The 144,045-nt window shown below is 41.4% G+C and overlaps 1 protein-coding gene across 1 annotated transcript; it reads left to right on the top strand.

The window, feature by feature from the left end:
* The first annotated feature begins 29,352 nt into the window (after positions 1-29,352).
* On the top strand, positions 29,353-120,397 carry adgrl3.1 (adhesion G protein-coupled receptor L3.1). The gene is made up of 24 exons (XM_073465839.1): positions 29,353-29,407; positions 36,701-36,914; positions 50,971-51,080; positions 59,849-59,863; positions 61,001-61,789; positions 76,128-76,568; positions 77,842-77,945; positions 78,772-78,957; positions 80,496-80,534; positions 86,526-86,709; positions 92,195-92,317; positions 92,486-92,691; positions 94,953-95,129; positions 96,108-96,317; positions 103,170-103,390; positions 106,510-106,576; positions 108,398-108,489; positions 111,943-112,111; positions 113,492-113,620; positions 114,466-114,559; positions 117,186-117,314; positions 118,095-118,112; positions 118,777-119,079; positions 119,823-120,397. Exons 1-24 carry the CDS (start codon positions 29,353-29,355, stop codon positions 120,395-120,397), a joined length of 4,650 nt encoding a protein of 1,549 aa, XP_073321940.1.
* The last annotated feature ends 23,648 nt before the right edge of the window (positions 120,398-144,045 follow it).

Below are 144,045 nucleotides of genomic sequence, written 5' to 3'. Positions count from 1 at the left end.
CAAAATGAGTTTGAAGCTGTTATTTTAAGGTAATAAAAGTTGCATAATGTTGCTTTAAACAATTCTTTAAGTAGAAATGCTCCACATAATCTCTTCTCAGCAAATACTGAACGTTTTCTGCTCTTCTTTGGCTTGTTTGACAGTGAACTGAATATATTTGGATTTTGGAGTGTTGGTTGAACAAAACAAGGTACTGAAGACGTCGTGCTGGGCTTTAAGAAATCGTGACGGGCAACTTTTGTATTTTTACTATTTTCTGATAATACAAATTCTAATACAACTAATACCACAACAACTACTACTGCTACTACTACAACTACTTATAATAATAGTAATGTATATATATTTTCTCTTGAAGCACTCCTGAAAAAGCAGCTACAAATAGGAAAATCAAAGCTGTTGAATAAGTTGAAAAGTCCTCAGACCTCCTCAAAGATTCAACTGCATCCTGTTTATAATCAAAGTGTTTTAACAGCCGAATTAAACAAGCAAAGGAACGTAGGTTGTGATCCATCTAACACGGGATAAAAATGAATGAGAAATCAATCAATGTAAATTAATTCTGAAATCACCCTACAGCCATTTATGAGGTTATTAAAACTGTACATGATACCGTCTTTTATTCTTCCCTACTTTATATTTCGTGCTACCTTCCCGCTATAAAAATCCCAAAGAGAACAAATATTGAACGTTATGAATGAAGAAGAAACGCGCTGATGGCTTGCACTTCACCGTCTCTTTGCTGTTCCTTTTGGAGTGATCAATTTAAGAGGCTTTGGTGGGTGAAATCAATGTCACATCTGACGATAATGCTTTTCTAAGACAGGCTTTCATTTGTTTTCCTTTGACCAGTTGACCAGTCTTTAATTTGTGTCTTCGGTGGCCCAGAATTTATTTCACATCCAGCTTTATGTCATCAATGGCCTTTATTTATTGGTTGCAAAACACCTTGTAATGCTGTTTTGAACAGGGCTGTTTAAAGGGAAGATGAAGGTTATTATTGTGCCTTTCTGAAGTGGAGCGTGGAGGCTGTGAAAAGGTACATTTATACAATTATTCTAGATAACAGTTTAAGTAAGATGCCACTGATGTTTGAAAAGGTTCATCTTAACCCCTCTATCTAATTTTGACTGAAACCATGCTGTGCACAGCTTACCATAACCATTTAAATAATGCATTTCAGAGTCTGAGCTGTGAAGTAGAATTGAGCAGCCTTAATGTTTGTGTTAATGTCTACGCGGTTATGCTCTTTTATTCTGCAAATGGCCTTATGGAGCGCTATCACCACTCCATTTGCTACATGTTTAAGCAGCTGCTTTCCATGTTAGCCACTGTATCCACAGTCCACTGTTCTCCTCAAACCTCTCACTCACCCGGTGGTTGTTATCCCTCTTTCACAAAGAAAAAAACACTTGTTCTTCCAGTCAACACATCTCCTGTCCACACCTCTTCTCGGTGCCCTTCACCTCCCAGCGCCCCACTCAAAGCTGTCACCACTCAAAAGAAACACACACACACACACACACACACACACACACACACACACACACACACACACACACACACACACACACACACACACACACACACACATGCATCCATGCATGCATGCATATCTTCCCACAGATACTGGTAACACACATCAATGTGGTACACATCAATTATCGACACTCTCACACACACGCTTTCCCACTTGGAGGCTATCGCACACGTATATGCTCACACACACACCCACGGAAAGCCACACATAGACATCGCCTGCAGCTGTATATTTAGTGACACACACAGTGCCATTAGGGAGCTGAATGGAGAATCAGTGTACAAGGCCAGAGTGATTGTAAGAAGCTCGCTCAAAGGTCTGCCGATTATTTTGGTCTCTGCAGGAAATCATTTACAATAGCACTCACCCCCTCCTCTCCTCCTCCCAGTTCAGTCCATTTAAACAGCGTGTTGGTGTGCGTGCGTGTGTGTGCGCATATGCAAGCCTTAAGCCAGTCGCCACCACAGTATTGATGGGGAAATTCTTGGCTGTGTTGTTTGTGCGGTTGACTATAGCGTGTTGAGGAGGTCTCACTTGTTTAGAGAATGGGGTGCTTGGAAATGAGTCATACACAATGTGATGCAACACAGCGGAGCAGATTTGAATTATGGGGCAATGAACAATGAGGTCATCACAGGGCTGGGGGCATAAATCTCCCAGTGCCGTGGTATAACACAGCATTTCTTATCAATGGAGGAAAGTACAGAAGGGTTTGTAAATGCAGTATTGTTTAAGAGGCCGATTCAATGTGGCAGATAAAGGACTGCATTGGTTGACTTCAGTGGCAGAGACAATGGTAGGGGAATTCTGGTTTGATGGCAGTGACATTGTTTTTTTGAGTGCTGTTTACTTCCAACTAACAAGAGTTACATTTTGTCACTGATAAAAATAATCATCTTGATCTACTTGAATAAAATAAGGCAAGTTTTTTTTGCATCAGATTATTATGTAGATCAAGCAAGACTAGTCTGTGTAAAAACTACAATTTTTTTAGAAGTAAAAAAAACTTAATTTTAGCATTTCTCTTTTTTAATGGTTGTGTGATCTATCTAAATTCAAGAGTTCAGATGTCTAGTTTTTAATTGAAAACTACCTAATGTGCAGCTACTTTGTTTTTCCAAATGTGTTAGTGTCATTTACTCTCATTTTCTATTTAGCAATGGAGTGTTTCCTGTATTATACTGAAAATACCAATTGAAATAGTTAATTATTTACTTTGGTAAGATTTTGTGTGGGCTGTCCACCACTGCCTCTTGACACTGGAGTGCAAGTGGTGAGGGAATGAGGTTTGTACATTTTAGCCTGAGGGTGGCTCTAAGGAAAGGTCCTGTAGTGACCAAAGGGTCAGGATTCAGGTTTACAACACATGGCTGGGCATGAAACTGTTGAATCATCATCACCATCATTAGTACAACTAATGTTGCAACTGTGTTGAAATAATTGATGCTCATTAGAAAAAAGCCAAAAGTAAGAAAATAAGTAAACTGCAAACAGCCAATAACCAAGCTTCAGTTTCAGTGGTTAACTATGATCGGTTTACTACATAGTTTCAAACCAACTCCAGACTGACATCTCTGCAACTATAGTGTGGTGCCGAATTTTAAAATTCCAAGCGGGATTCAAACACCACTCACCAGGTATCAAAATAAGCTGAGGTGCTGGAGCTATAAAATATCAAACTAAGACAGAAAAAAAGCATCGGCACACTCAGTGTGTGCAAAAATCTGTTTAATATGTCAAGCTTTCAGTGTGAGACCTTCTTCAAGGCTTGAACAGGCAGCACGAGGTTGCTGTAGTACAACAGGTTAAAATAACATCACTTGATTAGCCTTAATGCAGAACACTTATGTCAATCAGTTGAACTTGTGTGGCTAAACATCAAGGGAATTGTAGTCCTATTTATAGTGGACTACAAAATAAAGACACTGTCTATAGGGACAGTAGCGAAACACTAACATATGTTAAAAAAAAAGTGGGGAAAAGCAATGAGGCTTCCCCCTTACTTAACATCATATTGAAACAGAGTAAAAAAAACAAAATCATTGTTTACTATGGATGTGCAACTAAGAAGACTGGTAGGGATTATGTAAATACATCGTTTTTAAGACAAAATGAACAATGTCTTGTGTTTTGTTTCAAAACATATATATATATATATATATATATATATATATATATATATATATATATATATATATACATATATATATATATATATATATATATATATATATATATATATATATATATATTATTGTTAATATCAGAGATTTAATTATGCTGCAGTAACAACCGCTCAGATAATTTTTTCAGTGCACTCATTTTGAGTGATCGCTACAAAATATGCCAGATTCTTTGCAGATTGTTCCAATCTCCCCCTTCCTCCAGCTTTTTAAAGTGTTTGCACGCCTCTTTTATCCACCATGCTGCATCCAATGATATTTTCCATATCTTTCCCTTCTTCAGCAGATTGTCCACAATCAGCGTCTGCTGTAATACCATCATCCCCAGGCCCCTCTTAAATTTCCTGCTTACTGGGCTTTTACTTTAACTGCATTACATACATCTTCCACTCCCTGTTCATCTGGTTCCTTTCAGCATAAACCAGGCTGAAAGATCTAATGTGGAGTGTCTCGATGTGACTGGTCATTTGATGGCAAATTACAAAAAAATAATATTGTCATTTATTGTGCCTGTTCAGTGGCACAGCTGTGATCTTGATTGATATCGAATGGCGTTTTCATTCCAAGTCTTTGAGAGTGAGAATATGTGCCAGGGAGTATTGATCTGGAGTTTAGTTGATGGTGCAGTGTGATAGGCTGAAGGAGGGCACGGATGACTAGATGGTCATGCTTGATGGAACAAAGATATTAGCAGATGTAGTAGTGATCAATGGCTTGATAATGTATGTTTACATCATTGGCGCTTTTTTGTGTTTTCTCCTCGTGTTATTGAGCTGACTATTCTTGTCTCAAGTGTAAATATAGCACCTAACTCTGCCTCAGGTTAAATCCCCTGTGACTGGCTGATGAATAACACAGGGTCAAATTGGCTAGCTTACTTTTAGCATGTTCTCAACGCGCAGCTCTGGTTCAGTTTGTGGGGAGGACAATACAACTCATTTGAGATAAAGACACCATGCCCCTTTGGCATGTATCAGCACCCGTCAATTTGCCCCCAACGTATCTCTCACATTTTGCAATAAAACCATTTTACCACCTCTGTGTTCTGCAAAGGAGCCTGATAGTGTCACACCAAGACAGATGAGCACCACTCTGGCCCGTGGGCCTGCAGCAATAACTTACATGGACCACGTGTCTGTTTTCTAACCATGTAAGAAATTGTGTGCCTGTGTCTCCTGCAGTGTGCTTACGTGCGTTTTGAACCCCCTTATTGGCTCTCGCTCAGATGGTATATGTTTGATAGATGAGACAGTATCCATCACATGTATCAAGATGAGAGTGAGAGGGAATTGGATGAGGGGCACTATTGTAGAGTGAGTGTGTGAAAGTCTTTGATGAATGATATTTGTTTTTTTAAAACCATTCCTTGTGCAAAACCCATACATGTCAGGCATACTATAGGCTATTGTTATGGTTAGAATGATATATGTCGGTGTGTATCTTCTTCTTCGTGTGGTTGTATGTGCGCCCATGTGTTGAAGCATCTTACTGTCCAGGGTTGAGTGCAGTTCATTACAGTTCACTGATTCACAATCGCCGGACAATCCAACTAGTTTTTTTGTTTCAGCATGTACACTCATCTGTTTTGTCTCTCTTTATCTTTCCTCCCTCCCTCTCTTTCGAAGATTTATGTGGGGCACACAGACAAGAGTCTTTAATTTTACGCCTGGGCAGACCATATACACTATTGCTCCATATTCTTCATGCTTATATCGAATCTGTCGAAGCCCAGGGGGAGATTTGTGGTTTTAACATGAACATATAGGGGACTCCACCCTTTAAAGGAAGGCTATCACATCGCTTCATTTGGAAGCGCCGTAAATCTCCACCAACACGCATCAACACCATTCCTCGTATCTTATGGCGCAATCTGTTGTTTGAAGCATAATTACAAAGGGTAATACACGAAAAACCACCATGAAAGCATACTGTAGAGTCATCCTAATTACATACAGCAGGCTCATGAGTAATGGGGGTGACATGGGACATCAATACAACCACTGCCTCTCATAATAGAAAACACCATTGTTTTACCGTGAGAAAATGGTCAGCATCTATCATTTGGAATCTATTCCGCTTTTTGTGGGGTTTTTTTCAGGAAGATACTGAGCCCAGAGACTTGAAAAAAAACCTTTTCCTTCTCGTCATCATGTCCATCCATTGTTCAGTTAGGCTAAGTCACCCGTCGTCAAATACCCACTTGACCAGTGCCCCTTCCTAACTCTTACAAAGCAATAAGCGCTTACCATTTTCTCATATTAATCTCTCAACTGTTGTTCTCTGTCTATTGCTCTCAGAGGAGCACTCTCACCTTCATTTGATCAAAATCTTGCTTCTGTCGCCTCTTATGAACTCAATTGCGGTTCAGTCTTAACCTTGCTCACAAAATGGTAGTCAGATACTAAAGTTACAGAAAAATGTAGTATAGTAGGGAAAATTGTGCAATTGACCCATGTAGACGCAGCTGATTCTTTGGAAATTGAGCTACCTGTATTATTCAAATGTTGACATAGTTATCAAAATGGCCAACAACAGCACCAACAAAAAATACACTTAAAAAAAAGAGCTGTCCCTGTTTCAGCACCTTAGATCAGCCTCTTATAATTCCATCGAGAGGACGAGAAGATTGATACGATTCTGTATAACCCTGGACCACATTCAGTTCCAGTGTTTTCTTGCAACAATATCTGTGCATGGCAGCTACAGTCAGGGCAGTATCAGATTACAGGTAATCAGAATTATGTAATCAGATTACAAACATAAGTAACGATAATCAGCCCAGATAACATTTGAAAAAATGTATTTTTAATTTAATGATAATCATTTTTGATTACATGAAATGGTTCAAATTCCTAACAGATTGTTGCCTACATATATTACATTTGCGTATGGGAATGGTCTATTAAGCGTGTCTGACATTCAGGTTTTCTAAGACAGGTACTCCACTTGGAGTATGGCAGCAGAAAAAATAACAGTATTGAGTCAAGATGGTAGGTTCAAGCAGCTGCAGACAATAATAATGGAGGTTTTGTTTGTTTATATTCAGATTTAGTGTTCTGTTGAGTTTACAAGAGAAAAGTCTTCCGTGTGACCTTTGATGAAGCAGCAGCAACCAAAACTTTGCTTTGAAAACATGTTTTGAAATATTTGAAGAGAATATTTCTGGAGATCAAAATTTCATGGCTGTGAACATTATTTTTATTACAAGGAGCAATATTTCTAATGTTCGATTTGTTTGATCCAAAAGTACTATAATTAGATTATGTTCTTTTTTTCTTTGTGCAGCAAATTACATTACTAATGTAATTGTACTAGTTACATTGCTAATTACTAATTAAATACGGACTACATTTCAAAGCAGTCTGACCCAACCCTCACTATAGTATTGTTAGGCTTAGTCAACTAAAGTACTTGGTTAAGTCGAGGGAAAGATTGTGTTTGGGTTAAGGAAAATAGCTAAAAATAATTGCAGGAATGTGGCAAGACACAAGCTTTGGCTCCCGCATTAAAGATTGATGCGCTACATTCCCATCACCGCCCCAACCTTAATATCCTCGCTAAAGGGCACACTACTTCCTGCATTATGAAGTATGGAACTATCCAATGTGTCTTCGTGATACTGGGCTTGTGGATCTATGGGCAAAATATAATATGATATATCCATATAAAAAAAAAATCATTCATTTGCAGCTTTCCATGCTGTTCTCTGGAAAACTGTTGACAGCAGACAAGATAGCAAAATTAGAATTTAATGAAGAATTCCTCTTCAGAGATCGAGAAATGCGATGGTGCACTGCAGATGTATGCATGGACTTTTGCAATGGCTGCATCTTTAATCTCCTCTTTCCCCTTTTCCACTTGTTCACACAAATGAGTCCTAATGAAAAATCTCATTCCCTGCTTAGTTCTGCTCCCACTACAAACGTGTTCCTTCACCAGATCGCCTGTGCAGCTATACCTGTTTCTTTTCCACCTCTCCTCCTCCATTCCTCATTCATTGATCCCTCCATTGTTGGCCAGCTCAGTGTGAATAATGTATACCGCGTTCTGAGAGAAGCGAGCAAGACGTGAACGAAGGTGCTGTATTGGTGGGGGAGCGCAGTGCCTAACTTCTTTCTCCCACCAATGCTCTGTTGCTTCTTTCAATTCTCCTGCAATGTAGTGTGTATATATAAAAATAGGGATATACACAGATTCACATGCATACACACGAATACATGCAGCACATGCATGTACAAAAACACACAGAACAGTGAATCCATCTTCTGTTGAAATATCCCCCTGCCTCTCCCCTCCCTAGAGATATTGCTCCTGGCCTCCCATACTAGCAAATATACCATATTACTGCACAGCTCTGCCTGAGATCTCCACAGAGGTCGAGGCTCTGGCACTCTGTGTCGGTGTATGTGTGTGTGCATGTGTATAACAGTATGTTGATGCACCTGTTTTTGTGCACCTGTGAAAATCTTGCACACAGTCAAATACTCTCGAACAGGAAATTCAAGGCCAAACAGATATAAGCTATTTCCTTGGCCCCATCAGCCCTCCCAGTAACAGCAAAAACACACACAGAACTACAGTTTGCATGCCAAGAGGTGCACACACAAAACCTACATGCAATGTCAGTCACAATACACACACTCACATTTAGACTGACCCTGGTGAGATGAGGCTGCAGAGTTTACCCTCAAGAGAAAAAGGATGGGGAGGAGCAGGGGGATGAAAAAAGCACACAGTGATGGAAAACAGTGGAAGGTGCAGAGGGAGGTAGGAAGAGGAGACAAGGCCCAGATGGAGAACAATATAAGAGCGATTCTAACTGTGAATAACTGCCACTCTGCATTCTAGTAACAAAGCTAACAATTCCCCCTCACTGAAAAGTGTCTCTGGCATTTGGCAGTAAAATGCCACCCATATAAACTAGTTATCATGGCGTGAGAGAGCTTTTTAGCTGTAAAGTGCCAGCGAGCACTGAGATGGACCATTATGGACTTTGATACCCTGACACTTAAAGGCAGGATGGGTTGGATTTTCAAAAAAACAATCTATGGACTCACATAATGATAATCCCTCTCAATCATCAGCTATGACCCACTAGAAGTGTGTACTTTCTAGTGGGTATCTTCTTGTTTGGGAGGTTTTTGGGTGTCAACCTTTGGGCAGTGGATGTGTAGGCCCCTGGCTAATACCATTGTGATAGCAGAACTCATACATACTCATACATTTCTGCACCACTGCAAAACTGGACCTTTCTTCATGTTGCAACTTTCGGTTTGTTTAGGTTGAATTTCCTATTTTTCTTTCGTCACAGCACTGTACATATACTCTGTTTAGGTTTGGTCAAAAAAATACTTAGGGTTAGGAAAGCATCATGGTTTGGCTTGAAATACCTGTTTTGGTCACCACGCTCATTCGATGGCCCAACTTCCCTTCAAAAGTAGTCAATTTTGTTGCCACTAAAGATGGCTGGAAATGTCTCCGGTTGCCTGTTTGGCAGCCTTATTGGCTTGTAACAGGGGGCTAATAATCATTTAGTGTGAATGTTATGCCACATTTGGTACACATGTCAACCTTGGATGTTACTGTCATTTCCAGAAACGTTAGCTGCTCATATAATATCCTGGTGACTGGGCTGAAAATGAAGCTAAACCGGAAGTGCCAACAACTGCAGTTCCTCAAATGGCCACTTAAGACTGGCAAAAGCGAGTCAGTCCCCAAAAACCTGTGTATTAAAATGGCCAACTTATAAGAGGAAATGAACACGTTTACAGCCTGGCAGAAAAAAATGTTTTGGTCTGTACAGCAAATTTTTTATACATCTCGCTCATTATTATATAAAGGCTTAAAGTTATGCATAATTAAGGGTGTGGCCAGTTGACTAGGTAGTTGTCAGCAACCAGGCTTCATTCGGCCCGCCTCAGGTCCATGCATGTTCCATGCAGATGGCGAAAGCCATAGCCATCACTCTGAGCTTCACAATGGCACAATGTGTAATATCCTAGAGACTACACCCATGTTTTATAGAGTCTATCATAAAAACATGGTGACCATATACCAGATGTGTATGCCTCTGGTGGGGAAGAGGGGCTGACTTTGAAATTTGTGTTCACAACCCCGCAACCGACAAATCCTCCTCATTCTGCCTTTTAGAGGTCATTACGAGGCAGAGCACAGACACACTGTCACACACACACACATGTGCACGTGTACGAGTGCACACAGACACACCAACACTAAACAAGCAATCACGAGTGATAGTGGCTTGTGAACTGTCTGGTTCTTGTGTTTGAGTGGGTTATGGGCTATTCACACAATCTGGAGGGGGCCATTATTCACATTGCACCCCACATTCACTACATATTATGGCTATCTGTCTCTATTGTGAAAAATGACAGGGACTTCAGTTCAGTAAGCTTGAATAACCCCCACTCGTCTCTCTCTCCTCTCTCTCCCTCTCTCTCTCTCTCTCTCTCTCTCTCTCTCTTTAGGACTAGGACGTCCAGCTGCCTTTGAGATGTGATTCTCTGGGGTTTCATTTCACTCTGACAAAGCAAAATACACTATAACAGGTAAGAATATATGTGCCCATACATGTGCGTGCAAGTTTAAATGCCCGGTATATGACCCTTTGGTAATTTTAAACATATTTAATCAGGGATGTTGACTCAGAATGATTTCTTATTTACAGCTGGCTTTTTTTTTAGGCCTGGGGGATGGTCAAGCAAATACACACACACACACACCTGGTGTGTTGTTTTTGCCGACTCTACAGTACACATTATGCTTTTTTAGAACCCAAATATGACCCAGTGTTCTCCCTGGAGATCTCAGGGTTCCATCTGTGCCTGGAAGTGCTCTAATTGGCCCGACAAATGCGTCCTCTGAAACTGCTAATCCAATCAGATGTGACCCACCGAGCTTCAAAAAGAATACAGAGCAGCATGCAAGCAGCAAACAGAATAGAACAGAATCGAACAGAATGGAGTAGAATAGAATAGGTAGCGCTGTCAGCCTCCGAGAGAATAAAACAGAGCACAAAAATGAAACAAACGTCAAATTAATTATGATCAGCCTGCGGTTCCATGAAGGCATCAACGGGAGTTAAACCACAAACACAGACCTTCATCTGCCCATGAAGCCACTCACTACAACTTATTTACAGTGTATTTACAAGCTGTGCCGGGCCTGTAAAACATCGAATTTACGAGCTCCTTTTTAATTAGAAATACTGTCTCCTAGAGTCGGGCTGATGAATTGCACATTCAATTTATTGACGATAGTGGAGGGTGCAGTTCTTGGGTATTGACAGCTAGTCAGACTATCCCCGGTTGACATCCGTTTTTTTTTCACTAAGAGGAGAAATATGTTGCATCTTTGCTGTATTAAAAACCCCTGAGGCCATGTTTTCATGTGGGATCCTGTTTTTAATTGATTGAATTGGCTTAGATTAATGTGAATGAGGGGGCTTTCTCTCTCCCTCGTTCTCCTTCTCCTTCTGTGTGGTTTGGCAGTTCGCTATGTCGTTAGTTAAGTTTTATCTAGTCAGTGGCCAAGGTCATTTCACTCAAGTGTCCTACCACTCGATTAAAATATTGGAGACATGAAAGAGAAGTCCTTTCAGAATAAATAACATTTTCGAGTATCAAAAGATTTGACATGTATTCGGACCTGAGTTTTATTTTTTTCAAACAAGTTTTACAACAGAGATTTTGTCAGAGTGGTTAATGGGTTCTTTTAGCCTGAAGCTAAAACATTTGTTTACCCTTATTATATCTACATTTTCTTAGTTTTTAAAGTTATTGAATAATATAACCTTCACCATGGCTCTGCCTGTGGTGTGTGTGCATGCAATTGTCTCCATTTTTAATACACTTCCTGTACACTTCCTTCACCCTGCATGCTTTCCTTCCTCGACTCTCATATGACTGTGAATGCTTGCTTTGAAATCTAATTCTGTGATATCAAGGTTTGCATTTGGTCTTTATTTCACTGAAACAATGAGGGACAAGAATGAACAACAGGAAAAGGGATATATCATTCTTCATGTGGGGGATGTGCCTTTTCTCTGTGCGGAACAGGTGTTTCCCGCTCCGCTTGCACAAACACACAACCTTCATTTACCACACTGCTAATGAGAGCGCAGATTGAAATACAATCCAGCTCAGTTTCATTGGTTAAACAACAATTACATGTAAAGTGAGTCACACGGCAGTACAGTACACATATGCATGGGCAGATAAGAAGATAAATGCTCATCTGGCTGTGCTGCATTCATACCAAATATAACTGGAAACTAGGTGTGAAACTGAGTAAAAAGAATGAATCTACTTGTAAAAACTAACATCATATACAAGTGGTGAATAAATGTTTACTTTTCGGTTTCTTTGATTAAAGTGTAACTCCAGCAATTTTACAACTTTAAGTATGTTTCACATTCTTCTTTTTCATAACCTGGTGCCTACATTACCCACAATGCAACTTAGCGACTAAGTGATATCACTGGAGGCAATTCATCAGATTACATGCAGCTTCCTCCGGAGCCACAAAAGACTTTATACAGTGGCGGACTGCTTTGAGGGGCAGAGGCGAGAAACATAAAAAGAGCACCAGCTGTTTGCAGTGCACCATTGTGCAGAAAGTCGTGACACATATATGGTGACCATGTTTTCTCAACTGGAAGGGCACCCTAGAGGGCACTTTTTATTTTTTAGTGTGGAACATTCGCAAGTTGTTTTTTTTTCTCTCGAATGTGGGGCACCACCTCCCCTCCGAGTTCACCAGTGGCTTTATACTATACTTAAATATGCACTATATGCAGTAGTACTCCACAAGACTTGTAAACATGCTTTGATTTGTAAAATCTGTGGAGTTACCCTTTAAGTCCTGGATAAATCAGGCTCGGAATAAGAATCACTTTTATTCGTCAAGTTAACAAAATTTAACAAAAAAATTAATAGGACTAAAACGAAAAAATAAAATGTAGAAACTACAGACAGTTGTGATAGCTTTGAAATTACATATACACGTTTGAAATGAGATATGCACTGTGCTGTGGAGAAAGAAGTTAGATGTATGACATATGCACGTGATGAGAGCAAACATTGGATGACATGTGCAACCAAAAAAAAAAATTGAATTCCAGCTGTAGCAATTCGAATTACACAAATTGTACCTGATGTCACACACACAGACACACACACCCACACAAACACTCTCCTTCGCCCCCTGTTGCCACCCCCCATGAACACAGGCGTATTGTCTTATAGTGTGACCTTTGCCTTGAGTGGAGAGGCCTTTGTCCTAAAACAATAGAGTCCATATTGTAAACCATGCCAGTCAATGCCGTCCACACAGCTGCCAGAGAAAGGGTGCAGATTGTCCAAGGTCCAAGTTGAAGGCTTTGAGGCAGGCACTTGTGGCGTGTGTCTGTGTGTGTGTTGGTCTGTTGGTGTGTGTTTGTCGGTGCTTGTGTATTTTTGTCTGCACTGTTTGTGTCTGTAAGATGCAAGCCTGTTTTCCAGAATCAGCAGATGGGCCTGTGCAATTAGACTCAGCCGTCTCTTCCCTTGTGTGCACACATGCACGGATGCACACAAACAGACACGCACAAACCCACACAACCACATGCGTTCACACACACACACACACGCACACGCACACACACACACACACACACACACACACACACACACACGCGCGAACACACCCAGGGCCGGGCATGAAGCAGATGTCTCCGAAACACTAGACCCGACAGATACTGTAATGGAGGAGGAAAGTGAGGAATGAGAATAGAGTTGATCAACTACTGTCTACAATATCAATCTATCTATCCATCTATCCATCCATCCAATAATTAATATGAATAAGCTGTAATTATAAGCAAAACTAAATATCAATGCTGTAAATGAGGTAGACAAAATATTACAAACACCAGTCAGTAAAATGACCAAATTCTAAAACAGTTTCAACAAAACCTGAACATTAAAACCTTTGTAAAGGGAAGATTTTTTGTAGGACTGCTGTGGAATAGTTATAGCTAGGTGTACCTCATAAACTAGCAACAGTGTTAGTGTGATTATATTTGTGTTGTTGTTCAACAAATTGCTTTTTTCAAGGTTAATGATTCCAAACAAGCTCTAATTAAGAAAAACATAAACATCAACAACAATGGTTTGATTATTTATGCATTTTTGCATACATTTGCCTAATTTTTATATATTTGCGTAATATCGGAAGACATGTTTATTCAGTATTGCAACATGAATTTCTACTAGAGGTGGAAGAGGTTAGTTGATTCAATTTAATTCAATTCAATCAGATTAATGACGAACTATTATTAATTTGAGTTGATAATCACTGAGGAAAAATGGCAAACAGCTAAAGAGGTTTATTTTTGTCATATACAATAGTAAACTGATATATTTTGGACTCAGACTGAGATTTTTCACCATTTTCTGCCACTTCATAGACTAAGGAAGAAACTGTATCTATCTATCTATCTATCTATCTACAAATCTGTTGCTCATAAACAGAAGAAGAAGACCTCTTGACTATCTCAGTATACCATCTCGACATTTTGCCAGACCAGTCATGTATTGACCCGCAGTAACAGATAGGCTCAGAGGAAATGAGCTTGTGACTTAAAGGTCACAGTTTAAAATCTGAGTAGTACAGTAGCTGTGAAAATCCTGGCAGTTTAAATCCCTCAACAACTACCATCAGGGCTGTGACCTCTGGGCACTTAACCTTTAACTGTTCCAGTGGAGCAGCTCAGTGGCCAATAGTGCGAGACTGCGTGGCGGTGCTGTGCAGCTCCCAGGTGTGACTGTGTTAATGTGTGAATGTGGCGCGGCCTTCCCTCCTCTCTGCTACTCCCCCTCAGCCATTCATGCAAACATGAATGTGTTCTTTCTCAGTCAATGAGCCACACTAAATGAGGCTTATGGCTTGATGGCTTACAAATGTGTGGCATTTTCGGTTATTATTCCAGCTTTGAGTGCTAACGATTTCATTCCTAATTTGGTGTTCTGCACCAGTGACAGTCAGGATGAATTTACTTGATCTTAGATTTGCTGTTTATTATTGATACAAGAATATTTCACCACGTCTGCTGCTGCCCGGTGGCTGAGTATCCTGTTGACTGTGCTAAAGATACCAGTCTGTCCCTTATGCATTCATTTTTTCCTTGCACAGGATCAAGACAGGGCGGCAGGGGAGCAAAGACACACACACACACCTTCACTCACACCGAAACAAACACACATATACGGTGACGTAAATGCGTGAACAAAGACTCACACGTACACCACCTACAAACACAAATACATCGCCACCTGAGTGCCGTGGCACAATCCCCCACGCACCCTCCACAACACACACACACACACACACACTCGACAACAGGGAGTAGCCCACAGAGATGCTCTTTGTCAACAACTTGGAAGAAAGCAGCTATTTAGGGCCACTGTATTCCTGGAAGGATAGGCCATCTTATTTGTGTGAAGAGCCTGTGCGAAACAAAACAAGTTATGGCAGTTACTATCACTCTCTCCTCCCCACTGCGAGTCGGCGCTAATTGTGTAAAGCAGAGCGCAGTATATTGTGAATGTAGATTTCCAACGGGCTTGGCGTGATGATGAGCAGATGCACTCACAGATGTTTTCCCTCCATGTGTCTGTTTACCAGTTCAATTATCCCTATCGCACACTGTAGAGATTTGTTGTTCTATTTAGGCGCTTCAGCATAGATTCCAGCAAAAATACTAGTTAGTGAAGTATTTCAAGCCTGTGGTAACTCCACACTTTCTGGCACTGGGAATTCAAATTATTGTTTAATACATTTGGAGGTATGAAAAAGTAAAAAAAACAAAAAACGCTGATGTCGAAACCTAAATACAACATATTTCATTCTGTTGCATAATGCAACATGTAGTTGAAGGAAATATTTCAAAGGTTACAATCTAATTGGGCTGGAAAATACTGTGAAATCATACATATGTGTCGCAGAACCAACTCTGGGTATATGCTCTCCATATGCATTCTCAGTTATTAAAAGGAAAGAATCAGAAACATGTTAATTGCCAAGCACATTTTCACATACTAGGAATTTGCTTTGGTGTGCTGGTGCATTACAATTCAGGGTGTCAGGATATCTATGATATATATGGTATGTATATAAAGAATTTAAAAATTGATATTGCGTTAATAATACACATATGATAATATCATGGTGAAAATCCAGCAAAGATGTGAGGCCTTGTGCATCTTTTGTTCACGAGTTCATGTGGTTGCCTTTTTTTTACTATGGAGTGTAATTGTTCTTTCTGTACACATTTTTTGAAAGCTATTGTCACAGCCTCTCTCCACCTCCCTACACTTGTATTTTAAGGGTAACTTATTTGCCAAAAAATGAGACAAAATACAGTAAACAGAGTTAGAATAGATTTGTTTGCCTGCATTTTTTGTTTCAAATTTCCATAGCTGTTGTGAATTTGTTTGGCCACGATAAATGTGTAGTTAAAATCTGATATCATGACAGCCCTAAGAACAATAAATATAGAACTAGAAAAAGAAATATACAAAGATAAAAGCAGTTTTTTAGGCATCGGAGCAATAATGAAAACAAAAGTAGAAACAATAATAACAATAAAAACAATACTGACACTGTCATTAAATAAAGGATTTGTGCAGTATGTGTAGGAGTCTAATTGAAACAATAAAAAACTGTGCGTACAGTACAATGAGACTATTTAATTAAGAGAGTTTTGCAGTTTGTACAGGAATATGCAGAACCCACCGACATCGAAATGGGACCCTGACATTCAACTTGTGCTTTTTGGAACTTGAATCTATCCAGAATTACAAATTTGACAGGGAATCAATGTTCAAGACTTCCAGCTACAACCTGAATGTGAGATCTGAGCAGCTTAAGATGAATATTTGATCAAATATTTCACACTGACTCAATTAAGCATTGATGAGACTAGTTTTCTTTTGTTTGGACTTTGTAACTTTAGAGAAATACACTTTTCTCTCACCATTGCTTACTGTGATATAAAACAATCTGGATGTCATTTGTGCAAAAAAAACAAAAAAAAACAAGGCGGTACAGTATTGAAAGCCTGTTTAGGTATTATTGCAATAGCATTATATAAGGCAGCATTTTCTGTCTATGAAATATGGCATATTACATGCATGTCAGCATCAGATACGGGAAACGATAAACCTTCAAAAATCTATTACAGAATGGAGATACGCAGTAACAGTTGTGGTCCACCAACCGCTCCTTTGAATTACTGTATTTTCAATGCATCCGCCTGCTCTGCTGTGGTGATTGGAATACATCAGCACACCAGGGATATGAAACTGCAATAAGATCCAGACCTCTACACTGCGTGATTTGAATATGAAATGATTAGATTATTGATTTTGGTTATTTGGGTCTCCCGCCCCGAGATGATATTGTGGCAGCGCAATCACCATAGCTGACATTTAGCACTGTGTTTACCTTTGCTGTCTCCATTGATTGCTTCAAAATCACCGCCCATACATCCTGCTGGAGCTCATTGTATGACCGGTTTTATGCTATTCCAGAAAAATGATGGATACAGCTTATCAAAAATGCAACAGTTGTGGTCTGTGCCCGGTGGAGAAAATAACCGCATTGCCTTGCAATCACGGAACAGTGGCTCTTTACCGGCTTGCATTTCAAACATCATTGAATATCATTACAAAGATAGTGGATGGGGGTGGTGAATGACTCCAGAACAGGTCTGTACATATGTTTGATAACACAGGTAATAATATTTATGGCTTTCTCTGTGAGACTGATGAGGGTTTGGACTTAAATCTGATGATATGCCAAACCTTTTTTTTTTACCCTACAAGCTGAAAACCAAATCTCAGCCCTCAGCCCAGCAGGGACCAGTAATAAGTCTTCATTTTTATGTATTAATGTTCCAGGTATATTTCTTGCACTGAGACACCACCGCTGCACCTCTTCAATCCCAGTAAACTTTGAAGAAAATGTCTTCTTCGGTTTAGATTTCTCGATTTTGTTTTCCACAGAGAAGCGAAAATGTAATATCTAACAAAAGTGCTTGCTGACAAATACTCTCATATCACCGTGGACATCTGTCATGAGACATTTTACACACATCATCGCTCTGAGCAGAACGGACCGGCAAAGTGACTGAAAGAGATTGTAGTGTTAATGGTACTCCACTATATATGTGAAAGAATTTTTTTCTTTTCTCTCCACATGTAGCGCATTTTCTTCCACAGGAGTCAAGGTGACAGTCTGCAAATGAATGTGCTCTCCACTTAGCTACATCTCTGTATTTCCATTGCCATTTTCTCAGCAGTTAGACAATCCAGCGTTAAGTGCCTCCTTTTATATTTATATACCAGTGTTGGTGCTTATGCATTATTAAATTATGAACAGGGCCCAGTAAGCGCCCCAGAAAGGCCTTTTCGAATAAATATTTCAAGGCTCTGATATACACAGTTCATATCTGCTCTGTAATGTAAGAGGCTAAGGTTTGCTCCTTAATGTCTTATGCAGAAATCACTTTCTTTTTTCTTTAACAGAATCGGTGACTTTTAATTTGCTGATTCCGGACGAATCTTTGAAAGTTTGCATGTCTGGGAATGTAATGGGATCTTGCTTGCATTTGGGAAGAAGGCGGTAAAAACAAGACAAAAAAAACATGCCGCCTAAGTGGGAATCTCATTATTTAGGTCCTGAGAATCTTCAGACGCCTTTTATGCAAGGTTATTTTGAAATGGAGAACAATGGGTGTAGAGGACCTGAAGACGGCAAACATTTTTAATCCTCTCTACAGAGCAGCGGAGGGAGCTGGATTGACAGGGTGGATGATAGAGGGGACAGAGCAGGAGGCAGCGTGAGATAAAAGACGAAATGAAAAAAAGAGAAAAAAAAAGGCAGCAAGAGGGAAGAACAGTTAAAAGCAGTTAGGTAAACAAGGCTGGAGGGAGGATATAACAATAGGGGATGAAAATAAATGGAGGAAGAGAAGCGGAACTGGAAAAAAATAAAGATAAATGGGAGAAAAAGCTCAAGAACAAGAGCAGGCTACATGTGAACACTGGAGTCTGTTCTCCTGCTAACCAAACCCGGCCCTTTCATGAGGGTTTAAATCTAGGCCACGAGTGTCGGATCCTGCCTGTTTGTCTGCCTCCTCTTTGATGCAGCATCATTCACTGCTGAGGTGGCTGTTCTCTGTACTGTACAGGACAACTTTCTGTTTCTCTCTCTCTCTCTGTCTCTCTCTCTCTCTCTCTCTCTCTCTCTCTTCGCATCTCTCACAAACACAATCACGCACACACAAACTTTGCCTCTCCCTGCCTCTGGCTTTAAGGCACGGCTTTGACGGATCCATTGTGACAGTACTGGGTTCAGAGCGCAGTGACAGAGAGGAAGAGAGGGAGATGGCGATGGGGGAGAGAGAGGGTGGTATGAAGGAGAAGACAGATGAATCAAAGGGAGGAAAACAACAGCAGTGGCAGTGGAATCAACATCACTGCATCTAGGGCTGACATAATTGATTGTATCAGAGGCAGTTTTGTAAACCATTAACGTCCCCCTTATGGGTTACTCGGCTGCACTGCCACGCAAGGTTTGAAAGACTTCACGTGTGTGCGTGTGTGTGTGCATATGAATGACTGTGTGCTCGTGGGTGTATTTTCATGTGGCATGTTTGTTGTGTGCGTTCATTGATTTATTCTTGCTTTGTCATCAGGCGAGATTTGTTGTAGGAATCAACTTGGTTCAAGATGACTAATGCTGACCACACACGAATAGGAGTGATGAGTAATTTGCTACAATGAAATCTGCTGTATGCTGCTATATGATAGTGCCTTACAAAGGCAGGCAGCGGTAACTACAGAAGCTGTAAAGTTGAAGTGGTGTGAAGTGCTACTCAGCCAAAGTGCACAAGAGCTGAAAGAAAAAAAGTGGAAGATAAGATCAGATAAAATCAGATATAGGCTTCTCTATCTTCAGATAATCCAAAGGCCAGTGAGGCTAGTTAGTGTTAAGCAGAAAGCCTGTGAATTAGCTTTATGTAAGCCTAGCTACAATTGTGCAATCACTGCAGTTTGGTTTTAAACTATAAATTTACACATTGTTTTATTTTAAGTTTAACATTTCTGTTGTGTGATGATGTGAATATAGTGAAACAGATGTCAAAAAGTCAGATTCAGGTCTAAGCTTAGACTAGCTAGCTAGGAACTATAGCTGCTGAAAATAGGCTAGCTATTTCTTACACTTTGGCTTCCTATGGAAGTTTAGTTTCTTATGTATTTGAGTTCCATTTTAATTTTAAGGTTCATTAAGCTATTCTTAAGAAATATAGTTGGCTTTTTTTTTTTAAAGATTTAGCTAGACTACTGCCTTATTTATGTGTAATAACAAACCCAGTTCTTAAAATAATGGCGCATCAAAACTGATTTAATGAAAGTTAAAGTCTGTTAGATTTAGCTTTGGCTAGCTATGACTGGGCTCAATTAGCCACAGCACAGTTTTGGTTTGAACTGTAATTTTACATAGGCTATTGTTTTATTTTCAAATTGAACATTTCTAAGTTATGTGAATATAGTGAAACAGATGTCAAAAAGTCAGATTAAGGTCTTAGCTCATACTTGACCAGCCAAAGCGCAGGAACTAGCTACTAAATACGGGCTAGCTATTTCTTACGCTTTGGCTAGTTTCTAATGTTTTTGATTTCCATTTTAATTTAAAGGTCCAATGAAACAATTCTTGAAAGACATGCTTAGCCTACTTTATCTGGTCATTTGATTTTTTTAGGATTTAGCCTACTGCATTATTTATGTGGCATAGCAAACCCAGTCATTAAAAAAATGGAGCACCAAAATTGACAGAAATCAGGTTGGAAACTGTAAATGTAAAATTAGCTTCAGCTAAGGCTTGCTGTGACTGCGCTTCCGCTAGTCTTAACTAGCTGGAGCGCAGTTACTGCAGTTTGTTATCAGCTGTAATTTTACATGACATTTCTATGGTATGATGATGTGAACATGGCGAAAAACAAATGCCAAAAGGTCAGATTCATTTAGCTCAGATTTGAATGCCAAAACACAGGAGTAAGCTAAGAGAACTAGTTAATTTAAAGCTGCAATAAGAGATTCTGGAGAAAGAGATGTGACTGTTGAGTCTCATTCCCAGGTCGTCAACTACAGACGCTTCACCAACCTAAAGCTTCTGTATTTTACAACCTTGAAATAAGAGTCAACAATCAACATCATCTCACATATTGCATCTTTAATATAGATCTGCATATTTCTCCTGTTACATTAGACAGTTGATCTTTTCATATCACTATCTCATGTCTTCAGGTTTTGTTTTATGAACCTTTGTCCTAAAGGGTACCGATTGACAGGGAGGAACAAGATAAATGCCTCAGGTTATTAACTTGCCTTAAGACTCGACTCTCTCTGATCGCTTTTGGCACTCCCTCTCTCTCCCGCTGCCTCCCTCCATCCTTCCTGTCTCCGTCCCTCTCTAACTGCTCCTTTATCCCATCTTCCATCTCTATCATCTTTAGCCTTTTTCCGTCCTGACCTCATCCATGTATCTCCTTCTTCATCTTTCCTCTCCCGCCTTATATCCTTCATCTGCTCTCCTCTCCTCTCCCCACTTCTCCTCTCCCCTCCACCTCTCCTCCCTCCTTCATTCTCCCTCGCACGTCCCCGCCTTAGCCCGTCTTGTCTCATGAGGGAGGGAGGGTGCGTAGAGTTGATTAGACTGGAGCATTAGAAAGTTCAGAGCAGAGTGGAGCAGAACAGAGCGTGGTGTCTAGCCGCCAGGCGGGGAGGAATCAAAACGGCAGTGCCTTACAGACGAGGTCATTGGCGGTGGATTTTCAGGGTGGTTTTGGTGCATCGGATTTCTGGGAGCGTCCTCAGAGCAGCCAGAGGCAGCCATGCGGAAACAGCAGTGGTCCGGTCAAAGCCGGAGCCTCCCCAGACGCAATTTTCTGACGGGCATAGAATGTCTAACATGGAGGGAGAGGATGAGGTGCGGAGCCCAGAGCTTTGAACTATTTTAATGTGGAAATGATTTTAAAGGGGTAGCTCTCTTTAAAAGAAAAATTAGTTTCTCTCACGCTACATGCAAAGGGAGACCAGATTCAACCTTGCTCTGCTCCATCACAGTCCATTATCCCCGATCATAACATGTTCAAATGGAATAAATGCTTTGATTAAATTTTAAAAAAGCAATTTTAAAAAAGCACAATGAGAAATTTTAATCCAACAGACGATTACAAAGATCAACCATTATCCTCCATATGACAAGACAGTGCTAAACTGCTACCATTTATTTTTCAGTGACGACTTTGAATTGGGACCACAATGGCCAAAACATGTCATGCTGATGTGGGGGTGACCTATACCTTTAAGGCTACACTCCAGCACTCTGCGGCTCTCTGCTGAGAAGCCACACAAAGGATTTACAACCAGTGCTGTATGAAATAAATTGCCAGCCAGGCCACTTGTCTTCAGGGCACAATGACAATTGTACGCATTCCTACAGTGATCCTGCCCCTCACCCACCTACTCACACACACATGTGTGCACTCGTGTGTATGTACTGTACATGTTAGGAAATTGCCAGTGGGAGCAGCCATACTGCATCTGGCTGTACCAGCCGAATATATATATATTCAAAATGAAAGACACAAGCTGACGCGACTGTATGTCTTGTTGAGTTAAGATTTTGCTAGCACAAACATGTGACATTGACTCATTATTAATTGTGATTTTAATCTGGTCTGAGGGGGCTTGTATGCGAACTCCCCTCTTCCCAAAACACCCAGCGCATGCAACAGTACGGATACATGTTGTGGCCGACATGATAAGACATCCATATTGTTGGGAGATGACAGTATGTTTTCCTTGAGCCTCTGGTCCCACCGAGGGGCCACTCGCTGCTAATCAGTATCTAAATATTCATCAGCACAGGCAAATTATGAGGGTGGGTCTTCTATTCCAAATCATTCATGGTCGTCTCCCTATGCATGTTGCATGTGTGTGTATTTGTGTGTGTACATGTATTTGTTTCCTCGTGCATGTGTGTGCTTGTGTCTTATGTCTCTCATTATGGGCCACAGGCCAGACTCCCACCAGGTCCTATCCTGATTAGTCATCTCTTCAGCTCCATGCTGCCAAATTAGCTACCTGAGTTTGTGTCTGTGTTTGTGCATGCGTCTGTGCACGGTCACTCTAATCAAAATTCTCCCAGCCTGTCTACCTGCGCTGATGATAATTTGCTACACTACCCATACCCACTCACACTCTGTCACCCACACAACCTCATTCCAGCCCTCTCCATCACACACACACACGCTCACACATACAGAGAAATAGTCCGCGGTGGTTAAACCTACCCTAGCAAGCCAACTGGAGGTAATTTACCGTAGCTTGGCGGACACATGCCATTTTACTGAACACGGTCCATGGCCCCATGAGCTTTGTTCCGCTCAGGCTTCTCTCCAACAGACCAAAGAATGAACAACTAAAAAGACTAAAGAGCGGGAAGAAAAGAACAGGTGAAGAAAAACTAAATGAGGAAAAATGGCAAGGGAGGAAAGAATGCATTAGGTGCTGACCTTCTTACTGTGTAATTATAGAACACTGTGCAAGAATTTGATACAACTGTATACTGTATATATATATATATATTCAGTATATATATATATCTATATACGGTATATAGAACATTTGAAGATGTATGCTTCAGTGTATTATTATTTTTTGGACAAACATAATACATTACCTTACATTACGTTGTTATATGTTATGTCATGTTATGTTTTAGGATAGGAGATAATTTATTGACCCCTTAGGGAAATTTATGTTGGACTCTGAGCAAATATAGCTGCAAGCAGCACATACTGTGACAAGACACAACCCCAAATTACACATGGCACACATTGCACATGTAACACAAACCATGATAAGAAATGCCTTTTCTTATTGTGCTACATCATCAAATGTTTCAACAAATATCCCACCTTGTTTATTTCCTTTAATAAGGGAGAACATGAAAATACTTTTTTATGCTCTTTATTTATTAGTATTTTTTTGTGACTTTCATACACACACACACACACACTCACACACACACACACACACATCCACACAAACACATCCACAAGGTTTTCTTTTAGCCATACGCACAGGGTAGACTACAAACGCAGCATGGACACATTTCAGACTCTCTGCCTGGAGGCTGAGGGACTAGGGCATCTGGTCTCCCAGTGATAAGCATGTGTGTGTGTGTGTGTTTGTGTCTAAATGTGTGTGTGTGTGGGTGCACGTGCACGTTTACATGCACATGTCGTGGGTTGACAAGGTAGCCCAATCCGGTCAGCACTCATTAGTGAAAGAGAGAATCCCTGAATGAGGAGTGCTGTGACAGGCAGGACTCTCGTTAGGGGACTGAACACACACACACATACACACACAAATACGCAGGGTCAGGCTGCCTCTGTGCACAGAATCAGCCCAACATCAATTAGTTCATGGATGCATGCAATATACTCCGTGAGTGTAGTGGCCCCGGCAACAGATCTTTTAATGCCCACCCTGTAGGAGATGAAGATTCAGGGCAGGAAAATATAGGACATAGAAACCAAGTCACATATGCATGCTTGTCCTAGTGGTACACTAAAATAATACCTTGTTGTTTTGAAATAATTAGGTTCATTTAATGATGTCACACTCATCCAAACTAAATTATACATCTTTTTCATCACATATATTGTAACTTTTTTATTAGCAAGAGCAAAACAGTCACATATGTTTATGTCTCTGGAATAATTACCAGACAGCTACTGAGCAGATATAACTAGGGCAGAGATGGAGAATAACAGCAGGTATAGCAGAGGACTTGGATCCAGGGACGGCTATTTGTTTTGGTCTGATCCTGCTTATTAGTTGATGTTTTGCTCAGATTTATGCAGATGCTGCCGGTCTGCCAGGCAGGGTCTCCAGTGAGATATAACTAGCTCAGGATAGGAAATATTGAGCTCCCTTTAAAAATATATGGCTCGATCATTTCATCATTTTAACAGTGAGTGAGTTCAGACAGGGCATGTGATGTTTGCCAAACCTTGTGTGCACGATCAACTGATGAATACGGTGTGCACACATCACATATGTTCCGATAATTAGCACCATTACTGCCTCTTTATTCATAATGTATTAACCAATCAACACATTAAGATAATGAAAGGAAACAGGTCAGGGAAACAGGGCCATGCTTTGGGCGATCACCATTGTCTATGTGAACATATTTTTACGTCGTTAAATGAGCATATGGGAGTACGCAGCCCTACTGAATTATGAACAAAACTTGAGTTTAGATTAGCCTTGAACCGCTTGAGGCTTTCAGCTATTTGCAACTATTGTCTGCAAAGGCACCAGGAGCATGTTGGAAATGAGAGGGTTAATTAACTGATGGGTGTGATGGTGGCAGAGCATACGGGGTGATGGAATAGCTTTTGAATTATGGAACAGTGGAATGCTGTGGCTGGTGGCGTCCGGCCATATGTCAGTGTATGCCTCCTGTGTCTAGCTGGGGACAGCTGGTCAGATTGCTCATGTTCAACCGAGTTAGGGACCAATCAATCAAAATGGGGCAGTTTGTTGAGTTGTTTAAGCGGGGGGAAGAATGGGGCACGGCGAGTCTATTGTGATTCTATCACTTTGATGCCATTATGGATTTGTCAGGAACTGTTAGCAGATATGAGATCACTCTCCATCGAATCACTTGCACCATCTGATATTTGGAAAGGTGAATGTGTGTTTAGGTGCAGCATTGGAGATCATTTTGAAGAGGTTTGAAAGGTACAGTTCACCTTCAAATTTTAAAAACTCAACAAAATTGTATCATTTCTTAAATCATGACCTGGTTTTAAAAGATCATCCCAAAACATTTTAGTGAGAAGATAACTAACTAAGCTAGCTAACGTTACAGGCGACAGGAAGGCAACATCTCTTCAGCTGATATCTCCCACACTTGGAAACTTTCACCAAAACAATGGATGAATAGCACTACAGCCTGAGGTGATACAAACTGACAGGGATTAAAAACCCTGCTCTTCTTCCCTGTGTTGGTTCTGTTTTGGTTCATGTAACAAATAATGCTGGTATTTTGACCTGCACTATTGAAAAAATAGATTTCGATACAAGAGACCTGCCCGCTTAAAAAGAGGTCACATAAAAAAACTGATTTTGAAGATTCACGGCTTCTCCACTATAATTCTCACAATCAGTTGTTGGTAGTTAAAACCTGTGTTTTTGCCTCTGAGCCTTTACAGGCTTGCAAATTAGAAAGGTGTCATTGAATCAGAGGTTGTATTTTGAACAAAAAAAAAAAATTACCTTCCAGTTGATGCAAAATTATTCAACTATTCAGAACTAAAAATTAAAAGTCAGGAATATGTGAAAGCTGCAAAACATGAACTGACTGGATACAAACAAAAAAACTATTATATGCTGGAATGCAAATAGAAATTTTCTCCTGCAATCTCTCTTTAGTAAAATTTATTTCAGCCCTTTAAGTCACAATCATTTTAAATTAATTTTCAATTTCAAGGATTCAGTTTGACATTAAAAGAACAAAGACAATAAAACCCCAGATGACTACATAGCTCTTATCATACTGTGTGGCTCTGGTCTGTGCTCAGAGATTCAGTTTCTGTAGTGTACATATTTCCCTCTGGGTATTTCCGTCTATCTGTCCTGTCTGCAACATGAGGCATTTTGTCATTGTGGATGTTCAGAAGATGTATTATGCATATGTAGTATGTCTCTGGTGGTTATAGAAAGGTCTGTATCAGTCTGACAGTATCTATAAATAAAAAGACAATCTGGTATTCTTATATGAGTAGTTGTAGCTATCCAAAAATATCTAAGGTGGAGGCCGTGCCAAGGCAGCTATTTGCCTTCACAGCATGGCATGACGGAGATAGCTGGCTATTGTCTTAGTCTCTGCTGGGCCAAAATGATATGGCCACACTGATCAATAGTCTCTGTTACACATGATGTATTTCCCATGGCTGTGGCTGTCTGCTTTACTCCATCTGTCCCCGGCTGTCGCAAATTTCTGCAGTCTTTCTCAGTCAGACACACACACACACACACACACACACACACACACACACACAAGCTCCACATGCCTGTTTATCTGGAGCTCAGTTCCCTTGAGAACGGTGATAATTTAAGCGCAAAACAGAGCTGATGTTGAGCTACTCCCATGAAAAGTTGTGTTTATTTGACATCAACTAGCCCTTTCATGCATGAATTACTACATCACAGAGTAATATTTTTTTTCTAAATGTTTGTTTTCACTCTGACACAAGTGAAAAGTCATGCCAATAACTTTTTTGAAATAAATATTGTTTTGAAGGAGTGACGTAAAGGTCCACTGCAGTCAACGCCACGCATCAACAGTATAGAAAGTGATTTAAGAATAACTGTTAAATCCTTTTATTTTCATAGAACCAGAATGGTAAAAACAAGATTTTAATAGAATATACTTTTCAGATTTTCAGATATTTCTGTTACTGAAAATACATTTGTCATACATCTGGATGATATGCACCAAGGGTTATGTTCTGCCTATTGGACCTATATTTGTTAAAATGTTAAAAATTAGTATTTATTATTGCTGTTTAATGGCACTATTCAAGTATAAAATATATCATAGTTTTAAATAAAACAGACAAAACAAGGTGAAACTAAGTAGTCAGAATATACCCTTTGGTGTAACTTGTCTTCCCTTTGCCATTTTGAATGTATCATGCCATATCTCAAAACAACAAAGAGATAATAATCAGATGTAATTATGGACAAGGCTTGGGAGATCTGCCACTTGGTGACTGGGACATGGTACTTTAACCTAAATGGTTAAAAATGGCGTCCTCTTTAGCAGACTCCATGCATGAGAGGGCTCACTAATGACTGAGTGATGCAATGATCCTTCTGCAGACTTAAAAAGTGTAATAAAACCACACAACTCAAGAGTCTTTCACTAGGGGAATGGGTTAATATCCTTCACAATCAAAAAGTAAATTTGGGAGCACAGAAAGAAAGTGATTGAGTTAGTTGTTGTTAGAGCGAGTGATTAAACACTGCTGGTCAGCTTAATCAGCTTAGAAAAAAAAGATGGAGAGACGATGCTCACCAGTCTGTCACTGCTATAACTAATCTCAGAGACCATCCTCTTATTAATTGTTTATCGCTGATAGACCATGAAATGAACAATTAGATTGGAACATCAATACATTTCACACTTTGATGCTGATGCGGAATACCAAGTGAAGTGGATCCTAACACAGACGGCAGCATCATTATGCAAACATTAAGCACCATTTTATTGTGGTTTCCTACTTTTTCTCCAAGGCCAACATTTAGCATTGAGTCCTGCTTTTCCTTCACAGATTTGCTGTTTGCGGTTTATTCGGCATATGGTCTGTTGTTTTGTGAAACATTCATTTGTGCAAATTTTCCTGTTCTTGTTAGAGTTTCATATTTATCGTCTGCAGAGCTGTAAATGCTTCAAAATCAGAACGGCTCTTGAGTCCTAAAGAAACTGTGACAGCATAATGTGAGATAATTTGAGACTCTAAAGACAATAGAAAGACGACATGGGAACAACTCAATGATGGATGAGCTGCTTGGTTGTATATCAAACAAATGCTTGTAGAATAAAAAAATATTTCATCAGCTATCGTGAGTTACATAATGCACAATGTTTGCCATCTACATGTAGCAGCGTGTATACAATGGGTTATTAAGTTGACAGTTTTAGACCTTATCTCATTGTACTTTTCACTGTCTGACATATTGTATTATATATATATAGGACATATTATTTTTAATCTAGAATGTAGATATGTCAAGGTTGTTGACAACAACAATATGAGTGACTGCTGCTTCTTAATCAATCCATGCTCTCTGTATATCTCTCAGCATCATTTAAGATAATTATTGATTGACATTCACTGGAGGCTGCATTGACCCATGTTAAGTGCTGTTTGTTAAAGCATAAATTTGCCATATGTAAAGAGAGTTAAAGGATGTCAGGGAAATACTTTCCTTTGCTGCATAAACTTCTTAACACTTTGTTGTTCAAGTAGCTGATCAGTAATGACCATGAGGCTGAATTGTTGTTTGAATATGCAATTTTACAGAGGCAGGTGGTTCTCTTTTGTAAGCGCTTGGTAAACTGTTAGAAATCTGTGCTTGTGATTTTTTTAAAAATGTGAAAATTCACAGTTTTTGAGCAAATGAAACAACTAGAGGTTTAATTGTTGTTGATGATACTTGCATCAGCAGATGAGGTTTAAATCCATGCTGTGTGTGAGAGTGTGAAGTAATATACCGAGATGCCCATTACACAGGGAGAAGGCATTTTAGCTTGTTTTGATATGGCATCCAAGTGAACAAATCCTGTCTGTGTGTCATTTTGCAGGCCTGTATGGTGTCAGGAACACTGAGCTGTGACAAAAACAGCTCACCACAAGCCCGTCTGGGCTCAGCAGGAAGTACCTCCAGATCTACTTCCAGGTCAACCTCAGACGTCATGTGGACCAGATGCCTGCTCTTCGTCTCAACCTTGTTTGCTCCCATCGCCATTGGTAAGATACAAGGCCATACACACAGAGCACACAATTATACACATATTTACATCCATGACAGTGTAATGCAACCCAGGCTGCATTATTTATATAATAACAACATAAACACACACACAATAACACGCTCTGAGGAAGTATTGAGACCTGACCACTCAGACTACATTTGGAGGGGGTCATATGGCCACATAATTTTAGCAGTGTGTAGATGAATGTGTCCCGGGCCACAATAAAGGACCGCCTACACACTGATTTCCATTTATTTCACTATAATGCAAATTGCGTGTTTGGGCTGTCTTAACCTTATCCAAGATAAGCAGCAGATGTTTGTGAACACCTTTAAACTAGTTACTGCAATATCAGAAAATCAAGCAATTTTGAGAGTTGTTGAGTGGTAAGAAACTTAAAAAAAAAATCTTTGCAAGACAGCCACGGCAAATTCCTGAATATTTGTGCTTTCTTGTAAATTCGATGTTAAATGCAATACATTCAAATACTTCTTTGTCTTTGTAAAAAACATTGTATCTGGCTGCAACTGTTAAAAACAGGCTCTCAGTCAATTATCTTCCACATCTGTAGTGGTTTAACATGTAGCCAGTTAAAGCTTTAGAAGTATTTACTGACTATCAACAACTAACTTAACCTTAGCCCTGGAAACTGCTTGCAACACTGGCATTACAATTTAGCTGCAAAGGGTTTACCACTCCACTTTTCATGGTAGGTTTTGTTACGTGTCGCAATAGGCAAAGCAAACGTGTAAATAATAAAATTATTGATGGCTGAATTCCACTTAGCTAGAAAAAGCTAGAAGCTAGAAAGGTGGCAGGGTCCGCCAAATATAAACAAAGTAAAACAGTATGAAATTGTGTTGTCCTTTAAAGGCCAGTTTGTTTATTTAGTTTATTCAGTCATGAAAACAAAGAGAGTTTGTTTATTTAGTTTGTTTAGGCATAAAAAAAAAAACAGTCAGTGAAGATCTTTCTCTTGGGATTAATATTACTTCCCCAAAACTACATAGTGCACCTTTAATGTTATTAGTAAACACCTTCGCTTCTCCTACTCTGGAAAGTCAACTTGTCTGCGAAGAAAAAGGTTTATTGCAGTGGGGTTTTTTTAAAAAAAAAGATGTTGTTTGCTGCCATGTTATTGTAACCAGTTGCATTTTTGGTCAGGCATATGTCAACTTAATATACAGTATGTCAAGGCAATTTACATGCAATTAACAGTAAAGTTTAGTTCCACATTTACAGCTTTACTTTATATGCCTGGAACTACAAATTGAAGAAATGACTGTATAGCTTTGACTCCCTATCCGCCCCCACACACCCAAGAACTGCAGCTGCAAAACCAAGGAAACACTTAACTCACTTACTCTTGTTCATTTACACAGATCCTCTGTCTTATTGCAGAGCACATTTATATCTTTCCCTCGCACACACACACACACACACACACACACACACACACACACACACAGACACACACACACAGATTTACACCACACACACATGCATACACATACACACATGCACAGTGCAGATGCAGCCCCAGTAGGCTGTCTGTATGTTTCCACCACTCCCTTGCGACGGTGGGCTTTGAAGACTCCTAAAGGGAGCTCTGGCCCACTTGGACTTAATCCTATTAATGGCTGCTGTCAATCACACTGTTGAGAGGAAAAACTGTGGCGCACGTGCAGACACATACAACACAAACGCACTCACTAAGGCATGTACTTGTGCCCGCTGACATACATGTGCACGGATGATATACTGGAAACGCTGGAATACTGTACACCCACATGGACGCTGATCCTCATTACAAAACACACACTCAAGCTCACACAGGAAATGCTCACAGGCAGCCACCTAGACACACAAACACCGACGGCTTTGCTTTACAACCGAGAGATGAGTTTCAGTCAAAGGTATTTGCATCAATGTCTAAAGAATAAGTCGACATATGCAAATGATGCTGTTTATACTTAGCAAGGATTAGCTGAAACAAAGACAGTTTAGCTTGAGGACACACCGCAGCGAGCCTCCATCTCTTCCAGCTAGCCGTGTCTTGTCATTATTTCAGGGTTATGTGCAGACAAATAAAAGAGAATAGGAAAGCATGGCTTTCTGAACATAAATCACAGATAAATAAAACAAAATCAGGGGTTTAAAGTATATTCCTGGCATGGACAGTATTTAACCTGACAGGGTAGACTTGTTAATCATGTTGGCTTTAGAAAAATGCTGCAATAGTCCAGTACATATGAAATAAATGTCAATAAGAGGACATCAAACAAACTGTGGCAAATACATTTCACAGTGTTAAAGGTAAGGAATTTTTCTTTTATATTTTTAACAAACATCATGAAAAGATTACCAATAATATATGAGTCCATTCCTCAATACTCTTTGTCTCTGTTTGTAGTGCTTTATATCCCTACTTAAAACAAACATATTTTAATAAAAGGCTAAGCCATTTCTTAAAGGGTCACCGTGTAGTTTTGGAGAAAAACTACATACTGCACCTTTAAAGCACCTTTTTCAAAAATATACTCAAGCAGGGTGAATAGTGCCTTTGTTGGGGACAATTTTTAGTTGTGGAGTAATACATTTCAAAATAAAGTACAATGCCCATCATCATCCTAATAAAAAAAAACATGTCTGCCAGAGCAACGGAGTGGTTTAGTTATGTGTTTTTAGTCGTTTTTTTTGATAATGATAGGAAAAACAGCTGGATCTGTGCAAAAGACATTCATTGAGGTGACTTTTTATTCATGATCCTTTTTCAGTAGTCCCACAGGAACTGGGTCTCTGACCAAAAGTTAGCCCTCAATAAAACTGAACCGACTGCACTGTGCGAATGGTTTTCCCATCATGCATTTATCCTCAGCTCCAGCACCTCCAACAAGCCTTTATTTGGTGAGCAGTTATCTGTATATACTGGAAATAAATAGATTTTGGACAACAATGGAGCACTGAAGAACAGAGGAGAAAAAAAAATTATATTGGGCTTTGGCTACACAGCCAAGTAAGTAGGATCAATTCATTGTTGGTTTTGTTTCTTTTTATTTTCACAGGATTTATTGACAGTAAGAAAAAACAAAAAACTGCATGCCTGCTTTAAAATATCTTTTGCACTTTAAAAATGTGTTGTTATTTTTGCTCTAACTCAGACGACCCACATTTCTGACACCAGTCTTGGCCAAATGCTTTGGCAGTTGGAGTGAGAGATCACCTTTTAAATCTCTCTCCTCTTCCCTCTCACCGTCTCCTTCTCCTTCTTTCCATCTATCCACCTCTTTCGCCACTCTCTTGTTCTTGGCCCAAATGTAAAAATCGATATCCTTTTGTTTCAGCCCCCTGAGGCAATAAGAGTGTCTGAATAAGATTGTCTGTACTGTCCGCTGCTGCCAAGTTTCTGTCACCACTTACACAACTAATGACAGACACATTAACATGCACTTGCCAGCTCACACATTATTGCATGTTTGCAAAGACAGAGAGCTAAATATTGGCTCCTACTCTACGTGTGTATCATGTGTGCTTGTTTGGAAAAATGTGACAGAAATATATGCAGAGCGAGGCAGGTTAAACAGAGTGCAGTTTTATAGGTGTGGCAGCTGATATAAATAGATGAATTAAAAGGTGACAGGACGGTGTGTGAGAGTCAGCGCATTTACTGCTGCTTATAAATGCAGAGTGGCTTTTAATTGGAATACAGATAGACCCCTTATTTGAATTGTGTGTGCGAGTGCGTGTGTTTGTGTCATAATGCTCTCTTTATGCCCAGCGGGGACCCTGTAAGGCAACACTGTAAGACATCTGATCCAAAGCCAGTCTAGACAGCTGCCTTACAATACTGCGTATTGATCCCCTCACGCTTCAATTAACCCTCTCTTCAAAATTTACATTCATGCTCACGAAGGCGGACATGATGCAGCCATTGACAAACTCATAAACTAACACACGTATTAACACCATAATGACCCACTGACCTTAGCACTCTTACCCTCTTTCACACACAAAAAGTCCTTCAAATCCTCAACCACTGCTGGGACACGCATCCTTTCTGAACGTGTGCTTAAGGTCTAATCATAGCCTGCGGTGATATACGTGTGTGTGTTCATTAGAGAGGACATTTTCAGTAAATGTCACTTATATATCAGTCTTATCTGGAAGCTAGCGCCTGCCTTTATCAATGTAGTGCCCTCAGGTACCGGCACCACACAGATATTGGCTATGAATTTCTGCCACGACATGTCATCACTCAGAGCATTTGTATGCGTGTGTGTGTGTGTGCGTGCGTGTATGTGTGTGTGCTCATGTGTGTGATGTGGTGAAGGGCAGTATTAAGTAGAGCCCGGGCAGAGTGTCATTGAGCTCATTCAGATTCTTTGCAGCATCGGTGTAACCATGACGCTCCTCCAGCCAATGAGAGAGCCGAGGGAGGGAGGACAGGGTTGCTATGGTTATCGTGACAGGCAGATCGAGGAAGGTGGTGCCGTGCCTCGCTTTTCAGGGATGTTGTAGGTCTGTGTTTGGATTGCAGGTAGATGCCTGTTCACTGTGTGGGTGTGTGTGTGTGTTTGTGTGTGCACATGTGTGTGCAGAAATGATTTGGACGGCCTTGACAGGATGAATTATTCAATAAAAACAAAATTGACATAGAACAATAAGCAGTCACAATCACTTGACACTATCAGATTTAATATACTTTATTTGTTTATTCGACAGGGACAATGCATATTATGTATATTGCTCCAGATATAGCTCAAACTCTCAGATGAGGTCCTATCCAGGGGTAGCAAGTGACAGTACGAAGCTGTGTACAATAAGATCGAAATTAGTTGCAGCTGGGCGAGGTGATGACAAAGCCGAACAACACAAGTGAACACCTTGGCTGATAACCTATCTATCAAGGGATGATAGCTGATGCACCTTGGGATCGTTGCTCTCAAGAACAGTGAATAACAACATCCAAGCTACACCACGGCAACCAAAGTCCCAGGGAATATCCAGCCCCAAACCATCGATATCACAGCACCCTCCTCTAATCACAAGTACATATGTTTCCAGTGTGTTAATAAACACATACTTAATGGAAGAGGACACATATTCTGTCATTATGTTGAATGTTATAGTCAGTGCAGGTACCATCCTCTCTTGATGATGTGTGGACTACTCTTTGATCAAATAAAAAAAATGACCATATTAGATCTTCTCACATTACAGTCCTGATATTTTTCACAGAACACATTTGTACCTGTCACAGCAGGAAAAGCACAAGTGTAAATGAAACGATTAAAATACGACTGTAGTTTCAGGGTCCCGGTATTTTGCATGCTGGCTTAGTGTCATGGCTTACTGGGACACTTGGAAGGAACTGAGCCATCCTCAATGAAATTTGTTTCACCTGTGCTTTCCCCGATATGACGAGCCAAAATGTCTGCCGTGAAAAAGTGTGATAGCGGCACCTGCTGTGAGGTGAGGCATCCCAGAAGCAGAGCTGCAAGCTCACATTCTTCTGAAGCACACATTTTTATTTTTTGTATTTGGCAGTGAGTGTTGTCTTGGAATTTGATGGCACAATGAAGAGCACATGCCCCATCACATCCCCTGACTCTATGTAGCACAGATAAGAACATGGGTGCAGAAAAATCGACTGCATAAAAGAAGTGGGCATCCAGATCTGAAAAGTGAAGCCAAGTGCCTTAAATCTACATTCTTTCTAATGGCTGCAAGGGGGCAACTCCACTGGTTGCCAAAATAAGTTTGATTGTGTACAAGTCTATGAGTAAGTGACTTGTTACTTGATTTATTTACTCTGTAGACAGTTTTGGAATGAGTGTATGGCAAGTATAAACTCACTGTGATGTCACCCATTGTTTTGTTCACTACTATTTCTGAAGCCTCAGATTTGGCGTTACGGCCATTGCCATCTTGTTTCTTGGTGCCAGAAGAAACAGTTTTTGGATGACATGGTGGAGCTAGAGAGGATATCCTGATTGGATCTGACTGAGAATCCGAGGAAGCGCTGTGTTCATGAGGAACATGTTGAGGAAGACTTGAAACTTGCGATTGAGACCAAACACTTATTAGGAAACTGTTTGGTGAATGAATAAATCAAGTGAGAAGGAGGGTCACTTTTTCATAGACTTTGATACAATCAAACTTCTTTGAGTTGCTGGCCATTAGAAAGAATGCGGGATAAGGCACCTCCGCATTGGCTTCACTTTTCAGACGCAGATGCTCCATCCATTTTACACAGTCGATTGTTTAGGGTTTCAATCGCTCGTCTCAAGCCTTCTTTAAGAAAGTATGATGTTCATTTTGTAAATGATTGTCACATTTACATTAGAATAGAAAATAAAGTAGGTTACGCTTTTGGGCATGGCTACCTTTTGAGTGATAAGTTGCTACCATGGCATAGCCGGTAGCCAGCTGCCGTCAGCCGTCAGTTGATCCAAACAAGCTCCCACCCTTGACCAAATGTGGTCACATCCTTCTCCATAAAATCCAAGATGGCGACGTCCATAATGCAAAACTTAAGGCTCCAAACGGTGGTCCACAAACCTTTAGGTGACATCTTGGTGGTTACGTCAACTTCTGTGTTCAGTGCAGAAGCTATTTTTTTCGATGAAGATTGCCAGACATTGAGCTTATAGGATATCTAGACCTAATTAGTTAATGGCAACTTGATGGCTGTGTGGTCTTGCAGATGCTTCATCATCCAAGAGACCTCATCAGTTCTACTCATTAAACCAGTAAGGAAAACAGCAGTAAGAAAGATCTGGGACAGATCAGTAGTTCCAATCTCATTGGAATTAATGAAATGTTTCCTACTTCAGTACAGGGAGAGTGGATGTATACATCAAATTTGCAACTTCTGAGAATAAGAAGTCATTGCTATCTTTGAACATTTCTGCAGCACTTAATGCCTGTTGAAATTGCCAGGCAATTACTCTCTATCTGGAGTGATGTCTAAAAGTGCTAACTGCAAAACAGTAATTACTAAGTTTGGTTCTCTTGCGACAGTGAACATGCCCTTATGAAAAATCTTCTGCAACGCTATTGTTTTTGTATAGCATGGATAATTAGTCCATATGACAAGGGTACAAATGCAGTTTCAGTTGAACACAATCTGTGCTTGTACAATTTAGGCCTCCAGTGCACATGTTTTAAAGGCAGCCCTACAAATAAGTCTAGTGTTCCAGTATTTCAGTAGGTTGAAGAGACAGTTATCATTAAATCAAACATAATCTTTGCACAGATGTTAATGCTTGTGTTTCTTTGTGTCCAGCCAACAGCCGTGCCCCTATCCCCATGGCAGTGGTGCGCAGGGAGCTGTCCTGCGAGTCCTACCCCATTGAACTGCGCTGCCCGGGCACAGATGTCATCATGATTGAGAGCGCCAACTATGGCCGCACCGATGACAAGATCTGCGACTCAGACCCCGCCCAGATGGAAAACACGAGGTGCTACCTCCCCGATGCGTACAAGATCATGTCGCTCAGGTCAGTAAGCATGTGTGCACATGTTTGTGTGGATGATGTGAAACGCACATGAGCGTGTGAAACACAGTGCTGCCTCTTGTAAAGAAAGTTTCCCTCAAGTCTCCTGTTTGGGGAGGACTGGAGAAACTGGACAACCACTGTGAAAGTAATTCATTCTGTGTGTTGCTTTGTTAATTAAGTTTGTCCCATGGTACACTTCGTGCAAAATGCACAACGCTGACTCATGGCACCAAGAGCTTTACCCAAAACAGGAACAGTTTCATACAGCAGAAGAGACAGACATTTCTCAGTCCCGGAAATCCTCGCAGTACGTTTGCAGTGTCAACTGTTCATTTAGTATTCATCCTGGTGAAGTATCAGTGTCAAGTTCTGCATTACTCACACGTTAACCCACTTCCACAAAGTTGACAGCACACAACAACAGCACAAAAACAACACAACACAGCTGCACACCTGTCAGTTGTAGTGTGATGGGGAAAAAGGAGAAAGGTGATGGAAAATCTGTGGAAACTATAACCTGTGAGCCCCACCCTATGCACCTCTGCTGCTATCAGTTCCTGTACAAGCAGTACAATGCCATACAACTGCAGAACCTTATCAGACAATGGAAATTACTCAGGTAACACTTCCTCTACACTTGACCGGTGTGTTCGCCTCCTCTTCTGACTGTGCTGCAGAATTAGTGGGCAGAATTAGAAGTGTTTCACTGAACAAGGGTAACAATACATGCTTAGTTCTGGTTTTCCTTTAATAGTATAACATTGATATGTTTTATGGCCATGAGCTGTAAGATGCCAATAAAACCATTCAGACATGGATGTATGGTTAGAAATGAGACTTTATAGATACTGTACAGGTCATGTATCATAGTAATTTTTAGCCAACAATGCCCTGACTCCCACTGATGTTTAACTTAAATGAGTCTCAGGAGACTAAACTAGATGATTATTATTCCATTAACACTTTTGTAAGAATAATCAGTGCTTATTTTTTTAGTTGCAAGATGTAATAATGTCTGATTCTCTCTTTTACCTCACTTAAACTGGCAATAGACAAGTTTTCTGCTTCTACGTATCCTTATAAAGTAGATGTTGATTGCACAATGTAATGGATAAAGAATAATAAAACCATCGTTTACACTTGTTCCCTATAAACCTTGCTAACACAATACAATTTTGTGTTCCACTGGACATGTGGTCACCCGGGAAAATTATTATAGACTAAATAGACTTAAATAAACTCACATTTTGTCATGTGTTGTTGTTATTTGTGACTCTGAGGAAAACAGAAACAATCCAGTTGTCTTTGCAACAGCGGCGCCAACAGCAATACCGCTTGGAAATGCCCAGGGGGAAAGTTGTCAGTTGCCACTTAAAAAGGTGCAATATGTAAGAAGTGGCCACCTCTCGGATTCGTACCCTTAACAAATAGGGAGCAAACTGCAGCTGCAGTTAACTAGTTAGCTCAGTTAGCCATGCAGTAAGTGGGCTGGACTGGTCTGGCATGCTAACTACAGTAGATGTCGGTGCAACACAATAGGTCTTTGACATAATGTCAAAACTCTTTATTTCTTCACATTCTGTTGATAATATTAGTTAATTTTCGAATGTTTAAAACTTAAATTCTTGCCCCTTTAACTCTGCACTTTTCCTGCAAACAAACACACACTCCAAAGATTTGTACATTTAACAGGAGACATTTTTTTACTTACTGCTAAAGCGATAAGAATTTTTGCTTTACTGGTATTCGTTATAATTATGAAGGAGTGGTCTTTTGTTCGTATTGTTAATGGTCTCTACACCCTACAGTGCCAACATTTTGTTGGGCAGGTATGATGATGAGCACTAACTGGAAAATAATAGCAGAACAAAAATAGCAATGAGGGGAAAGGAATGCTCTGTGTAATGAGAATGTCTGGATATAAATAATTCATTAATGTCACCATTAGTATCTCAATTTTTCAGATCACGTGTTGCTCTGACTTTGAGTGCTCTTTCCTGCTGTCCCATTATTTTCTCTCTCATCTTTTTTCTGTCTCAATATTGCACTCATCCTGCTGTCTCTCTCGCTCCTCGCGTCCCTCAGTCAAACCACCTGTCCATGTCATGTGGCGATGCTCGGATTGCGATTGCTTTGGCCTGGCTCAGCCTCTCCACTCGCTCTGGCAGCTGCAGCCTGTGTGGCCACTCTCCTGCAGTCCTTGCCATCCATAATTTATACACATGCGCACGCACACACACGCAGTAACACACGGCATGTACCACACACAGCATACACTGCCCAGGGGCTACACCAGACTTTAAGCTCCAATTAGCAGAGCCAGAGGCCAAACTTAATCTTGAGGGATCCTCTGTGGAGGTGACTCAGACCGGAAACAACTGTTTATCACATATATTTTCAGTGAATGTGTGTGTGAGCCTCTGTGAGAGTCTGTGTGCACAATACTGTACGTTCGCAAACATGAGCGAGGCTCAGAAATGTTCATGCACACAGTGTGTTTTAAAAGCACCAGCGTTGCACATAAATGCACACAGTGAATCTTTGAGTGTGCGCTCATGCACATGTCCAATGTGTGTGTGTGTGTGTGTGTGTGTGTGCACTTGTTAATGTGCGTTGAAGTCTGTTTTGGGGATTTTGCACACATTTCAGTGGGTGTGTGTGTGCTTTTTAGCTCTTTGCCGTACTTGCGCACTCCTCTTCTTCATTCTGTTTCAGCCTGTCTGGTTTCCACTCTGTCATTCCCTCTATGTCTGTATCGTCTCTGGTTTTCAAGCCCAGCTCAACTGGCTGATAAAAATCAGAGCATGTTCCGCCTGCCCGGTGTTTCCTCAGTATCACATTCTCTCTTTGTTTTCCTCCCTACCACTCTCCAAGGCCAGGGAGCGTGTGCGCGTGTTTGCGCGTGTATGTTTGTGTGTACGTGTGCGCCCATACCACATAATTGGTCTTGATATCAAAGCCTCATATCTCCAGAGGGTCTCACAAGGCTTCTCAGGCAACCTAGAGAGGACCTGATATCGCAGCATTTCCCAGATTATCTCCCCATTGGGATACCCTGGGTTGAAGGGGAAACAAAGCCGTAGCCATGAAAGTTACGCCTAATCTGTTTTAGTGATAGACTGGCCTCAGTTCAATGACTCACTCCGTTTTATCACATTTTGAACTGAAATGCCTTGATTTCAAAATGGCTACTGAGCATTCTTTGTTTAAAGGTCCGTTGCAGCTAATCCAATTTTATTTCATTTAAGAGAATGTGCATATTATTCCAGTTTTTATTGTTTCATTATGCTCATCCCACTTGTCCCTCCTCTGCACCCTTTATGTGTTTTCCTAGAAATCGGGATCAATCTCATTGTTTTTTTCAAAGTAGCCGTGTTGGCTACAGCCAGGGTGTGGTTCGTTTGAGTGTACATTAAAGCGTCGCTGGGGAGAGTTATATCAGGACAACACAAGCATTTGAAGGTTTGGGTTGTTCAATTCTGAGCAGGGAGAGGAGTTGCAAGCCAAAATGGTGGAATGCCTGCAAGTTATAGCAATCTACAGACATAAAAGTGACTCAATGGCTTCTACGGAGATACTTCACAATGCTCTCCTTGTCCCTTACTGATACTTGAGTGCTTCATGGACCGAGCACCTTTCAGCACGCTCGCTCTCATTCTCTCTCTCTCCATCTCACGCACATACTCGAGGTTGCGAGTGTGGACGCTCTGGAGAATGTGTAGAAGGTGCACACAGGCACACAAACTCTGTTTTGCTACCTCTGCCACATCTACCATGTTAGAAAATTGCTTCTGGACTTCAAACAGACGTTCCCCCTGACACCTCCATACTGCCTCTCCCACCTTGTCCCCTTGTTTGCCCTTCTCCCTTTCTTTCTCTCTTCTCACTTCCTCTCTATTTCCCTCCCTTTCTTCTCTCCCTTCCCATCCCTCCTCAAGAAGTCCCTCAACACAAAGGGAAAGCACTTTGACAAGAAAGACAAGGGTAGGGAGTTGTTCCCCCTTCCCTTCCGCTCGCCATCTCTCACTTGCTTTTGGAAGTGTTAAATAACAAAATACTTCATCTATTATTCTCCTATCTGCCACTCTCTTGATATCTCAGCTTTTGTCACTCCATTTCCGGATTTTTTTTCTTCCCTCTTCTCAAACCTCAAATTGCTTCTCACCCCCTGCTTCTCACCCTAACTGTCACTTTTCCTCTCTCCTTTGCCATCTGTTTTAGTTTTCATCGCCTTTTCCTGTTATTCCACTCACTTTTTTCTTTCCCTAGCCCAGGGGAAAGGTGGGGTTGAGCCTGCAGTGCAGGGGCTTATGGGGTTCAGCATGCTGCCTTTATTTTAAAGAATGTATTCTATATTTTGGCCCAATCTTGACCATAGGCACCAGGATTGAACACCAGAGACATCTCGAGTCTGTCGATTAAGCCGCAGCCTTCATTAGCCCCAGGGAACATAGGTGCACGGTTGCTATAAATCCACAACCGTGCGCCAGCCCTGTGTGCACACACACCAATGAACATGCATGCATTCATGAGCATTCTTACTTGCTCAAGCATGCATGCTCACACACTCTCTTGCCCGCACATACACAAACAGAGAAATTGAGGGAGTTGCTCATCAGTTCCCGAGCTCGGTCAACTTCTTCTGGCAGCCTGTCTCTTTAGAACTGAGTCTCAGCCTTCAAAGCACCAGGCTAGTGTGCTAGTGTGTGCACACGTTTGTGTGAATGTGCATGTGTGCGAATACATGCATCTATAGTCGCATGCTTTTGTATGCGCGTATGTGTGTCAGCGAGTGTGCGCGCACGTTTGAACCATTCACGCGGGAGACTGTAAAGAAGCCTCTGAAGTTCTTTTCCTTTGACTCTCTGAATTATAGAAAACCACTTGAATCAAAGACTGCAATCTAGTGCTAGCCATGTGCTGCAGTCCAAGACTGTGTAACCAGTGAACTATGCCATGCAGTCTGGCAGCTTTTTTTTTTTTTATCAGGCATACCTGCACTTCATCTGTCTTCTCCATTTGAGCCTAATCCATCTCTGCAAACACAGAAGGAGAAGGAGAGAGAGGCAGGACAGATAATGAATAAATGCTCTAAACCTTACATAAATCTTAGATTTTTGATCATTATTCCAGCCCAGTGACTCTAAGTACAAAAACAATATTATCTGCTAAATTGAAGTTTTGCACTGAGGCAATGGAAGCTGTGACTACTGTGTGTTTTGTGTGTGTGTGTGTGATGTCTTGCAGCGGTGGACTCACCAGGATATTTACAATTCTATCTGGTTAGAATATCCGGCTCTGACTTTTTCTGTCTTTATCTGTTCACTCTTCCTCTCTTCTCCCTCCATTAACTATCCTGCATCCCACTGAATGAGGTCATATCTGGAAATGTCCTACTTAATGTGTGTGTGTGAGTGTGTGTTGGTGTATGTGTCTGTCTGTGCATGTGTGTGCGCGTGCTGCCACCCTCATATAGTCACCACGCTTACAGGAGATGGCCTGCGGCACCCTTGGGGCCCGACTGTCACCCTTGCTCAGTGCGGTAATTAGGGCCCACACACATGCATGCATATGTACACACACGCGCATACACACACACACAAACACACACACCCCCACATAAAGATAGGGAGAACTCAGAAGTAAAGATACACTTAAAGATGGACAGATTCTGGCATACAGTCAGTCCTGAATCACATATACAGTGACTTTCCTTCAGCTATGTGACAGCATGGACGCTAAGGCTCCTTTGTAATCCCATCAACACATTTATTATTGTCCCTTACACATAGCTGCATTCTCCAACCACCCACTCACACACTGATATGCCCTCACCCTGACTGACAGCTGTGCTGCTCTCCCAAAACCTCTGTATTTCCACATGTCAGAGCCTCCACTGTCTGACCCTTCTCTCCTGTCGCCACAGCTCTGCTAACCTTAGTTATCATGCTTCACCGAGCACCTAAGCTACATGGCTGCCTGAGAATGGTTTGAGAATGGTCTAGACATCACACACACTCCCTCTTTCCATTCCACACACACACACACACACACACACACACAGCCTGACACATCCATGTGAGTCAGTGCCTCAGACACGCTGGCATGTAGACAGTGACTTGACTTCCACACTGACTTGATACTTTGACATTGGCACTGAAGCGCAAAACCAGACCAGGACACATGGAGCGGCACTCCTCATCCCCCCAGCAAATGCACATACACGCGCACGCACAACAGCATGCTCTTTTTGTGTGCATCATGAGGTGAGGGCTGACTAAATCCTAGAAGACAGTATCTCGGTGTGGCGTGGCTCCGTCGTCTTGGCGGCGATGGCGTCTCGCACGCTTCTCTGCTTTTACCCAACCAGGACAGACAGCCCAGCTGTCTGAAACGCTACTCGTCTTTTAGCTTTTAGGAGGATTTGGAGTTTGTGCAAGCAGGTGGTCTTGGATTAAACTGTGGAGAAAGAGGTGTCACATAGAGAAATGCACACACACACACACTCACACACACAAACACGGACACACAAATTGTAAGGCAGAGAGAAACACGGGGATGTCAGCACAGGAATGTTGCTAGGTGGAATCAAGAGGACGACTCCCCGAGTGTGTCCTGGAATCGGACGACGTGGAAGTTGCCATGGTTACCAGAGGAAGAGGAGAAGGGAGGAGAGGAGAGATGGCGGAGCTCAAAAACTACTTGGCCGTGAGCCTGCAAGCAAGAAAGAGGCCATAATGGTGTTTGTGTTAGCGTTATGTGTGTGCCTCTGTGTATGATAAGACATACAATATTGTTGAGCACTTTTTACTTCTCATGAAATATGATTCATTATCACCAAAAAAAAAAATGGGCGAATTCTAAAGGCTGAATTAACGTTTAGGATTTAACATTGTTAGAGACATTATGGTTTTAACCTTGAAAAAAACCTTTTATCTGCTCACCAAAATTGTCAGTCCAAGCAACCAATTTTCTTTGACTTGACTGCAGTTTGTTGGCTTCAGGATCAAAATTTCATTTACTCTTCAAGTACACTTGACATGAGTGGTGGACTTGAGTGGCTCCCAAAGTGAATGCACATGAATGCCAGGGGAGGTACTGAGGGTGGTGCAGTTTGTTTGACAGAGGCTACATATTGGATACAGCACATATAATATCCGTGGTATACACAGCATATATTGCATGTTAAATGTCAATAGTGACACTTGACACACTGGGAAAGAATTGGAGAAAAATGGGAGAGAGTGACATCCTCCAGCCAAATATTAATAATGTAACACATTTCAAAGCTTTTTCCCAGTAGGGAAAACAACATTATTTTACCTGTGGCTTGTCTGACAGGCTGTTCGAGCGCTGACAGAAACGCATTCAGGGACCGCAGAGGAGTGTGTCAGTGTTTGTGTGTGTGTACGTGTGTGTAAGTGTGTGGGAGAAAGAGAGAGAGACGGATCTGTCATTTCTTTATAAGTGCGGCGTGGTGGTGCTGGCACAGGATGTGATGCATCTGCTTCTGCTTCCCCATGGTAGACGTATATACAGACTTCCTCACGCAAACACACACACAGACACCTGTCTCTTGTTCCCTCTCTCTTACCTCTGTCAATCACACTCCCTGCATCACTTCAATTACTTACAGGTCCTCTGCATCCTTCCACAGTTCCTCCTCCTGTTCGACATCCATTCCCATCACTCCGTTTGTCCATCTGCAAACAGCACTACTGTATATGTGTGTATAACCACATCAGGGAGCTAATAAAGCAGAAACGAGGCCAGTAGGAGCAGAATCTTATATGTGCCGTGTGTGTGTGTGTGTGTGAGAGAGAGAGAGAAAGAGAGAGAGAGAGAGGTGGGGAGAGTGTATGGCCGGCCTAACAGCTTTTTATCCTGTAGCGAGATACAGTAACTGTGCTCTGTCTGCTGTCAAATGGGTTTCCTGAACTCCCGCAGGACATAAAGAGCCCTGTGAAATCATCTCTCCCACTTCCTTTTGTTATTTTCACAAACTGTCTTTTATTTTATTCCCCTCCAACTGCTCAACTCCCTCTGCTTTAATTTTTCCCCATTTGCAGATTTTAATTTGATTTCTTTTCAGACAGTGTTACACAATAGGAAATATTATTCGGCTAATTTTTACTATACTGTATTCAGTCTATTTGTAAGGATTATTTAGACGACTAAGACAGTTTATGCATATTATGTTTATTAAGACAGTTTCAATATATAGTGGTAATATCTAGCAATAATTCTTGCATTGTGTTTAATCTAATTGTTTGTGGAACTACATGCAGGCTGAATGTATTTTCTTAGTTCCTATCAAACTGCAGTAACATCAAGTGACAGTAAGTGACAGTGGAGGAAATATGTGGGATTTATGTAATTTACATTCAGAGAAATCATCTCGAAGGGTCTCTAAACTTTAGACAGCAATTATGAGATTTTACAAATCTCGATTAAAGACCCCCTCCAGACATGTACTGACAAATACGTTTGGAACAATGTGTGTGTCTGAAATGTTTTCCTCTGCAAAAAAAGTGTAACATTTCAACACCTACTTCCACTCCCTCATTAAAAACTGCCATCCCCACTATTTCTTCCGTAGTCTCATTGTCTCTTTCTGGGTTTATGTATGACTCCAGTGCTCGAAAGCAGAAAATGTTATTCCAGTCTGTTTCCTGCAACTTGCCTCAGAGTGTGGGAGAAAATCAAATTGCGACATTATGTCCATATTGCATGTTCCGGCCATCGCACAACTCTCAGAGGGAGCTCTCCCAAGAGATTTCTCAATAATCTGAACCTTCAGTGTTCCTACTGGTGTGAAAAGAGAAGCCAAAAAGAAATTCAGAGAAGCAGCTACGAGACATGTTGCAGCTCTCTTTTTGAATTTTAGTGGTTTCAAAAAAGTCAGTGAAAACATATTCAGTAGCTTTTATAGTAAGCAGAATTGAAGTAAATTCAGATTTAAGACTCTCTTTAATCATTGACATTTTTGCATCACTGAGAGGTGCAGAGCCGTATCACTATAAAATGTGATTCATTGCATTGTAAATACAAGCTTGGAGCAGAGCCTTTTCAGCAGTATGTCATGTGGGTCACTTCATGTGTTAGATAAGGATGGTAGTCAAATGAACTGATATTATCTGTTTTTCACTTTTGACAAACGGCCCAGATGCTCCTGCTCAAACACTGAACTCCTGCTTAACTTGACCTCATGACTGCAAACATTTATTTGTATAGAATTACTCATGAAGATGAACGCTGAATCTCTCTGTGAATAGTTTGACAAAATGTTCTTAACTCAAGCACCATCTTTATGTGGAGCTTTCATCAGCACGTGAAAATGTTCCTCAGTTGTCACAGGGTTGGTTCACTTGTTATCACATGACCTGAGGAAATGTTGCTTTATTGGTTGTAGCTCAGATGGTTGGGCAAGTTGGTCATTAATCGGAGGGTTAATACGTCAACCACATGTGAGAGTGTCCTGTGATACTGAGCCTTAAACTGAATGTAAAGTATTCACGTTTATTTTTAAAGGTAGCGCAATTTTGCATAATGTAGCAGTTCAATATGTATCAATGTCCAAACGTTTGTCTGTAAATGTCTAGACAGAATCACCGTGACAGCCCGTGCTATTCAAGGTCACACTTCACAAGAGCTAGCTCAAAGCTCAGTTCACAAAGATTCATTTACATGGTCAACTAATACATTACCACCCTACAAACTATATCAAAATATGTTGTATGTGCAGGGTTATTGCATACAAACATTATGATTGGTCCTTTACAGATGCTCTGCCAGTCTTCTAGAAATCTGTATGTTTTCAAGCAGCACAATCTGCTATTCGTGTATGTCTTTGTGGGGTTTTGAGTTTTTCGATATTCTGACAACTTTCCAGAAAGTTTGTATGTGCTAAGCATGTTGGAGATGACTCAGACGGTGTTGCGGAGGGCTTTGACTGTATTGGAATGTTGATTCCAGAAGACTGTGCCGAGGCTTTGTGCGTCACTCACTCTCAGACACCTCTTTCAACTCATGAGGATTAGTTCCCAGCTCTCACTTGCTCTGTAATTATATAGTTCTTCAACACATCTGCACTCAAGCACACACACATGCAGGCAGACACACGCACACAAATATTTATTCCCTTTTTACATCTGCTCGGATATGCACACACACCCACACACACGCGCGCGTGCCGTCAGCCAGCGTCAGCCTCATCAAATCATCAGTCAGTCAGTTATGTTTATATGAGGGATAGAGACAGAGAGACAGAGACGGAGTGAAGGGAGGTCTGCCAAACAAAGTGAAAAACATCAGAGACAATAACAACAGCAGCACCCACTGCAGCATCGCAGCTTTCTCTTCCCCTGCCTGCCACAGCTCGGCTTTGTTAGCGGAGAGTTTGTTTGTGTGTCTGTGAGTATGTGTGTGTTGCACGTTGCGGGGAAGAAAGCCAGCAGGCAAGGCGGTATCCAGGCCACTGCCTTGTTTTGATGTGGTCATGCTAATTAAAAAAAGGAGCTTTTCTGCCAACACTGAGAAAACCACACGCTTAAAAATATTGAGCTATTTGAAAGAATGAGGAAGGGAAGCAATGTGTTGCAAAGGTGTGTGTGTGTGTGTGTGTGTGTACGCATGTTTTGCATCTACATTCATCCTGGGTCAGAATGAAGAGAGGACATGAATTGTGAATTTTTGCTGATGTTTTTATGTTTTGTTCGGCTGCCGGATAAACACGTTGGCAGAGAGAAAGAGAGGGAAAAAAGCGAAGGAGATTGGAGGTAGTGGGGACATAAGGGACTCTTTTCTGAATCTGACTCAGACTACTGGCTCAGACAGAATGGTGACGTCAGCACAGGCTTTACTAAGGATGGAGGGATCGAGAGAGAAACAGAGGGAGGCTGGAGATGATGCCCTGAGGGAGGCAGGAATGAGAAAGATATTAAGGAGGGAGAGAGGACAGACAGAGAGAGAAGCCAGCAATAAGAGGCCTACCACATATATCTGGGTGTGACTTGGGAAACTGCAGCTAAGTGGGTTTAAGACAGATAAACAGACAAAGACAAAGAAAAAAAAACAAGACAAGTCGGAATGAGAGACAAAGGAGGAGGAACGGAGAGGAATAACTCCTTGGCGGGAAGGATGAAGACAAAGGCTGAGAAAGAAATTAGTTTATTATCTGGGCTTAGAGAGTGTGGGGAGAAGAAAAAGAAAGGTAATGCAGACAAAAATAGACAGAGAACGATAGCAGAGAGATAGAGCGCGCAAGAGATTGTCAAATCTTTGCTCTATACCCTTTTATTTAAAATACCAGTCAATAACCTTCAGTGCTTTATGACTCAGCCGTGAAAGTCCCCAGATTTTTTTTTTTGCAGTATCATAAAGTAGAAACACACACACACCCACAGCTAGTGAAAAAACCTACATTTTCTTCCTTCCTTTTGCTCTCTTCCAACATATTTGCAACTTTGTTTCTTCTACACTGCCTGTTCTCTGCACTTTTTTTTAATATGTTGTTTTTCAGTTCCTTGTGCATTCTGCTGGCTTTGTGCAGTGACTTTTATGATGTCATGTGGCTTCACTGGCCAGTTCACTTGCATCTTTTTTGTGTTAGTTGGATTTTATTCCCCTCCTCTTTAGGGATGAGACATTTTTATAAGCTCCAGGAGTTTGTTGGTGTTAAGGTTTTTAAAAGTTTGAAATAATTAATCCTGCACGTACTCCTGTGGCAGCACTTTTGAGCACAAAGTTTTGAAGGAAACCGACTCAATCACCTGAAAAATAATGTACATTTCTGCAAACCGAGGATATGTGGAAACTTTATATTTCTTTATGTTGCAACTTTAAAGGTTCGGTTTTCGACAACACTGCTTATGGTCTGGTTAGGTTGCAACCCAATCACCAGAGTAAATCTTTGCCACAGATAAGTTTAAACTGGACATTATTATTACTTAAGTCGCAAACGTTTGTTTAGGTTGAATTTTAATATTGCTTTCCTGTCAGAATGCCATGCTTATGCTTTACTTAGGCACAATAAAACTTGGTTAGGGTTAGGAAAACATCCGGGTTTGGCTTAAAATACCTGTTTTGGTTGCCATGATAATGGAGGGAAATGGTCCAACTTCATGTGAAAAATAGCCAGTTTTGGTTGCCAGAAAAACGGCTGGAAATATCTCCAGGTCTTCTGAAAAAACACCCGGTTTTGACTCGTTGAGGCATAAAATCACTTTGTCAGGGTTAAAGAAAGATCATGCGTTGGCTTAAAATATCTGGTTTTGTCGCCACAAACACGACTGGGAAAAGTCCCAAAGTCTTGTTAAAAACATCCATTGATTTCACGCTTGTTGTTTCTGACTCGACAGCCGTCTCACCCAGCTGTGACATGAAAGTCAGCTCATATACATGCAAAGTGAACACGATATGACACGTATTATAGAAATGTTGATATGACACGTACAAATTTGAACGAAGGAAATGTAAAATGCTGACATTTTGCTGTAGCTCTAATTTCCATCTCCCGGTGTGATGACATCATCACCACTGGACTGTTTTGGAAGTCATTAAACAGAGCTCTGCACTCTGATTCACCACTGTGGTCCAGCCGGTCGTGTCGATTGGCGGGCGTTGTGAGCAAAGTTGTGGCGGCGTGTCAGTTTGTGTCCCCTCTCCCTCCCGGTCCACAACTTGCACTGATGACAGGTGACCGATGATGAAAGCACCGGGGCAAGAAATTAAAAGGCAGAGAGGCGAGAAAAAAGGAGGGAGAGAGGAGAGAAGACTGGCGGGTATTGTTATTAGAATATGACAGACATTGCAACACATTGAGTTTGAAACCTTTCAAACTGCAGTAACCCCTCCCTCGAGCACCGGTCAGCAATAGACACCAAAATACGTCACAGCAAGCGGTTATGCAGCCCGCATTAGTCCTCTGTGTTGTATGTGAATATTGAACTAAAAAATTAAATTAGCTCTCATGCATATTTCATTATGCAAACTGTTGAATGATACTGTAAGAAAAGAGACTTAAGGGGGATGGCACGCTCATTAAAAAAATATCTCAATGCGAGAATCTGGATGTTTTTAATGTGAATGTCACCTGTTTGACAGGTGTGCGGAGAGGGAAAGAACAGTTGTACTAATTGAAAGAAAATATTCAGATGAGAAGAGAAATGCCTTCGTAAAGTAGACCTTTTCGCCTTATGCATTCCGTGTCCGTTCTCTTGCATGTGATATTTTTTCATTCACGTTTTTCTAATAATTTATTCAAAGCAGCAAGCGTCATTGAGATAAAGTGGCACTTCAACGTGGGATAGCATTTTATGTTATTACGTGCATCTATCAGGATAATATATGGGGTACGGTACAAACATCCCCGACAAATCATCTTTGGTTGCCTCGCTGGCCTTGGCGTGTTTAATTACAAACACTTACACATAAATGTCATGTAGCAGCTCACCTACATGAATGCAAACAGAAACCCTCACAGGCACATACAGTAGTAAATGTACAAAGTGCAGCCTTTCCTAACCGGAGTTAATAAGAGTGAGGAATACTTACTTTTTGTGTGTCAGAGGAGAGGGCCCCCCTGATAATTCAAATTAATTATCTGGAGTCTGGGGCAAAATACTCTTAAAGCCATAGGTTATTGTTCTCACTGCTGCACACACACACACACACACACACACACACACACACACACACACACACACACACATCCACACATACAAGCACCACAAGTGCACAGCAGCTCTTCAGTAGCCATTGTCGACCACCTTGTATACGACTGAACTCAATGATTCCATTAGTGTACTATTCACTCCAGGTGTACCAGTGAGGACATATTGTCTGCTCTTGTATCAATCTAAAGGGTCCTTCAACACAGAATGACTCTTGAGTGTCAGGGTGAAAGTAGTGATTTCATGAGTGGATATAATATATCTCAATATATATTACATCACGCACTCTGGACTTCAAAGTGTGTGTTTTTCAGTGGGTGTTGGAATATATCTACAGATCTGTGTTCAACTTATAACATATCTGCCATCTCCTCCCTATGTAGATGCAACAACCGTACCCAGTGTGCGGTAGTGGCTGGGCCTGATGTCTTCCCTGACCCCTGCCCTGGCACATACAAATACTTGGAAGTCCAATATGAGTGCGTCCCCTACAGTAAGTACTACCCTTTCCTTTTTGATAAGTATTTTAACATTTTGTGACCTCTTATCTCTACAATAGCACTGCTGCAAGTCTTATCTTTGACTGCAGGGTTTAACATTTAAGGTGCAATATGCAAGAAGTTTTGTTGAAAACATTCAAAAATTAACAGAGATATCTACTGAAGTTAGCATGCTAATCAGGTAGCTCTGTCCAGTCCTGGTCTAACACTTCCCTGGTGCTCTGAGCTCCCAGTCTGGACCGCTAGCTGCATGGCTAACTGAGCTAACTAGCCTGAGCAGCTATAGGTAGCAGTGGTTAGTGATTACTCTAGTGATATGCTGCCCCATATTTGTTTTGAGAATGATCTTGACAGGGGGAGAATTCTTACATATTGCACCTTTAATATCTGTAAGTGGGTCAGAAATATACTTGCCCAAAGTCCATTTCTACATTTCCCTTTAAACAAATGTTTCTATTTATTTGCTGTAATCAACAACAAAGACTAAAGTTAATTGTCATGTTTAACATTTTCGCCTTGCTCTCAAACTCGGCGCAAGACATAGTAGGAGTTTCGCCCACATAATTCATTGCCACCCAACACCTCTTTCAAGGATAATTGAAATGTTACTTGCACTTTAGCTCATAAACTCATACTTGGTATTTTATTTGTCTCAGGCAATCAGGCAATCCTTATTGTTGAGCCCTGGAGTATACTGCGTTTCCTCTAACATGATTCATCCACATATTGTGAATGACTGAATGAAATGTGAATGAAACATCAAAATAATCTAATCTCAAGATGTCAATTAATATTTCTCGTTAGATTAGTGAAAGACAAGCAATTGTGGAAAGCTTGCAGTGTTTCATACTGACTTATTAACAACAATACATCATTCAGTTTGAATCCAAGATGAACATCAGCAATATGAGTTCCAGAGAAAGTTATTAAGGGTAACTATGATGACAACACTTGCTGGGAAAGTCCGAGGAAGGAAGGACGTGCTCCAGCGATGACAGATGGTGATATGACCTTTGACCATATGATAACAGACTGGGAGGTCGAATTCACTGGAGTGAAACATTCACGGTCGCAAACAACTGTGGACCTTTTTTGAATTTTTTGTTTTTGTGTGTAGTTTGCCCAAAATCTAGGTTACGGCTCACTGCATAATAAATGCATAAGGGTTCAGGGTGCAGACTCAGTGGATTAAAGACGTCTATTTGTCCTTGATGTTTATTTCACACTACATTCCAAATTTGAAGGCAATGCTAAAATGCAACTTCTGTGTCTGTTTCATGAAAGATGCTAAATCTAAAGTGACTCCCTCTGTGCTGCCTCCCACTAGTTACTTTTCTATCATGAGGCATTCACATTGTCTTTGTTCACATAGTTGTCATATTTGATTCTTGCCACAACTTGAGTGAAAAACCTGAAGAGAGACGAGCAGGTGAACACTCACTTGGTATTTAAAAAAATATAGTGTCATATTCTGAAATTATAGTACATTTACAATGCAATGAAAGAGGACATAATACTCAGTAAGTATAAAGTGAAAGCACTGAATGGAGTAGAAAATACACAACTTTTTCAGTCCATTAATAAACCTACATTTCTGACAGATTCCAAACATAACTCTCAGATGGAAGTAGATAGTAATCAGTTTTTGTTATTAATATGATTCGACCTTGATAGATGCTTTCCTTTGTACAACTCACATAAACGTAGATTCTTGAAGCAGTGTGGGCGTTGTAAAATGAAAACGTGTCTATTTTTGTACAAACGAAGTGCTGTATATCTTGTTGTTGACATGTTTTGTTCGCTACAAATTTCTCTGCGGTGGAGGCCATGAAAGAGCGGAGGACATTCAGAGTTGGAGTTAAGATAAGATACAGTAGGGATTTATTTACAGCCAAAAAACTCCATTTAGTCTTGTCTGTACATCTTACTTTTGCCAAAAAAGTCGACTGAACTGAGTTGTTTTTGAAGACTTTTGAAGTGAAATCTTATTGTGGGTAAACTACCTTGTTTCAAATTATTGCCAGTTCTTTTTAAAAAAGGTCAAATTAGCTTTCACTTAAAGGTGCACTACGTAGTTTTGGGGGAGTAGTTTTAATCAGAGGAGAAATATCTTTATTGACTAGTTTTTTAATCCTAAACAAACTAAATAAACAAACTGACCTTGAAGGACAACACGGCTTCATACTGTGTTACTTTGTTTAAATGTGGCGGACCCTGCCACCTTTCTAGCTTCAAACAGTGTTCAACAGCTTGTTTATTCAATTATGGAAAAAATAAATCTTTCTAAGTTTGTATTATTACCTCATTAATACTGTCAATATTAAAATTCTGTTTGTATTTCCCTCAATACAAAAAGTGTATGTCCAACAAAATACAAAATATTTTGAATTTGAGATTTTAGTGCTTCACAAATCTTAGTCCGTCGCGGTCTGAGTGTGCAGCTTTGGCGCAGCGGTCCATACAGACGGCCAAGGTGATCTCCCACACTGAAGCATTCAATTATGTCTGGGTAAACGGCTCTTGCCTGGCGTCTAGAATGACCAGCAGATTAAATAATAGGACTATCAGAGCCCTCTCTGGAGCAGATGGAAACACAACCTGATACCTGCTTAATGTCCCACCGAGTGCACGCGCACGTGCATGCACGCCACACACAGACATGCATCAAAACAGGGTGTGTGTCAGCGTGTGTGTTTCCACTCTCGTCCCATCCATTCACTTGAAACTTGTCTGCATGTCCTGTCTTTAGCGTTGTTATAACTGCAAGCCTGCTTGAAAACACTGCGCTACTTATTTCCTAGATTAATCACAGTAAAGAACTCGGAACGACAAAGGGAGTGCAAAGGGAGATGAGTTGCGTGCAGATCTGATAAAGAATGAGTTCGTCAGGGTAACGTTTCCCCCCCTCCACCCGCGAAAAATAGACAGCATCTGAAACCAAAGTCATTAGAGAGCTCAGCTAACAAAGGGAGGGACAGAGAGAGAGAGAGAGAGAGAGAGAGAGAGAGAGAGAGAGAGAGAGAGAGAGATGGCGCATTGGAGAATAAGATAGAGGAGAAAGAGAGATGCAGCTTTGTAGAGAGAGATAGATAGAGAGAGAGCCTTTGACAGTACATTAGCAGTTTCCGTGTTCTGACTAAGTGTTCAGGCTGGATCAGGTAGCGCGCTGATACACTACCTGGCTCCTGTGGGTGTGTTTAGCCATAGAAAATGTTGCACAACGTTCCAGAGAAAAATATGCACACACAATTTGAATGAAGGTGAAATGAGCCCATGGATCCACACTTTTTATATTGTTTTGTTTGTGAACACCTCAAGCTCTGGACCCTTCACAGAGCCCCCGCATCGCATCCTTCAAATATTTAAGAAATCCATTTTCTCTGAAAGGCGTAATCATGTCTGAACCAAAGACAGAGATACTCCCATTCGTTGACATTCAGGCCAGAGATGCAGGCATCTACGATCAAGCTGGCATGCTGGACGTAGCAAATCAATGTTGTCAGCAGCGTTGTTGTGAAAGATATGTTTTGTAAGACATTAAGTGATGATATATTCCCAAAATGTTGCTGTAAATCAAGATGGATCGATGAAGGAGGCTTGTTTTCTGAAATATATGACGGTGTTTACTCAAACTGTCGCTATTCCTAAAACACTCACAAGCTGCAAGTTCAACAAATCATCATATTTATATTTGAAGGCAGGTTTGGTTTTAGTGCTCTCAAATAGCTAACATCAAAGGGTGTCCATAACTCAAGTAGGTGTCCTGCAGTTTTAGGCACACTGGTAATGCTGGTTGGTGAGTGTGAACTTCTGGGGACTCATTTCAGAAATTTAACAGCTCGTCCTATCCTTTTGTTCCTATCGTTTCAAAGATAGCAAAAATATTAGCAATTATTAAACCCATGGCTGTGTCCTGTCCTACCTCAGATCTGGTGCCTTATCTTAAGAAATCCTAACTTGAACTGTAAACCTGTTCTGTCATGCCTCAATCTGTGTTTAAAATGTACACGAGACAATGGCTTCCTTCATTTAAGAACTGCAACAACTTGACATTACACAGACTTACTGAATTATTTAAACAATTGTAAAAATCTCAGTAGATTTATCAATAATGAAAATAAACAGTAGTTCCAACCATACTGCATTTTTGATCTGTACAACCATTGGTAGAGCCCCATGCCTTTTAGTAGGCCTCTCCAGAGCTGGACATAAAATGTAGATTAAATTGAGAATCAATCGCTTTGGCAGTCAATATAAAACTATTATTACATTTATGAATGACTTCTCCAAGGCAGCTGTCTCAGGAAATGTAAGGGGTCATCATACGATTTGAGTAGCTCATCAATGATAACATTTCTGTGTCATTATTATCAATGTCATACAGATCTAACAACAGCGGTGCTGCCATTTTTGGAAGTTATTTTTAATTCAGTCCAGGATTTATGCTTTATAATTCCTAAATTACAAAATTCTTCAGTTAGGATGGTTCTGTAATAGCTAAATTCCTATCCTAAGATTAGATAGGATTCATTTCCTGTTTTTCCATGTTTCTGTAACACCAAAATAACTGCTACTGCTCCTACTGCAAATGTCATCCTAAACTGAGATAAGACAGAATTTCAGAATTAGGAAGTTTGAGTAATGAGGCCCCTGACCCCTGCCTATCACCTCTGAGGCCAGGTGTTGCTAATCAGAAACTGATTGCGTGCAAAGAAAATGAGCTGAGCTCCGAAGAGACACCACTTCATATTGTGGAGGCACTTTTCCTGAACGCTGCTGTTGAAGTTGAGCTGCTATGTTTCCCGCTAGAAATAGATATTGTAAACAAATCTCAAAGTGGGTTGTAAAACAGGTAATTAAATTATGTGCGGTTCAGTTTTCAGGGAAATTTTGCCCCTCCACCTCCCCTCCTTTCTTTTTTTTTCTTGAGGATTTTTGGCTTGCACTACCTTCACAGCTCTTCATCTCTCCTCCCTGCACTGCAGGTTTCTGGCTTTTTCCCAAAACTAAAATCAAGTGCTCTCTCGCTTTCTCTCCCTGGCTCTCTGTGGTATGAGTGTGTGGCAGTCATGTGCCAAACTAGCCAGCTAGCTTTGGCAGTAATTAGCCACCTGTGTATACTTGCTCATAGCACTGCAGGCGGACTATAAATATCCATACATTAGTGCACTACTGTACAAATTGCTTCTCCAAGGCGGCTCTCTCACACACGGATACATTTAATCTCTACAAAAACGCCTTGCTGCAGAAAAAGATATATGATGATTTGTATTGTTTCATTCATGGCCAGCCATTTATGAAAAAGCCGGCAACACTTGGGATTATGTCTATCCATTTCCTCATCTTCTTGCAGAAGACCCTGGCTCTCCAACAGTCGCTATGAAGCAATTAGCCTACTACCACATTTAGTGTATTAATCAGAAAAGCCAGTGATATGTTATGCAATACCCATGCAGTCTATTTTAGACAATAGAACTTGGCTCAGTAGGAAAGCTAATTAAAAGATAAAATCACCTTCTTGTTTGTCCAATTAAAGACTTCTGTCAGATTGGACCCTTGGAATAACTTCATCATGATAACATGCGAAGAGCTGTACGTGTGTGCGCACCTCTCTCTGTCTGCATGTACAGGATACTGTACAGTACTTGTGTGCACATATGCAGGCGATTTTGTGTTTCCCAGAGAGAGGGCGAGGGAAGATGGAAAGGAACCAAGGAGACAGAAGGAGAGAGCCAGAGCGAGGGAGCGAGAGAGCGACAGCTGAGACAGAGATAGAGAGGAATAGGTTAGACGAGGCCAGCAGACGAGGAACAGAAAGAACGAATTAACTGATAAAAGACACAGTGTGAGAGGTGGACAGGGTTTGGGTTGTGGGGAAGCGAGGACGCGACGGGGAGAACGAGCGGTGAGAAAGGCACAGCATGAAATGACGAGAGAGAATGGCAGGTGAGGATGAGAGGACAGAGAGGAAGAATAGAATAATGCAGAGAGAAAAAGAAAAGGGCCGTGTCCACAAATGACCTTGGGCTTCAGCCCGGCTGAGCTGATTGGAGATCAGAGATAATAGTGGTGAGGCTGCTGTCGCCACTCGTCTGCAGGGGCACACGCGAATACACACACATAAGCACACACACACTGAGTTTCCTCCTAGACGAATACCTCCTTAATAAACCATATGCTTTCAATAAAAATGCTAATTATCTTTACACTGCAGCACAGTCAGGTTAACACTGCTTCCGTGTGTGAGAAATAGAAATGGAAAGGAAATGGAGAGTGGGGAAGACAGAGGAGGCATCCGAGGTGCAGTGTCAGAGCTGTTCGTGTGATTAGAGACGTTTCTGAAAAATTTAGAAGATACCAGCGCAGATATTAATGAATATTTAGATGATTTTTAATGAATGTGAAAGCAGACAGGCGACACAGTCTCACAGCAGAACATAGTTAGTGTTATTGTTCTGCTTTTGTTTTCTAATATTCATTCAAAGCATTGCTAGGAATAAATGAGCAGGTTTTTTTTGGGGGGGGGGGAGCTGCAGAACTAACTCTTCAATTGTGCAGTCTAAGTGATTTTGCAAATGATCAGTCACAGATACTGGGTAGATAAAAACATGCCACACCTCTGCAGAATTCGATTGTGAGAGAAAGATTGAGAGACGATGCGTTTTTGTTGATGTTTTCATGGAAACAAGGACACTCTGGCAAGTTTGTCATCTGCATTTCTTCGCTTCTTCTCACAAAAATCACAAAAGACCCCTCATCTTGGGCATTATCTTGCATGCTTGAGCTCACCTTGAGAAAACCTTTCGACGATTGTCTCACCACCCTACAACATTCGCTCAGTTAAATTCCGCTCGCTGAAAGATGAATGACTGCGATGCGTGAAAAGCGTTCATTTCTTACCCTTGTCATGGAGATTAAAAAACAGCGGTGCCTCGCAAAAAATAATCTCACAATGAGGTCACCAACAGAGGCATCCGGTAATCTAGTGAAACAACGAGCAGCAACACAAATTGAATGACATTTGTTTGACATTTTGCGTGCCATTTGGTGTACTTGTTGCCGCCGCGCTTTTTCATTTGAAATCTATTAGTTGCCAGCAACCTTGAACTCGGCGTGTTTTCCTTTGTGTCTGGGAGGTTGTATATACCAGACTCAGGTGATGTGAAGTCCTTGTTGTTCGCTGTCATTAATCCCCGTCTTCTCAACCACAGTGTGCCTCTTTGTATTGTTTAAATCTGTGTGTGTGTTTCCAGCATCAATATCTGTCGTTCCATCGCGCACACCGCCCTGCACAGACACACTATCTGCTTTCTTTTCCCAGCTTTTCACACAAGGGAACTGCTTCCTTGTGGTGAACCATTTGCCTAACGGCATAGACACACACACACACACACACACACACACACTCAGACGTGCACACATGCGTATTCACACACTTGTTTTAGGTTTAACACGATCTCCTTCCAGAGATTGCTTATTTATCGGGAGTTGTGCGAAGCCGCACTAGTTACCATGCATTTTTCATGAGGCTAGGATTTAATGGCTGCTTGTGTGTGGGGGCGTACGTCTGTGTGTTTGTGTGTCACATGTGTTTGTGTATCTCTTGCGGTTGGTGATGAGTTCTATGTGTTAAAGAATTTATGCATGTGCAATATGTAGTGCACAGATGCTATATATAAACATGTGCCATCCGGAAGTCCTTCCAAATGTTTTCCCTTTGAGGATTCAGCCTTGTCTCTCTCCTCTCCTCTCCTCTCCTCTCCTCTCCTCTCCTCTCCTCTCCTCTCCTCTCCTCTCCTCTCCCTCGCTTCTCCTCCCGGGGGACCAGTTCCATTCAGCAGGTCTCTAACGGTCTCTGAAGACACAAGGGCACAGCCTGCAGGATTAGGTTTCTGCCATGTTCACATTCCACTCAGTCCCCCCCCACCCCACCCCCGGGAGAACGGTGGAATGGGATTCATATGTTTAAGAGGTTTCGAGCAAGTGTGCACATTTCATTGCGGGGCCGACACGAGCAACCCTCCGTCGAAGCTCGGAGGATAAAGCTTTGAATATAATAGACAGGGAATTGGTGTTGGGGTTGAAGAGAACCGGCACATTCAGTATGCTGCCACCTCCACACACAAATGATTGCGCACTCGTACACAGAGTCGCACAGAGTAGGTGACATACACAAAGCATTCGCTCACCCACTGTGCATCAGAAAGCATTTTAATGTGGCAGTTTTGGCTGGTCCACTGAAATGCTATCCCAGTAATCAAATCAATTTTCTGGTTTTCATTGCTCTGTTGCTATTAGCATACATTAAAGAGCTCATTATCTCAGGTCATTTTCTATTGCTGTGTTTTGTCCTGCTCTGGGGATAGCAGCACAATGAATGCCATGAATTGTGTGTTTTCCCATGTTGTGTCATGCTCGTTCATTGCTCCTCTCCCCCCTCCGTCTGCATGGCACGCGTGTGTCTCCGTTCCCCCATATGTGTGTATGTGTGTGTGACATATGTGAGACGCATTACTGTCAGATAGCTTCCCCGTTGCAGTGCAGTCTCCTCAGACGCTTACGTAATGTTATTACCAATCACACATGGAGAGCATCCTGGCACTCTCACAAGGTTAGGATGAAATATGAGAACGATTATGGAGATCTGAGATTGTATTATCATGATTTCCTTATTATTGCATCATTAATCTATTTTTGTCTCTTGTCTCTATCTCTTTCTCTTTTTCTCTTCCTTCAAATCCTTTGCATATGGCTCGTGCAGAAGTGGAACAAAAAGGTGAGTCTGTGAAACAAGCACGCCCACATTCACGCATGCACACATGCTCAGGATCTGGGGTTGGGTGTCACTTTTTGATGCGCCTGAAGCGTTTTGTACCTCGTGGCAGAATGACATCTCTTTCAAAGTCACTGCTGCTATATTAAGACAGCTTGATCTCACCATATAGAGGCAATTTCCAAACACTGGTTCTCATTAGACACACTCCAGGCCCATATTATTCCATGGTATCGTGTAGAATGTCACTTAATAAACTCTCCACGGGTCGAGCACACTTTTATGATGAGCCAATGAACAGAGAATTACATTGACATTTAATATTTCAAATGCTTCCCCATGATATGAAAAATATGCCAGTGCTTTGAATAGCCAATGAAAATTAAATCAATATTCCCAGACCTTTGCGTAGAATCTGGAATTATATTATTTGGAAGAATGGGAAAACCACAAAGCACATCTGGTCTGTCTTTGTGCGTATCTGCTGTGTGCATGTGTGTGTGCGTATGTGACAACATTCCAGTTAAATTACAAAGGTCCCTATGACTCCGGTCGCACTGGCTTCCCAGAATTTACTACATCTCCCACATCACTCATAAAACATGACCCCAGTATTCCAAGATGGGAATACCGAGCAGAGAGTGGGAAATGAATTATTGTAACAATTGCAGAAACAGCAGGCGATAAAAGACGTGTTCGGCCCTACAGTTGGTTGTTCCTGACAGAGATAGAAAGGGAGTGAAAGGAAGAAAGAGCTATGAGACTAATGAGGAGCTGGGGTGGGAGGCAGGGAGGGAGGAATGGGAATAGAGGGAAAGGGGGGAAGTAGAACAAAATGTGCCATTTTCTCTTTTTCTCTTTGCTGTGAGAGCAGGGTATTATCTGTTGAATAGGAGGCATGCTGTTGCTGTGCTTAAAAGTGACAGTGACTATACAACATCCAAATCACAACACAGTAAGCCTATCATGTCATCGTCACTCACTGGCGGTTAAGGTTAAGTTAAAACACAATGCAACATTTATGAAAAGAGGCAAACATTTCACAGGCACTGTCAGCGAATCTAGAGAGAATATTTGACACTTTACAGCGGCTGCATGAAAATGTATCTGATGTGAAAATGTTTGTCATTCGTTCCGCAGTATTTCTCTGCCCTGGCATCCTGCGAGGAGTGTACCAAAGTGAGCATCTCTTTGAGTCCGATCACCAGTCCGGTGCGTGGTGCAAAGACCCACTGCAGGCCTCAGACAAGATCTACTACATGCCCTGGACGCCGTACCGCACAGACACACTGACAGAGTACTCGTCAAAGGAGGATTTCATCGCAGGCCGTCCCACCACCACCTACAAACTCCCACATCGTGTGGATGGGACTGGTTTTGTCGTCTATGACGGCGCATTGTTCTTCAACAAGGAGCGCACACGCAACATCGTAAAGTTTGACCTGCGCACTCGCATCAAGAGTGGGGAGGCCATTATCGCCAACGCCAACTATCACGACACCTCACCATACCGCTGGGGCGGCAAGTCCGACATTGACCTAGCGGTGGATGAGAATGGACTGTGGGTGATCTATGCAACGGAGCAGAACAACGGGCGCATTGTGGTGAGCCAGCTCAACCCCTACACCCTGCGCATCGAAGGCTCGTGGGACACCAGCTACGACAAACGCTCCGCCTCCAATGCTTTCATGATCTGCGGGGTCCTGTACGTGGTCAAAACCGTCTACGAAGACGATGACAACGAAGGGACGGGGAACAAAATCGACTACATGTACAACACCGATAAGAGCAAGGAGATGACTGTGAACATACCATTCCCGAATTCCTACCAGTACATCGCTGCAGTGGATTACAACCCGAGAGACAACCTGCTGTACGTGTGGAATAACTACCACGTGGTCAAGTACTCGCTGGACTTCGGCAACAATGGTAGGTCCCACCTTAAATCCAATCCCTCTTTTCTCCACCCCCTCCTCCTCCTGCCATTCTTAACATCTTTTTACTTCATGCTTTTCAACTTCAACTGTCTAATAATAAGGAAAAAAAGTGTTGTTTTTTTTTACTTTTCCCTCACTTCATTAATTGGACAAGCTGTGAAGTGATTTTCTAAATCTCCGCATGAAATACCTTGGCATACTTGCAATGCTTTTAATATTCATTCATTCTAATATTCATAATGATAAATGCTTTTTGTTGTGACATAAGGAATACTTACAGCCACTAATCTTCCTCCAATAATTAATTCTGCAAAAGGACTTAAAAATGAAGAAAAGCACCATCTGTGCTGTCACAATTCTCAATTATGAACACCACCCAACCCATGGTATCTGCATGTTTCAAACTTTCAGAGCGGGTCCCTCACTAAACCGGTGTCATTTAAATTGTAGATGCCTGCAGAGTTGATATTTTTGAAAATGCTTCTGCTTTAGTTCACCAAAGAATTCCTGTCAAAGACATCATAAAGACTACCTTGATCTCTGCCTTTAGAAGAATATCGCTGATGATGTCATGCTGTGCCTTCAGTACTGTAAATGCCTCGTGCCTTTTACTGTGCCACTTGCCAGCACTTCTCTTGAGTTTCTCAGCTGCTTAACAAATCCTAATGCATTCCTTGAGAATGGAGCCAGGAATGTCTGGAGGAGGAACTGACACCGCTTTCATACAGGACATCCGATTATGATAACAATTTAATGGCACTTAACTTGTGTTTGACTTTTTCCGTTGGTTTATTGTGAACCAATTCACACGAGGCTGCTGTCACGTTTGTTTTTTTTTTTTTTTTAAAGCTGTGCTGATTTTGATATCAGCTAATGGATGTAATGACAACATGTGAAAGGAGCCGCTCCCAGTGACAAACACAGATGATGATTATCATTGGACCCTGCAGTTCCCCTCAGCTCTGTAAAACATTTTAGCATATTTCAGCTCATCGTTTGGGTTTTAATGCCTACAACTTTGGTTCACTCTCAGCTCTCTCATGAGACTTTTACCAGATTTACCAAAAGTGTTGATAAACTACCTGAACACTACCTGCTCAGCACCAAACAGAAAGCAAACATAGTTAGCGACTAGTTGGTGAGCATAGTAAAGCATTTAGCAGCTAAAGCTAAATATTTCCCAAAAGGGTTGGTGGAGACCAAAACGGAGCTAAAAGAAGAGTGAATTACACTCAGTAAGTTTCATCCTATAAGGTGAAATCATGTCAACGTTGTGTTAACAGCTTATTCCACAAAGGTAATTATAGGGCTGTAACTCCCAATTATTTTTTGTTGTTGATTATTATCTCAATTAATGGATTAGTCTATAAAATAGCAGAAAATGGTGTCAAATGTAGATCAGTATTTCCCAAAGTATGAGCTGTCTTGTTTTGTCCAAAACCCAGTGTTATAAAAAGTACACAATAGTCACACTAAAATGAAAGGTATCATGTTAAGATGTTACTTCAGTAAAAGTGAAAGTCACCCATACGAATAGTACTTGAGTAAAAGTCTTGAAGTAGCTGATGTTAAATGTACTACTATCGGAGTTAGTAGTAGTAGCAGTTAACATATACTTGCTCATAATTCCATTCTTTGTTTTTGGTCGGTGGCAGAAGTCTAACAGATGGAAACTAAAACTCTCTCCATGTTTAGATACCATTATGGATAAGTAAGAACATCTGAGTAATCTGGGTGAGCCTTTACATTGGGACAGTCATATAAGAATCAGGAAATCAAAAGCATGAAACTTGCATGCTGGTTTATCTAAGCTGTAGCCCCTTTTTCAAACCGAGTCTTGAGGGTCATGAATCCTGCTAGAAGTTTATTTAATTTGAATGAACCACCAGTGTGGGTTTTAATGATCATCGCTGTGTCTGTCTGAAAGGACAGTGAATACTGTCTGACCCAGAGTGACTCGCTCTCAACTCTGGTGTGAGGTGAGAGTCCACCCGCCCCTCCCTCCTTCATCTGGATGGAAGGGCTTAGGCCCCTGGAGCCTGAAGGGCTATTTGCCCAACGTAATTGCCTTTCAGCACCTTTCTATGGAGTGGTCAAGGCAGTCTGGCTGCATGTCTTATTAAATGATGTCTGAATTAATGCATGCTCTTACACGCAGTTAGGAGGCGCAGTACAAGGAATTATAGAGACAGGCAGCATTAAACTCGTTTTCTACCGATCAGTGTGGGTGTGTGACGTGCGGCCACGCTGTAAAAAATGTGTGTACGTTTGTGTTTATGCATGCATAATGATGTGCGTGGCCGTGTCCTAATGTGCTAATGTACTTACAGTATGAGTTTGTGTTTCGCTATTCATGAGTGTGCATACGTGTTTATTGGTGTACGCTCGAGAGTGTGATCACTCTCATAATGGAGCTCAGGGTGTCTCTGGAGGCTCTACAGAGGAGATCAATGGGGATTCAATGTGGAGAATGACCTCCAGTGCACAGCAACAAGCCAGACTGCTGACCAGCGGGAGATAAATACATACAATCAATGCTGGCCCACTCTTTTACTCTCCTCTCGGCTCACTCAATGAAGACAAGGAATAAATTAACTACCTTAACTGCATGATTTTCTCATTCTTCGCAAAAAGGGGTGAGAAGTCGATACATTCAGGTTTTATTTTCTTGTTGTACCCACACCCTGTAGTTTGCTCTTCATTCCTTTTACTTGTCTGAGAAAGCCATTATTTAGGATCACTATTAAAACATTAAGCATATACTGTGAGGTGACTATGGTCAATCTTGCTATGTTCCAGGCCTGGTGTCTTTTTTTTCCCCTTTCACTTAGTCCATTCAGGAAACAGGCCAGGGAAAGGGGCCATTCTGAGGGTTTCCACTCATTACTGTTGTAGCGTAATGCTCGCCCTGCTTTTGTTTCAGCTCATATGGACTTCTTAAAGATACAAAACGAGACAGGAAATGGGCCGTGGAGCGAGAGGAGGCCGAGGTTGGCCACTGAGGACTGAGTGTAATTGGGGTGCAACGCAGAGAGAACAGCTTCCAGTGTTTTGTCTGTCCAGCTGGCTAACAAAGGCAGCTCCCTGGACAGTTAAGAAGAAGAAATTCTGAAGTATTGTCATTGTTTGGACTCTAAAGGAATTTTAGATTACTACTAGAATAGGTTTACATGCTTTGATGCTGAATAAAGTGCCACACTACCTGCTGGGCATTAATTATGCAAACATATGACCTGGTGACGTAGTGTGATGTCATGAAGTCACAGAATTAAAGACAGCACTACTGATGAGGTGTTTCAGGAGCAGTGCTTTCTGTGGGAGAGAGGAGCTTCTTTTATAGACTTTTTTTTTTTACTTTCAAGACCTTACATGCACAAGAGCCTCTAAAAGCATAATAGATCTCCTTTAAGTCACAATAAGTTTGAATTAAGGTTTGCTGAGCTTTAGGAATAAGAATTAAAACATCACTGGGAGGAATTGAAAAAGTAAGGTTTAGTTCAACTCAGGCCAGCAGATAAAATAAAGGTTTACTCCTATGTATTCAATCACACCATTGATGCAGCACGCAGCAGCAAATGATCTTTTTGAAATGCACATTCTTCCTCCCTCGGTGCTCGGTACTTAAGAAGAAAGTGAACTGCCTCCCTCCATTTATCGTTTTCCATGTCTGTTTGTGTTTCTTCTTTGTCTGTTAAACACCCATTCTTTCTCTTCCCGTCCCTCACACAAACACGTACACTTAACAATGGCAGGAATCTCAATATTTCCCCTTCCCCTTCTCATATATCCTTCACTTTAACTCTGTGTTCTGCACTGTTTTTCTCTCTGTCGCCCTTATCTCCCGCTTAATCTGCCCTCCTTTTCTGCGCTCAACCCTTTCCCACATCACACAGGGCTATTTCATCGGGTCTCCTCAGATGTATATATTATAGAGGCCTGGTGTGCGAATGCCAACACAGAGTCAGAGTCAAAGTCACTTGCCTCTGTATTACCCCTTCCTCACCAAACAGTCTCTCACTCTCTCTTCTGTTTATGGAGTTGTTTCATCATGTCTTCTTACATGCATATTATAGAGGCCTGCCCTACGCAAGCGGCATGGCTCCGATGAAACATTTGAATAATTTATCACCTCCAGTCTGCCTTGCCACACTTTAGAAAGTTTTCCCAACAAAGTCGCAAAATTATTCATGTTATCTGCATCTTCGGGAAGGGAGGGGCAAACACGGCCCAAACTGAATAGATCTTAACTTGTACACAATGAATTTCCCATATTTGTTTCACACATATTTCTCTTCAGTAGTCACATTTTTCCTGCTATCTGCACCTTCCTGTATTTTTTGTTCCATCGTCTTTGCTGCAGATTTTCGTTTTACGCTTTAAGGTCCATAATGTAGGATTTAAAGGGATCTAGCAGTGAGGTTGCAGATTAAAACCAACTGTACAACCCTCACCCTGCCCAGTGGCTGCTAAGAACAGCCAGTGTTTGGTTTGTCTGTTCTGGTCTACTGAAACATGGTGGACTCGCTCCCTTTTCACATATAACAGGCTCATTCTAAGTCAACGAAAAACATGATTCTTGAGCCCTTCAAGGCGTTAATCTATTTAAGTTCGTATGTGCAGGTGAGACAACTTGATTGCATTTTCTGTAGGGTGGAACAAGCACACTGAAATGTGTAAAACAGGAAACATAGATAATTATGAAAGTTTATGGAGCAACCCCGGAGACATTTTGTGTTCTGTCATACAGAGACAGTGTTAAAATGCGTTAATCAGGAGACAAAAATACATTTTCTTTTGCAACTGTTTACAATAATGACTTTGACTTTATTAAAGCAACGTATGCAAAGACATTAACCCAGTGTGAGATGAGTTCAATATTAAATTAGCACAGTTTTAAAAATCTGTTGCTACAACTCAATTGCTCAAAATCAAGCGCCAGATCGTTTTCAATCTACTGTGCAGCAAATTATGTGAGTAATAAACACTAATTAATAGTAAAACAGAAAGTGATAAGAACAGTTTCACCTTGTATTAAATGACTTTGTAACATCACACTATGTCACCATGTCACACATTTGCATAATTTGTGCCCAGCAGCTAGTTTTGCAAACAAGAACTAATTTAGTACAACTGCTGTGTTGTGTGAGCTGACCAATCAGAGGAGACTGGGTATTCAGGAGAGAAGGCCTTAAATAGACAGGAGCTAAAACAGAGCATTTCTAACAGAGGGGGAATAGAGGGCTGCAGTACTGGACAGTATGAGAAAACTGATGTGTCTTTGAGCTCTAAAGCATGTACATAAACCTATTCTAGTAGTAAATAGTAAAGAAAATGAGAAACTGCCTCCTTTAATTTTATTTATTTTTTTTTATTTAATTTTGAAAAGGTCAAAATTCTTTGTAAATCAGTTTAAAATCCATGTTGTCAAAAATAAAAACTCAATTAAACTCACCCATGGCTAACTTCAGTCGGATATTTAAAGTGTCAAAAGTGATATCTTCAATCTCAATTAGAGAGCAATCAAACGCTGGCATTCTATGCTAATCTATTAAATACACAGTAATATAGAGATGACCTCTGCTTGCCACTCTGTCAGTTCACGGAAATTTAAATCTTCACCTTTGAACTCCTAATGGCTGGAATCACAGTGCTCCATTTCCTAAGGAAGTCAGGCATGGACTATCTATTGTCTTAACCTCTCTCCACTTATTTACACCATCCTCCCCCACCTCTCCTCTGGTCCACATCTCCTCTCTGCTCTCCTCTCTCTTTTTTCCTTCCTTTGGCACCGGATTGCAATCAAGCGACAGGGCTAAGCAGTGCCGGAAATGTTGGAAACTAGCTAAAGTGGGGGAGAATAAAAAGACTTAATGGTTGAAGTGGAGACCCTCTTTCGCCAGATCACTGATTAGACAAACCCTCAGCGCATTCGCGCCTCGTTGCATCAGATTGTGTGTGTGTTTGTGAGTGTGCATTCTGGCTGTGTGTAAAGACCTGTCTGTTCAGACCACTTGAGGTGATTGAACTCAAAACAAAATGGAGCAGGTTTACTTAGTATGTTTATGATTGTTTGCAACACTTGAATTAAAAATGTTATCCTCCCAATTGTGGGATCATATGTCATAAAATAAGCTATTATCTGGTTAATGGTTAATAATCCCAGAATCAGAACATTTCATGTGTGTCTTATTAGATCTAATTTCAATCAGGAGAGACTCGAAACATGAAGTTTTATTGCCATGTGTAAAAAAGAGAATGAGAAAGTCTTTGGCGGTTAGACTCCATCGTGATGAAGTAATATTTGAGGAGGTGATGAAGCTGTGCCTAGAATAGGAAATCCCCCGATAGAGTCTAAACAATGGTGGCGGTGATGTAGGGAAGAAGGATCCTGGAGATCAGACAACGGGGGGAGATGATTCAGGTGAGTAGAACCTAGCCACTGGATGAAGAGCTGGAGGAGGATTGGGTGGAGGAGGGTCGCACGAATACCTGAAATGACAACTGACAGCAGAGAGGAGAGCGGTTTTAAGATTGACAGCAGAGACATGATTGGCGGATAGAATCTGGTTGGTTAAATGGATAGAGAGTACATGAAGAAATGCCCATGTCAGGTGAATGGAGGGAGCAGGGAGAGAGGTGAATGAGAAGATAGTCTTTCTGATTGAATTTACGCTGAGCTTAATTTCTAAAATAAATGTGTCCCAGTCACACTACTGCACAAAAAGAATTCACAATCCTGTATGCAGTAATCAGTGTTATACAAGGCAATAAGGATACATAGTCTTTCACACCTTAGTCTACGCTTCCAGTATTGTCCTTGCCCTCACTCTCCTTCGTCTTTGTCCTCTATTGCCCTCTCCCTCTCCCTCTATCTCCCTCCCTCCCAAATAGATTACGACACAGCCGTCTCGGCAGAGACTGAACTCTGCTTCAGAGAGAGTGGTGCACCTGTTCCTTGCCTGCAGTGTGTCCTTATCGATTGGATTGCCCCAGCCGGGCCCTCTGCATGCGTTTGGCCTCCGCACTGCCTCTCCTCTGCCAAAAAGCAGATGCCAAATTAAGCGGGCTTAGCCAGGACAGCAGGGTGGTAGGGGAAACCCACAGCCACAGGAAGTAAATACATGAGAGAGCAGCGAGCCGAGCGTGTCGCTTTAGCTGGGCTCTATTCAGATTCCGTTTTTGAAATGTATAAAAATGTGCAGGAGGGCAACAAAGTGGATGCAATCTTAATCTCTAAATGATGGGCCTTGGTGATAAATTATGGGGAGCAAAGAATTGAATAACCACAGGGTCAATTGCTAGAGGCTAGAGCTCTCATTCTAAAACAGCAATAGGATTTTGCTGGATGCCTAATATATATTTACTGTGCGTGTTATCCTCATAGAATTGACATAAAATCAATGCATATCTGGAATAGGAGAGGCTACGATCTGGGCTTTAAAGGAATATGCTGATGATTCCCTCCATTATTAAACAGGAAAACAAAAAATAAAAAAAAATTAAGAAATAGGTCTGTCCCATTAGCTTTTTGCTTTGAACAAGGGAACTTCCCCTGATTAAGAAAGAAGCATGTAATTGGCAAACTTGCTGCAGGTGTCTCCAACCTCAGCAGAGGGTTGACGCGATTACGCAACCGGTAAGCCGACAGGGCTGAGCGGCTGGTGATGTGGCCTCTGTATATGTGACACATTTAGCCGGAGAACGTGGCGTTGCCTGGCAGCCATTTTGAGGGGGGCTCTATTAGTTGAGGTTGTTTTCTATCTCAAAGTATCACCGCTTTGAAGTGCTCCATTCTGTCTTATCAGCAGGCTCGAGCCACTCGCCACGAGCTCTGTGTTGAGTGTGTGTGTTGCGTCGCACATAAGTGAGAGAAAAAAAAGTGAAATTCTGTTCAAGTGTGTGTGTCTGCATGCGTGAGTGTGTGTGTTGCTTGGAGCACAACTAAGTGGAAAGTGTCTGTACAAGTGTGTGTTTGTATGTGTGTGTGCGCACTCCAGCCATAGGGGCAGTGCGTTATCGCAGTATGCAGCCCTATTCAGTGTCTGTGCTACTATCCAGCCTAGAAAGCTTTGTGCCCTCCAGATTATCATTTCGCTGTTACCCCTCTGGATCCACCCTCCCCACTGTTCAGGATGGTGTGTGTATGTGTGTGCGTAGAGGCAAGGAGGCAGTAACTTTTAAGGAAAGTGCCAGAAAGTAATCATTTCGCATAATAAGGAGACCATACGAGTATAATAGACACTTGAGTCTCAGCTCTGTGAAACTTCTGTCTTAATTCAAATCCCTCTTCTCTTTGCTTCTGTTTCACTCCTCTTCTCTCTTTCTCTCTCTCTCTCACTTGCTGTCTGCTGCTTTTCTGATGACGTGGGAAACTTGCCAGGGGAAGTTCATTTTCCCTCTCCTCTCTCCTCTATGCCTGCCTTTTACCTTTTGTGTTGTGGTTTTACGATCCCTCTATTTACTGAGTGAGAAGTCAAAAGCATTCTAGGTGAAAAACAGAGCGGAGGCAGAGACAGGCAATCCTACCCACGCAGACAAACATTGCCACACACAGACACACGCACACACACACACACACACACACACACACACACACACACACACACACACACACACACACACACGTCTATCTACATGTCAGACGATCATGTGCCAGTATCCCAGGTTGACTGACAGCATCTCTATGGTCCCTCCAGTGTGGTGACAGATAGACAACTCCAGGAACAGGTTTACTGCCAGCCTGCCATTGTCTCACCTTCCCCGTGGGCTTTCTACAGGGTCAACAAACAGGGAAGAATAGAATAGAATAGAATAGAATAGAATAGAATAGAATAGAATAGAATAGAATAGAATAGACCACAAAATCCTCACCATTCCAGCTATTTCAGGGCTCTTGATCATACTAAACAATCTCCCTCAGGAGATGGTTCTTGCCAGTTGTCATGGAATAGTCGATGTTCCACCTTAAATTTTTCTGTAAGGTTCGAATTCTCATATATATTAAAGAAGAAAGCTCAAATTAGAATTCTTGAGGGTGTGAACAGCGTCGACAAGAACAACAACAATATTTGCCCTTTTGCTGTTGCTATCGGTAAGCCTGTCTTCATCTGAAAAACAACCATAAAGGCGAGATTAAAGGAGTTCATTACGAGCCATATTTGCATTTTTTGGCAAGCAACCTCTTGCAGGTGTTGTAATTATTGCAGCTGCAGAGGAGGAAGTGAGGAGAAGGATGGGTGGTCAGGTTAAACAAAGCACAGGACTTTCATTCAGGAGACCGCTGTTTATGTTCAGTGTGAAACCAGAAGTTAAGGGTGAGATGTTTTAACTTACTGGTGTAGTGAAGATATGTCACAAACATAGTTTTCTTACCTAAACCTAACTAAATAGTTTTTTTGCCTAAACCCAGACAAACTGCAGCCGTACAGCAAAGGTCCTGTGATTGTGTATATGTTGTTTTGGGAGACAACTGACCTATTCAGACGTTTAGGTATAAGGATGTTTGCTTCGTGACATCCCTGCCATCAGCTTGTAAGGCGATGTAAGTACTGAAAAATTCTTGTCATTGAGATGGCAGATGTTTAGCAGGCTGTAAAGGCTTTAAAGCAGTTATTTTACATAAAATACAGATTATTTGATATGTGAAAGAAGGTAATATTAAAGGTTGTTTATAAGCCTGTATGATTGAATTTGTGAAGCGCAGAGTGACTTTAAAACAGTTAATCACAGTGCCACCTGTGAGTAAAAATGTCTTTAGAGACAATGTTTCAGCAGTGGGATCTTAGCCAAGTTAAAAGATGTTAAAAGATGGTTCCCAAGCTGAGAGCTACCTGTTCATTTATTCATGTGATACGTGTATAATTATGCTCCTTCCATTTTCCATATATCTGCCATATTGTGACATATTGAGATTCTTATTTCTATCAGGTGGTTCATTTCAAGTATATAGCCCACTGTTGGTTAGAATAATAAATGCTGTAGTAGGGCTTTTTCCTGAGCCAATGCAGCAACAAATCATTTCTCACATTTCTGCAGTAAAATGAGGAAGCACGTTTATCACACGACTACTGCTACGTGAAGGCATGTTATAGGATAACTGACATTTCTCTTGAAACATATCTGTCAACATCTGTCACCACATGCATATGCAGGGCACACATACTGGATAGTGTGAAAATCTTTACCAAATCTGAGGCCAGGTTTTCTGCTTTCTGTCACATGCTTGTTCTTGTAGCATCAGTCTCGGCAAAGAGCACAACGTTTAGGTTAGCTGACATCATGAAGTTGTCACAGCACATTTATTCAAGGCTTCCTAAGCTTAAACGCAGGGAGATATGTCAGTCCCCGTGAGAACAACCTCTAGCCTTTTTTCTTTATAAATGTTTCATGGAGCTGTTATGTCATGTTGCTTTAGTTCCCTACAGCATCTTTCACAGCGTCCTGAGTGATGCCAGTGATGAATTCATTACGTTACAAGATCTTTTTCTTTTCATCCAAAAGAGCGAGAAAAGGAGGACGAAATGAAGACATGGGCGAGCACACTTGAAAGGGAGTGTTGGGAAATACAGAAATTGACAATAGGGAGAATTTAAGTGGTGGCGGAAAGTGAGAAAGTGAGCGATTAAATCAGGTGGAAAATGTCAAGAGAACAGGAAGGAAGAGAGATAGAGATGCATGGGTAGTGAAGTGCTGTGGCCCCTTGCCTGTGATGCTTGCAGGCTTTTGTGTTGCCTCACCTCAAGCTGCCAGCCCCTGTGTTTTCTCCCCCTGTACTCAAATGACAGCAGACATCAACCTCACACACACACACACACATACTCACACACCATTACTCTTCTGTTGTTGTGGCAGAGGCCCTAATGGAGCTTCCCGTTTGAGTGCAGATAGACACACACACACTCTCTGTTTCGTAAGTACACACACACACACACACACACACACACACACACACACTCAGATTGACAGCTAGTCCCTAGGCCACTGCTGCTACGCATGATTGATGGCAATGTTCCGTGGAGAATGCATGAGGCAGGGCGGCAGTGATTCAGGAACGGGGAGCAGCACAGTTTAGGTACGGAAACACTCCATTGAGTTGTGGAGGAAGAGAACAGAACGTACAGGAGGAGCGAGATGTTACATGGCTGTCAGTCAACCAGACAGACAGACAGACAGACAGACAGACAGAGGGAGAGCGAGAAAGACAGGAGTACGGCGTCTTTAATTAAACCTGAAAATCCACAGGAAGGGACGACTTGGGTTCGCAGTAAATAATATAAACACCCACACGTCCACACATTCACACTTTCATTCTCCACGCTCACACCTCCCAATCATGGAAACAAAATGAAAACATTCACCAGAACACTACAGAAATCTAATTCTGTGCACATTATACCCCAAATAAAACATGATAGAAATTACTGAACAGCACAACAAATGCAATGTTTATATAAAGTACCCAAAAGTCATATAGTACTTGAGTAAAAGTAAACATATTGTGTTAAAATGCTACTTTGGTAACTCATACAAATAGCACTTGATTAAATGTTTGATATGACATGTAATCAAAAGTAATTTTCTAGCAAAAATTTTACTTTAACTAACTATCAAAAGTACAAGTAAAGGTAAATTATACATATATTTACAGATATGCATACTGCATACTGTTTACTATGAGTTAATCTATTACCGGCCTGGGTAATTATCAGATCTGATTGTTGATTAATGTAATCAGTTTTTTTTTAATCTGATGTTGATAAAATAAATTAATCTTAACTCTCATTTGACTCTGATGCAGCATATAATCTGAAAAGTAATTAGTAACTAAAGTTATTAAATGAATGTAGTGAGTAAAGAGTACAATATCTGCCTCCAGAAGGAATTGGAATGGAAATATAAATTACCATAAAATGGAAACACTCAAGTACAAGTACCTCGAAGTTGTACTTAAGTACAGTACTTGAGTAAATGTACTTAGTTACATTCCATCTCCATGTAAATGTCCAGTTTTGTGAGCCAAGGGATATGTAAGCAAAGGATTTCATGTATTTGGAATAATGTAATCAGATTTCAAAAGATAACTATAATGTGTCCATTTAATGGGTCCATGAATTTCCGTGCATCGATTTGTTTGTACAGTGTTTGATTTTGAAATAATCCAGAAGTAATCAAATAAGATGACACTTTTTGTAATCTAATGGATTCTGATACATATGACAAAAATTGCCATGAATTTGTATCCATTAACGGTCTACTTTTCAAAGTAATCTGATCCAACCCGGTGTGAGCCTGGACAAATTCTTTACAATCACACCCATTTCCTGAGCAAAACATACAGCCCCATTGAGAGATGACAAACTCTATAACCCTTCAATGTCAGTGACCAGCATGTAGTACATATTATGGCCTTAGGCACACCAACCCCCTCAGACACAGAAACACAAGTGCCTGTGCTTTCCGTTTTTTGATGAAAATCACGGAGTCGAGAATTTTTTCCCATCAGGGCACAAGGCAACTTCACACTTTTGCCACCCCAACTGGCAGCAAGCGATAGCTGAATTTTTTAGGAGCTTGAAGGACTCCATTACCCAGAAATCATGTAGCGTGATGTCGGTATATTGCACTCTCTTCAGAAAAAAACAAATCGTATTCATAGTAGCTGGTCGGCGTGGAGATGGTGAGGAAAATCTTTTCAAAGTTCATCCGGGTTCAGCTTTCTCCAGACTCTGGAGTATTTCACCATTAGGTTCAGGTTTTCTTTTTGTAGGTACACAATATTCTCAGCTGATGACTAAGCGAGAAACCTGAGATTATGAAATATATATTTCTCTTGTAAAAGTGGCATAACGTGAAACTGTGAGGATTAATCTTTGAATAGTTTTGTGATCTCAGAGAGCCGCCTCTGTGTTTGCCTCTCTTGTTTGTTTGCATTCTTTATGTGTACTGTAGGAAATCCACACTATGGAAAACATAATGTGTTTTTATCGTTCATAAAGGCCTGCAAGCAAAGTATATTTAGAGTTGTGTTGATTTGGCGTAAGCACTCAACTGTAGCTGCATCTAGTGAAACTGTGGGGGACAAAAATAAAGTTAGGAGACACATTAGGAGCTATCCCGCTAATTGACATGATGATGAACATCTGCAGGTTCAAACTTAATACACAGGTTGTGAGATTGTTTTCTGTAATTACAAATTCCTAAACATATTCTTGAGTATAATTTACATGTTTATCCAAGGAAACATTTAGGCAATCTCAGCTGAATAATAAAAGTGTTCACAGTGACAGACGAAGCTATTCTCTGCTTTGTTAAAGAATGTGTCTAAGTGCAGATTTAGAGAATGAGCTCCGCCTGTGTGCAGTATTACACTTGATGACTCCCAAATGTTTTGAGAGCGATGAAATAATCCAAAAGGAAGGTAATTAAAACAATTATTTCCCACTACTCAGCTTTCGATCCTGCAGTATTGATTCGCACCACGTGCGGTTGAAAGCAACTGGAGCTTATCAGATAGAGTGAGACGCGCTCATATAGTATGTTCACAAGAACCAACACATGCTCTATTCCTCTCTCTTCACATCATGTCATCCTCTCCTTCTGTATTTCCGTCCCCTGAACAGGGTCAATGTGAATAATTGAGCCTTTTTACAATGAAATATTGACAATAAAAGAGTGTGTCATATGCATTTAAGTGGCGTCCCTGCCTCTCGTGATGTCATGATGTCATGAATCATACATGACACTGAAAGAATGTTTTTTTTCTGCCAGGATAGGCAGCAAGAACAACTACTGCGTGACAGTCCCATAGGAAAGGCGGGTTACCTTGCGCACAATTGCAGGACAAACCAATTGTTGGTGCTGAATGGGAGATTTTGCATTAGCACTTTATGGTGTTCTGTTCTGGAGTAACCAATAAAGAAGAAAATGAACCCCACAGAGATCAGGCGCGCAGTATAACGCCACTGATGAGGGATGAAACACTAACTTCAGGAAAGCATCAGAAACATGAGCTACTTCTTGTCAAAGCTATTTAGAGCTGCAGAAATGACTGCCTGCAAATGTGTTAGTGGCTGTCACTGTAATATTATTTATGCTTGCAGGCCATTGCTCACATCACTTGGTGCTGACACAGATGCTTTGCTTGATCACAGTCCTTTCAACTCCGTTGTTCTTACTCTTTTATCCTGGGGATACATTTTGACCTCTTGTCCTGGCATGACGAGCTCATAAAAACATTCGCACTCCAGTCATGTTGGGACCCACAAATGTCTGAGTTCAAGCACCAGGTGCTGTGTTTTTTGTGACCTTCTCTCCTTCTCTTTTCTCTTCAGACTATCGCCCACCTCCCATGATGCCTCCTAACCGAGGAGGCGGCGGAGGAGGAGGAGGAGGGGGAGGTCCAATTGGCGGCGGAGCTGGTTCCTCCTCTTCATCTACCAGCCGCACCACCACCACCCGCTCTCCTCCCTACTACACCACCCCGCGCCCTCTCCTCACCACGTCCCCAGGCCAACGCTATCGAACCACCACCACAATCCGCCAGCCCATCCTGGTTCCTGCGGGCGGCTCGTCATCTGACACCAACCAGATTCCTGACACCAACCAGAAAGCTGGAGGACGCTCAACTCCAGTGCTGGTCCCTCCAGCAGCCCCGCAACCTCCCGTCCTGCCTCCCCAAGACTTCTGCAGTCCGAGGGTGACGGCTGACATATCGTGGCCCCGGACGCAGCAAGGCCAGACAGCTAAACAGCCCTGCCCTGTAGGGACACTGGGTAAGGAAGCTGTATCCCATTCAGGGTCTGCACAAAATGCTTGTAAAGTAACACTATTTTGAAATCAGCATCACAGTTTTTGAGCGTACTGTCGCATATACAAATCCCAGGTCTGTAACAATTTGTCAGAAGTAATGTAGGTGCTAACTACAAACAAAACTCATTACGTCATAACAATGTTATATATTGAAAACTTGTATCTTGAAGTGAACATGTACAGAAAGAGACAGTAGGAGAGCAGAGTGGTAGCTGTTATTTTAAGGTAAAAGAGTTACATAATGTTGCTTTAAGGGCTGCCCTGTAAGAACCCTGGCTGTTGGGTAACTACTATCCTCAATAATCAAATGCAGTCAATATATTTAAAGAACACATTTAAAACAATTAATTTTGACCAAAGTGCATCAATCAATTAGTTTTTATTTGAAATAATTGTGCCTAATTGTGTTTCAAATTTCTCATAATGTGTTGTTTTGAAATGAGCACTATAAACAAATTGACCTAACAATTACAATCTTGGAACGAAAATAAATAGATGAATGATTTTAGTGGGACACACACACACGCACACACACACACACACACACACACACACACACAGAAAAACCCAGATGCGATAAGCAATGGAAAATGCTTGGAGCATTTCCTTCCTTTGATTTTGGACTCCACAGATTGTGGAGTGGAGAGGAGTAAGATGAAATGGATCCAAAGTTGGAATAGGAACTGTTAAAAATCATGTACAGATAGGTGACAAATTAAAGGAAAATTTCGATTTGATTAATTGATTGACGAAATATACGACAGATATAAATATTTAAAGACTATGGGAGATTTTGTGTTAGACAGCGCTCTCCGCCAACATCATCAAAAGCACTAAATAAGGAATATATTTTGGAATAAAAGCATTCCTTCCTCCTTTAGAGGTTCAGAGACAATCTATGCCAAAGAGCACTGAAGTTTGTTTATGGCAGCTCATGGTAGTATCAAGTCACTCTCTGTTTTTTTTCCTTTATTCTTTTTCACTCTGTTAGTACAACATATACAATTCTCCCTGAAAGTGTAGAGGAGTAGTAGTATGAATTCTCACAAAACACATACACGCACACATTCTCCTTTTATAATCAATTAGCTCACATGACAGGGATGATTCTCCGACCATCCACGCGCACACACACACACACAAACCGCTCAGTGATCCCCCGGCACCTCAAGGGTCTCCCTGTCTCCTGGTGAATGTCAGTGCTGTCTTACCCTGTTTGTTTTGCTTGTGGTGCAGGCGTGGCCACATACGTGTGCGTGGCCCATCTGGGCTACTGGGATCCCCAAGGCCCTGACCTCAGCAACTGCACGTCGCCCTGGGTCAACCACATCATGCAGAAAGTAAGTCTAAATGCTGCTGCTGGCCCTGATAGCTCCCACTGAGCCCTGGTTTTAGGCTATGTGTTATGGATATAGTCCTGGAGCGGATTTCTCATGCATGAGGACGCACTGACCACAGGGGGAGATTTAGGCCACGTATCCATCTTCATTTGTTAATTCTAATTCGCGTTTGAGGTCTGAGAGATTTGATATTGCTGTAGGGGAATGGAAATGTCCATTAAGGTCATTTGCTAACACTGTGCTTATCATAATAGGCTAACAGGCATTGGATAGGCAACTTTGCATAGATGCATTGCCTTTGCATGGAAAATATTGTTGTGTTTGATTCTTCAAGATACTTTTATTCTGGAAAGTGTTGCTCCAGTTTTTAAGAATTTCAGTTTACAGCTTTGTGTCTGTTCTCACATGAGCCACAAGACTTTACAGGTTTTTTTTATAAGACAAAACATCGAGGAAAAAATGGTCCCCGTGAAATCGGCATTGAAGATGTCAGTGAAGATGGTTCCGTGAAGTAAATGTTTTTATGTAGGCAGTTACACAGACTTGTTTTGTCCACTTCAAATAACCTAATCACTCTTGTTCCCTTTATGCTCCTTCATCCCATCTTTGTTCTTGTCTTGCTCACCTCCATTCCTCCATCTGTCCTTTACCTCTCTGCCCTTTCGCTTCCTGTCCTCTCATTTTTCCATCTGTCTTTCGCTCACTGTCCTCCCCCTCGTCACACCCTCACTTACTTTCTCTCCTCTTCCCAACTTTCCCTTCACTTCTCACCTCATCCTACTCACTTTATCCCTCTCTCCACCCCGTCTCCCCGTCTGGCTCGCAGCTCCGTTCGGGGGAGACGGCAGCGATTGTGGCCAGGGAGCTTGCAGAGCAGACCAAAGGGCTTCTGCGTCCTGGCGACGTTCCATCCACAGTGCGGGCCATGGCACAACTGGTCGAACTGCTCGATGTCCAGCTCAGGAACCTCACCCCCGGGGGCAAGGACAGCGCTGCCCGCAGCCTCACCAAGGTAACGCAGCCTGGGACACTTTAGGTCAATGTTTAGTGAGTGATTGAGTGAGATAAATGATTTTCTTGCAGGTTCTAGCATTGGAGGGGGATGCAGGGTGAATGCCAGAAAATTAAGAGAAAGAGGGATGAGGGAGGGAAAAGGGAGCAGATAGAGGGACTCCTTTGAGTTAACAGTAAGATGAATAGCATCGGAGGTTAGTGTTTTTGTCTAACACTCAGTCTTCAGGGGTTAGAAAAGTCTCTGTGTGCAGAGTTTGATGAAGAACCATACATAACACTGTAGAGCTCCAGATGATAAATAGCTACTTTTAGACATTATTTTATCCTCTTCTGTGTGTGTATGTGTGTGTGTGTCTTCATAACAAGTTTTGTGCAACATTATGTCTGATAGATAACTGCTTTTAGTCTTTGGCAGGGTTCCTACAACTCTTCTCAGATTAGGCCTGAAATTTAATAAAAGTCTGTCTCGGCCTGGGAGTTACTCTCATTAAAACATACAGCACTCAAGACGAAAACAGGCTTGGGACGCGTTTTACGTCACAGCCCATCGTTTAATGAAGTTCAGTCGTTGAGCTACGGCTATGAAGATGCCGTCGACATGCAGGCTTGAGTGCTTACATTAATGGAAACTCGATCCTGAGTATGCAAAGGATCTGTTTTACTTCTGCAGTAGACAAGGAAAAAATATAGTTCTGTACTTTGTTCATGTAGGCATTCGATTAAAGTGAGTTAAATCAGTGGGGAACGGCTGACTGGCTGGCTTGGCTGGCTAATTGACTGACTGACTCGATGGTGGACTGTTTCTTGCTTGGCTCTGCCGAGGTCAAGAGTGATAGGCGGGCTTTAGCAGCCAGATTGACAGCCAGTGCCACCTCTTATACAGTCACTGACTCTAGCGTTGAGTTCCCCTCTCCCTTTCTGCCTCTTTGTGTCTCACTATCACGCTCTTTGCATCTCCCATGCTGACTCGCTAAGTAATTCAGTCACACATGTGAAATGAATACATACTGGAGCACATGTAAGTGGAATCAATTAATCTGTGTTTTGCTGTTGACCAAATGGCCTGTTTAAAGGTTGAATTTGTTGAAAAAAACGTCCTCCACAGAAGAGGAAACGCATTCCTCCTGATTTCAATAATGGCCCAATTATATATACCTAATTGAGTAATATGCCGGCTTATTATGCTAATTTTTGTTAGAAAATCGAATATGACCAATCACGCACGAGTGGCAGAGTAATTAATGCCATCAATTCACTTGACGGTGGAAGCAGAGAATGAGCAGAAAAGGGAACGAGGGAACAGAGGAAATTATGAACAACAATCTGGAAGAAAAGGGGGGAAAGGAACAGTCGAACGGTTATGGAAGAAGGAATGAAAACATACGCAAGTGAGGAGAATGACAATAAATTTCAGCCACCAACGTCTTTTTGTGCCATGTCAATGAAGTGCGTGTGACTGCCTTTGTGCACCTTTGCCTTTGTGTGTGTGATTGAGAGGTGTTATATCGCTAACAGCTGAATTGTTTGAATTTGCAGCTTCAGAAGAGAGAAAGGTCCTGCAGGTTTTTCACACAGGTATTTCCGCTTCCTGGTATCGTTGATTACTTTACACCACAGTCGAACGTGTGTTTTTTTCTTTTCTTTTCACACTCAGCATGTACTACGCAAAACAAGCTTGTGTGTGTGTGATCACACATTGCAACGCTCAGCGTAGAATTCTAATTCTATGCTGCAGCGGTTGTCTTATGATTTGCATCCCAACCCTTTGAGGAGGGCGGTCATTTTAACGTGTCTGTTCTGGTGTGCAACCATCCGCTGGTGTCTGCTAACAAAGTTTCAGTCTCCTCAAAGGGTTCGCTGACATTCTTTTGTTTTCTATTTCTCTCCCCTTTTTTTTGTTCTCTTGCATTCAGAATCAATGGCACTGATAAGAGGCCATGATCAATATCAATAATAGCTCATCTATTTTGCAGTTCTGTCCGCAGAATTGTAAACAGGCCTGCCTGGAACCAAACGACTCGCTATTCATCTCTATTCAATGAAATGTCCTCTCTGTCTGCCGTATCAGAGAGAAAGAACTGAGTATGATGGATATTCTGTTGCGTATTGCTTGGTCATGGCCTCAGTGCCTTAAAAATAATACCAGCTTGTGTCTGTGGCTCAGTATTAATTTATTGTGCGTCCTCATTTCTCCGCTCATATTGATGTTTGCTTGTGTTTATGCCACAGCGCCTCAACCCCCCACCAACAGAAAATCTAACATCACTTAGGCATGTTTCTGGTCAGCTAAAAATCACAATTCGGAACATCAAAGGACCCCACCTTCCTCATCCATGTGCCGTAGATAGACTGCAGAGTCTCTCTTTTTCTCTCTCTGCATCCTCCGACACACACACGCACGCACGCACACACACACACACACACACCCTTGATGGGCTAGCTCTTTTTCTCCTGATGCAGGCTTTTTTCCACTCTCCCCCTGAAAAGTCTTAACGTCAGCACCAGTCAGCAATGTCACATCATAGAACATGGCTTAGGACTATATGCAAGCTGACACGCACACACGCATGCACGCACCGCCGCAAATATATAAATATATTTTCAACAATGATCTCATGCCGTCACATCAAAATAGTCGGGGCATTTTGATGCGTCTCCGTAATCCAATAAACGCTGCGAAGATGTTTCAGACGGCGCTCTGACAGCTAGTCACAGGTTAAAAATCAAAACGGTCCACCACACACCTTGGTTACTGCAGGGGGCTGGGAGTGATCGATTATATAATTAGCCTTAGTAATGTGAAACAAAATTATACCAACAGTCCCTCACTCCGCCAGATAGAAATGTGCGTGATTAGGGATGTGGTGTGGCGCTGCCCTCTCCTCGTTAATTATCTACAGCACTAATTGCCAAGTGAGGAGAGTGGGCAGGAGGTTTGGGTTCTTAATAGAGACAAAAATAATTGAATTCTCACTCTCTCTCTCTCTCTCTCTCTCTCTCATTCTCTCTCCCTCCCTCTCACACTTCATCTTCCCTCCTCTCTCACTTCGTTTGGGGAACTAGGGACTCGTTTCATGTATACTAAATTGGCAATTTATTCATGATGAAGTTGGTGGTGTGGAGAGGCTTTGATGCTGTAGGGTGGATTGATGGAAGGAGGTAGAGTCCGCAAGGTAGACTGAGAAAGAGAGAGGGAGAGGTGGGGGAGGGAGGAGGGAGGGAGGGGTGAGGGGGAGGAAGGGGGGGGGGATGAGAAATTAAACAGAGACAGAGAAGAGATTCACAGAAACAGAAATGGAATGTGAGCGAGAGAGAAAAACAATAAAGGGGGCAGTGAGGAGACAGTGATGCTCAATGACAATGTCTAATTTGCCCTCTATTTATGGATGGCGGGTCAGAGCGCGGCATGCTGTGAATTTAAAGCCTGATTTAGCTGCAAACTCATCCTGTCAGGGAAGACAAACTCCAACAACAACTGACAGATAAGCCTGCTGCTCTGATGAAAACATTTTCAAAACATGCACTTTCTCAGAGCTCAGCCAAGCGAGCGAGAGAAAAAAAAGTTCCGTCTTTCCCACCACTCTCGCCCCTTTTCCGTCCTTCTAACATCCCAACTCCGTCATTTTACAAAGTATGTCCTAGTGTGCGTGAGTGTACACAGATACTGTACATCCGTGCGCGTGCATGTGCGTGTGTTCCCCTTGTGTAGCTGGGAGTAGTAGAACAGCCCAGCTCCAGTCTGTCTTGCCGCTGCTGTTTACGCTGGATTACCCCAACGCTTCAAAGCATTTCACTTCTGCCCCATTTACTGGTGTGTGCATGTGGTTGTGTGTGCGTGCACGCTGTGTGTACATGCACACATGCGCGTGCATACCCTGTAATACATATTCACATACACACACACACTCACACACAAACGACACCCTTATCTGTCTCTGCAGAGTCTCTCCCCTCTTTGAAGACCCCTAAAAAACCTGTCTCCATTTTAGCCCTCAAGTCCTCATACTTGTGCTGATAGAAATGTCACCAACGGCACCAGAGCTTACAGCCTCGCGCACACACATACACACACAGACACACAGACACACACGCACACACAAACACGTATATTCCATCTTTGAGTTTCTGATGTGGAGATGTCTGGACCTCAAGGAAATCACACCCCTTCTTCTCCTCACCTATCTCTCTCCCCTCTACAGATGCAATCTCGTCGCCAGCGAATTAAATTTCAATGAAAAAATTATATGAAATTGAAAATGCAAGATAATCAAAAGTTCAATAAAAAGCAATGAAAAGTTTAATGAGAGTAGAAAAGGGGGGTTATCTGAAACACATCAAAGTGAGCGCTCTGGAGCAGCCCCACGAGCGAATGGAAAGCAGTGCCACTGCTGTCATATCTGCTGTGCCGACAGAGCGTCCTCTCCTCTCCTCTATCTCTCTCTCTCTCTCTCTCTGTTGCCTGGACTGCTACTGTAAAGCAAGTGGAGCAGAATGATGCACTGCAATGCTTCTCCCAGCCCCTTGTGCACTCCCTCCAACACATACACACAGTGTACGAGCACACATGTATCCCTGACAGACATACCTGCACATTAGGCTGCGACGATGTATGGCATGGCATGCACACACCCAATCCAGCCGTCATTCAGGCCATTATTCCTATCTGTAATAGTTGTACTCAGCAAGTTAATAGCAGATATTTGTCCAGCGGAGCAAGAAACAGAAGCAGTCAGAACATCGTGCAGGTTTTAAACAAATCCCCAGATTAGACATAGCCATTCGGAGGAGATAACAAAGGCGAATTGTAGAGTTATTGTTGTCTGCTTGGTAGCAGTCAACCATCACACTTCACAAACTCAATTCCTGGTTCAACTTTTGACTGACAGCACTAACAGTGTATGTACATAGTTTTTCTGCCCAATTTGGGGTTATTACTAAAGTTTTCGGTGTGCTCACTTTCAGTCTAACCTCCTTAATTATTGATTACTCTGCTCATAACTCGTATGATTGACATTATGTTTTTGCCAATAAACTATCAGAAAATAAGTGTAAAAAAAATGCCCATCAGAATTTTCAAGTGCACAAGGAGACGTGTAGACGATGGAGGAAGTGCTGCAGGGTCTTTGTGGTGATTACATACAAGTGCTCTTTGGATACTTGTACCGTATTTATTCCATCTTGTGAAGGGCTTAAATGTACTTAAGTATCAAAAGTACAAGTAAAAGTAAATAAAACATATATGTATATAAATATTAAGCATTTTTTTGATTACCATAATGTGTTTTTTGTTTGCTTGTTTTTAGAATCTGAACGGCGATAAATTAACCCCAGAACACGCAATGATTTACAATGATACAAAACAGCTGGTCAGCAAATGTTTGGAATTGTTCCTTGATAAATGATCAGAAATCTGTCAACTGAAGGGCAACAACTACTGATTATGTCAATTTTTTTCCAGATTAATTGCTCATTTTGTCAATAAAATGCCGGAGAATAGTGAAAAATGTGCATTACAATTTTCCCAGGGCCAAAGTAATGACATTTTAAATTATTTGTTTTGTCTGACCAATGGTTCAAAAACACAAAGATACTTGGTTTACTTTTATACGAGGCAAAGATAAGCAGGGGATCCTCACATTTGAGAAACCAGAACTAGAGAATGTTTGGCATTTTTTTGCTTGAATTAGGCTCAAAAGACTGAGTTATTATCGAAATAGTGGAGCTGATTACTTTTTGCTAATCGATTGCTTGTTTGCAACCAATCTGATTGACGGTCAGATTTGTTGTGCCTCAAATTTCATCACTTTAATGTCTACAGCACCGTGTTATCCTAAGTGATAGAAAGGATTGGCGAAATTACAAAAAACACACAGCCCAAGTTGACTTTTAAAGCTTGTAGTCTCTTTTCTCAGTCAATGAAAGGTTGTAAATAGAAACAGGTTTGCTTGGTGTGTGTGTGTGTTTGCATGTGTGTGCTTCATACCCACTCCTGCTTATTCTAGTTGTTTGCTGAAGCAGTGGATTAATTAGTTTTTGTTTACATGTAGCCCTCCCAAACTCATCCGATATGCATCCCAGCTAATTAGCTGCAAGTGCTAAAAGAGGACATAATATTATCATATTAGCTTGTTGGCTAAGCACCCATTGCGTGTGTGTGATGTACTGTATCTACATGTGGATATCACCCACCCCCCAAAATAAACAGGTAGGATTAGTTCTAATTCCAGAGGCCAACCGCACGTTTAGGAGCACATGCCACCAACACTCGTATGAGTCATCATCTACTGTGTTTCTCTATCTAGGACACTCTGCACATTCACACACAACAACACACTACTTCTTGACAATCTCTTTTGCTGTCTCCCCTCCTCCCTCTTGGTCTTTCGCTTCTCCCTAACCCTGAGTGAAAGGGCCGTGGAGGAAGTCAAATGGTTGATGTGTGAATGCCAATAAACTGATGTCTCTCACTCTTCCCCCCTGCCCTTTCAATTCCCCACTGGAGACCCTCTTTGCTTGTATAATGGCACCTGCGTTCCCTTTTCCACTTTCGCATCCACCTTCCTCAAGAGGGAGCCGAACTGAAAGAGCGAGAGGTACCGGGGATGGGTTTGCAGAGAAGGGTGGTTTACAGTCGGTGCGAAAGAAAGAGAAAATAAAGAGACAGACGGGAGTGTGAGATGTGTGTGTTTGATAGCACCTGTATTCGCTTTTCCGCCTCCCTTGTTCCCAGCGGACGCCTGTCACCATGGACTCACTGGACTGTTTTATCGCTCTCCCATGGCTCTCCCCTTCTCCCCCCCCCTCCGCCGGCTCTCTTTTTCTCTCCGTTTCTTTATCTCTCCCAGGGTCTTTTAAAGATGTGTGTGTCTGCCTATGTGTGGGTGTTCATGTCTGAAAATGAGGAGGTGAATTCTTAAGAGTATAAAGGAATGTGAGCTGGAGACAAAATAAGTATTGTTTCGGCGAGAACATTTCATCTACGCGAGCCAAGTGGTAATATTTTTGGAGTCAGAACTGTTCTGCATGGCTGGATGTGACCCAGCAGACATGATCTGATAAAACTCTAATTTCTTCTCAATCCCTTAAGCACAAGTTTTCCAACTCTAAGATAAGACTGTTGCTTTAAGAAAAAAAAAAAAAATGAACCAGGTTTGGGGGTGTAGACACATGGTGATTGCAATCAGCTAATTAGCTTAGCTTGATTTTCAGAACATCTGTGATGGAGATTTTCTAGCACAACATCCTTTTATATGGAGCATTTTTTTAAAGAAGAAGTTTGGATATTTACTTTATATTTAACAGCTTCTGCATTTTGTTATGTCTGCATGGGAATGCTACATTTGCATCGCTAACATGTTTTGTTGTCATGATTTATCAACATGATAAATGAAAAGCCGCCGCTTTGTCACCGTTGCATCCCACCGGCCGCTGTCTTCAGCAGTTATGGTGTTGCAATGTTATTTGTACGCTGAATGGATTTGCATTAATTTTCACATTAGCATCGTTGACTGAGGAGTTAGTATTGGCTTCCTCCATGTGACCTCTGTGTTTCTGATGCTGCCCCAGGCTATGGTGGAGACTGTGAATAATTTGCTGCAGCCACGAGCCCAAGCGGCGTGGAGGGAGCTGCCCACCAGCGAGCAGCTGCACTCGGCCACTCTGCTCCTGGACACCGTTGAGACCGGGGCTTTTATGTTAGCTGACAACCTCCTCAAGACTGACACTGTGCAGGAGACTACTGACAACATCCGTGAGTACATCTTTTTTTTGGTTCCTTGCCATCCAACTCAGCTGGACCCTGCAAACTGTCAAGGAGCCTGTTGAGATGCCCTCAAGCAAGGCACTTAACCTCCATTTGCTCCGGTGAAGCTGCACAGTGGCCAATTGTTGACGGATGTGGCTGCACTGCTTTTTGTCTTAGGTGTTGGATAGTAGGAGTGCAAAGTCTGTAAAAAAAGCATTTTTACGTTTTACTGAATCCAATGCAACGTAATGTGATGTAATAGAGGGAAAACTTTCTAGAACATGCATTTACTTTAGCAGGAATGTGGTTCTTAGATTTCATGTTTTTTTTCCCTAACAGATCTTAAAACGACGTAAACCAACTCAGGCTGCTAAAGATCTAAGAATATGATGTAATATCCTGGTAAGAGGCAAAGCTGACCGCAGGCGTTACTGCCCCTGCTCTCAGTTTCATAATACAAACGAGAAACAAAGTATACTATCTAACTTCAACGTTCGCAAAAATAACATGATCCTCATGTGTCCAATCAAACACAAACACACACTTTGTACATGTGAATGGACACGAGTATACACGGGTGAAAGAAGTGCGATTGTACCAGAATATTAACTCTGAAATGCTGAAGCAGAGTTGACATTAAACTTGGTGGACGACCATACCTTGGTTAAAAAAGCATATTGTAACTAAAATACTGTATAAGCATTGTGTAAGAAGTCAGGGGTTGTGGAAAAAGATGCACTGGCTAGATTTTATGTATGACTTTTTTTTCCAACAGGATTTCAAGTTCATACTGACTAATGAGTTTAAAATATTAAAGCAGACCTATTTTTTCCTTTCCTTCAGTATTTAATAGAGGTTCTTCTGCATGTCAAAGGTCTTGAAAGTTAAAAAGGCCAAAGTCCATACCTACAGAAGCTCCTCTCTCCCACAGAAAACACTGCTTCTGAAACGCCTCGTCAGTACTCCCGCCTTTAATTCTGTGACTTTGTGACATCACACTATGTCACCATGTCACACAGCGGGTAGTTTGGCACGTAGGAATCAATTTTGTTGTTGTTGTTGTTAGAAGTGCTGGCTCAGGCATGTGTGAGCTGACCAATCAGAGGAGACTGGGTATTCAGGAGGGGGGATCTTAAAGAGACAGAGCATTTCACACAGAGGGGAATACAGTGCTGCAGCACTGGACAGTATGAGAAAACTGATGTGTTTTTTGAGCACTTAAATATTTCTAAAACAATTCTAGTAGTGACCCAATATACATTTATGAACAGAAAATGAGTATTTCCTTTAAATTATTTTTGTGTGTGCTACTTGATGAGCAGAAACCAAACAGAAATCTGTTATTAGAGATAACCATGTTATTTTCATGTATCTCAGTCTAAAATCAAAATAAAACAGTATAAAACCCCAGTAGCTCTTTTTCATTACACATGAGGTGACAATTTTTGAAACAGTTCATTTTGCACAGCAGCATGAGTGCAGCTAGTGGAGGTCTCAAAACACAGACAGGGTGCTGCTCCAGCAGGTCAGGGGGAGAGAAAAAGTCACAGAAAGCAACAAAAGTCCACAATGCCTGGAGCACAGTGGTCAACGCCTGGGTGCTACCGCAGCTGTCAAAGCTAAACAAATACTGTCAGAACTGTCAAACAGAAACAAAACTGTCAAACAGAGTGTTATGTATTTGCAATTATTAATCAGGGCATTCACAATAATCACTCAAAATCATCAGGGAGAGGCGTGTAGAAACAGCTGTTTATGGTTTGAAGCTCTCTCTCTCTCTTTTTGACTGTGCTGTCACTTTCCTGTTGTTTCCCTTCTGTCTGTGGATTGTTATAATGGTGGGGAGAAATGAAACTAGGGCCGAAAGTTTTATTTAAAACCATGTAATGAAAGTGGGCTGTGAAACAGAAATAAGTTTCATGTTCTCTGTCTGTCTGTCTGTCTGTCTGTCTGTCGATCTCCTGCGCTGCATTTCAGTATAAGGACGGCGTGGCATCTTACCACTTACGCCCTAATTTCGCCACACTCAAGTCACCATTTCACAAACGCCCACTTTCTTGCAGGGCTTATGCTACAGAATACGTGCAACGGGAGCATGTAGTCAGGATACAAAAAGAGGGTAATTATATTCCAGTAAGATTACAGAAAAAAGATATAATTAGATTACAGACACATTCAGTAAATAAGTTGATAACTCACAGGATTACAGTTTTATAATAAAGAATGATATACTTGCCTGTAACCATGCACATGAGCACACTGATCATATGCAAACATATTAAGACAGCAAAGAGTATTAAACCACATGCAAGCGTAGCTCATGTGACATGCAGAAAACTCACAGGTTGACCTTTGCCCTGACCGCACTCTCTCCCGCTTTCTTTCTTTCTTTTTTTTAATCAGATTCAAACTGCATCCAAAATAGGCAAACAAGCAATTTACGAGTAACTGCAATGGGAAATAAAAGAACAAAGTAGAAGAAGTATTTAAATTGTGTATTGTTTTACTGAGAGGAGATCAAAAGAGCCAGCCAACTCTGCCTAAATGCATTTATTTGATCTCTTTTATAAAGGATTTTACATGTATATGTTTTCAATAAATAATATCAAACTATCTCTTTGAAATGACTGGTTTACCTATTCAAGATAATATAAGGTGATGCGGAAATGAATTGGGAAACTCCATTGATACTAATGTGATTGAGCAAATTATGAACCCAAACAAATGATAACCTTTATACCCTGTCTGGCTCCATAAACATCCGAATGAGCCAAAAAAAAAAAAAGACTTCATAATTCAATAAAGTGTAGCTGTGATTAAATTTGCCAGAGATGCTTCAAAACTTTATTATTTAGTTACATTCACCCAACACAATGTACAACAGACTACATGTATTCACAGTTATTATGCAGAGCGGGCTTGTATAGCTGTCAGAAAGAGGTCATAATGAAGAGGTCCAGGTTTAAAGGGTCAAATCCTCATCTAACAAAATGCAGGAATAAAAAAACACACACACACACACAAAACTGCCCTCGATGTTTGTGAGGCAGGGATGAATTGTTAGCCAGAGACAATCATTTTTATTTATTTTTCCCGTATTTTCCCTCCACTTGTAGGCGGAATTGACAAAGCAGAACAAAGCTGGTTATTATGGCGTCGTGCACATCACTCTCCTCTCTCTTTCTTCTCCTTCCATCATCTCCTCTCATCTTCCCTCACTGATCCTCTCATCATTGGGCCATGGAATAAGGCAGAGATACTGGAGAGCGAAAACCCTCTTTGCTTTTCATGCCTTTAGACGATGATATATCCGCAAGCCATCGTTTCATCTGCGCCCAGACCAGCAAGTTGCACTCTCTTATGTTCCCCTTGATTATCCTCCTGTTTACTCCTCCTTTTGATTTGATGTTTCAAAATTTCCTCCACATCATCCCCCCATTACCAAGATTCACTGGGCTTGTATTTTGCTCAGTCAGAGATGAAAAGTCGTGGAGGAGGAGGAGGAGGAGTAGAAGAGAGAAAACTGAGGATGATGAGTAAAGAATACTGGATGAGTGCATGCTTGAGGGTGATGGTTGTGGTGGAATGTCAAATGATGCTCTGAGGGTTTTTTTTGTTCACTTCCACATCAGTAAGCGATGAAATCACGGCTATTTAAGTCACATGACGCGGTGATGCCGCATTTTTTTCTTATGGCAGACAGAGAGTGGAAGCAGATTCCACAAAGTCAGTCCTGCCAACGTGACTTTGTCTTCCTCTCGCATTAGTTTAAGGACAACAGTTCATTTGCGACAACTGCCGTCCTACGCAGTTCTACCTTACATAATTCCACACTCGTATCTCCTCATTCCCCCTGAACGCACCACATAAATATGGTTACATAAACAGTCATCGAGATGTAGGCTACTGCATCTCCGAAGAACTTAAAACAGGAAGTCATCTTTTCAGTGGAAAAATTTTGTCTCCGCATCCCTCTCCTTTTTGTGCCGTTAATCTTCCCTCCCAGCTAATCCAGTGGGCAGATCCACCGTGATTATCTCTTCCCTTTATTCATAACCGGCCCGATACCGCCTCTCATCTCTCTTTCTCTTCTTCTTCCATCCTCACTTCTCTCTCTCTCTCTCTCTCCGTCTCCTCCCTCTCTGCTCTCCTCACTGCACTTTTTAAGCCCCTACCTCCCTCCCTCCCTCCATCCATCCCCTTTTTTTTAACAAGTCTTTCAGAGGAGAGTGAGCGACAGGAATAAATTATTTGAATGACGCATTATAAAGAAGCCACTGCAGCTACTGAAGGTGATATTATTGTGTTGGATTGTGTCTGTGGCTGTGAATAGTGTGTGCAGCATTAGGCAGATGAATAAATAGTGTTATTATTAGAACCAAAACAGTGATTTGAAGGGATAGCACAGCGGTAACAGCGTGCGTGTGTGATAACGATAATGAACAAGTGTGTTTCTTAGGAGGAGGATTGTCATGACAAGGATGCTTTAATTAGATTAGACTCAGCGTGTTTTGATACCCCGCCGCTGCGTGTGGGTGTGGATGTGTGTGTACATGTGTGTACATACGTGTGTGTTTGCAGAGATGGGATGTTTAGTTTTGGCAAGTGAGGAACACTTAACCAGTGTTTCTCTCTCTTTCTACCAGCATTTGCATATCAGTGTCTGTGTTTATGTCTGCCTTCCTCCATTTCCTCTCTCCCAGACCTCAGTATCTCTCGCCTTTGTGCCCTATCTTTTGTACTCTGTGAGAGAACATAGTCTTCTCCCCACCTATCGCCACTCCACTCCTCTCCTCTCAACTCTATCTGCTCGTTTCCCATCTCTCATCCATTCTGCTCCTTTGACTACCCGCTTTATTTTCTCTTCTCCACCTCTTTCCACCACTATCTTCCTGACCTCCTCAACTTCCTTTTCTCTCACCCTCTTCTCCCGCCTCCTCCTCCTTCTCCTCCTCCAGTCTCATTTCCATCTTAGCATGTCCTTGTGTTGCTTATTTGATCAGGGAGCTGTTTTCACCATGAAAGCAACGTCTAAATCACCAAATCACTCAGAAGCACAAGATAGCGATACACCAAAGGTATAATTAGCCCTTAATTAGAAACTTTATCTAATACATTACACGGCCGTAATCGGGAATGTGCTAACGAACCTGGATGGTGAAATTAGATTCCCACAATACAAGAGAGAGGCTGGATTATCTACCTCGATGGATGTGTCGGACCAGTTGCCTGGAGACATTGTTGCCTTTTTTAGTATAAAAATCCACATTATTTCACTTTGATGCATGTCAGCTCCTTTATTTATTTATTTATTTTTTTCATTTTCTTTGTTTAGAAGAAGCCAGAACAGCTTCAGATTCATGCCTGTGCTCTGCTGTGAAGCACTTAGTGAGGAAACAGGGTTATTACAAGAGGCTGCAAAACAAACCTGATGTAACGTGCCATGCAATGACTTGACATTAGCGCATGTGTGTGTGTGTGTGTGTTGCAGAGCTGGAAGTGGCCAGGCTGAGCACGGATGGGAACCTGGCAGACCTGACATTCCCTCAGTCAGAGCTACATGGAAACTCCATCCAGCTGTCAGCCAGCACTCTCAAACAGCACGGCAGAAACGGTAGAAGAGAAATCTCATATTCTCTCTCTTCCTCGCACCATGAGTTGTCTCCCCCCCCACCCTGTTTTTTTCCCTCTCACTCTTTCACACATCCACAGTCTATTTCTGGTTTGAGCCAACAATTATCAAGTGCACCTCCTCCATGTTCCTGTGTGTGTCCTCTTACAGGTGAGATCAGGATGGCCTTTGTCCTGTACAGAAACTTGGGCGCCTACCTGTCCACAGAGAATGCAAGCGTGAGACTGAGCAGCGAGGCCGTCTACCCTAATTACTCCGTCATCGTCAACTCCCCGGTCATCACGGCGTCCATTAACAAAGAGAGCAATAAGGTTTACCTGTCTGAGCCCGTGGTCTTCACCGTCAAACACCTGCAGGTAAGGGAGGTGCAAGATGTCGACTTATTTTGTGTAAACAATGAAAAAAAAATGATAATAAAATGGGGGGCCATAGCTCAGTTGGTAAAATGTGTGCCCCCTGTACAGAGGTCGTGTCCTCGCTACAGCAGCCCAGGGTTCAAATCCAACCAGTGGCCCTTTGCTGCATGTTATCCACCTCTCTCTCATCCCATTTCCTGTTATCTCTCTAAGCTGTCCTATCAAATAAAGCCCCCCAAAAACTATATATATTTTTTTTTTTTTCCACATACAATTAAAAATAACTTGCTGGGAAAATTGGACAGAAGTAGCGGTTATAGGCTGATGCTACTCCATCTGTTTCTTATGTCAACAATTCTTACAATTACTAACAACTACCATTCAAGTTTCAACACAGACCTCCATTGTTGTCCAAACACTTTAGAAAATCACAAAAATGAGCCACACTGTTGCAGTGGGTTCCTTTCTTAGGCACTGTATTGTATTGTGATTCGATTTCACATAAACCACTCTGGTGCTATACTTACCAGAGCACCAACTGTGTGTTCATCCACAGCTTTTCAAAGCAAATATGCTATTTACTCCTGTCCGAGTGATGTTTACTAAAATCTACAGGGCCCAGCTGTTTAAGGAAATAATATATCCCATATTAAACATACTAGAAGGAGTTTTCAACTAGTTATGAAACAGCTTCAGTTTGATTCCTCTTTATGACCTACAGCAAAAAGAATAGCTATTTCTTCATATTTATTGTTATTCTTAAGGCCTGTCACAGGGTCAGATACAGACTTATCTGGGTTGAATAAGTCATAAAATTAAAACTATTTTTTTATACCAGAGTGCTGAGGATGAATTGTGAGGTCTCACAGCCTGAGGAAAGATGCTGCTGTGTAGTCTGGCGATACTGTACAGCACTTAAACAAAGTTTACTTTGTTGTTTATTGATCGTACATAGCCACAAACAGATGCATCATCGCTATGCATCCTGCAAACAACTATGTTTGAAAAAGGAAAACAGCTTTAAAAAAGTGTCTTTCTTTCACTCGTTTGGACACGAGGCAGTCGGAACACAACCACTTTTGGCCACAGGGGCCGCTAGAATCAACACAAAATGGCAATTACTTGTAGCAGCTTTAAAAACGACTGAAACCAGTATTTGGGACTGGTTTTTGTCTAACGAATGGGCTTGGGCCACAGACAGGCGGGAGAAGTTGGAAAGCGTTGATAAATGGACTAACGTAATGTTGGTTTTGGTCCTTTCATGGGATTTGTCGAAATTAAGAAAATACTGAATAATGGAAGCCCTGATGACAACGTAAATGGTAATCATCAGAGCTGCAGACTGTCTGAACTAAATAAAAAAGGTCAAATCTGGTGTTTTGACCTGGTAAATAATAAGACAGGAATAGGCATAGTCGTACAGCCTGAATATTAATTATTATGCATAAGCGTTGCAAGTTCTTGGTCACCGTAATGAATAAGAAAGTTAATTAGCACAGCTTTGAAAATATGTATATTTAGATATATAATAAATATATATTTTGAAAAAGTGTTAAAATGCTGTATCATTTATGTTCACTGCTGCGATGACTTGCTCTCACAAAACGTGACTCGACTGACGTCAACTTGCTCCAAATAACATGAGAACAGCTCTGGCATTAACGATAATTACACACTGAATTAGGATATAACTCCACAGTGCTTCACACTGTATGAATTGAGATGCTCCATGCAACACTATTATCTTGTGTTGCTCATTGAACAAGCAAATGCTGATCCAGTTGGTGATCCAGCTTGTTGGCAGCAGAGAGATCCTCCCGGTCTCACTTGCTCATTTTGAGAGTAACTTTTTTACAAACCCAACACACACAGCTTTATCAGTTTACACAACACGAGCAGCTCCTACACTCCGCAAGCTCACACAACAAGTGCGGACGCGGCACAGTCACCTCCTGCCATGGTTCTGTGTTTATTTGTTGCTGCACTCTCGCATTCTGTCCCTTCTGTTTGTTGTTTTGTTGTGTGTACTTGACTCCCTCTCCGTGTTTCTTCCTCTCCGTCCATTTCTCCACCAATTCCTCCCACCATTTTTCTCACTTTTTTTTGGCTCTCCCACCACTCCATGTTTCTGCCTCCCACCTCCCCATGACTAAGTATCTGTTCTCCATCTTCCTGCTTCCCCCACCACCCCTCCTCCTTTTTGTCCCTCTCTTTCAATTTCTTCCTCTCACTCTCTCTCTCTCTCCCTCCCATGCCCCCAGCATTCGGAAGAGAACTTCAATCCCAACTGTTCATTCTGGAGCTACTCCAAGCGCACCATGACGGGATTCTGGTCTACACAGGACTGTCGTCTGCTGGCCACCAATCGCACACACACCAGCTGCTCCTGCACACACCTCACCAGCTTTGCAGTGCTCATGGCCCACGTGGAGGTCAAGGTAGGCGTTTATTCTGCCATGCCTGCCAGGAGGGGGATGGGCAAGATCAAAGGGTCAGTTGTTCATCATTTGATTAGCAGTGGCTGGCAAGGCTGGTCAACAGATTTCCAAAAAAAAAAAAAAAAAAGGTGGAAGGAAGGGAGGAAAGGAGACCTCAACATCTGGAAAAAAGATTATAACTCTCCTGGCTCTCCAGTTCTGAGAAATCACACTTGGCAGGAAAATTTTTACAATTGATTTGTCAAGCCAGATGATGACTTTGAGTTGACAAAAAAATATGACAGACTTTCAGTCTATGGCGTTCTGGATGATCAAAACAGATACATATTAATTTACTATAGGGGCTTAAATCAGAGACAAAGGCTGCTGGTAAAAATGATATTTAACTGATCAGACAGTGTAAGTGGCTCATTTATTTTGATATCCATGAGCCACTGTGGGCGGCGGATAAAAACCTCATTGTCCCACTGTGTGTGGGATAAGTACTCTTTGTCTCCCTCTTTTGTTACGTTAAGACCAAGTTCCTCCTCACAAATCGGCTCTTGTAAGTCCGGATATTGTGTGACACCCAGTCTCTCCCTCTGGGCCAGAGGACGTGTGTTACTTCTAAAGGGGTCATGGTCAGAGCTAGCTTGGCAGCCCTTTGTGAACACAGTGTGAGGGTTTGAGCAGTAGATCCATCACAGCAGTGCTATGTTGAACATTGCTCCGGCTGCCAGGTTGCAGGACACTGATGGATAGAGCCAGCACACCTGTGCAACGCAGCGTAACGCTGCGGCCCTGAACGCTCAGCGACACACAGCCAGGCTCACATTAGTCAGGGGAGGGGGGATGCGAGTCTGTTTCTACAGTGAGGTTCATGTTGCAACAACATGACTCATGTATGTTTTTAGCAAACTGAGGCTAAACATAGCTACATTTAGTAACTGTAAATGACTATTAAATGATCCACTCAAGCTTGTCTCTCTCTTCCCACAGAAGGCAGACAGCATGCACGACCTGCTCCTGGACGTCATCACATGGGTGGGCATCCTGTTGTCACTGGTTTGCCTACTCATCTGCATCTTCACCTTTTGCTTCTTCCGCGGGCTGCAGAGCGACCGCAACACCATCCATAAGAACCTTTGCATCAGCCTCTTCATCGCTGAGTCACTGTTCCTGGTCGGGATCAACAGGGCCGATCAGCCGGTAAGAAGGGGTGGGATTTTCTCTGTATATGAGTGTGTGTACAACATACAGCATGTGTGCTAAATAATAATATTTTGAAGACAGGCGACATTTCAAAATGTGGCTTTTTATGCATGCTGCGTTGGCAGAGGCTCGGCATAACTGGTCACTGACCAATACCACTGATCATGCTGCATTGTTGGCAGAGTAAATTGTGAAATGTTTACTAACTTGCTGTCAGTGGTTGACCACATTGCTGCCACATGAATAAGAAACAGCAGATTTAGTCCATGCAGAGTTCCCAGAATAAATGGAAAACAGAAGTTTCTCTGCTAAACAAATCATATCTGTGTATTCAAACCAGCCTGGATTACTTAACTTTTTTTCTCATGAATTGTGCAAGGGAAAAAAACCCAGCAAAAACAGAGTTTTACTGGCATTGTTTGTACTGCAAATGCTCATTTTCCCATGACATCATTGCTATACTGAGCACTACAACCGTCCTCGGATTAATTGTATCACAGTCTGCGGCTAATTTAGAGAGGATTGCCAACCGAGACAAAAAAGGAGACAAAAACATTACTATAACATTAAGCCACCAGCATAGTTAGGTTGTTATATTTTTCTTGAATGGCAAATTAACCTAAATATAATAAATATGTCAAGCACAAAAAACCTAATTGCCTGTTCTTTGGTCTGTTCCCGGTTGCAACATAAATGATTTACAATGCACAAAGTGCACACTATGCAGCCTTGGCTGATTAGATAATGCAGTAAAGCTTATGTATTAGCTATGTTTGCGCTATCCTTCAGTCTTCTGTTGCTTTTGTTAGTCACCCCCCCCCCCTGCAGTCTATCTCTTCCCTTGCCAGGGAATCCTGTTGGTTGTGAGGAGGATGTTTGTTAAACAATAAAACTTAGACAATAAACAAAGCCCATTTGAGGCAGGCTACTAAATATGGGCTCAACCTGCATTTGGACAATCCTATTAGAGTGCTGTCAGGTAGTTTCACACAAGGCTCGAGTAAAGGATAACCTCGTATAAATGCAGGCCTGTGTGGTTAACAGATTCTTGTTTCTTGTGATGTTGCAATACTAACTCTGGATGTTTGTTATGAAATGGCAAAGTGATTTCACTTAATTAGTTGATTTTGGCTTTCTTATATTAAAAAAAACAAAAGTTATTTTTCAACCAATGATTTTTAAATGTCTCTGAGATGCAGGAGAGCAGAATTTACGTTGTGATATATATAGTGATATAGATGCTGCCAATACACAATACACAATAGTTTATAGGAATTTCATATTAATTCAATTGTTAGTGTAGAAACTCTTTTCCATCCACTAAACCTGAGAATTACTTTATACAGAGCTGTGATATAAATGGCTCATAAGCAGGGTCCAGACAGGGTCAGATAATACATGTTGACATTCAGACGAACCTGAGGGTTTATGCTGGATCACCGTGTCAGTCTGAATTGGCGTTATGTCACTGTATGCTTCAACATGTCAAGTGACATACTGTACAATTATCCTTATTCTTCAGAGTCAGCTGTACATTTAAAGGTCCAGTGTGTAGGATTTTAGGAGGATCTATTGGCATGTTTCCATTAGTATATAATCACCTGAAACTAAGAATTGCTGTGTTGTGGTTATTTTAGAATGAGCCTGGTACATTGACAGATTGAGCAGCTTCTCTTCCACGGAGTCCGCCATGTTTCTATATTCGCCCAGAACAGACAAACCAAAAACTGGTTCTGGCATTTTTAGCGACCATAGCAGTGCAGGGTGAGGAAAGGAATATTTCATTGCTTACAATCTGCAACCAAACCACTTAGTGCCACTAAATCCTACACACTGAACCTTTAGGAGAAAATTATTCATGAAAGCAACATGCGCTACATCAGTTATTACTGATGGTCAAATCTCTCAAGGCCCTCTGCTAATATCAGTGATGCCTTCTTCACTGTGGCAGGTGATTATCATATTGATAAACGTGCACAATAAAAAATACTGGGTCAATGTTACCCAGCAACAATGAATAGAAAACCCATCCATAGAAGGGTTGTTTTGATCCAGCACCTGAACATTAACGTAACACCAAAACACCCCATGGGTTTGGGTGAAGTATTACTTGTCAAATTCGGCAGCTTGGTCAGTGCCCTTAAGACTTCCAAAGAAGGCTCCCGCTGTCAAATTAGCAACAACAGGCAATATACAATGTTCGGTTAGACTTCCAGACTAAAGCGTGCTGATGAACACTCATAGTATAACATATCATGACTTTTTGAATGTTATTAACGCTGTCAAACGGTCATGATTTTGTTAGGTTTAGACGCAAAAACTAATGATTAGGTTTAGGAAAAGTTCATTCTTTGGGTTAAAATAACTACATGCAGTCTCGTTACATAAGTTACTTAAGTGAAGTAACTCACACCACATAACGTCTTGACACTTGGTCACAACCAAGAGGCGAACCCTGATCTGTGAAGAGAAAGTCCTTTGAATTACCCACACAACCAAACAGGGCCACAGCAACTTCATTATAGACTAATTGGTCTGTTTCTGTTGTTTACTCCCTCTACACAAACCTTACAAAATTGTGACTTTCTGTATACAGTTATGACAATTAGAGAGTACATTTTTCAAAAATGTCATCTCATTTGTTGTTTATCTACTATTGTGTTTTTAACATGTATAATAGAGATGTGCATTTTCACTACAACTCTTAACTGCAGTGGTCCTGGTGACACCCATGAAAAATAGTCCTGCCCCAAGCGGAGAGTCAAAATGATCACATTATCATAGGTGTCATTTACACTGAGGATGCTGGGGATATGTCTACATGTGACCAATTTTGTCCCCATCATTTTTTAAAAGCTTATTTAGTTAGCACCACAAAATGCTGACTAACAAATGAGATAAAATAAATGTTGATGCACATTGTTTTTCCTGCTGTAATTATCTACTCTCGCCTCATACGATCCCCTCATTACGTTGTCTGAAATCACAGATGTTGAAGAACACTTAAATTTTTTTTTTTTTTCATCTGAGCCCAACAACTTTTCGACACAGTGACGCCCTTGAGTATTATGCTGGGTTGGACTGGTATATGTGGACATCTATGGATAATTGGCCCTTAAATTTGAAATAATTTGCCCTTGAAAAGTGTTTTAAAAAAGTCCTTGGAAGTTTAAAAGTAAAACATGACATGTTTTCTGTACCTTCTTTAGGTTGTCAGTGACGTTATCTTAGCCCTTATGTCCCCACCACTTTTAAACACAAATTGATGCCCTTGCACATTACATTTTGTGGAGCAATTTCTACATATCAGCAAGCTAACCCTTATCAAGCTCTGTCCCTAATGATGCACAGTGCAGTTTTGGCTCAACCATCAGTGTCCACATGGTCTGCATCCCAATCACAGCCCATGCTGTATAATCCATATGGTCTGCATTCAATATGCCAATCATGGATTAGGACTTTAAACCTCACTTGGATGCGAGCACTTACACAAAAAATCGTATGCGTCAGTTTCTGAGATGAGACATTCTCTTTTAATTCCTCTGGGCAAGGTCACCCAAGTATAATCAGCATCTACTGTAGGAAACAATGATGTGTGCGAGTACTGTCACAGTGTTACTGTGCAATGTTTGCACAGAACACAATTTTGGACATCGTAGACATCTTAGTGCGAGGTAGCCTATGCTTTCTTTGTCTGTGAGCTGAATCATTACGAAGCGTATGTCTGTGGGGGAGGAAGTGCTCAGGGCTGCATCCTTCATCTCCGCCATAGTATTCAAGAAGCCTCAGTGCAGCAGCCTCGGGCCTTTGCATCCCGCTGAGCGTTGAATGAGAAAACATTCTTATTGCAAATGAAGTGACAAAATAAATTTGATAGGATGCGTTTTGACATTGAGGCTTGTGTATTTCCTTTTGTCCCTGTGTGTTTGTGTGGGAGGGATCATGTTTCTTTGTATGTATGTGCGCCGCCGTATTTGTGCGTGCCATTCTCCTGTTAATTACCGGTGACTATTTGTGACCTCCATTAACATCCTTGCCGTCACTTAGCTCGCAGCCGGTTAAGCCAGTAATTCCAGCAGGAGAACTAAATGACTTTGCATAAGCAGCCACTTTTTTTTTTCTTTTACCTGTGTGCGTGCATGCATGTGTGTGTCTTTGTGTGTGTAACCTACACTGTGCGATCATTAGAAATGGAAATGAGTGACTCCCTCGCCCCCTAAACTCATTGTCTCTCAGACATTAGGTAATTGTCTTCTCGCTGCAAACCCCTCCGTTATAAAAGTCTGCCTGTTCGCTCTCCCATTCAGTGATTTAGGAGTGACTCTTTAGATTAGAATATTGCCGTGAACGTGACGAGCCAGATCGCACCGCTCATTCCTTCCTCGTCTTCTTTACTTAAGCACGACTCTTTTCTTCCCATCCCATTGCCTAAATTGTTAATGCGGTTTTTAGGTTTGATACCCCGCTTTCATTTTCCTACCACTCATCCTTTGGTGCTCTGTTTTTTCTCTTTTTTTGACATTCAGGGGACTCTTTCTTTCTCAGGGTTTTTTTTTTTGAGTATTTTTTCATCTAACTTTTTTACATCCCTTTCATCTGTCACTGTTCACTGGCTACTAACAGTGTGATTTCAAATGTGTTCACTCACTGGTGGTATAAATGCATAACCACGGGTGGGTATCTATGTTACAATTTTTGTTTGACATTTGGGTAACACTTTCCATGAAGACCACATCCACTGTACTTTATGGGGCATTTATAGTGTGTTATAATAGTATCTAAAGTTATCATTATATAGCAGTAGCAACTGTTCAACTTTCCCCCCTCCTGTCATTTCCAGTTGGTATTACTGATGGTGCCACTGTTACGAACACAGCAGTCTGGCTACTGTTCACAGCAACAAGAATCCCAATTTGTGTTATGGTTATCAAAAAAGAATACAAACACAAGACACCAAGGCAAGCGGGAAGATGTGACAAAAAGCGAGCTACCAACGTAACGCTGAATCCACAAAAAAATCTAAGGCAGGCAACAAAACTGACAAAAACAGAAGAAATACAAAACCAAATGAAGTACAAACCAGGATGAGGCTTGGGGGACGAGGGCAGAAAACAAAAGGAGCAAACACAGAGACTGCAGGAACAAAGCGGGACAAACTGACAACAAGTGAGGGAAAATACACAAGGACTAGTTAACTAATGAAACACTGGTGAACAAAAAAATAAGGGGCAGGAAAAAGACAAAGGCAGGAGGTGTGAAGTAAAATGTGACACACAAGGATATAACCTATAAAAACCTAACTTAAAAAATCCATACCATGACAATTTGACCAAGAAACCCTGATCCAAGTGCTATGAAAAGGCAGATCCAAACACCCAGTTGTATTAATAAGTAGGCAGGTTTTGTTACTTACTGATCTAGTCCAACAATGCTGGTTTTGAACTGTCTAGAGTTACTACAGGAAACACATATCAATGACTTTGACACAACAAATGCGCTCTCCATCGAGTGAATGCCCGGCCGTCCTCCATCAGCGGGGTTCTTTTTCTTTTGCAGTGTAGATTTAGGTTTAGAGGGAACTAATCTAGAAGCAGATGGTGTCTTTTTTTCTTCAGGCATGACACTGTGCAATCTGTATTTACTACCTAATGACTAGTAGAAGCAAAAAAGTTGTCCATTGCCCGTTTAACACATACAATGATAACTTATCATTGTGCATGGACTATTGTAGCATACTGAGTCTTTACTACAGTTAATTGCTGAGGTGAGTATAGGCGAGTCATAATGTATTATAAACCTCATCAGTGAGCCTCGAGTTTATGACTACTCAAGAGCATCAGTAAGATTCATAAAACTCACATTTGTAATGTTTTGACTGTTTATATAACACATCAGAAAGCATTTTGTCTGTTTACGAGTCTAACCATGAAGCATTGTGAATGCATTTGAATTTCCCCATATCGCACTATAGATGTGGTCTTCAAAGAGAGTGTTTGATAGCTGCCATTTCACAAGAAACCCAGTGAAGAGCTTGTACAATATTTTGCTGATATAGTTTTGCTTCAAACATACAGCTCAGCTCTAGTAATGGCACAAAAAGCTGTAATTCTTCCCAAACTATTCAGTATCTAAACCGATGCTGCTGCCGGCTTTTTCTGAGCTTTTAAATGTGTCAAATTTTATGTTCGCTTTGTCTCTTTCGTACCAATCTGCTGAGTCATTTTTGCGGCGCTTCCACTCATTTTTGTTCATCCTTGGCATTGACAGAAATCATATTGTATTTTCGAGTGTTGCCAAGTCATTTGCCCTCCTCCCCAACTCCCCCATCCCCCTTTTTCTCTCGGCTCCTATTTGAAAGTGCTTTGCTGCTTCTGTTTGAAATGTGGTCAATCAGCGTAGGCTGCCGCACCAGCTTGTCACTTACATTTTCTCGTTTATCTTCTCCGATGACTTGTAGAATGTAGACGTGGGGTGAAAGTGTGAAGGAGGCTCGACTAATATTGCTATCTTGAAGTGATTTTGAGGCGTTTCATCGGCTGTAATTGCTGCTTTAGTATACTATGATTGTGAGTTCTCTCTATTTATATTTGCTGTATCCTCTCCCTCTCCAGTCTATTCCAGTATTGGCAGAACAATTTTTAATCCCTTACATTTCCTTCCTTATGTGAATATGATAAATGATTACTTCTAACTCTGACTCATACCCTTATCGCCTGCAGTGTTTGTGTCTTTCTTCCACTCTCTAACTCATCAGTGCAACTGTCCAGCCGATTAAATATTTCCTGAGCATTACTATCTGCAGTGTTACTGTATTTTCAAATCCTCTCCATCTTTTCTTTCCCACACCAGATTGCCTGTGCAGTCTTCGCGGCCTTGCTCCATTTCTTCTTCTTGGCAGCCTTCACCTGGATGTTCCTGGAAGGAGTGCAGCTCTACATCATGCTGGTTGAGGTGTTCGAGAGCGAGCACTCTAGGACTAAGTACTTCTACCTGGCAGGATATGGAGTGCCTGCTGTCATAGTGGCCGTTTCCGCCGCAGTGGACTACAGGAGCTACGGCACCGACCGAGTGTAAGGACAGAGGGCTGGTTGATGGGAGTGTAGCGCGAAGGAAGGATGGATGATGGGGTGAGGGAGGAAGGGTGGGAGGCTGGAGTGCCTGCTGTCATTTTGGCTGCGTCTGCCACAGTGGCCTCTACAAGCTGTGGCACTTCTGAGGCGTCAATACAGAGAGGTTTAGAGAGGCAGAGAAGAAGGAAGAGGGGGGAAGTATGGGGACAAGCAGGGGGGATGCACCACAGAGTGCCTGCGTGAGCACAGCAGCGACAATGTGTGAATATGGAAGGATTTAACAGGCGGGATAGAAGGAGGGGGTGCACAGTGGAGCAGATTGAGGGAGAAAAGGAGTGGTTTTAAGTGTGAGAGTGTGAGGGATGGAGTAGTCTGTCAGGGTATGCGCACGTCCATGCTGGCTTGCACTTGTGCGTGCTAAGAAAAAGCTGGCCTCCCTGAAGGAAGTGCAGAGCAGTGAGTGGGATGAGGACATACATTAAGAGCACATGGTAATGTATTAATGCATGCTTGACTTGTGCAACCCGAGACACAGGGCGAATCCAAGAAGCGGCAGCCAGCATATCAATCATATGCAGTATTTGTATAGTAGACCACCTACAAATACATCAGTCGGCATAATAGTAACACTTCCACACGCCTGACCTGTCCACTCCATTCATGCAGGGACCCTGAAAAGAACCCACGTTTTATTCATGCAGTGCGTAATGCATATTATGTGCATAATGTGCATAAATTGGATATGGTGACCTATACATGCCTGTGACCTCTATTCTGTGCCTGTATGAAATCATAAGGACTATAGAAGGCATTAACAATGTGGACGTTGCATTTAAAAAATGGTATTAGAAATATCTTTCTTCCCTCAATTGCTTATAAATGAGCTGCTCTATATAGTAAGCGAGAAATGACAGGAAGCTATAGGGCTGTTAAATGATTCACGCGCTCAAACGTTCACGGTCTCCGCTGCTCTTGGGGCCTTTTGTAGTTCAGAGCTCACAGCTTTCCACTAGCGACACATCAGCTGGTAGAGGCCTGAAGACAGGGAAAAGGGTTGAATTTAGCACTGTTTAACCGTCAAGCCACACCAATCCTTATACCACTTAGATCAATATTTCATCGTGGGATGATCATTAAAACATGAGAGTCTGAATGCCAAGCTCTGGATGAATTATCAGACCGCATGCCATTAGAGAACAGAGGAGGAGGCAATAGCGATGGTTTGATGATAAACGCAAAAAAAAGTAATAGGTTTTGGGAGAATAACATAGAGCCCATAACACAAACTGTACCTCCGACAGTTCTACACATTATAGTGTGTTTACAGGGCTTGGGGAGTACTGCTGTGAGTGCGTATGTGAAAAAGGTAGTATAAAGCCTTTTGTGGCTTCAGAGGAAGCTGCATATAATCCGATAAATTGCCACCACTGATGTCACTCAGTGGCTAAGTTGCATTGTCGGTAATTTAGTAACACTGTTGGACTCATTATGCTGAACCTGAGATGTTGCCTTTTTTATTCCATGCATTCTTCTTCCTTTTCAAAACCTGGTGCCTACATTACCCACAATGCAACTTAGTCACAGAATGACATCACTGGAGTCACAAAAGACTTTAAGCTATCTTTTTTTTTTTTTTTTTTTTTTTTTTTTTTTTACTTATAGTACTCCCCCAAGACCTGAAAAAACACACTTGTACACACTGTAAAACTGGTGGAGTTACCCTTTAAATCATTGAGAGTGTGAAAAATATTTTCTCGTAATTTAAAAAAATATTTTACCCAAACATTCGATGCATCTGCTTTTACTGTCGTCATGTATTTTTACCGGCAAAGTACATTTCATTAAAAGCTGAAAATAAGTTACATGACAAATTCATCAGTCCAGCCTTGAAAATGGCACCGCTTATCATGTTTGACATAACACATTGAGACGAAACCTCTGGAAATATCATCTGCCATCCCTGCTGTGTCACCTTGTCACATAATGCTCCCCATTCTCTCCCGATATTAGCCAGTGGCACTGACTCTCATTCACCTCCCCTAATGAAGGTTGCTATTACTTAGCAAAGGACCATAATGGTGGATACAGTGACACAGGCGGGGACCCATAATGGAGGGCTCTCTAATGTGGTGGAAATTGAAAGATTAATAATTCAAAAGCAGCTGGTCATGAATCAGTCGGCCATTTTGCTCCAGCGGTTTTTCTCTGGCACCTTTTTTGCTGCAACCCGTCGGGTCTGACCTCAGTGGAGGGCATCCGGGGGTGTTTTTTTTTTTTTTACTCTCCTGCTTGCTGCAATTGATGAGTGAAGATGGTTGGGCTAATATAATGTAGCATACAGCAGTAGATCTTTTACTACCGATGCTATAGTTGTGGTCAGAAATGAATGTGTGTGTGTAGGTGCATGTTTGTGTGTATGTGTGTGTGTGTGTGTGTGTGTGTGTGTGTGTGTGTGTGTGTGTGTGTGTGTGTGTGTGTGTGTCCCTCCTCTGTCCTTTAACCTCACCACAGCCATTCCCAGACTCCATAAATAGCTCGGTATGAGGGCTGCATCGATAAGTCAGTATTCAAATGAACACAGTCATGTCATATTTTTGTGAGTAGGATGTGGCCACGTCATATATCTGTGCCCTAAGGGGGAAGTAAAGGTTTATTTATCACAGGTGCTCATCCCTCGCTGTCTCCCCCTCTGTGTGTGATGTATGTTTGAGGTCTGCGTAAAATCTATTTCCTTCACCCTGCCACACCTTCCTTACTGTTCTTCATCTCTTTCACATTTTCACCCTACCCAATTCCTTTTGTCCTCCCTCTGTCAGGATGCATTTGATGTACTGTATGTCATGTAATGTGCTGCTTTTTTTTCCTCCTTATGTCATTTGTATGTGTATATATATGTGTGTGTGTGTGTGTGTGTGTGTGTGTGTGTAACTATGATGCATGTCCTGTCCTCTGATGGTATATCCTTGCTACCCTACATCCATCTGAGACTGAGGCATGTTTTTAATCCCTATGCATCTCTCCTCTCCTGTTCTTCTTCACTCTGTTTCTCATGCGTGATGTCTTTCTCCCTTGTCCTCACTCTCTCTCTTTTCTCTCTTGCTTTCTCTTTGTCTCTTTAGGTGCTGGCTGCGATTGGACACCTACTTCATCTGGAGCTTTATAGGCCCTGCCACACTCATCATTATGGTAAGATACACATACATGCATGCTCACACACACTTGACATAGCATTACATGTTACAGGGTCGACTGGCTGTCACGTGTTTGTGCAGGAACGACGGGCTGCGTTAAGGTGTTCGTTAATTCTTTACAATGTTTGCCTGAGCTCCTCAACAGTGGAAGTGGAAGGAAGATGGAATTTTATGAGTCAAATTTCCCGCTCATGGATTAACTCTCATGTGGGCAAATATTCCAACAAACTGGACATTTTAGGACATAAGTGACATTTCCACTTGGAACTTTTAGTCCAAAAGGAAAAACCAAAAGGTTTCCTGAGCCTGTTGTTGCCTGAGTTTACACTGAGGAATATAGTCAATCCCACACATTGTTCACATCTGCATTGGCACATCTGCATATGCCCATAATAGCATGATAGTCCACAGCTGTGTTGGAGGTGTGTTCATGATCTAGTACAGCAACTCATTAATTCAAATATCCACAGTCCTTTTTATATCAGCAAAAGGGAAAACATTATTATTTTTTTTTAGTATATACACAAGACATAGCCCATTGTGGTTAATTTTTGAATGTTTAAACTAACATTTTTAAATATTGCTCATTTAAACTTTGAATTAATCCATGGACAAATATGTTAAATATGTTAAATATAACAAAACATGTATATATAAATCAAACCGTGTTTCCATGACGGTCTAAACACCCATGAAGATTAGAGAAGTTAGTCTGCTGACAATGGAAAAAGTCAGCAAAAAGATTTTACAAGCTAAAGCTGAGATGGAGCGTGAAATGACTGGCAGCTGCAGATTTTTAGAAATGGTGGCTGAAATGAAAATGCTGCGATTACTCAACCGATCACAAATGTTCAGCCTATAAGCCAAAGTTCCCGTACTTTTGGAAAATACTACTCCCCCCCAGCAGGGACTTTTAGGTGGGGTAAAATAATGTTCCCAGAACTTAATTTAGACTCTGGTCCCAGCCGATATTCCAGTGGTTACCAGTCTCAAGGGGAAGTTGTGGTGGACACAGGGCTATAGAGCACAAACCACAGATAACAACTCAACAAAGTTATGTTGGCTCTTAAGTTATTTGATGATCCAGGCACTGTACTCCCTCCCGGGCTTTCTAATTCATCACAGTGCAGCCCAATTACACGGTATAAAGGGAAACACAGTCAATGAACAACGTCAATGAATGAAACTGTTGCGAGGAGCATACCTTGAACAACAGAGGCAGAAATAGAGTTAGACAACTAGGCAGACACACTGGGAAAAAAAGCATAAAGAGAAGTGTTTGGGAAGGAGAGAATGGTGTTCTTAATTAGGTGAATGTCAGCACGAACACTGATGCTCTGCACTCATTTAAGAAATGTCAGGCAGGCTATCAGGGATCTAACTGGGGCAGTGAGTGGGAGTGGTGCAGGTGGGACTGCTCTGTTATGACTCTATGCCCACTGGTAACATATACAGCCTCGGAAACCCAGCACAACAGTCCAGACAGTCATTATTAAACCACCCTATCTATGCATTACCAGGCCAATAGAACAGACAGCATCTGTGAGAATTGGATTTCTATTGTAACAGTGATCCTCAATGGGTGTAATGACTGCTGTATTTTCCCCGTTGCTCAAGCTGCTGTATTTTAAGCACATAAAGGGCGGTTGATTGTGGGCTGATACTATGTCCCCAAGCCAATTACTGCTGGAAGGGAAAATGAAATGATATGCACTGTGTGCGAGTGAATTGTTGTGGTGACATTGTGTCTTTAATTAGGCTTGTTGCTGCAGAATATTAACTTGTATATGTGTGTGTGTCTGTGTGTGTATTTCAGCTGAATGTAATCTTCCTCGGTATCGCTCTTTATAAGATGTTCCATCATACGGCCATTCTCAAACCAGACTCTGGATGTCTGGACAACATCAAGTAAGTACATGTGTGCATACAGTCGCTGCCATCACCGGCATGCCTGGTTTAGAAAGCAAGCGTGATTACGCATGCCTGTGTGTGCGGAGTAAGTTTATGGAATAATTATGGGAAACCCACCAATCAAAACATAAAACATAAATCAGAAGATTGATGGCACTCTCATGACTGTCTGTTCACTATGCAGCTGGAGCCAACAGCCTGTTAGCTTAGCTTAGCAAAAAAAACTCGAAAGCTCACTAAGTAACACAGAATTTTGAGTTTAAAGTCAGAATTCTGACATTAAGACGAGAAAAACTTTTTAAGGTGGACGAATGAATAAAGAACAAGATACTATGTGTTAACAGGGAGCTTTAGATTAGCCAGGCTAGCTGATTCCATTCCTCATGCTAAGCTAAGATAATGAGCTGCATGCTTCAACTTCACATTTACCTTACAGACTTGAGAGTGGGTAAAGTTTATTCCCCAAATGTCTGACCATGTCCATCAGCCTCTTTTGGTAAGTTAGCAGTTCACATGAAGCGTTTGACCTTCGTCTTACATCATTTTAAGACCCATCTCATTGAATTTATGTTATTCCCAGTCATGTCATTATTACTCATATCACCCTCAGAGAATGTCACTGAAATATGACTTCATTTCCACTGAGCATTGAAATGCTGTCTACTAGGCTAACTAGTCAGGATTGTGTTATGGTGTCATTCTAATGCAGCTAAAGACAAAAGGCTCAGTCTAATTCAAACAATATGCCGTGGCTCGGAGCTCAGGGCCTTACTGAGGCGCGGCTCAGAATTCATAATGTAAAACACAAAACGGCTAACTCGTGTGATTTATCATTTAAATATTACTGCCAATGTATCTTTGATGACAGTAGTTTTAAGTTGGATTTCGAGTGGGGAGCGTTTCAGACATGTAGACGAAAACCAGCTGATCTTTGCTTCAGTGCCGTTCATGGGAACGTAATCAAAAAGTCTGAGGAAAGATGAAAATCAAAGAACGGTTTAGAAATATGATGCTTTTGGATGTTTTTCCCCCTTTTTAATCACTTTCCTTCCTGTTTCTGAGCATACTGAGGGCTGAATAGATTTTAATCTATTTCACTTCATTAGTCATGTCTTATAGTGGTTCATTTACTTGTTAATCATCATCATGCCCTTTTTGTCTTATTATTTTTCTTCCTTTTGTTTTCTTTGCCATCACAAGTTGTCTTTGTTGTGGATTGGCTCTGGTAAGGCCGCTCTCCAATCAGGATGCCTTTTGTCCGCTGAGACATTTTGATTGGTTTGCTTGTTGTCCTGTTTGTCCGTAGAAATCTGCTGAGAGTCTGTGCATATCCCTCAATTAACCATTAACCTGCCTTGTAAAATGGATTACTTGTTGATGTGTGATTTGTGAGCCCCTGTGACCTACAGGCTTAATGTGCTGTTGAAATATTAGAATGGTGAGATGTGAATGAGGGGAAACAGAGCTGAGAGAGAAACCATGACTCAAGGGAGCACTGGAGGAAGAGGTGGAATGAAGGGATGGAAAAAAGAGGGATGAGTGTACCCTTTATTGAAGAGGGTCGTCAGACGAGCTTTATTGGAGGTTCTGTCTCGCCTGAATGGTGCCACAGAGGGCAACATCGAATCAATCACCTCAGTCTCACTCACTTACTCTCCTCCTCTTTCTCTCTTCCTTCCTCCTGACTCTCCTAATATCTCCCCCTCTCTGTTTTTCTCTCTCCCCTTTCCTACCTTACCTCATTTCTTCGTCTCCATCCCTCACATGAGAGGTGATCACTGCCCAGTCAGCCAATCAAATTAACAGCCATCTTCGTGGCTGTGGCAGACCCCGAAACTGTGACCTTTAGTGGGAAATGTCATTTATAATGGCAGTAATGTCCCTCTACTTACTGCCCAGCGGAGCCACGCACAGTCACACGCACGCGCTCAGGGGAGGACTTACAATGCATACACATGCCTCGACACGACCAACTTCCTCTGACATTTGGCCTTTATGACGCTCTTCTGCATGGGCTTTATTTAAAATGGAGGTTCACAGCCTTGGAAACTTTTATTAGATTTAATTCCATTAAATTCTTATAGTCACAATTGCACTAACAGACTTCAGTGTCCACTTTTGCCTGTGAAAACGTCTTTTACACTGTGCCCAAGTGCATGGGCAGAGTGAGCGTTTGGTCGTAACTTTGGGAGAAGAAAAGTCTCGACTGCTTGACTTTCTCGAGACAAGTGGCTGACGTCAGCTGGCTTATAACCTCCACTCCCTCTCTTGAGATGATATCTAAGCGAGCAAATCCACTCTCTCTCTATTCTCTCACCCTTTCCGTAAGAGTATAACTCTTTTAGGCAAAAACCTCCCACTGTTTTCTCCATCCCACTCCCACAGCGTTGGGATTCCGAATGAACCCTCTCTAACCCTTTTTTCCCTCCTCTCGGTCCCACGTGCATCAAACTTGCCTGAATAGCTTTTTCTGATCTAGGGAATGAGACAAGAGTCTTATCCTGCTTACAATGAAACCAATATTATAGACTGTACATTTTTTGTGACATAGCCAAGGTTATGAAAGTTTGGATTTTCAATTAGTTTTTCTTTTCTTTTAGTTTTTACTTTTAGATGTCAAATTAGTTTACTTTCAGTTCGTTTTCAGAGTGCATTTCATACACTGTAAAATCTGACAAAGTGACTTTACTTTAAAAAAAATCAAACAAACCGATAACCTCAAAATTAATAAAGTAGAGTTTGCTTATTTTAAGTTTTTAGCTCGTACAACGAACAAGAGTTTTTCATACTCTTTTACTTTGTTTATGTTTTATAAGTAGCCACCTTTCCAGCTTCAAACTGTTCTGGGGACCTTATGCCCGGTTTGTTTATTCAATTATGGAAATACAGAATATCCAATAGTTTTATTTTTTATTCATCTAGTTTTAGTTTATTTTTGTCAGGACCATGTATAATGTGTCGGAAGTATGTAGCTACAAATACAAACAAAATACATGTACAAAATGTGCTGCTAAGTGCCTCGAATTCAAATATTTGTATATGTTGTATGTGTAGCATGAAGGGGCAAATTAACCTAAAATGAAATTATGTTTATTTTATTTTATTTTATTTTACTTCGCTTGGTAACCAGACTAATATTGTTTCACTTCAGGTTTAGGTTTTATTACAGATTATCTTTCTTATTTAGTTTTAGCCTTATTTCTTTTTTTTTTACTGCTTAGTTTTGTTTTAGTTCATTTTAAGATTTGATTTTACATTAAAAAGTCAGGAAAACAATTACCTCATAATTACCAAGTAAAGTAGACTCTTAAATTTAAGATGTACGAGCTAAAATGTTTTTAAATTTTTATTCTACTTCAGTTAATTTTGAGGTAATCGGTTTCCTCAAAGTCCCTTTGTCAGATTTTATTTTGTACAGTAATTAATTAAGCATTATTCCCTTCTCTGTAGGTCTTGGGTGATCGGGGCCATAGCCCTGCTGTGTCTGCTGGGCCTGACTTGGGCTTTCGGCCTAATGTACATCAATGAGAGCACCGTCATCATGGCCTACCTTTTCACTATCTTCAACTCCCTGCAGGGCATGTTCATCTTCATCTTCCACTGCATACTGCAGAAGAAGGTGAGGGAGACGAACCGAGACAAAGCCGGACAGAAATAGACAGACAGCGTGACGGGCAGACAAACACAATCTCACACAGACACACACACATACACACACACGCTAGCATTGATCAGCAGGGACACCAAAAATATCTGCCGAGCTGTCACAGATTTGATTGGTCATTCAATAACCCTACTGGCTGCTCAACTCGCTCACTTTTTTATTCCCACTACCTCCCTCAGCAGGTAGCAAACCAAGCTGCTAGTCTTACAAAGTTTCTGTCTTACCCCGACAGAAAAGGCAGTTTTTCATCATCGGGCAGGGTCATCAGGCCTGAAATAGCTTGTTCAAAATTGTGATAATATTTTGCTCGAATTGTTTTATATCTTGAACACATGCAGAGAGAATACACGTCTGTTTTGCAGTCTAAGTGACCGAGGTTGTGATGATCTCTGTGATGTCTCTGTGAACACAGTTCCATTTGCAACCCCTTTAGATGTGTTTTGGGTTTGGTTGGCCTGAAGGATTAGAGGCATTTTGTGAGCACATATGTTCCACTTTTCATATTTGCATTACATGAATGGCTTCCAGGAAGAGCCTACACATCCAAGGATATTTTTACAAAGTCTCCCACACGCTGTCAGTGCCTGGGAGTGCAGAAGAGGAGTAGGATCTGGAAAGAAAATTCATCAAATGCTTAATACACTCATCTGGCTGCAGTCCCGCAGAGAGTTTTTAGTTTTAAGTGTTCGACCAGTAAATAAGTGCTCTGTGTGTGTATGTGTGTGTGCAGTGTACTTAGGTATGTGTTAGGCCACGGGATCAGGTATCCTGAGAGATGTGTCCTCAGAACAGCGCTGAGGTTTTCCTTGGCTGCGGCCCAACATGGTTTCTCCCAAGATGCATGGAGCAACTCACCACACAGCTGTTCAAACAGAGCATGTGGCAATACACGTCTGCAAGTCCAACAAGCTTGTTAAAAAGCAATTACAGTCCTATTTGTTCTAACTTGATTGGGATCTAAATGCAGATGTTCTGTGTGTACAAGTGCATCATATGTCTCCCGGAGGAGTATGTCCGTTTCAGATGGATATGTGGCAGCAATAACATCAGGGTGGATGCTGATGGGGGGGAAAGTTTATGAAGTTAATCCTTTAATGTCTAAATTTTTATGGAGTTAGTGTTTGCACAAGGAATTTGAGTAGAAGAAGAAGTTAGCAGGGACACTCTATCAAGTTAAGCCCTTCCAGTCTGTTCCTTTCCGGGTATGTCATCCTAAAAATATGCCTCAATATGTGCTTGTTAAAGTGGAACATCAGTCAATTCCCCCTCCTTCATGTGTTTTATATATGTGCATAGTGTGCGTGTGCGTAACCCTCTCCATCTCCCACCGCCCAGGTGCGTAAAGAGTACGGCAAATGTCTGCGTACTCACTGCTGCAGCGGCAAGAGCGTGGAGACGTCCATCTCCTCCTCCAGTAAGACCACAACGTCACGGACCCCCGGCCGCTACTCCACAGGCTCACAGGTGAGCTTACCTGCCTGCACACCTGGACGCTACAGCACAGCAGACTCGCAGGTGAGGCCGGAGCACGCCATGAGGGTTTTGGGTTATCGCTGATCACTTTCAACTTAAATTTTGAGTTTTTAATTTAATTTTAGGCAGATGTAACAAGACTAAAACAACGTTTAAAGGTCCCATAGTGTAGATATCCATGTCTTGTTTTAGAGCTGACCAATCAGAGCAGACTTTTAGGGAGGGGGGCCTTAAAGAGACAGGAACTAAAAGAGTGTTCGGACAGAGGGTGAACAGTGGTGTTGCAGCAATGGACAGTATGAGAAAAATGTTGTGTTTTTTGAACATCAAATCATATAAACATTGTCTAGTAACAACCCACAAATAAAAGCATGAACCTGAAAATAAGCATAATATGGGACCTTTAATGTGAAAGTTAGAATATTTTATATAGTCTGTGCAGACTTAAATGCGGATTTTGTGTTGAAAGTGAGATAGCCCAAACCCTGACTTACACCTTCAGATATTGATGCTGACACACAGGTAGATGGAGCATAAATGGCATTGACGGGTGATTATTTTTCCCCACCTGCTTCTCCCTCACTGGTCGTTGCTTTGCCTTTTCCTTTACTGCCTCTCCTGCACTAATTTGCCCTTCTTTTGCACATCATACCACCATATATTATGTTTCTTACCATAATTATTTCCCTAATTTGTCGTCCCCTCCCTCGACTTCTCCCTGTTCCTTCCCTTTATTTCTTTTCCCCTTCATTACTGCCACTCCTCTCTCTCTGTCCACACCATCTCTCCCTCATTTTCCCTCTCTTTCTCTCTCGCTTCTCCTCTCCTGTGTATAGAGTCGTATCAGGCGGATGTGGAATGACACTGTGAGGAAACAGGAATCTTCCTTCATCACTGGAGACATCAACAGCTCTGCCACGCTCAACAGAGGTAACCACGGGATACCTACCATTTGCATCCTCATCACTGTCACCATATCTACTTTATTAATAGCGGGAGGCTCAGACAGCATACGCTGTCATTTAGTAAAGTGGTAGGAGTCCAAACTTCTGATAATGGTGCCGTGTTCTCGTAGAGAGGAAGATTAGCAGAGTAGAGTGTAAATATCGCTTACTACTTTCGCGCTGCTTCAAAGGATGACATTACAGGAGGGAGAGTTATGAGCGGACTCTTGTCAAAACTGAAGCATCAACCGGTTTGTGGTCCCATTATAAATCTACAGAGTGTAGCGCCGACTGTGTTACAGAGGGTTTCTATACCGCTTTAGACGATAGTCATCTTTTGAAGCATGTGAGGGGGATAAAGCCTTTAAGTTAAAGTATGTGTGCAAGTCTTGAGCTGAGCACCCATGGTCCCTTGATTATTATACTATAACATATGCAGAGTTGCTCTAGATAAATGCTTTATTATTAGCTGAATGGAGTTGTGTGTCACTTCAGGTAAAGTTACTGCTTCTAAAACAGCACTAGAAATGTGTGTTTTGCAGCGTTTTTCACCAGAGAATCTATACGTTCTGACTAGCTCATCTCATTATATGAAGGCTACTGTAGTTCCCAAGCTTTTAAAGGAACATTAGGCTCAGGTCACTGTATTGACACTGTATTCTGAGCTGTCCCTTCAGAGTAAGCCACTGTAAGAATGGACTCCATGAGCATAGCTGTCTGAAGGCGAGGGTAATGAGGACATAGACACCCAAATGGCCGGACATTTTGTCACACACACACATGCGGCGGAATGCACTCGAACGCACACATACACTGCCATTTGTTAGTCTCTAAGTCGAGGTGTGGCCCTCACTTCCTTCAGGCCACTAATAAGCTGTTAGCATGACAGATTGATGCTAAAGCAGACACGGTGTGTGTCAGCGCCTGAATTATCACACACTTAGTGAGGCAGGGCTTAAGACACCCCCACCTCCTCCCTCCCTTCCTCCCTCACACTTTAAAGTGTGCTGCAGAGAGCTACTTAGCCAGTAGATTTCAAATGACTACATACTGTGGCTTAGAGAATAAGGATGGGGTGGAATAAATTGGATATTCTGATAGGAGATTGACTTGTTGAAATTTGAGGAGAGAGAATTGGAGACGTGAATGTGGTCATTTTAATTTTAAGTGCATTTTAAGACATTAATATGTCTAATATTTATTATTTCTTTTGTCTGTTTTTTGTCAAGTTGGGACTATGGGTGCAAATTAGCTGCTTGGTCACACTAACATATTTATTTTATATTGCTTCTTTCACCAACTGAAAAAAATAATTGAGTGGTCGGAATCTAAAGGATGTTTTGTGCCTACCTGAGTTTTAAAATAAACATTTGAAAAAGCATTGTATGTCTGCATCTGCCAATGGGCCATCACAAAAAAAGCATAATTATGTTAATTGCACTCCAAGAGAGACTTGATGTTCTCTGCAATTAAGTGGGGGAATAAAATTGAGGGGAAAAAGTGCATGTATACGTATCATCAGCATTGGCAACTGGCCAAAATGAGTTGGGGAAAAAAAATTCAGCATATTCAGTATCAGCAAAGATCCATTATGATGCATAAAATCCTTTTTTTTTTTTTTTTTTTTTAATAGAGAATCTACACTGATGCCCAGAAAATGATTCAATATTCGGCCACATTCCACTGTCTCCATTATTTCTTATTTATTCTACCTGGAACTATATTCTGTCGGCCAAGTTCAGGCTGCTGGCCAACATCTTGTTTCTGAAATAGTACAAGTGAAAAGTTTAATAATATGAACTGTGATATCCTCAAACCTTAGGTTTAGGAGGTAGATGAGTAAAATGTGGTATATTCTTTTAGCTGAACACCTGTTCCTCTTAGCGAAAAAAAAATGACACCACAAATATCCATCTAACTTGTGTTTTTAAGCTACATGAAATACTTAGTACTATAGGCATAGTGCTGGAGTTAGTGTGTTTGACACGGTGGAGAATACAACACAAGGATGAATGCATAGGAGCTGTCATGTTCATTCGTCTTCTGTTTTTTCTGCAGTGTCTTTATGTGCACAAGATCTGTCTCCCACCTAGGGATGAAAATGCACTGAGAACACCTTTTTTTGTGGCCCCCATTAACTATCCTGTAGTCATGCTACTCTGCTCAAGCGTATTGAACTGCAGCACAATCTTCTCCAAGCTATGCTACTCTCTCTTTGTCTCTCTCTCTCGCTGTCTCCCTCTCTCTCTCTGTCTCGTCCCCTCCCTTGGCCTGAACGCAGTGGCTGCAAGAATGACTTGTCAAGCTTTTTCTTGGCTTTCACCTCGAACTATGTTTGCTTGTTTGATTTACTTGTCCTCTTCTCTCCCTCTTTCTTCCACACACTCACTTTCCATCTCACTCTCCCTTCTCCTCTCTCCTTCTCGCTTACTTCCACTCTGCGACGTCTACATGCTCTCTCCTTCACCCCTTCTATCTCTGCCCCTTTTTTTCCCCTTGAGTGCTTCTCTCTTCTTTTTCTCTCTTGACTTGGCTGTTGCTTTTCCTCTCTCTTCCTTCTCTCGACTTGGCTGTTTGCTCTTCCTCTCTCTTTCTCTATCTGTCTGTACCAGGAGCCATGGCTAATCATCTTATAACTAATGCTCTCCTTCGTCCCCATGGTACTAACAATCCTTATAACACTCTCCTGGGGGACTCGGCAGTCTATAACAACCCAGCTGTGGGCATGTACAACACCCAAGGTGTGCCTGATGTTCCTATTATAAACATACAGCATTTGGAAAGTTAGCGTAGAGTTTAAATTCAATTTATTTTGCATGGTTATTTCATTTAAAAATGTTTGCTACCGTGGTAAACTTTTTGGCTGCATATCTGATCTCGCCTTATTATGGCTCCCAAGTGAGGCGATCAATCACACTGCAATAATCTCTCACAAAGGACACCCACTGGGCAGTTCTCGCAGCACATAAATGTAGAGAGGAAATTCTGTTGATGATTTATCGAAACAGTATAACAAGATCACATGCTGATTTATTGTATGCTATAGATGCATGCTATACGTTACTGGCTGCAGTTTTACTGTATCTTTTATAAGCTACTTGGGAGCCATGAAATATTTGCACTATTTTGTGTTAATGTTCTATTTTACACAGTGTGTGCTTCATTTTGAATGTCATTTTGTGTGTGTCAGTTGGGACTTGTGTATCGCTTGTCTTAGTGCACGTATGCTGTTTATAAACTATGTTTTAAATGTAATTTGTGAGGTGTTTTTTTTTTTATGTTTTCACTATGTTAAATAAATAATAAACCACATGATAGCTGCCAGTTAACGATAAGGCCTTGAAAAGCAGTCAGTCAACTGACTTTGATTTTGAGAGGCAGGGTTTCTTTGTTAAACCCCTTTTTATCATCCCTCCAATTACTGTGCAACTGTTGATTTTGTAGATGGCGAAAGTTGCTTCTCTCGCAGTATGAACTCACGACTGTCTCTTTTCTCCCTTCTCCCTCATGCTGTCCATTAGCACCTTACCGAGACACAAGTATGGGCTAAATTAATACTCTTCCATAACATTAATTTCTTCTCTCTTTTCTTGCCTCCAAAGCACTGTGCCGAACATTTTTCAGTCCAATCTACATCCAAACAGCAGTGTTGTTTGGCTGTCAGCCACGCCAAAGTCTTTTTTTACTCAAATCATTAGTCAGTCCATGTAGTACAGTGGATTTATTTGGTTTTTCTAGAAAATGCTGTTAAAAAAATCCTTCCTTGAACACAATATGTACTTATGTACAATATAAAAAAACATTGAATCTGAATTATTGTGGATCAAATGTGCAAATTGACATTTGAGTTAGAATTGAGCTGCAATAGGTTTGCCCTTAAAATCACTTGTAATGTAATAACTTTAAGTATCACTTCAAAACATTTATCATATTTTGCAGCGAAGCTCTTAACACTGCTCTTTGTATTGCTCTAGTGCTGGCAGTAATTGAGAAAAGAAAGTACTTCTGAGGTTTCTCTTAAATGAATTATGGATGCTTGAAGCATTTTTCTTTCCAAAAAATATCAGTGCTACTTTTTAATCCTCAATTCACAGCACACACGATGATATCAAACAATAATTAAAATCTCTCTTCTGAGAAATCCACTTAGTTTATTTAAGAATCCTAATAATTATTACTTTTTGTATTAATTTTGTTCCTCAGAGGGCATCCTGAACAACGCAAGAGACTCCAGTGTTATGGATACACTCCCGCTGAATGGTAACCATACCAACAACTACAGCATGGCCAGCAGTGAGTACTTGAGCGACTGCGTCCAGATTCTAGACCGTACCGGCGGCTACGGCACCCACAGCAACCACAAGGAGACAACCCTGGAGAAGAAGATCCTCAAGGAGCTGACCTCCAATTACATCCCGTCCTACCTCAACAACCACGAGAGAGCCACCACTGAGCGCAATCACAACCTGATGAACAAGCTGGTCAACAGCAGCATGGCCAATGGAGGTGACTGTTTTGATTTTCAAATTACACGTTTAGATAGTCACACACGGTTTTATCTCGATAGACACACTACTCGAAAACCTCACAAATAGAGCTGAAATAGAGCACCTTCCATAAGTTGGGTTGCCTAAACGCTTTTTCTGTCTCATATTTTAACTAGAGCGGGTGTCTAACGCTAGGAACAGTGTTTGGCGTTTCGTTACGTGCTTTGTTTTTTTGACATGCACAGGTGCTGTAAATGAATATGTTAAACCTGCAATACTTGACTTTTTGGCCACTTGGAGGCAGCTGAAACCACCTGTGAACAAAACACTGGAATATTGTCACCTTTCAAAATTAATGGCAAACTTGCTAGTGTACAGTCCCATAATTTTCGGTCCAGCAGATGCTGAGAAACATTGTCTAAGAGTCGTGTTTCTGGCCACCTGGCATATGTAAGTCCAATACTCACTATCCTCTTAGCTGTCTTCGGTGTCCGAGATTCACCATAAAATTATAATACATTTGTTATTTATGGATAAATTATGTTAATTGAAAACACTGAGTAGTTAAAGCTGGAATCTCTTCTGTGGAACGCTAGAATCATCACCACGTCACCATACAAGCAAAAACACTGCCCCTTTTTCTAAAATGAGCAGAGCAGTGCTGTAACTATTATTCCTGCCTGGGTCTTTCAGGGAGCATGGCAGGAGGCAGCAGCAGCAGCAGCAGCAGCGGAGTTGGTGGCTGTGTGGGCAGCAGTAAAGAGGACAATGGCCCCATGGTGCTGGACAACCCTGCAGCCTTCCCCCATGAGGAAAACCTGGGTTTGGAGATTATCAGAGAGGAGTCCAACGCGCCGCTCCTGCCGCCACGGCCTCCTCCACCAGACAGCCACCCCCCACCTCCGCCACCTCCCCACAGCTTCGCTCGGCCACGGCGCATTCCCCAGGAGACCAGCGAGAGCTTCTTCCCCCTGCTGACCAACGAGCACACTGACGAGCACACGCATTCGCCCAACCACAGAGACTCACTTTACACCAGCATGCCAGTGTTGACGGACCTTCCAGATGGGCAGATGAATGGTTTAACAGACGGAGAGGAAGACAGCTCCGGGGAACTGCAGCCCTGTAAGAGTGCCACTGCTCCAGAGCTGGATGACGTCTATTATAAGAGCATGCCAAACTTAGGCTCCAGGAATCACCTTCACGAGCTCCAGAGCTACTACCACATGGGCCGTGGTGGCAGTGATGGGTACATGGTGTCCGGAAGCAAGGAGGAGTCTGATTCGTCGCCTGAGGAGCCGCCCATAGACCCTTCTCACCTGGTCACCAGTCTATAGAGCCAATCAAGAGACTTCTATCCCTCCCCAGCCTACTCTCACACTTCCAACCCTCCAATGAAAACATTCTGTGTTGTCGACTGAGCTGGCCCCGCCACCCTGGACTGATGTGCTGTGTGTGACATTAACTATGGCTCATGACAATATGGTTGAGATATCGCCGGTCAAGTGGAAGCTGGGACTGAATGTATTGTCATAAATGGTGCAGACTGAAAGGGCGGTTTCTGAGAGACTTTTTGTGAACATCAAACAGAAATGGGACATTCAACCTGGAAAGGAGAGGAATGGGGAGGGATTGTGTAATTTTACCCTACCTGTTACTTTAATTTTGAATCTTGAATTGACTGAAGCCCTACAAGTTCCCCAATATGGACCTCTAGCAGATCATAGCATATAGTCTCCAATACCACCACTACAGGGGCGTGGAGCTGCCTGTCTGTTTGTTTGTATGTCTGTCTCTCTGTCTCACTCTTAAAGACACGTACTGGGATAACGTTTCCACCTCTCCAAAGGGTAGAGCAGGAAATTAAACTCTGGTGTTCACAACATAAACTGGCCTTAAAGAGGCTCCGCCCCACTACCTGCCAATCAAGTGGAGGATGTATGATATATGCCCTCACTACGGATCACCCTGAAAACTATTTTATTGGGCAACCGAACTGTACCCATATCACGCTGATGTTCTGAATTCTCTTCCTGTTCGTATCTGCTAAACTGAAGTTTTGTCTGGGCTGGTGTAACATTCCTGCAAGTTGTAGTGACTGCGGCTACTGTGTATTTCACTGAAAACAAAGAAGGAAGATCATATTACAACAGACTGAATTTAAAAAGAAAAAAAAAAAAAAAAACAAGAATGGGTTCCGTTTCTTCTCCTTTCTTCTGTAAAAGTTTTCAGTTATCAAAGGATTATAAAGAAATCACAAACTGTTTCTATGTATTGTACAGAATACAGATACAGATACAAATGTTGCATATGACCAAGTCTTTTATTTTTTAATTTTTACGTTGCAAACCTTCTGTGTGTGGAACTGTTCTGAAATGTCATGACATGTTCTGGTCATGTGTAGACTGCAGAACGAGCAAGGAACAATCTTTCATGTCACTCTTTCGTACATACAGAGACAGTTAAGCACTCCTTAATCAATACGCATATACCCTGCGCACACTTCATTCTGGTCCTTTTTATAGCAACACCACTGTCACTTAACATTTTGCAAATCAATTGTTACTATATACTTTACCACTGTGTAGATTTAAAACTAAAGGGACAATGAAGTGGCAAAGTTATGAAATGGAAATGCTACGTTTTAGTCTTTGCTGAAGGTGGGACTCATCTCATTTGTTTCTTGAATAAAGCATTTCATTCCTTAAGGCAGATGGATATTTGGAGTTACACGAGAATGGTTTGTGAAGCATATCCTCTCTATTGCCAAATATTTTACTAATTGACGTTTCCTTGCTGTGCTGGTTTAGAACTTATTGTACAGAAAAAAAGAATACTGAGAATAATAAATGTCATTCTCTAAACTTAAAAAAAAGAGAATTTCCACTATTTGAAAAAGAGTGGGTCTCACCTGTGAAATGCCATGATTACACCATGTTTGTGTACTGAAGATGTGAAAGCTCTGCACACAGCGGCACTGTCCAATGTGGAAAGCCAATGTTTACTTATTTAGGAGAAGATTTCATAAGTGTATGAAGTGTAGCTTGCACATGTATCCCACAAGCCCCCTCCATGTCCCCAAGAGAGAAATTATTTATTTATCTGTTTATTGGTTTAAAGACAGCAAAAACGAGCTTAGAGGAAAGAAAGCTGGCTTTAGGCAGGAGTAAATAAAGTGGCACTGGGTTTGTTTTATGGTTCTTTTTTTAAATTATTATGATCATGATTATTATTACAATATTATTGCTAATTATTTATTCTTTTTGTATGGGTTCCAAGTTGAATGATCTCATAACTAATATTTGTTGTAACAGTGAAAGTTGTTTGCCAACAAATAAATTACTGACATAGCTTCGCGGTTTTCCGCCTCTTGAGTGTTACCAGTTTTTACAGCGAAATGAAATGCAAACACAGAGTTAAGTGATTTCACTTCAAATATGCATTTCTAGCCATTTAGTGATGACATACTTTAGGTTTTCTAGTACTTTGCTACGTGCTTTTGTTTTAGTCTGGGAAATTCTACCTTTCTTTGGAAATCTGTAAAAACAACTAATGTTCATATACATAAAAAGCTTTATGTATATGAAGGTAAACATTTACAGAATAATATCAGGAAATTACTGGGGGAAATGTTGACTGTCTTAAAGAAAGTATATGCATGCCATAGCTCTTAATTGTATTGAGACTAACTCTTCATCTATTTACACATCCCATACATGTGAAGTACAGACCCTCAAGGGTCAGGGGATGAGGATACGTTCACACAAACCACCTTTGAAGTGGCTATGCACAACATAAAAGCACCTGTGCACCTGCCCTTGAATAGCCACTTGAGGGCTAGGTTGAGATTAAGGCTGGTGTTTGAAATAGATGTTTGTGTAAGAGGACAGCCTTTACAACTTAGGTAAATACAGAGTGTACAGCCAAATGCCACAACAGTAGGATACTAGAAAGTCAGACAGAGGCAAGGGGTATCACACTACAAGATTCACTTTGTTTGGCTGTACATCATGGTTGTCTAAAGATCATGTATGTTTTGGAACAGGTATGACCTCCATCTACTTTTCCAGCCACCTAAAAGTTATGAAAGTCAGTACGGGTAAAGCATACATGTTAGTGCATGGGGGAAAAAACAAGCATCCATTACTGAAGAAATGAGTCAAATCCCCAGCACCTGTGCTCATGGTTTGGCAAACATAATTGGCAGTGTTCATGGATTGGTAGCTGGTGAGGTATCATGTCCTTGCACCAAAACTAGTGGATAATTCAGGGAAGTTGGTCTGTCCGCACCAACTGTGTGGCTAAGAGTGAAAGTAAGCAACAACTGAGGGAAATGCCCATACCAAATTAGGGAGAAAAGAGGGGGAAACATTAAATAAACAGCATTCTGATCTTCTCAATGTGGCCTAATGATAACATCATTATTAGTAGGTATATTCTATTTGGGATACTTGCTCCAGGGACAAGATTGTGTGCACTAAAAGAGAAAGTTCTGCTTTACTTCTTTTTCTCCCTGCCGGATATCAATATGCTGCAAATGAGAACAATACAGCAAGCCCTCTGCCATACCCTACAGTTTAGGTTTGCAGGTGCTTCTCTAAAATGGCCCAAAGATCGTTTGTGTCTCTGAGGATGGTCCACATGCAGGGACAATCCCATAGAGAGTGGAAAGACAGACTGCAGCCTGCTGTTCTTCTCCCCGGGGAACAACTGCCCTCACCTTGGAAAATACGCCAAAACCCATTGATGGCCTTGGTTGTATGCCTTTCCTTTCTTTCTTTCCTCCCTCCAACCACCCCTGCAAAGAGTGCAGAGAGAGGATGTGAGCTCTGTATTGACTACACATGCTGTCGTTCTCGGAAATCTTGCAGAAGTAAGATTAGGCCACCTGGGACCCCCTTACTTGGCACAACTTTTTATTACAGACACAGAGAAAGTTGGACTTGAATTTTGAGCTTGGCCTCTGAGTGAATGTAGCTGCCAGCCAAGGTACTGACTAACATTAGGAGGTGTGGGAGACATTGCACACAAGTAGGTGGGATATTTCTAAGACAGTTCATCCTCTCCCATCCAGCACATCCTCTCACTGGCTCAGCCCTTGAGGTCCCGCATTTTTCCAAGTGTTCTAGACTCTTGGAAGTCCCATTTCTACTCAATGAATATAACTTGTTAGGGCACCCTTTTCAGTCATTTTGCTTCTGTAGGGCACGACCAAGGAGCCCCTACGCTCCTCCCATTCGGCCATAGTGATGTTGCAAGACTGTCAAGACTTTGATAGCATCTCACAATTTAAAAGACAGTTGATTGTAGAGTCTCATTCCTAACTCGTCAACTAGTGATGCTTTCGGATGGTGGACGGTCCTACCTACCAACCCAAAGTGTCAGTCAATCACCTGGGTAAGCCAAAGTATCCGTATCTGACAAGTTGGGAATGAGACTCAAAAGCAACTATCTTACAAATTGGACTGTTAAGCAGCAGTTCTTGTTTGTGGCGGTACCTGCGGGCCAAAGGGTGTGTATGTAGTGTAGATTTGTTAATATCTTGATTCCAATGAGCATGCATATTTGCAGGTTTCACTTTTTTTGATACGCCACCTCGTTCTGAAACTGGGCCTCGCAGCTTGATTTTTCGGAAGCCAGCATCGCTCGTATTCCTGGCAGTGTATTGCCTCATTTGACACACTTAAATTGACGCCCTTAGTCAAGGTAAGGTTTTATTACCCTTACCCCACTCCTGCTGTTCTGGAGAGATGACAGTGGAACATAGCATAGTTGCACATCCTGGTAAATTTGGAAGATATGTGTTGACCAGGTGTGTGCTGGCCGTTAAAAAACTTTGGGTTACATATGACCACTGTTCTCCAAGTAGAGAAACAGTTTCTTCAACTTGAGGCCACTCTGAGAAATGCCCAATCCCATTACACCCCTTCCTCCTACCACTTAGCCCTAGCCCTTTGTTTTGCATGGTCCCGTCTAGGGGTAGGGTACACCGATTCCTGTTGGGATTGAGGGGTCAGGTGAAGTGTTAGGGCTAAATGGCCATCCAAACTGAGATTTTTCATTGGCACACTTCAAACCAAGGGTTATGAGAACTCTCTGTCATTTCCTTTTCTTTATAACAAGCATAAAACAATGGCGACCAGTTTGCTGATGTCTCGGTAGCTAACTAGCTACGTTACATTGTTATTGCTGATTTCTGCATGACAGTTTTGATGTATTTCAATATTACATACTGTGCATTTAGGGCACTAATGATGTTCATACTTCTTTCCATTCACTAATATCCTTGCTACTTTAGGTTTTCAGAGCTCAATATTTCTAAATACATTCTGCGAGACGTTGACAATGTTGACACCCGTTGGTTATTTGTTACTGGTGCAAAAACAACTAACACTGCAACCTACTCCCTAAAATATCTCTCAGACTGATGTTGGTTTGGGTATTATTTGTTGTAGCTGTAGATTTGTTTTATCAATATGAAAAGAGACAATTTATGGTCATAATCTCTGGTCATAACACATCCCAGACAGTTAATATCAGTGCTTGACCTACAATGAATTTCCAATATATTTGTAAAAAGAGAAATGGAAAAATAAGTATTTGGCTCCAGATGAATATCAAAAGCTTGATGAAATTGTCTTTTATTTGTTGCAGTGCCACCACAAATCTTCTCTCAGTGTATCTGTGTGTTATTGAGGCCTCTCACCATTTCTTATCTGCTTTGATCATAGATTCGGTTTATGGAAGGGAAAGTAAAGAAAATAATAGAGTCAGGAGAGACGGAAAATAATGAAGGAGCGAGCAAGATGGAACAGTGGTGTGAGGAAAGGAGACAGAAAAAAATGTGGAAAGAAATTGCATTTTTTATAAACGTATTTTAGCTTTCTTTCAAATTAACTGGAGCCACCTAACACTCACACTCCCCCTGTCCCTCCCTCTCTCTCTCCTTCCCCGCCATGCTGCTAGTAGCAGGCTGATTAAACGAGCGTTGGTCTATGTGGGTCATATCTCTGCTGGAGTGCTCTGATCGGTTAGTGCTGCCTGGCTGTGTTATCTTCCCCGCTCTCTCTGTTTCCCTCCTTCAAGGGAAGGCATTCAGTATGTCTTACAAGGTGACACGTCTCTCAGACTCAGCTCACACACCAAAGGCAGAAGACTGCGAGCATGAGTAGGAGTATAAATTAAAGGAATCAATCTGTTTATTGTATATGATTAATTAATGACGGTGGCAAGCCGAGGGAATCTAAATGTGGCAACTGTAATGCAGGGGACTACAAAAAGCTAAACAGAGCAAGACGTGCAGAATAACTTCCTGGAAAGCCGCTCGTAGCTCAAAATAGTTCTGAGTTGTTGAAAAAGTACATGTGCAGAAATACTTCAGTAAATCTTCAGGCGATGCTGAGAGACAGAAAAGATGAAAATTCAAGCAAGCCAGGATGTCATAGAATTAAATCAGGAGATTTTGACAAATAACTCAAAGTCCACATTACTGGCTTTTCCCCCAAGCTATCAACCACATCTCACAGTCTTCAACATCGGATGCCATTTGCTCATACCATACAGGTGTTTTAACAATGTTTATCTAGAAACAAAGCTTGATTGATTGACTTAGATTTAAAGCTCACCAGTGTGCTCTTTTCTCCCAGTGAGTCAGTCCCTAAATGCTTCGTGATGGATGCAACCTGGTATGCGAGCGGAATCCGGCGTTAGCGATGAATGCGAATGAATGGCACGGTAACAAGCAGCCCCCTCATTGTGAAACCGATATTACATTGTGGTCTCTGTTAATTAAGGCAACTATGACATTTAAAGCCGAGTTTGAATTTGATTAAATGCGGAAAATCAGCCCATCCATATACAGTATGACATTTCAAGATTTCCATCCCATTTCCTCCTTCTGCACTGTTGAGCATTATGAAGCACAAGAGGCATATTTCCCCGCCATTCTGGTATCTAGTTTAGGTTCTGATGGAATGGAATGGAATGGAACACATGACCTCACATTCTAGAATTCCTGTGCTGTCATTGGAATTAAATTATTGTATTAAATTACTCAATTTTAATTGCATTGTCCGGGGATTCCATCTATCATTATGTGGCCATTCCTTCTTTGATTAGAACCTCGCTGGGAGAGAGAGCTAATTAGTCTTTCTCTGAGCCACATCATGATAGCGTCTGAATGGCTAGCCTTGCACTGACCTCTGGAAACACATCAAAATGCACTGGGGGTCCCTCTGCTGACCTATGTGTGTGTGTGTGTGGTTGTGTGTGTGTGTGTGTGTGTGTGTGTTTGCTAGTGTGTGAATGCCCATCCATTTTCCATGCCAGCTCATCTGCTTGCGCTGCCCAGCCTCTTACTCGTCGTCTCCTCACCTCAATTTTCCGTGAGTGTGCTCATTGGAAGAAAAACACTTAACAGGTACATACAGGCCACCCTGAATTATTCACTCTAATTGGCAAAAAGGGAGAAAAGAAAGGCTTTAAGCAAAAGAGTGACAGAGGGTGAGCTACAGAGTGGAAAAGATGGGGGAGAGAGTGGCCATCCAGCATCCATTGGCTTTTTTTTTTTTTTTTTTTGAGGTCACATACACCCCCATGCATGTTTAATTGGCTTTGGGATGGCATGGTGTTTCTGCTGCCTCTGCTGTGAGTCAGATTCACTATGCCTTTTCTGGAGCGTGCCTTTTCACAGAGGCTCAGCAATGGAGATACTATTTTAGGAACACATTAGGAGCCCAGAAAACACTGACATTTAGACTATCGCCGGGATGGCTGAGAGAGAGAGAGAGAGAGAGAGGGCTAGCCACTGGTGTATATGACTGATAGACGCTGGGTTACTGCCAGTGCGCTTTTGTGGAGAGCAAGTACAGTAGGCCAGACCCATGTCAAATTACTTTCTGAAATGGATTCATTTTCTTCTTTTAAATTGATCGAGTTTCTCTAGCAAGAAAAAACTGATTAGATCATCCCAAATGTGCAACTCGTGCATAATTCCAACTACATAATGGAGCAAAGGTTGAAAAAAAGAGAAACACTTTCAATTAATAATTGATCGTGGTCACACAGGAGGAAAGCCAGTGCAAATGAAGAGATGTACTGTCAACCCTCATGACACTCATGAACATTTTCCTGTGGCAAGGAGTGCTCCAGGAGTATTGGAGTGCATTTTAAACCTGTGCAGTTTCTGACTTTGTGATGACACACTACCTTCCCAAAGTAGGATCTCGTTACCAAACTATATCTGGCCACTGTGATAGTTTGTTCAAAGGTGGAACTAATGGGTCCCAAAAACTTACAGCATGTTAGCTTTGGTGCCTTGCAGATTCACCCAACTTCACTGTCCCTGTTCGTCTTGGAGTTGAATGACAGGTGCTATGGTAGTAGTTTCTCACATACTGCAGGGGTACTGCATCATATCAGTGCAATAGATAAATGATTAATATGAAATAAACTCTTGTTAAGCATGTATAGCTTTAGAACCAATCTCATTAACACAGAGAAAGCTCAGAGATCACTTCTAAACTTTGAGGATAAAAAGTGGATTTATCTTCACTCCTGTTTATCAACCTGACTACAGCAGCGACCAAGTTTACAGTAAATTAAACTTCGGGGCAGATAAACACTGCATGAGTAGGCTAACACAATTAACCACAAATGAACCTGCCATCAAACTCGCTTTACTGTTGACATGGTGACCTGTTGAATCTGCACAGATGATGTAATGTTTTAAAGCCGAAGTTTGGCAACTTCCCTAGCCCGGAAGTAGCGGCGGCGACCACATGAAATGCACTAACGCGTTAGCCTGAGTAAACTTGTGAATTTCTCTGCGTTTGGACATTGTCGGAAACACTTGGGATAATGTCAGTGCATAACTCAACACAATACATAACAGAGGTCTAATCGTTTTTAGACATTTTAACGCATAATTCCTACATATTATATCTTTAAGTCCTTTTTAGGCATATTGACTTTACAATGAAGGAATATTGTGACTTGTGACCATGATGTGTTTTCAGTATATTCTATCTCACCTAATACAAACAGTGAAGTAAAAAGTCATTCGGCTGTTTCAGCAGATTTTCATCTCAATCTAAAGACCAAAGTCTACCCTGTCTCTTTTTCATGCAAAGAAAAAAGAAGCCATAGAAGTGTGTCCTTTCCCAGTTTAATAATCTGTCCTGGGTGCTAAATGGAACCAGTGTAGCTTTTCCACCTTTGCTCATGATATCTTACACCACTCACTAAAAATGACCTACCTACCCACCTAATATGTGTAACTTTAACACCAATAATGGGTTATTGCACATGTTATTAAGCTGTAATAAGGATGATAGCTGATGATATAAGTGTTGGGTCTGGTATATAGTTAATTCATTAAAAGTCCAGTGACACAGCTCTGGTCTTACATGAAAGCATAATGGGGCTGGCTGTGCGCAAAAGAAAAAATTTGAAAGGCTACTTGTCTTGTAATATGTGCATCCATTCTCTCTTATATGCCGAGAAACATCATGCACAGGCACCTCATGTTTTTACCAAGATAACCTGTACTTTTATCTTCTATGCTCGCTTTTCTTGATCTTCCACAGCCTTAATTTGGAAATGTTTGAAACTTAACTTGCTCTGTCTTCAGTGTTTAATAGCTGACTTATGTCTGTACAGAATTCCACCTTTAACTTTCTTTGAACTTATATTTGGTTTGTTTGTTGCTATTGTTGTAGCCCATGTGCATGAATTCTGACCCCAATTATCAGTAAAACACACAAACAAACTGTTTGTCAAATAAGCTGTTAGTTTGTTGGGTTCACTGCATAAGACTGAAAAGTGGACTTACCAAATAAATATCCGATGCACGTAGGCTGCTCCATCTATCTCAAATAGCTCCTTTCAAAGGACTGTTGCAAAGCTCAGTAAATTAAAAATAGAAATAAATAAGGAAGGAAAGAAACAAAGATAAACAATGGAAGGGATGTCAGAAGCATTTGACAAAAGGTAATTAAATGGTCATAATAATAACCTTCAGAAAGTGATTTAAAAGGTGATGGTCAATTATCCCGCCTATGATTCTTTATTTACTAGGTTTAGAAATAACCAATATGAATCTGGATGTGAACCACAGGCCCTGTTCCCAATATGTTCACTATGATGTATTACATTAGATAAAGCAGCAATCGACTATTTACCACTGGTAAATAGCAGAGTCACCCCTGAGGGTACTTTTGTGAGTTTTTTTCAAATGCCACAACAGTGCCCTCAGGGGTGACTCTGCACTTGGATGCCGCTATGGTAGATCAAACATGATAAAGTGCCCTCTTGGGTTCCCTTCCAGTTCATCATAAATGTATCAGTACTTTCTACACACTGGTGCCCCACCGCATACAGCTGGTGTCCTTTTTTTTCTGCCCCTGCCCCTCAAACATCCTGAGCCCGCCACTGCGCTGCATCTTGTTTTCAATGTATTTTTTGAAAATAACTGCAATGTAGGCAATGGTGGAAAGCAAGTACACTAATGCAAGTACCGCACTCAAGTATAATTTTGAGGTACTTGTATTAACATTTCATGCTAATTAAGACTTCTACTCCAATACAGTTCAGTTCAGAGGTAAACATTGCATTTGTTACTGCACTACACTTATCTGATAACTTAAGTTGCTAGTTACTTTGAATATCAAGGTTTTACATACAAACCATAAGCTCAGTTTATCAAATACAATGCATGCATTTTTCACAAGCTACAAATTATAATGCTGCTTACACAAAAATGTAGGCCTCTACGTAATAATAATCTATTAATATAAAGTCACACTGACACTTTTCATTCTGGTGCCAATGTGTACTTGTACTTTTGATGCTTTAAATAGGCTACATTTCGCTGTGCATACTTTTCTACTTAAATAAGCTTTTTAACACAAGACCTTTTACTTCTATGGAGTAATATTACCCTGAGGTATTGCTACTTCTACGTGAATAAAATATCTCAATACTTCTTCCATCACTGGGTGGAGGGTGTATCTGCAATAGAGCAGACAGAGGTAGCTTCTGACTGTGATGTGATACATTTTGGCAACAATGTGTGATGGGAAAAGAAAATTGCTATTATGCTGGTGTTATCCTCCAAAATCATGCTGGTGTTATCCTCCAAAATCTGTCGCCATGAATAAAAAAGAGTAATGTGAAGAAAGGTAGAAACAAAGAAAGCTAAGAAAGAGAGGAAACAAAGGCACAGACATGAAGTAAGTTTTGCATGACATGCAGATGAAGAGAACACGAGACAAACAGGAAAGAGAGAGAGCATCCTCTATCCTTAATCTCCACATATCACTGCAGTCCAAACTGATGTCTCCCAGGGGCCATGTCTCTCTTTTTCTTCTGATTGGTAATGAGGCACAGCTGCCTTATAGTGGGCCCAGCAGGCAGGGCCTTGATTGCTGCCGCTTACTTGAGCAGGCAAAATGTGGCAAAGCCGACTGGATTGCAATGTGAGTGCAAGAACGGGGGACTTTTGGTAATGAAGAGATCCCAATCTTGGTTATTATGATTCAGAACGGTATTCTCAGCTCGACTAAATACGATTCACAAGTAGTTCTGGCTTGCTTGTTATGTTTTCATTGGCAGTGAATGTGATGTTTTTTGTGAAGGCTGTAAACGTGGCTGATCTTCCGGGATAATGGCTTTGGAACAAATATAGAAAGTTGCGCTGATACAAGCCTTAGAGTGTGGGTGTGAAACAGCTGTAATTGCGTGTTGGATTTACAGATTTTTGTACAAGAACACTAAACTATGGATCACAATTCTGCTGCCAGCAATGCTTTTTTTGGATGGTGTACATACGGGCGAGTAACAAATTAAAAGAAAAACCTATGAGTTGAGAAGCATAACAAATGGTGGCTCTGTTATGCTGTAGGGGGCATTTTGCTGGCATGGTTTGGGTCCACTTGTCCCCTTAGAGGGAAGGTTCACGCAAGCAAATTATTTTTTCCCTATCCTAAAATGAATATTGGTGTTCTGATAGGAGCGTTCTCTTCCAAGATGACAGGGCCCCCATCCATAAGGCATGAGGGCTCACTGAATGCTTTGATCAGTGTTGAAATAATGTAAATCATGTGCTATGGCCTTCACAGTCAACAGATCTTAACCCAATTGAAGACATATGGGAGATTTTGGACTTATGTGACTGCACTCTCCACTGCTATCATCAAAACAACAAATGAGGGACTCTCTTTTGGAAGAATGGCGTTTCATCCCTCTGGTAGAGTTCCAGAGACTTCTGTTCTCAACACCTTACTAAGATACTTCATGTTGGTTTTTCATTTAATTTGTCACCTGCCTGTACTGTATCTCTGATGTACGTGGGATTTATATTCATATCCTTTTAATGTATCCATTTCCTCAACTAGAGAATTCGAAAATCATCTGAGTCTAATGCCGGGTTCAGACTACACAATATCAGCTTGATAATAGCTCACCATAGGGCACCAGAAAGGAACATTGAAGCCGGAAGCGACAATTAATGTCTGTTTACCGTGTAGTGCTTCATAGCGGAAAGCAACAGACAGTGCATCAGGCAAAAATGACTAGTTTGCCAATAGGGGGTCCATGACCCTTCGAGGGTTCTCAGAGTTACTTCAGGGGGGCGGCCAAATCATAGTTTGATAATACTTTGAAAGGTTTTCTTTTTAGAAAATTGAAATCTGTTTGGTATTTCACATTAACATGAATCCAACATATTATTAGCAAAGCTTAATTTGTAAAACAGTTATCGTAACCATGTGCTAAATCATTGTGTAGCACCTAGCCATAATGGCAAACTAGCTGGCTAATTATGTATTATTGAAAAATATTATTCAGTTTTCATTATTATCATGTGTATGGACATAGACTCTGACATACCTTTCACCTCAGAAACCACCAGGGAAACTGCAGAGGGTAAGGTTAACACACCTAACAAAGGCTATGATACAACTGCTGACTTTTTATACATGGCTCTATCTGCAGACCTACACAGTATTGTAGGCCCAGTTTAATATGCACCAGAATTTTAAACAAAATGTAGTAGGAGGCCCCTGCTCTCCCTGCGCTGTCTAACAACTAAGCTATCTTTTTCTCTTTCTTTTTTGTCTGTATCATAAACACACAACAATGCGTTTGTTTACATTTTTGTTCCTGTGACATCACGCAGGTCATGAAAGATGACAAGTTATGACTGGACGGAGGCCAACGCGTAGTCCGTCATGTCTCTCAGCCACGTCACGGCAATCACCTTATCTGACACAGTAACCATCATAACAGACAAAAATATAATGCAGTCTGAACCCAGCATTAGTGTGTATCCACAGGAACTGACTCACTAGCAGAGCTGCCAGTTTTACTTTATTCCATCCTGCTGGCATGAGTTATTACTTTTTACCATCATGCAGTTTGTCAGTACAAGTCAACATGGCTGAGATCACAAGAGGCAAACAGAAAACAATGACCACAAGTGATGCGGTTTAGCAAACGGAGGATGAATGTGATTGTTTTTGTTTATTTGTTTTCTGTTTGGCCCCTCCTCCTCACAGCTGTCAGCCTGACTGTCTGGGGGTGGCAGTTTACCTCAGTATATTTGGATTCCCAGGCTGTTGTTGTTTGGATATGAATCATGAATCCTTTTCGCATTCCCTTCAGGAGATGCTGGGTGCCAGTTGCTATGGCTACAGTACATCGCGGCTCAGAGAGACACCTTGTGAGATAAATTTGACCAGTGAGACTTATTTCTTTTGTCCACCTTTCTCTCTTTCACCAAAGCTGTTCTAGTTGGCCCATAGCCTCTTTCACTCTTCAGCGCCTTGTGAATAAACCCTGTGTTGTGCCGTGAGGATTGGAGGTTCAAGAGCAAGGTGGTGTAGGTTAAACTTTGAAGGTTTTCTTTTTCTTATTTTCTTTTTTATTTTACGGTTGTAGGTTGTAAGAAAACAGCTAATTGTTGGAAGTTAGATAATACAACATCTCAGAAAAGATTGAAAAAAGTCTGTTAAGACAGAGCAAGACAGTGGTATTTGTTTTTAATATTGACTGTGAAGAAAGCTCCTTTTTTATATATGCTGCACCATGGCTCTGAATCTCAAACTCAAGTCAGGTTTCAGGAGATTTATGTGAGCTATAGTTAGCTCACATAAATCAGTGAATGCAAGCATACTGAGCACCTACACAAAACTCCTGAAAACAAAGTGTCTGGCTCTGGGCGCACTGCTGGTGAAGTATGTGGGTTGAATATTGGGTGCAAACATTTACAGGCTTGTATCTCCACCCTGCATGTACCTGCATTATTTGCATAGATTCTAGATATTTGCATGGAGTCAGTGGGTGAGTCGGTTTGGTACAGTAGACTATTGACAATAACCAATAGGTATTTTGTGTGAGAAGGCGCTGTGTAAATGTTGGAGTTTACAGAAGAAATTGCAGAAGCATCATCAAACATTCAATTTGATTAAATTTCTGCTAGCATGATTACCTGCTGTAATGGATGTGCCTGATTGAAAGCCTGTTAATTAATTTCCACAGCCCAAAAACTTAACATGACACAGGAACACACACAAATAGACACGCACGCACATACACACACACACTCACACTCACACAAACACACACACACACACGATTTTTACCTCTACACTTGTGAGGACCCTCATTGACATAATGCATTCCCCAGTCCCTTACACTAACCTAAACCTTCTAGGGCTGGGTGGCCTGACGATTTTAGATTTTAGATGTACTTCCAGGCCAATCGTAGAGATCACGGTATTTAATGTTGTCTTGCCTCTCTTTCCAAACATCACATAACCTTATTGACTAGCAGATCTATACTTCTAAAGGAAACCAATAGAGCGATGTACTAGACAGCTAGATGCCTGACTGAACGAATTGCTTTACATGGCTCTTTCCTTGGGTGACATATTGCAAACAACTGAAATAGAACTAGGGAACTTAGAGTCTCCTCCAGTGTGTTTTGGTGTTTTTATGGTATTTCACACCGTTTGCTAAATATTTTTTGACAAAATAACGTAATTATGTGCTGAAAGTAACTAAATTTAAGCTGTTGCTAATGTGAAATAATGACTGATTCTACCATGACTGTAGTAGAATCTCAAAAAGGTTGTTTGAACATTAAAGCATGTAAACCTGCTCTAGTAGTACCAAAATAAAATAATCAACCTGAAAATGAGCGTGATATGTCTCATTTAAGTCTGGCTATATTTCAAATTTGAAAAAAAAAAACAAAACAGAAAAACAAAACAAGATTGTTAGATCATGTACTGTGATTGTGATTAAATAGATTGTGAAATTACTTTTTGGCCAGACAGCTGACCCCTAATTATAACCTAACCCTTCAAACAAAGTCTAAACCTTCAAACAGCCCTTCAAATGCAAAAAAGTAATGTAAAGAAAGGTAAAAACAAAGCTAGAGAGCAGCAAAACAAGTAAGTTTTGCATGACCTAGAGACACAGGAGACGAACAGAAAAGAGGGAGAGCATCTAAAATGTCCTCATTTTCCAAAAATGTCCTCACTTTGTTGGTTTAAAACTTCTGGTCCTCAGTATGTAGGAAGCACTCGTAGACACACACCCACGAACACACAATCATACACACACACCCACAAACACAATGGGTGCTGTGATTATTAAACCCTGCCATGGGTGTGGTGTGCAAAAATGAAGTGTCGTGCATTTTGATTGGCTGCTTGGTCCCTCTTGAACTGCCTCTGTAGGAACTGGATGCCCCGAGCCCTCCCTCGGCGAACAGGACAACACATTTGTCAGCTAACTGAAACAGCTCATCTAAATTTAAAATGTAATTTAAGAACTATTCAAATGTATAAGCCGCGATGCACCTCACAATATTAACAATTTACCAACGCAGTCTCAGCATGAATGCCGGTCACCTGGGAAGATGAGTGTGTGTATGTGGGTTATTATTGTGTTTGTCTCTACATCCGTATTTGTGTGTGTTTTTGATGAGCTGCAGCCTTTTTATTGTACTTGCTCAACATCCTCCTGAGATCTGGCCAAACTCAAAACCTGACACTACTATTTGGTGGTGGATACCCAACCCTCACAGGCAGGGAAAGGATTAAAAAGCTGGCTGTTTGCTGTAGCATCCAAGGACTCTTCATTATGTATCTGCTGCCTCTTTTCAAATCACTGATGCAAGAAGTACGCTCTCATATGACAGAGAGAGAGAGAGAGAGAGAGGACAGGAGTGAGAGAGGCAGCATATGTGTGTGTCGTGTGGAGGAATGAAGATCCTTGTGCTGTTATGTTCAAACAAAGGTTACCATGGTAACCACACACACTATTAGTCCCTTATCAAAACCCAGGGATGAAGCGCCTCAATTACCCCTCGCTCTCTTGCACGCACACACATATGCGCGCACACGCACTCTTAACCCTCAGATCTGCAAGGGTATCTAAACCTTTGATTGAGGATCGCTTTGTACAAATGGTACCTCTGTATGTCGAGGGACAATACGAGGGAGGTTTGATCTCTTGGTTGTATGACTGAGAAGAGACTGTCAAGGACGGATGACAGTGGCTGATTTAATGGAAAATAATGCTGAGAATTGATTGAGATATTGAGAAAGGACAAGTGCTCCGCATTTCAAAACAAACAGCAAACTTCACGCGTTGATAAGACTTGATTCTTGTTTAGAGTCTTAGCAATGGAGACTAGAACTTAACTTGAACTCCAAATGTTCTTGACAAACCAACACTGGTTTACCTGAAGTCCAACTCCAGCTCCAAACCTCTTTGTCAGTGGCAAGTACATGAAATACAGCTGGAAAAACAATTTATGGGAAAAAAATACATTGCTTCCGGCAAGGTATGCAGATTGGTTTGTCAGCTTGCTGCTGTGCCTTTGCCAGCTAAGATCCAAGATTTTATCGTTATTATTTAAGGCTTAAAGAAGCTTAGAGTCAGTGAGTATACAACAACTGAGATGCACTACATTAACTGGATTTGAATTTGTACATAGTTAGATAATAAAAACCCATTTTGTCATTTATCTAACATGAGCTAAGCTACAAAAATAATGAGGAATCAAATGATTCCTTTTTGATTAACTTGCTTAATCTCTATATTTGATATTGAAGCATGTAGCAGTTGTATCAAAGTTTTGCACAAATTATCCCCACAGTGTCTTTGTGTGCATGGTGTGTTAACCTGTCTACAAGCTCAATTTCCCGATTAAAGTCAAAATCAGAATCAAATCAATAATTGAAGGCTGAGCATAGAATTCAGTTTTGAATGAGTTTGTTCTATTCTATTCTATAGACCGAATCACTGTGACGTCAATCTAGATTAACTTATAGAGTCTGGCACTTGATTTGCGTTGTGGAGATATGTAAATTCTGCAAACTAGTTTATTTCTGTTTTAATTTTCAGGCATAGCTGTAATGTTTAAAGCAATATCATCTAGAATTACGCTTTTTTTTTGGTCATAAATACAAAGGGAACAATTTGTCAGACGCTAGTAGGTGCTAACTACAAACAAATCTCATCACATCACGTAACACTGTGATCCTACCCTCTCACTGAAGTTATGTAGTGCAGAAACAACAGAGACATAGACACCATTCACCCTATTACAAGACACTGTACCATCAACATGATTTTGAAGCTGTTCTTTTAAGGTAAAAAAAACCCACAATAGTCCGATCTGTCTGACACTTCTGCTGTACTTATTTAATGTACTGTGTTGCTTTGTAAGTGTCTTTGTACAGCATATACCCAACAGCAACATCTTGGACTAACTGCTCGTATTGGGTAAACTCAAGCTGTCATTCTATTCTCTTCTTTTCTATTCTCTTCTATTCCTATGACATGTCAACTCTATCTCTTAGAAAATTCGTGGATGAAAGAAAACGGTAAAACACCAAAAAGGAAGAAGAAACAGCAGGGGAAACATGAGGGTCAAAGTTTTTACTTTGTAGGTCACACAAACACACAGAAGGAGACACACAACTACACACACACAGTCTTTCATCCATGCCTGCTGATCCAATCATAGGGCCTGGCAAAGGATGACAATCTGGGGATTGCACCATCATCAGAACAAATCCAGCCCAAAGGATCCCAGCTCTCATCTGGACAGAGGGCCGTCTCAGCCCATCAGGTCAGGGGCAGCAGACTGCTGGGCCGAGTACTGATACACAGAGTTCAGGCTGCCGGGCTGAATACCAATTTAGACATCCTGTTACATCTGTGTAAATAGATTGGGCTGTTGGACAACAATGACAAGGAAACAGATCATTGTTACATAGTTGTGACCTCTTCACAGGTCCATTGAGTACAGGTCCAAGAGTAAATGTACCTACAGTATAAACCCACCCAATGTAAAACACATCTAAGTTCTTCTTCACAAATGTGTCTGTCCTTTTTGTTTTTTTAAGCTTTCTTTTGTCTGTACCTTTCCTTGTCCTTTTTGTACTGTTACAACTCTGTAAATAATTTTCTTCATTTACCTATTCCTGTCTGAGGGAGGGGCCTCTCTTTTAAATGCTCCCCCCGAGGTTTTGTACCTTTTTTTAGTCACACCATAGCAATGTGGCTCAAGGGAGGGAAAATTCAGTCTTTCAATCTGCCAGTCTGTTAGTTGGTCCACAAATTTAGTCCAGAATGATCTCAACAAATATTTGATAGATCTTCATGAAATACTGCATAGACATTAATGGCCCCCAGCAGGTGAAGCCCAGTGACTTTGGTGATCCCTTGTATCCTGCGGTGCTATCGTGATGTTGACATTTTATTTATTTTTTTTGTTAAATGTCCCAACAACTACTAGACATATTGCCATAAACATGTGTCAAGATATCCAATGTGCCTGAATGATAAATCTCCCGTCTTTTCCTGCAGCTCCAGCGGCAGATTGGCAGTTTTGGTTCAGACTGAAATATTTTGACATTACTGGATGGGTTGCCATGAATTCTGGTGCACACATTCTTACCCCACTCAGGATGAAATCAACCTCCTCACTGTTCACCTAGCACCATCACAGGGCTCGGGGGTGTGACGATTTTGGTCGCACATGCACCCAAAACTCTGGCGAGTGAGACGAAACACTTGTGTGCTCCTGATGTTCAGCAGTTTAACAAATACCAACAGCTTTCTCAGTGCTGTATCGTAGGCAACTGGACTATAAATATATTTTTTGTAGATAATGTTGTCAGCCTATAGTGCAGTATATGTCTGTGTGTGTGTGAGTGTGTGTGTGTGTGTGTATGTGTGTGTGCATGTCCTGCATGCCCTGTACTGCGCCCAACTTCTTTGCAAGCGAACAAGAGCAACTGTGAGACATCACAGCCCTTTAAACAGAGTTCTCTTCAGTTTCATTTTCATTTGCACTACTGACCATTTTTTCAACATGACAAAAATGCTGTGTTGACCCTTCCATTTGTCCTTGTGCCTTAATGGCCCAGCCCATACCCAGTATCACTGGGTATACCCGCCCTCTGTCCTAGGATGCCTAATCCACATTGTTTCCTCTGAGACAGCGAGTGAGACGACAACTGAACTGGTGAGTGAGAAAATGCCTGGACACGGGCAGGAGAAGCGACCCATTTCATACATGAGACGTATAGGCTAATGAGAACCAACCCGCATTGGACCCGTTCATGTGAGTCAGCTGTCTTTTTGTCTATTTGGAGAGAATCCAGCCTGCAGTGTGGTTCAAACACTGATAAACCAGAGTATTGTAGAGTAACACAAGGCGTAGAAAGTTTTTATATCATGTCTACTTTCTGTCCGTATTCAGCATGCTCCCTCTTTCTCTCTCTCTTAATAACTGAATACTCAAACCTCCATATTTTCGTCGTTTGTACTCAAAGTTTAAACTTTCGTTTCACCAAATGGATCTTATAATACCCCATAATGTTTTAGGTTGAGCAGCACTTTGTAACTATTTTTTTAAAAGTTGAGGTTTAAAATGAAGAATAATCTACACCTATATTTCTGTTCACAGTGCAACCAGTATAAAACATTAGTCTGGAGCCCTGCATCACCAGGCAAAAGATTTAATGTTGACAATGTAATTAATTTCTTTCCAAATTCCTGCAAAACTAGTGCTTTTTAGCAAGTAATAGCATACAAACACTCTAAAATACAACAGGGAACACCTGTTAATCATCAGCATGTTAGCCTTGTCACTGTGGGCATGGTGGCATGCTAACATTAGCATGTGCTGCAGTGCCTTAGAACAGCCTCTCAAAGCTCTCAGCGTGACCACAGACTCTCAGTCTTGTGCTATTACAACTTGTCAAAACTTTACGTTTTTTTCCTGAATGACTTTTAACACTCAGGTGCTCATATTGCTGTCCTTGGAGAGGATCTCTCTTTGAATTGCCTTCCTGAAGGTTTCTTCCATTTGTTGTTTATTCACATGCAATTGATTTGTAAAGCCCATTGGGGTATTGTGTATCATATTAGGTTATACAAATTAACCCGATTGGACTTCAAGGTGTTATTATTAAATGATTAGAAGTATAAACCAGCCACACTAAAGCAGTGCTGCCATCGTTCCCACCTTTTCAGCCTGTGTCTGTAATTAGCTAGTGTAGGTGGACAATAGCCCTAAGGGAAGTGCTGATAAAAGCAACCAACAGAGCGCAGTGATCGACCTGAGTGACCCGTTGAACTAATGGCATCATTGACCTTGCTTTTTTCCGTTTTTCACATAAGGGTCACTTGGATTGCAAAAGAACACAGATTGACCTCTCAGATGTGTTTCTTACAAAGGCACAGTTGCAAAGTCAGTTAAAGAAGTGAAGACTTAATTTTATATATTGAAAATTCAGCCTCAATTTGCTGTCGGTGAACAACACACTATCAGCTCTCACACATACAGTACAGTAATATCCTGCACAAAGACATATAGACACACATTTGCTAACTGTCTCTGCATCTCACACCTATAAACATTGACATGCACCGTCAACACCAATTCCAACACACACAAACACACACACACACACAAAGAGCCAGAGTATCACCATGGAATCCACAGATTGATTGATGGCTTAAGGATCTGCTGCGCTAAGCTTCAAATATTTATCATACACTCTTGTGGTCTCTCATCTATTGCCACATGTTCATCGACCCAGTGCCCCTGCTGTCTGTCACGTGTGTGTGTGTGTGTGTGTGTGTGTGTGTGTGTGTGTGTGTGCGTGTGTGTGTGAAATATTTCAGACTCAAAACCAGTTAATTGGGGACAGCTAGTGCAATTGAGGACAAAAGCCAAAACTGATTTTTGGAGGGTTAGGGTTCGGCAGTGTGCAGTGGTTATGGGTGTGGTTGGTACTCTCCAAGAAATAAATCTGTGTCTTTATAATTTTCCCCAAAGGGACATGTAAGTATGTAAGAGATTCTGTTTGCAATCTTTTATAAAAATACTTTTTTAATAAAGCTTCATGTAGCATTTCATTGTCAATAAATTATTGATTCTGAGACCTGACATAAATAAACAAGATCATCAGCAGGAGGGATGAGAATCTCATTGTGTCTCACAGGATTGGACTTTATAGGAAACTGGCTCGATTGTTCTACAGTATGTCATGGATTGCATTGGGAAAACTCTTTTTGTTTTGCAATTAATGCAGACTGCCAAGATGGGCCTCGTTGTTTTGTCATAATCCAAATTCATATTCTCATCTATCAAAGCCAGGGGACAAGACACAAACTCCTTAAGATGGAGGCATTTTTCACAGACAAAATAATGACCACTGCACCTTCGACCCACACCCGACTAAATGAAAGCGTTTGACGTATTCGACACTGCTGTCATCACCTCACTGCGCGTTCACCCAGCTGCATGACCTCGTTATACAGTATGGTGGAAAAGAGATGGTTCAGTGCTCACACACGTATAACTACATGAAAGATTATGAGAATGGACTGTAAATGTGTATTTGGCAAGTTTGCCACAGTGCCAGCTTTGGGGGCTCCATGCTGGTGGAGGCCTGCAGGTCCAACATCTGCTCACTGCTGGAGGGAGACGTACGGAAAAACCTTCGGTCTCCAGCCCACTTCTCTCATCTTCCATCCACTTACATCGTGGCACCTCCTTTTATAAAAAATCCCAACTCTTTTAATCCCAGATCTCGTCTTCCTCACTTTATCAAACACTGTCCCTCGTGTTCTCTCTTCTCTTCTTTATCCCATGAGCTCCCAAACTGTGCAGAGACATATTATTTCTAATGAATCCCAGGCAAAACTGCTTCAAGAATTACAGAGAGCAGGTGACCTAACAAATTGACGTATTAAGAAGGCCTGGATTTGCTTTAATGGCTCTAAATTCTCTATGAATATTAAAAAGATTTCCAAGAGTATACTGTACATTCAAAGGGCTTTTGCTGCCAAGTAGCAGTATTTAAAGTAATGTTACTAAGGGAAACACAAAGATTCTGTCGAAATGTTGTATATGAAACTGATTGAAAGAATTACATTTATGGTATGTAAGCTTCAATGTCAGAGATAAAGAACACTGCTTAGATCTGTAAATACCAGCAGCGACGCTGTGTAGAAGCCTGAGGTTTGGCTATTAGGTGAGAAATATGTAAATAACAAAACTCTTCAGATTGTAAGTGATCCATCCCCCGCTTTGCATTTCCACCTTTCGCACTCACTGTCTGGCAGACACAATAGACAATTACAAGTGGTTTGTGCCAAATGCACTTCCTAATGTGGAAAGTAAATACAGCAAACAATGGGAGCAATAGGGGGGAGGGAGGAAAGTGCAAGGGAGTTGTTCATGATACTTATTGTTGATGGTGAGGGTACCAATGTAACTATAAATGTAAGATTCCAACAGCATTAACTTAACATTTTTAGAAAGTCATTTGAAAAACCATTCACTGTTTGGAAACCGCAGTGAGTTTGGCTGTAGCTTTAAGCCAAAGCAAGTGTCAATCCAAGCTGATATTCAAGTGTCCATCTGGCCATCAGTCAGCTGGCTGAGTCTTTCTTAAAAATAACTTAACCAACCCTTGCACATTTAGAACATGTTTTTTTTTTTGTGATAAAAGTAATGTCTCATTTTTACTTGAATTGTTTTCCCCTGATGTTTAAATTGCATCCAATGGCTTCCACCCACTATATTGAAATGTTCCTCTTAAATGATGTGACCTTGGATGGCGGAGCCTCCTGCCAGAGACATGCCAAGTTAAAACTGGCAAGCTGAGTTTGACGCTTTTACCACATGCCTGAAGTGATATTTTTCTGGTTTGACCACTTAATCAGCTCTCATATGAAATTCAAATGTCTGTCAAAAACTTTAATAATGTATCATGGACAGTTAAGGTCATTACATACATTTTGGACAGTATGTAGTGTATATTCTTTATATCCTGCTTACAACCTGTTTGAACTTAAAATTCAAAAGTCTGTGTTGGCCCAGAATACAAACTACCTTGCTATTCTTGTAGATAATGATGTTATATCAATATATACATGCACACCCTGTAAACCCAAGCTGCTGCTGTGAGCCCACTGCAATCAAAGCAAGCTTTTATCTCATTTCTGTTTTGTCACATGTAGAATAAGTAGGCTAACAGTCCAGGTGGTCAGTAGAATGCATGAGGCATTTAAATTCAGACCTTTGCCAACACCAGACACTGTTGCCTGCCCACATATTCATTCCATGTCACACTTTAAGTTGGAGTCCACCAACACACATAAAACAACTCCTCAGGCCAGAAAGAGTCACGCCTACAGACACCAAGGATCGCAGCAGACACACATGCATTTTAAAAAACTTAACATTTAACTTCTATACGTAGAGAAAGGAAAGGAACAGCAGAGATTCACCACTGCCCCCTGCTGTCTTCATCCAAGTTTATTAAACATTGTTACACATTCATGACATTCTGTATGTCTGCCACTAAAAAAAAACATAAAAAACAGGTTCTCCAGCTTTCACGACCTCACAACACATAGGAGTGTTTTCGGTTCTCACAGCCCC

Source organism: Pagrus major, chromosome 1 (assembly GCF_040436345.1).
Source record: "Pagrus major chromosome 1, Pma_NU_1.0".
Taxonomy (NCBI): Eukaryota; Metazoa; Chordata; class Actinopteri; order Spariformes; family Sparidae; genus Pagrus; species Pagrus major.
This window is presented reverse-complemented; position numbering and strand designations above follow the sequence as displayed.

Excerpts from the sequence above, each read along its gene's own strand:
- adgrl3.1 (XM_073465839.1), top strand. The coding sequence starts at position 29,353 with ATGTGGACCAGATGCCTGCTCTTCGTCTCAACCTTGTTTGCTCCCATC. Across the intron at positions 92,692-94,952 it reads TCACCGTCAAACACCTGCAG|CATTCGGAAGAGAACTTCAA; the intron begins GTAAGGGAGGTG and ends CCATGCCCCCAG. Across the intron at positions 108,490-111,942 it reads GGATGTCTGGACAACATCAA|GTCTTGGGTGATCGGGGCCA; the intron begins GTAAGTACATGT and ends CCTTCTCTGTAG.